Source organism: Protomyctophum parallelum (genome assembly GCF_964188405.1).
Source record: "Protomyctophum parallelum genome assembly, chromosome: 7".
In the NCBI taxonomy this organism is placed as follows: domain Eukaryota; kingdom Metazoa; phylum Chordata; class Actinopteri; order Myctophiformes; family Myctophidae; genus Protomyctophum; species Protomyctophum parallelum.
In genome coordinates, this window is record NC_139705.1 from 36,726,761 (window position 1) to 36,848,656 (window position 121,896).

The following is a 121,896-nucleotide window of genomic DNA, read 5'->3' on the forward strand; positions in this document are numbered from 1 at the left end:
CCTTGGAGATTTAGAGACATTTAACAGCTAAATGTACTACCTACAGTATAGTCACGTCTCTGTTTCGCTCTCCACTCCAAGCGTAGAAACCTTTTTGTTTTTTGGCTGGCTTCCTCTCGTCCCTGGGGGCAAGGAGAACTATAGCTTCACGGGGCCCATCATCTTGAGAGGGCTTCATCGCACTACACTGATCTCTTCTGAAAAGCCCTCTGGCCTGGCACAGTGTCGGTGCACTCGCAGGTCACACAGGGTGAGTGTTTTTAACAGCTAGAGGCATTACAAGTCACCATGCAAGCGTTGCTTTATCTGCCCCCATGGCAGGAACTATGTGTCAGTGAATGGACATGTATTTAGACACGCACTGTTTATGCCTACCTACGGCTTTTTATCTTGACATTTGTGGAGATGTGTGTGTGTGTGTGTGTGTGTGTGTGTGTGTGTGTGTGTGTGTGTGTGTGTGTGTGCGTGTGTGCGTGCTCGTGTGTGTGTGTGTGTGTGCACTTTTTAAAGTAAAGTACTGCAATACAATTATATTCTGTTACAAGTCCTGCATTCAAAAGAATTTGCATCAAAGTATAGGCTACATACAGTGCCAATGTGATAGTATAGGCTACTTTATGTGTGTGTGTGCGTATGTATGTGTGTGATATACTGTGTAGACATTATGCTATAAGGTGAGGGGGAAAAAGATCTTACCTTCAACATGGTACACCGAGGCGTCTGTGCATCTGTAGTTTAGCAGTAAGAACACAGTCAAACAAATTGCGAATAACAGCGACTGTGGCCGCCACAACTTCCTGGTTGGACACAACATTGCTTTGCAATCCACCTTGCTCTGAAATGAACTAAAGCGTAAAAGAAAATTACAAAAATAAAAGAAAATCCTGCTCATTTATTGCTGAACTTTGAACACTTTGGTACACATCTTCAAATAATATGGAAAAAGAGTTGTATCTTCAAAGTTGCTTTATTAGGTTGCAAGCTATCTCCAGCAGTGCTAGTGCTATCATGAATGCCTAGTTAAAAGTAATTTGTGATGTCCAAGGAGACTATTTATACTCACACATCTACTGGACAGAGGACGACTCACCAGATAGAAAAAAGAAGGGGGATTTGATCATAGCAGTAGTTTACGTTTGTCATTTAGGCCAAACCGAACCATCCTCCTTTTGTTTGGGTGTGTTTAGAGTTTCGCTGTGTATCCAGTCCACATGCGTCCGTTTAAATATTACACTTGGCCTCAGGCTGCTACATGTGGGCGAGATGTTGAAAGTGCCGTCAGTTGGTTTTCCTGTGGGTTCTGTCATTCTGTATTGGAGGGGGGGGGGGGGGGGGGGGGTGTATTTGCCATTTACTTCATACCCATAATAATAAATGTTTCACATAAAACACCTGCTCTATAGCCACGTTTCACACAGATTCCATGTCTTTGCTAAATAGTTACTGTATCGATTCGAAATCGTTGAATTATATCGTATCGCCTGAATGAACCGATATCGGCCATGTCATCAACCATGTATCGTGATACGTATCGTATCGCTGTTAAAATGTATCGTGCTAAAGACACGATACTAACCATGTGATATTGTCAAGATACTGACATGATACTGACATGTTAATGACATGCATATACGGACAATGATGTGCTGGGGAATGAATCCTGGGAAGAACATGAAAGCAGTTTGTTACCGACATGTTAATGACCATGATACTGGCCATGATACTGCCTCTCTACTGTGTAGAGTTACCTGCACGCATGCATGTGCATACAGTACACACACATGTGCATACACATGTCCGCCCACGCACAGTCGCACACGTACAGTCAAACTCACATACTGTGGACGGAGCATTAAAAACTAAACAGAGTTTTACATGATCTATAACATAACTGATTGCTGACTTGTGGAGAAGCAATGCCTGGAATGTTGTGGTTTGAGGAGATGCTGGAGACAAATTCAAATTGTTGATGTTGAGGGTTAGGTGCTTTATAGTCTTATAGAAGTACATTGTACCTACTGTTTTTTTGTCATATGCTACAGTTCATAAAAAAATCACAAAACAGCTACAGTATAATACCTCCTTATAACAACACCATTATAGTGTGGTGAAGATGTAGTACATATCTTATTGCTACGTTGTCCATATGTTTAGCCTGTCAGCCTGTAGAAATTCAGACATTTAGGGCAAAACGCTGACATGTGTGGCCAAAAGCCTGACTTTAAAGTGTGACAAAACCTCAATAAACAAGCAAAGACACTGGCAATAGGACATAACTGTGGTTGTACTGGACAGTGCCTGCATGGGCATTACCCAATCTCCTGTTTCCCAAACATTTATATGTATATAAATCACGAGTAAATGAAAAATGAAAAAAAGGTCACAGACTTTTATGTATTTCGTTGTAGAGTCTAGGACTAGATCTTGTATGTACTGTATAGTGTTACCTGTTCTAGATTTCATTGTTCTGTGTTTTCTTTCCCAGCTGTATCTAATGTGTAATCAGTCCAATTTCTGCATTTGTAAAAAATGTGTGTGTGTGTTTGTGTGTGTGTTAGGTTGCGCACAGGTGGTGAAAAACAACCATGCTGTTTTCGTGCTCAGACACACACACACACACACACACACACACACACACACACACACACACACACACACACACACACACACACACACACACACACACACACACACACACACACACACACACACACACACACACACACAAGCATAGCATAAGGGAGTGGTTGCACCACTCAAAGTAGTCTTGTTCCCCAGTCATTCCTTGTCGAGTCATTGCTTGTGTCACACCATGTTTAGTGTTAGTTTGTGATTGTGACATTTTCGCAGTAAATTTGTAAATCACCCAATGTTTGGTTTTGTACTCTGCCTGCCTTGCTGTCCTGCATTTGGATTCTCACCACACCACCAGATTGGATAGGAAGGTGGATTCCCAGATCTTAATGAGCATGGTTGCTTTTGCCGTTGTTTTGTTATTTCCAAGTCGATATGAATTATGCTCATATTAAATTCAATCGTTATAGTTATGTCAAAAGACCCAAGATGCCAGAGGTTTATGCCGGCTTATATTGCCTCTGAGATGGAATGTCAAGAAATGTAAATGCTCAAGTAAAGTAAAAGTACCTTGGAATTATACTTTAAAGTACAGCACTTACTAGTAAATGTATTTAGTTACTTCACCACTGCTACTGTATGGTAATGTATCTAACTCTTCTTTGGTTCAGCTGCTAAACAAAGCTGACTAAGCGTGTGCTGCTAGTTTGACTGTGGTAGGTGTGGTTGTAAATAAATAAATGAATGTATGCACGTGCCAAGTGTCGTGTGGTGGGAGGTCTTCGGTTCAGTGAGGACCACACACACATGCACGTGCACGCACACACACACACACACACACACGCACGCACGCACGCACGCACGCACGCGCGCACACACACACACACACACACACACACACACACACACACACACAGGCCTCTGATAATCACACTGTTTTGACAGGCTGAGGATGTGAAGGGCAGAGGCTCTTCTCGCTGCTGCTGAATAAATGATGGCCTACAGAAGTGTAATATTAAAGCTGCAATCCGGTACTTTTTTCGATGAATAAAACATTTGAACCAATCTGTAGAGTATGTTAATACAATGTATGCAGCTTACAGTAGATGTACAGTATCTCCTTTCCCCTTCCTGTATCTGTCCTGTGCTTCATGTTGCAGTGCTGAATTTCCCCCGGGAGATCAGGGTAACAGTCACAGTCATGTTTTTCACCGGCACAGGTAGAAATTTCATTCATTTCTCCATAGACATTTCAGAAAATCTGGAATATGACTAGAGTGGAATCAAATCCAACCAGGCTCCTGGTTAATCATGACAATAAAACATATGGGGGAGGTACAATTTTAAGAATGAAGGAACTACTACAGACTACTGTCTGTCTGTCTGTCTTCACATCTGGTTGGAGGGGCCCGGTCTCTTTCCTCTACCAATGATATGTAGACCTTTGTGTCAGTTTAGACACCGTAGAAGTAGTAGTGCTACTGTAGTAGTAGTAGTAGTAGTAGTAGTGCTGTCAATCACCTAAAATAAAATGATGAATTGCAACTTTAACATACTGCTCTATAGCTTCTTGGGAGGCCCTGCAAGTTCTGTGTTGTTTGCCTCTCTCCAGCACTAACACTAAGGTGAAATATATAGGCTAAATAAATATATTCCTATAATATTGTAGTCGCTGATTAAAGTGATCTGAACTGAGCCACAGGAGTATGATTAGGCTTAGACAGTTCACATGTCGTCACCTGAGAGTATATCCAGTATCCACCATCGTAAACTTGCTTTGCGGTTCGCTGCCAGGGGCATAAAACACGCAGCTGACGGAATAACGTCATTTGAACAAATTTGCCAAGCCAAATCACTGCATGTGTCTTTCTAAACACTCACCTGGACTTGACACCCGCCTGTCACTGGGACTTACCCCCAATCCAACCCTTGATGCCGAGTGCCAAGCATTGGGTAACATTTTCATTGACTTTGGTATGACTCGGCCGGGGAATTGAACCCCGACCTCCCAGTCTCAGAGCAGACACTCGAACCACAAAGCCATTCTATTGTAAGGAGACCACACAGAGAAGTGGTCTCCCGAGACCACACAGAGAAGTGGTGCAGTCCCACGCTGAAAATAGCAGATCCACAAGCTCACAATGTGTCCCAATGCAGGCATTATAACTTGTAGATCTTGTAGATTTTTGGCGCTAGACACAGGATATAAATTAGGCATTACTTTGCTGTTATGACAAGCTCTCGATTCGGAAGTCACAGCCTGCCTTCAGAAATGCCACCATGCTGCTGGGCATATTGCCATTTCTGGCACGGGACACCACATTGGCAGAAGAAGGCTCCACAGTTGCCTGACTTGACTCATCTTCACTGGAAAACTGCAGCAGGACTTTGGCATTGCTAACAGCACAGATACACATAGGCCAGGCCAGGCGATTTCTCAAACACTTCCCATTCAATTTACACGACAGCAGGCGGCAGGCTCGTGCAGGGTATTGTGGGATTGACGACGGAATGGAGCATGCGACGGCATCGTCAAAATAACTAGATTGTCTCAACTTTGCAAATGTAGCTGACTAATCAGAGCGTTGAATTGGGTAGCAACCTTGTATTCCCATGTCTAACCGCTCATTGTCTCCACCAGGCCGAAGGCATGGGGGGAGAGTATGTTTTGCACTCCGTCCGTCCGTCCGTGTGTCCGTGAGCAGCTAATCTCCGGCACCGTTAACCCGGTCGATGCCAAATATTGCACACACACTCCCTGGATGCCAACGATGAACCTCTGCCCCAAAATTTCCAGAACGGCCTGTTATAGCGCCACCAGGAGGCCGCTTTGTGCAAAACAAGTTTTTGCACAGTACACCTACAGATTTTGTCCAAACATCGCACAAATTGGTACACAGTCTCTCTAGTTCACATCTGGCTTTTAGAGCGCCACCAGGAGGCCGACTTTTGTAAAACACATTTTTGGATATTACTCCTCCGGATTTTGTCCAAAAATCCCGCAAATCGTTACACAGTATCTCCATAGTCATGTGCTCAAGACGGATGTGTCTGATATTTCATATTCCATCCTAATTGGCTAACATTGGCTTTCAAATTTTGCAGGATTGGCCTGTTTTGAACAAAAAGCCTCAAATCATGAACGCAGCGTGCAATTTGACGTGAAATCTTTCACGCACTTTCCTACTAGGCTGAGGAATATAGCCCACCCATTTCACATTGGCCTGTTATAGCGCCACCAACAGGTGGATTGTGCATGCGTGCGATCAACACGGATCTGCACCATTTCCCATATTCCATCCTGATTGGCAAAGATTGGAACAAACAAACAAAAAACATGTTTATATTACTCCTAAACTATCCTCCTGGTGGAGACCTGTGCCCAGAAGGGCACTATTTCTAGTTCCCAGTCTAAATCCATCTCACAAGGAGATGAAGCCTGGAAAGGAACTACCTAACATGTCTTAATAGAAAGGAAGTAGAGAGTACAATGTCCGGCCTACCGGAACATCCCCTGGGGGACCACGTACATTCGGTGCTTTGAAGACCTGTGGTTAGACCCTTTTTGCAGTAGCAACTGCATGTTTCTCCAATGACGCGGCACCAACTTTTCACTGATGGATATTTATCCATCTTACATTTTGTATGACATCTGTAATCGGTTAACAATCTAAATAAATTAGAAAAGGCTTCCTACAAAAGCTCATGGTGAATGGTGGTGTCATTACATCATGTGTTAATGGAATTTGGGGATCCTTGACATGAGAATGTTTGAGAAACACTGGTCTATTGATAAATAAAGGATTTGAAGTTGCCTCAACTAAATGCCTGCATGCAAGACAAATCATTTGAATGTAAAATAACTTTATTTCACCTTCTCAAAATGTCTTTCAACAACAGAAATGTTCATCATGGTGAGTTGGAATAATATTCACAAATTGCAATTAATTACACATAATTCCCCCAAATCCAAATGAGCATATCATCATAATTAATCAAATGCAACAAGCTACGAAATCAGTCTATGTCCATTTTGTCCGCCATCAAGCATCTTTATAAACACACTTAATACATTTTTCTTGGGCATTGAGTTTTCAACATGCAGCATTGAAACTTGTATCTGCGATGTTAAGTTTGACAGTCAACAATCATCATAATTCTCAACATAAATACATTAAAAGTAGCTTAACACATAAACAGAGGAAAGAGTTTTCTTTATTTTTTGCAACATATGAAACAAACAGAAAATCTCATCAGAAATACTTGACAAATATCAGTATATCGCTCTTTCATTGTACAAAGAAAAAGAAGAAAGATTCAGTATTTTATTTTCATGTCTACATGGTATTGGATGACATTTGGGCAACACGTTAATTTTAGATGAATTAATGAATAAAATGTAATTTTGTCCAATCTGAGGACGTTAATACAATACAATTGGGGTGGTTGAATTTTGTCTCCATGCTCTTCTATTGACACATTTAGATCGTGTCAAAGGTCATGTCTCACCTAGACGCATGATCTGACACAAATTTTGACCGGATGGTCAAGATTAAATTTATCCCCTGATCAAGCAAGCAGGCAGGCTCTATTAGCTCAGCGGGAAACCGGCTTCAAATCCAAGGTAGAAGAGGAAAGTTGCAGCTTTAACGTATTAAGTACTGGAACGCATCTCTGTCACCTTTAGCTCTTAACCACTTTAACCGTTATTTTTAAACTTTTGCTCATAGCTATGAGCTTACACATGCAGCTATTTCTGAAAACTTGTGAAAATGTGGCGCAAATCTTTGAATATATATTCTTTCAGAGCGAATGTTTTAACTCAAATCTTTGCTTCTGGGGGGTCCCTGGAACAACATATTATCAGATGGGGGACAGTCAATTACATTGAGGGGCTCCTTGACATGATATAGTTTGAAAACCACTGATAGAAAACTGTCAGGATTTAGAAGACATTTTGTAGAATCTGGTCTAAATGGGTTAAGCCTGATTTATTTTACTCATCATACAACAGTGTCACACTCAGACAATGCTTCTGCGAGTTTCATCAAACGACACAGGTACATGACAGAGTATAAATTAAGCCTTACTGATCATAGCCCCCCTCTGCTGCACCCCAACACATTTTGTTTATTTTTATTTAAAATGGACTTGCATGATATCGCATGGTTAAAACTACAGTGAAATCTTGAACAAATGAATATGACATATACATAATCAACAAACACTTGTCTGTTTCTAGATATTTTATATGACCTCTAATTAACAGAAGATTTGTCCTCCCAGCTCCACATATAATTCTGTAATTGAAGGCTGGGGTTCAGTAGGCCATTATTTGAGTGCAGTCAGTCAGTTAGATCATGAATCCAAAGAAAAATCGTAAAAAAAAAAGAAAAATCAAGAACAGCTGCTCCATTCCTGAATCTTACTCATACTGGAACTGGAGTACAGTATATACAGTAGTCTTCAGTAAAAACACTACAGGATCACTACTTGTTTTGCTGGTTCTGCACCACATTGGGAATTGAAATCAAGAGTTCTTAGAGGCACCTGCAGTGTTACAAATATGTGCTCATCAGTACTGTCAATTAAGGTATTCCTCAGTTCATCATATTCATCAAGTCCACAGGAACCACTGGCCAATGAACATCAAGGTTCAGAACCTCAAAGTGACCAATCAGACCTCTTTTATTTTCCCCCTCTTCCTTTAAAACCTTGTGTAGAATTGTCTTAAAAATATGTCCTGGGCCCATGAAAGTGTTCACAAATGTATTTATGTCAGATTGAAGTTATGCAGATGTGCTGCCTAGATGTGCTGGACATGCTAGCGCAACTGTGCGTATCGTACCCAAACCTCACATGACCATGTTCTTTCCACAGTCGTGCACTGTTGATTCTCTCTCTCTCTTTCCTTTTCAAAGGTCTCAATGATTTAAGTGTAATTTCTGCTTCTATAATATTATGCTTTGAGCTACTATGGAATTGGAGACAAATGATAGTGTCATAAATGAAGGCCCAGGACTCTAAGGCGTGATTCATACTTTGTCGTATGATGGTGTCTCGTTTAGCTGATCTACAAGATCACAACACATCATGGATGTGACGTGATGTGAGCTCGTAGATCGCTTGTACATCGACCCAGTATAAATTAAGCATAAGGTGGTTCACACAGGCCCAGGCCACATGTTCAACCAAGGGGCATGCAGAGCCTGTGTGAAGGGACAGCATTATAAGATTCAGCATTAGGGCTGTATTTCTTTTGTTTATTTTGTTTCAAAGGCCCAGTCTGGAAGCACAGAATAATAGTGCCCTTTTGGGCACTGTGCCTTGAACTGCCGTGCACAAACCTCACTAACAAAGGAGTGACAAGATCACTTTGAAAGTGATCTTGTCATTTGAGCAACTACCAGTTGCAAAATGTCAACCCCTTTTTCAGATTTCATTACATGTGCATTTATAATGCGTGCCTCATCCTTCAGTTCCAGACTGAACCTTTAGTACAGTACTGTGCACATAGCTTCCTGAGAGTTAGCTAGCTACTGTTCTAATTAACACTATACACATAGCTATCAGCTCATTTTACATACAGTGTAGCAATACAGAGTCTATAATGAACAATGACAAGCTAAAATTGGGAATGCTAATTGAGACCACGTTTACACGGCAAAGGTTTCTAGAGAAAACGTCAAAATAAAATATCAGATGCGCCTTCAGTTTAGACGGCAACAGCGTTATCAGGGTGAAACCCCCTTCCAGAGTGGAAATGTTTGAAAACGCTCTGCCTGGTGTCTCCATGTAAACAGGCAATACAGTGAATCCGCAAAACGTGTGACATCATGGCTCACTTCGCGTATGTTTATTACATTGGTGCAGAGCCGTAGGTGATATTTGAGATCCTAGGATGAGCAACCCCTCAGCGATCCTAGGAATACAAATTTAGCGAGCCGCAAAACCACGCTGCAAAGGTGAAGGTAAACAAACAGCCATGTGATAGGAAGTAGAACGGAAGTGGTTCTCCGTGCATGCCTAGTCTATCTGGCAGTGTGTCACCGCCACCTAGCATGCACACTACAGAATTTTCAATCAATTGTGCCTCCGTCTAAACACAGAATAAAAAGTGAGGACGACTTTGCCGTTTTCTCTACAGACTGTTGTCGTCTAAACATGGAGTTCAATATTTAAAACATTGATTAAACTAATTGTCTGCCTAATTGTTCCGAAAACGTTACAGTATCAGCCGATCCTTCAAGTTTAGGAGTTTAGAAACTCAAGAGGTATGGACAATGAAATAAATCTCTAATACTGTGTGACAAATTATGTTCAAATAGGCTACAATAAGATTACGCTTAATCAATCCGTGTAAATTAGTAGAATATTTACTTTCGGTGGAGCTTGTTATGTAAACTACTCTCTGCAGGTGACAGATCATTTGAGACGTCTCTCAGAACAGCGATCATCTCGTGCTTTGGACCCTGGCGTCAATAGCTTCTCCAGGATAGAACGATTTCAACTGCTACACTGGAGCATTCACAAAATGTGCAAACATCGCCAATCTTTTATAATAAACTTGCACAACGTAAATTATATTGCGCAGGTATTTGTATTCTTTGTGTTGTTGTTATTTACAAAGCTAACGCTATGGTTATGTTATAATTCCAGCAATTAACAGATGGCTAGGTTCAGGTGAGATAATTTCTGTTTGCTGGAAGCACTGCTCTGAGGGGAAGGAGTTGTGGAGAACTTCTGCCACCACAGCCTGTCACTTCTGTTACTACAGCCTGTCATCCCTATTACCACAGCATGTCACCTCTGTTACCACAGCCTGCCACCTCTGTTACCACAGCCTGCCACCTCTGTTACCACAGCCTGTCATCCCTATTACCACAGCATGTCACCTCTGTTACCACAGCCTGTCACCTCTGTTACCACAGCCTGCCACCTCTGTTACCACAGCCTGTCACCTCTGTTACCACAGCCTGTCATCCCTATTACCACAGCATGTCACCTCTGTTACCACAGCCTGCCACCTCTGTTACCACAGCCTGCCACCTCTGTTACCACAGCCTGTCATCCCTATTACCACAGCATGTCACCTCTGTTACCACAGCCTGTCACCTCTGTTACCACAGCCTGCCACCTCTGTTACTACAGCCTGTCATCCCTATTACCACAGCATGTCACCTCTGTTACCACAGCCTGCCACCTCTGTTACAACAGCCTGCCACCTCTGTTACCACAGCCTGCCACCTGTTACCACAGCCTGTCACCTCTGTTACCACAGCCTGTCACCTCTGTTACCACAGCCTGTCACCTCTGTTACCACAGCCTGTCACCTCTGTTACCACAGCCTGTCACCTCTGTTACCACAGCCTGTCACCTCTGTTACCACAGCCTGCCACCTGTTACCACAGCCTGTCACCTCTGTTACCACAGCCTGTCACCTCTGTTACCACAGCCTGTCACCTCTGTTACCACAGCCTGTCACCTCTGTTACCACAGCCTGTCACCTCTGTTACGACAGCATGTCACTTCTGTTACCACAGCCTGTCACCTCTGTTACCACAGCATGTCACCTCTGTTACCACAGCATGTCACCTCTGTTACCACAGCCTGCCACCTGTTACCACAGCCTGCCACCTCTGTTACCACAGCCTGTCACCTCTGTTACAACAGCCTGTCACCTCTGTTACCACATCATGTCACCTCTGTTACCACAGCCTGTCACTTCTGTTACCACAGCCTGCCACCTGTTACAACAGCCTGTCACCTCTGTTACCACAGCCTGCCACCTCTGTTACCTCAGCCTGTCACCTCTGTTACCACAGCATGTCACCTCTGTTACCACAGCCTGTCACCTCTGTTACCACAGCCTGCCACCTCTGTTACCTCAGCCTGTCACCTCTGTTACCACAGCATGTCACCTCTGTTACCACAGCCTGTCTCCTCTGTTACCTCAGCCTGTCTCCTCTGTTACCACAGCCTGTCACCTCTGTTACCACAGCCTGTCACCTCTGTTACTATAGCATGTCACCTCTGTTACCACAGCCTGTCACCTCTGTTACCACAGCCTGTCACCTCTGTTACCAGCCTGTCTCCTCTGTTACCACAGCCTGTCTCCTCTGTTACCTCAGCCTGTCTCCTCTGTTACCACAGCCTGTCTCCTCTGTTACCTCAGCCTTTCACCTCTGTTACCACAGCCTGTCTCCTCTGTTACCTCAGCCTTTCACCTGTTACTATAGCATGTCACCTCTGTTACCACAGCCTGTCTCCTCTGTTACCAGCCTGTCTCCTCTGTTACCACAGCCTGTCTCCTCTGTTACCACAGCCTGTCACCTCTGTTACCACAGCCTGTCTCCTCTGTTACCAGCCTGTCTCCTCTGTTACCACAGCCTGTCTCCTCTGTTACCACAGCCTGTCACCTCTGTTACCACAGCCTGTCACCTCTGTTACCACAGCCTGTCTCCTCTGTTACCACAGCCTGACACCTCTGTTACTACAGCCTGGCATTATGGTCACCAGTGCTATGCAGTTACTTTTAAGTGGGGTTAAAGTTACAATAGTCAGTGTTGCTGCTGTTACAGATATGTCCACAGCACTGCTACCATTGTACAGCTGGTCTGGTATTATTATGACTCATTGTTACTGATGCTACATTAAGAATCCTTGTCATTGCCAATGTCACTTACCATAACAGCGTAAATGTTCAATCTAAACATGATCAAACTTGCAGCAAACCAGGTCACAGTACTCGGGCAACAAATAGCATTAGATGCCATTCTGCCCATAATGATCACCAACAGTGTTCTTACATATATATAATATTCACATCCTATATACCTGCTGTCTGCATTGCGCATAGTCACAACTATAGTTGTCTAAATGGTATCATTTTAGACCAATACAGAATTTATGGGCTTCCCTTTAAGAGAGATCAACCAAAACAACATCTGTGGAGTACACCATTCACTATGCTGGGCTGAATCGAGACACTAGTTAGATACTAGTTACTGTGGGTTTATAAGACCCTCCAGAAAAATGCTAAATTATGCAGGTAAAAAAAATCAAAAAGTGTCCCGCAATTTCACCTCATAAAATGATCAAAAAATCAATCAATTTTAGCCTGCATAATCAAGGATTTTTGCCTGCGTTTTTCTGGAGGGTCTAGTCTATATGCACAGTGGCTTAAAACTTGATTTCTTAATTCTGTTTTAGATTGTACTGGAAGAAATATCACCCATTGCTGTTAATTTAACTCCAAAGAGTGTACAAAAGTAACCATGTGTACACTCTCATGAGTTACTGGTCCATTTGGTACCAGTACCAGTAGTACTCTCTTTGGAGTTAAATTAACACTAAATATTTTGCATGCATAAAACAAATAGAATGGTGCAAGTATTGCAGGGGTGAAATTGTAATAGGTGGCTTGTCTAAAGGAAAATGGGTACAAAGTCCTTAACAAAATTCAACAACAATTCAACCCTTTAATTCCAATTACTTGTATACCTTGTACCTTCTGAATTGGATCAAACCCCTTTACATTATATATATATTTTTTTAACTGCTCATACAGTACTACGATGCTCATCCGGTTAACAGGGAACACAGAATTCAAGGGCAGAAGCGCCATTCTTCAGTGCGTCCGAGTCCAATGAGGTTTTCCCAGTAGTCTGTTCATCTGCAGTAATGCTATTTACATTGTCCGTTATGTGCAGCAGAGATTTCCCAGAGATGTTATGTTTTTGTAAAGCTGCAAATGGAGTACTCCCTCTTTCATTCCCCGCGCAGGCTTTCGATAAAGATCCACATACGGCCATGTCCGTTTTCAATGTCCTTAACGGATTCTGATTCTGTAGAGAGGGTCTCTCTCGCATCACCTCATAATAACACACCTCTATCATCGCTAACAGTGAATATACACAGCACTGAAACTTCCTTCTGGATTCAAAAAGGTTTGAAAATGCAACATCATTGTAAAAAGTTGAAACTGCACGGTTCTTTGTCTGAAAGATTAGTTTAAATTCTCACAATATTTAATTACAGTAATGTTTTTAATCTTTTTGTATCAGAAACTTGTTTGTTGAGAAAGTCAAGTGTTAAATGCAATGTACAACCTTGTATTTTCAAAATTGTTTTTTTCAAAAAGTTATTTTTTTTACATACGGTATTACAGAATGCCGTTCACTTCTGCATTGAAAGTGGGTGTCATTGTGATCGTTGTAGAGATAGAATAGAAGAGTGAGGAGCATAATACAGTGCACAGAGTCGAGTCACGCCAAATTCACACCAGCAGCAATAGCGATTTTCTTCAGAGCGTATACCTTTGTGCGTGTATAGGCCTGATCAATGTCAGACCAGAGTGCACTTCTGGTTGGCTGCTGCAGTGCTGTTTTGTCTTGCCTCACAGCAGCAGCAGCAAACTTGAACTTTTATCAACTTTACTGCACTGCTTTTCGCTGGCCCTGCCGCAGCAAGGAGAGCGGCAGCTGTACTTCACCATATAGACAATGTATGGAACCGTGCCGCTTTCAGCACTGCCGATGTGAATTCAGTGTACTTTGTACTAATTTGTAAAAATAGCCCACCTACAAGCTCGCAATGCATTGCTTGGGACGGGTTGTGAGCTTGCAGATCGGTTGTGAGCTTGTAGATCTGCTGTATGACGAAGAGAAGAGAAGAGAAGAGAAGAGAAGAGAAGAGAAGAGAAGAGAAGAGAAGAGAAGAGAAGAGAAGAGAAGAGAAGAGAAGAGAAGAGAAGAGAAGAGAAGAGAAGAGAAGAGAAGAGAAGAGAAGAGAAGTCCAAGGCAGACACGTGCTCAGTGTAGTCGCTGTACTCCAACTCCATATCTCGGTTCTCTTCTGTCCCGGACTTCAATCTGAAGTACGACAAGAGTGAAAATTCAACCGAACCTTTCCTAGCCTCAATAGAGATACAATTGATTGAAGTCTCTCTATACTATCAATCTCAGTCTCTGTCGCAGATCTGAGATTTATTTTCCTTATCTGAGATTGTCATACTAACATCGGAGCACAGTTACTTCAAGGGGAACATGTGCATTCCTTCGAAGAAGTTTCTAATCAAGAATCACTTTTTGGGTGACAGAATGTCAAACTCATAGGCTACTAAACCAAACACAGGACAATAACTACCATCGGAAAAACTTTTTCACTCAACACCATATAACAAGAGAACAAAGGGAGGCAGAATTCAAAAGTCATAAGTTATACAAGCTGCTGTAGATGCACGCACGCACGCACGCACGCACACACATATTCACATATTCACAAAGTGAACTTACCCGTGATACAGCAAAATCTGCAAAGACAAAAAAGAGCATATGTGTTGGTACAGTATAGGCACAAAAATGCAACATCAGGGAAAGTATAGAAATAAATAGAAATGTTCGTGCAAGATGTAACATTAGGTCATCATCAGTTACCGGTGGATGGGGGGAAAATACTATATAATTATGTTCTGCCCCCACAGTGTAGTGGTCATGTTTAATTATTCTGTCAAACAGCACCACCCTGTGGTACCCCAGGGTTTCTTATTTTCATGTTTGCCTTGTGCTTGCAATTAGATACAACATATATTTCAGCTGTGCTCAGTCAGTCAGTCAAATGTCTTCAGCTCCAGTGTACTGCTGTTTGTGTCTTCTCTTGGGCTAAAAGCAATGTCTGTGAGTAACTTGATTGTTCATTCTATGATGGCAGGTTATTTTATGTTGTTTCATGTTGTTTGCATTTGTACAGATGTATTTTAAATCAGCTTAAGTGATAAGTGATTTGTACTCTGTAGATTAGCTCTGTTTGTTTGACACATGTAGCTTTCTGTATTGTAACCGTAATTTGGAATGTTTGTATTTTGTTGTTACAGTACAGTATATATATATATATATATATATATATATATATATACACACACACACACACACACATACATACATACAGTAGTTCAGACCTTATTTCAGTTACCTCTCTCCATAAGGAGAGGGAAACAACATGCATGAAACTTAAAGATTGTAGTTTTAACTTTGAGTGCATCATTTTTGCACTATCAAAGATAGCAGAAGCTATTTTTGTGAGCTTACAGATACCCCCGCCCCCATGTCACTGGAACCTCTCCAGTTACCATGGAAACCATTATGAAGATAGACCGCTGGAGCGCTGACACATCTTATGTCATTACTATCCGTCCTCCCCCCAAACACACACGCACCTCTGTGACGTTTGTGGTGACTTGGGACAGCCACATATGTCAGACCAACCAGCAGCAATGGGTTTTTTTGAGAATTTAGTTGTTTACAATATTTGTCTTTAAAGAACAACTTTAGTTTTTTTCCAAGGTTCATGTTTTAGGTTGTTATTAGAGAAACTAAAAGATGAGTTTTTTTTTTTCCTTTTGCTGCTTTCTTTCGTTTTAAGGATTTTAGCTGTTTTTGACCAGGTGGCGGGGGCATTCGAGCATGGGGCTAAATATGTATATTTTATAGCGATTTTATTTTTTTATTATTTACTATAGTCCTAATAAACCCCAGGAAATTTCATCTGGCCACAAAACATCACGAGATCTACTGAATGTGTCAAACTGACATTGAGCCTATGACACACTGTGGCTTCCCCCTAGTAGGCTACCTTCACATTCAGTAGATCCTGTGATTTATTTGTGTCCAGATGTAATTTCCTGGGGTTTATTAGGACTATAGTAAATAATAAAAAAATAAATCTCCATGATAGTTTGTAAAAAAATACAAATTTAGCACCATGCTCGAATGAACAGCTAAAATCCCTAAAACGAAAGAAAGCAGCGAATGAAAAAACATAACTCATCTTTTACTTTCTCTAATAACATCCTAAAACATGAACCTTGGTTGAAAAGAACTAAAGTTGTCCTTTAAAATTTAGAGAATCCAAGTAAAGTAATACATATATATATTTTGCACTTATTGTGACATAACGATATACAGTTTTGTACTGTATTTGTACAGTTTGGGTATGCCGTCAGGTTTAGGCCCGGCTCAGGGAAGAGGACGCCCCTGCCATGCAAGAATGGTCAGCATACCGTGACTGATCCTTTAAGGTGTACAGTGGGTATTTGAGGGGTAATAGAGTGGGAACATTGACTCTGCTTATGTAATATGTGTGCGCGCAACTTCACTGTACAGAAGGTTCTTTTGTGTTAAATATCTTTAGCCCTTTGTCCCCCGTCCCCGTCCCCCCTCCGCCCCATCCCCTCCAAATTCCCTTTCAACCTTCTGTTAATTCTCTCTAGTTCTCATCTCTCTCTGTCTCACTCTTTTCATACAGCTGTGTGATTTAAGTGTTGTGATGCAACATATTGCAAACTGAAACAGAGTGCTCCTTGACTACACCCCCCCCCCCACACACACACACACACACACACACACACACACTCCCATCATAAGCAGTGACATGCTGCTATTTTATTTGAGTAGCTTTCTGAACACGGGAAATATAATTCTTAAAGATGGAGTGCCGTGATTTTTTTCCACACTTAAACATGATCATCAGGTGTATTTAGGTGTATATGAGGTATAATTTTTTCAAAAAAGTGTACAGTATTTGTTAAAATGATGGTTTTATGTGGACACACCCACCAGTTAATTAGGTATGCGTGAGTTTAACCATAGCACCACCCACCTAATCCAGTCCCTCCGCCTCCTCCTTTAAGACCACCCACTTGTCCTAGTCCCTCCCCCTCCTTATAAAAGGACAGCCCATGGCTCTGCCCTTTTGTTTACAAAATGGCAAATTGGTGTCTGTAATGTAACAAAAACTCATGTTTTTGTGAATGTTAGAAGTGAACACACAATATTTCTGAGATATCGTATAGGCACCATTATGCACTTATACTGCCACCATCCATGTATAGGCATATAATCCATGCATCCATACCATATCAGATCTGTTTTTTCTGATTTTTTTATAATCATTTATTTATTTCCTCCAATTATATTGACCCTATTGTCGCAATCAGCTCAGCTCATCATCCAATTCGATCATAGTTTAACAGCAGAAACAATTAGTTTGATAGATCATTTAGCCTACAATATATTGTAGGCTATTGATTTCCTCCAGCTAAGCACCCTGGCATTAAAACTGTCCTTTATCTGACTGCGTTGAGTTTCAGCAAAAGTCGCCAGATTTAAAGAAACAAGCGGCCAGGTCCACAAAAATAAGTCACAGAAATTGCCGTGAATATTTATGAAAACGTTTCAACAACACCAATCCTTTTAACAACATATTAATCTGAGGGTCCTTCACATGAATCATTGGTCAAGTCAACCACATCTCCCCTGAAAGTTACTTATATGAAAACAAGCCCAAGTCGCTTGTAATAGCCAGACATGGCAACATGACATCCAGCGCGACACAACATACTTCTAATTCTTGACTTTACAGCCTCGTATATAAGTATTAGGACCTACATACATATTGACTACAACAGCCAACAAGAATGCACACTGTGACACTACACTCTGTATCAAAGCCCGACCACTGTGATTATAAAAGAAACAACCTACTCCTTGAGAACAACAAGAGCAACTATACAGCAGAGCAGGTAGGCTATAAGACTGGTTTGTTGTGGTTTCCTTCCTGAGGACCCGACGTGAACATTTACTTGCTTCCAATCTAACGAAAAACAGTCTGCTCTGCTGTGAACTGGTAATGTGTGAAATGACTGTTTGAAAATCTGCCACACAGTTAGACACACACAGAGCAGCAAAAGCAAACTGTCTGCGCTGTTCAGTTCACACGTGTGTATGTGGCAGGCAGCTCCGCCCACAGAGGTTGTCGTATTTAAAAAATATGTATAGAGGGGGAGTTGCGTGTGTGCGTGCAATATTTTTACGTCACACTATCCGTGTTTACTTCATTGGCCCGTTTGACCGTCAAGGGTTCAGCCTCCAGGAAGAAACCCTAAATACAAAGTTATTACACCATTGGACATAAAAACGACTCCAGGGTGTCTAATGAAGTACTGTCACCCCATAGACACATGAAAAGCTGGAAAAATACAAAAATTGTGGCACTCCATCTTTAATTCAGATCTAACAAATGAGAGGTAGTTTGGGTAAATTCCACCATGTTTCTTGGTTGATTTGTCATCTATGAAGGTTAAATAACAAATTGAGCCCCTGTGCCATTCACCTCTAAGCATGCTTAAGAACATACAACAAATCTAGTAAAGTCTAACTTCTGGAAAGGTCTAATTTTCAAGATGATATCCAATGGCTGTATCTCAATTGCTATTCAACCTACTGTATAAAGGTGGTTTGGTGTCTAACCCTATAGGTTTTAGGGCTCAAGGAATGTGACAGAATCACTAAAATAACAATCCGTTCATTATTTTGCCAAAGCCAAGATTGCATCCGTCATCAACTGCATTAAAAGCTTGTGAAGACATCAGAATAATGCTGCATTCACATGGGATCAGGCAAGCGCTAGTAGGCGGCAAACCGGACTTCATTTTAGTGGACGGGAGCAGGACGGTAAACGGAACAGGACGGCACGGCAGCCAGTACCGGCGACAGTAACGGCAGACGGCATCAATGTCTAAGAGCGGTAGACGGCAAACGGCACCACCTGCTGGACGGCACGGAACGGTTAAAAGATGAAATATTTTAACATTGATGCCGTCTGCCGTTACCGTCGCCGGCTAAAATGAAGTCCGGTTTGCCGTCTGCCTGATCCCATGTGAATGCAGCATAACTATCATACAGAATCTGGTCAGCTGCACACTGCTCACGCAGTGCCGTATCTCACCCTCCTCACCTTTGTTGTCGACCTGCAGGTCATCCAGGTAGAAGTCAGTCTGCCGGTTGCCCAGGACGAAGGCCAGGAAGGACAGGATGAGTGCGTCCAGGATGCCCATAATGGCCAGCATGTAGGCCCAACGCACAGAGCAGTCCCCCAGGGAGTACTTCCCCGTACGCTCCCCGCACATGTCCCGGATCACCTCCGCATCCCAGCCGTCCGGGAAGATCATGCACCCCAGCACCAAGCACACCCCTGTGGATGGATGGGAAGTAAAACACACTCTTGAAATTGACACTTGTGCTTTGTGGGGTATGACTTAGGGCCTTAAAGATTAAAACAAAATGAATATCAAACGTTTAATACATTCCAATAATTAGATAGGGGGCGTGGAATTAAAATAAAGTCATAAAGTCACTTCCAGGTAGAGGAATCGGCAATAGGTCAACCACTAGAGGTGACCACTAGAGTGCCCAGCTGTCACGCCGCTTTCGGTAAAAACATCCTCTCAGTTCAGGGCTGTCCAGATTGTACTTCATTTCCAGCCTCAATCTAAAAAAAGGGTTACTCGACAAATAAACCTGCTGTGAAAATATATAGTCTAATAATCGAGTGCAGAATCGGGTGGCGACTGTGGTTCAAGAGGTAGAGCAGGTCGTCCAATGATCCATGGGTCGGCGGTTCGAATCCCGGCTCCTCCTGTCTACATGTCGAAGTGTCCTTGGGCAAGACACTGAACCCCAAATTGCTCCCGATGTGCTGGTGGGTACCTTGCATGGCTTCCGCCGCAATCGGTGTATGAATGTGTGTGTGAATGGGTGAATGTAATGCACAATCTATGTAAAGCGCTTTGGATAAAGGTGCTATATAAATGCACCATTTACCATTTACCATGACAGCGTATTGCAATTACTTGAAAGCAATACTGCACTTTATCCATAAGTTACTTCAGTTACAAATCTGTATTGCCCTATAAAACACTGCTAAACCATACTGTAGATGCAGTTTACACCTTTGTACATTGTTCTTGTATGTACAGTATGTTTTTATGCTTTTGTTTCCTAGTGTAATGTATACTTCTGCTTGTTTTGTTTTAATGTTTTGTGTGAGGACTGCAGATGTAAACTAGTATCTGTGCTAATCCAGTGTAGGCCTATTAACGTTGCATTCATGTATAATGTACCAAATAAAAAGGTAAAAACACGCAGGATTAACCTTAAAGATGAACACACAATGAATATCAACCGTTTAATACTTCCAATATGGGGAGGGGGGGGGGGGGGGGGGGGAGTGAAATTGTGACAGTTGCTTCTGTCATAAAGTTACTTCCAGGTGAAACACTGTGAAATAGACACGTGTGCTTTCACTGTGCTTACTACCCCCTAAAGCTGAAAACACAATGAACTTACCTTTTAATACTTTCCAATAATTAGATAGGGGGGTGGGGGTGGATGTAAATCCATACATAAATCACATGTTTTGGGTTCCACACGTTCAAAACAAGTGACTGGCACCATGCCATCTAGGGACCTTAGGTAGTATCCTCATGGCATCATTGTAGGCCACTTTAAGCCTCTGCATGCTACCTTTCTTATATGCGCCACAAGAAAGCTGTATACATGGGAGTGCAAAATGCTTTTAGAAAGTGCACAAGTAACAGGATCTGAACGCATACTGAACTTTAGAAGTAGCATTATTTGGGCAGAGTTTACGACACTGTTTACTCTGTATACAGTATATCCAAAATCCGTAGACGTAGACATTAGACTTGAAGATTTTAGACTACAGTGTACAGTATGTTATCTGCAGCACCACTGATGGCAGTAGAGCTTAGCTATGTTAATGTGTGCATACATTATTCACGCATACGTGAGTCTCGGGGGAGAACACTACAAACAAAAATGGAAATCTATACTTTGCACCTCTCCATCAAAGCCAGCTCCACTGGGATGCTCATTGTGTAAGGTTATGTATGAATGAAGAGTAGGACCCAAATACAATACAAGTCAAAATATTTATTAAACTAATGTTTCCCCAACCAACTGGACAGGCCAAAACCTAAACAAGAACTATAATACCTTTTGACAGAAGAATCAAAGCATAAACTACTAAAACAAATACTGCTTTGTTTGCTAAACGGAGAGAAATATTAACCAACTAGAAAAAGTGCTCCCCAATTAAGTCTCCACCAGTGAAAAGGGTGGGATTTACCGTATTCCTCAGCCTAGTAGGAAAGTGCATTTTCTTGAAACATTTCAAATTGCACGCTGCATTCATGATTTGAGTTTTTTTGTTCAAAACGGGCCAATCCTGCAAACTTTGGAAGCAAATGTGAAATATGCAGGTCAAAGGTTTTTCCTTGGCCTGTAGGGAGTGTTCATGCAAAGTTTCACGTAGATCGGTGCAGTTATAGGTCAAAATGTAAAAATCTGCCTCATATGGTGGCTCTATCATAGGCAGGGAGTGTGTGTGCACAGTTTGACATCGACCGGGCCAACAGTGCCAGCGATTAGCTGTACACAGACGGACACACGTACTGTAGTGTGCAAAACATACTCTGCCCCATGTAGATCGGCTATTTTTGGTGTAGGGGGAGGGATGGGGGGACTGTCCAAGTACAGAGTCAATTAACTCAGGTCCGTTTAACAAAGTCTAGACTACGGTCAGATATCAGTGATTGCGATGGTGCCATACTTCAAACAGTAGTTTTTCCCAGAACGCAGTTGTAAATAAGAATTTCGTACTGCCTGGTTAAGTAAAGGTTGAATAAAAAAGAACTAAACTGTAGTCAGCCTGTGATGGTGCCATATAATGACTGGCACCATCTGGCACCAGATGTTCTTGAGGGGGTTGCAGGGTACGTGTCCCCAGCCAGCAATATGCGGACCTTCTCTTTCTCTTGAGTCTTTACTGATCCCCAGCAATATAGCATCTACTTTTACCCATACCCATAGTACAAGCTCACAATGCTGTGAGCTTGTAGATCGATTATAAAAAATGTGTAAAAAACACAAATCTGGTATGGGGGTCCCTGGCACAAAATGTTTTCAGATGGGGTTCCGTGGTGCTACAGATTACCTTGGAGGTCCTTGAGTCTGAGAACCACTGGTTTCAACTGTAGTCATTGTGTGACGGTGCCATGCTGGCTGCTTGCAGTCAGTGTGTGACGGTGCCATGCTGGCTGCTTGCAGTCAGTGTGTGACGGTGCCATGCTGGCTGCTTGCAGTCAGTGTGCCTGAGGGGACTACAGTGTGACATCACTGTGGCTCTTCACTGGAGACGAGGCATGTCTTGTCCACAGGCATAAGACATGAACGCCCCATAAAACATTCAGACTTTAAGCTGAGTCACGGATACTATAGATAAAGACAGGGTTTCTGCACAACTAGCACTCTACACCATATCGTCGATTCGTCGATGTCGGGTGGAAACCTCATATGTCCAAAGCTGTGACTTTTCAGGAAATGGAAAGAAAAACCTACAGTATATGTTCCTATGGATCCAATGTCGTTTTTGTTTAGTCACAAGCTCAGTGTTTATAAAACCCACAGACAGACTTATAACCACTTCCACTTTCTTCCTGCATGCGTACAGTAGATGCATATGAGTGCGTGCGTGCGTGCGTGCGTGCGTGCGAGCGAGCGTGAAAAGGTGTAGTGAGAGATTCAAGCCCAAAATTACCACCCAAGGTTTTCACCATAACATGACCACCAAAGGTGATGTTTCAATTCCTCTCATGTCTGAAGATCGGCTTATGCTCCAAGAGTCACCTTTGGTGTTAAGTTAACACATATACTAACTAGAGTATGATCCATTGCTGAATCCATGTTACATCCTGTGTAGTGGTCTAGTGTCTTATAAGAATCTTATATCTTATCTTATAAGATCTTATAAGAAGATCCTTGTCTGACCGAAACACTGAAGCAGAGAAGAGTGTGCATGGGAGTATGCAGATATTTTTACCCAAGGAGAATTACTCCCAGCACCACAGACATTTTTGTGAGGGTGAATATCGATCTTCTCCTTTCCCAAAGCATACCATTGAATTCAGTTCAGAGCAATTTCAGAACGGTATGGCAATCATAGCAGAGGCTAGGAAACAAACAGACCCATGGCGTTCCATTTGGTTACACAGTTCCATCTGGGTAGCCATTGGCAAACAAAGGAAAAATAGTGCCCTCTTTTCCTGTCACTCTATGTAGTCTCGAGAGACTACATAGAGTTAAATTAAAACTGAGTTCCCACAGACCTAATGCAAATCAATCCTTCAAGTCGGTCCTTAAAATGTAAAAGGTTGAGAATCACTGCCCCTATAATCGACCCTTCAATAATGGAAGTTGAACCCAAATGAAGTGATCACACTGAGATGCATTGTTAGAAACAGTTCCTGTGGTACGGCGCGCCTGCTATTTTCTCCTTTCTTTCGCCGGCAAGGATGAATGGACAAACGGCTACTAATTTTAGTGACCCCATAGCCTTTCATCTAGCATCACCCTTAGGCCAAACATTCCATTTGCAAGTTATCCCAGCATCAAATGGCTGGATTGCCATGAAACCTGCAGAGCGTATGCATGCCTCTGGGATGAACTTTACATTTTTGACCATTCCAGTAGTGCCATCTTCATGGCAAAATGGCAAAAAACCAAACCAAAAACTTTGCGACCTAAGATATCTCATAACCTAATCACATTCTGAGATGAACCTTACTGATTTTGTTCAGTCAATGGCCTTTCCTCGGCATGTACGAGAATGCAGTTACGCCTTACAGTGGTGCCGGCCTTTCCTCTAGCGCCACCATTAGACCAACATCAGGATGTACTTTAAGGAGCTTCAAAGTAGGGTGGGGGGTGGGGCGGGGGGCCTTCCAAACTCATTGTCTTAAAAATCACACCTGTGTGAACTGAGTGGTGCAACTCCCCCCCCCCCCCCCCCCTCCCTCTCTCTCTCTCTCTCTCATTAGCAGGCAACAGTGCAGCTCTCTCTTTCTGTTTCTGGACAACAGCGCCCCTACTGGTACTAATAGTTATACTCGTGCTCATTAACGTCACATACATAGGCGGACGACACATAGACACGGACATTGCTGTTCCTTGGAGTGGTTGCACCACTCAAAAAAACAGAAAAGAACTAGAAAAAGTGCCCTTCTGGGCACAGGTCTCCACCAGGATTTCTTCCTCAGCCTAGTGGGAATATGCGTGCACAGTTTCATCGCAATCGGACGCTGCGTTGAGGAGTTGTGGCAATTTGTACAAAGCGAGCTACTCCTGAAAACTGTAGGAGCCAATCGTGGCCAATCAGGATGGAATATGAGAAATCAAACAAACCTGTCTTGATCACATGACTATGGAGATCATGTGTACCGATTTGCGTGAAATTTGGATAAAATCTGAAGGAGTAATAATAGAAAATGTGTTTTACATATGTCGGCCTCCTGGTGGCGCTATAAAGAGCAGATGTGAAAAATTCCAGGCAAAGGTTTTTCCTTGGCCTCTAGGGAGTTGGCATACAAAGTTATCCACAGATCCGTGCAGTTAGAGGTAAAAACACTTTTCGGCCAGTTATAGCGCCACCTTGAGGCTGAGTTGAAATTGTTCATGTGGCATTTCGTCCTCGGCCTAGTGGGAATGTGGGTGCACAATTTCACGGACATCACGCGATGTGTTCATGATTTGCAGCATTTTGTTTGAAACTGAGCACTCCTGTGAACTTTGGAAGCCAATCTTAACCAATCAGGATGGAGTCTGAGAAATCTGAAAGAGCGGTTTCGTTGAATGGCTCTAGAGAGACTGTGTACCAATTTGCGTGATGTTTGGACAAAATCTGTGGGTGTACTGTGCAAAAACTTGTTTTGCACAAAGCGGCCTCCTGGTGGCGCTATAACAGGCCGTTCTGGAAAGTTTGGGGCAGAGGTTCATCGTTGACATCCAGTGAGTGTGTGTGCAAAATTTGGCATCGACCGGGTTAACGGTGGCCGAGATTAGCTGCTCACGGACACACACACACACACACACACACACGGACGGACGGAGTGCAAAACATACTCTCCCCCCATGCCTTCGGCCTGGTGGAGACAACAACAACACAGGAGATTAATTTCAAACTATAGCGTGACACACCACTCCTGATGAAGGGACCACCACGACGAATGTAATGAAGGAATGCAAGAGCAATCAAAGCAATGAGTGCTACCATGGGAAATCATCTCCTTATTAGCTTTGCTACGTTGATTTAGATTTTATACACAAATGTAAAATGAAGCAATGTGAAACTTTACGGTGCAATACTAATGTCACTTTGACTGTGAATCTGAAAACAACAAAACAAACTAGGGCTGTAACACGTACTGCCAGACATCAAATGAAAGGCATTGACAGTATACGGTGTGTAGTATATCCACTAACAATTTATACAGGCTTTCACAAACAGAGTTTGGTGACACTTAATAGGCACTGTAGTATGACGACACCTCACTGAATGAAGGGTTTCACGTTTCTCAAAGCCCTACTGTGGTGATATTTCATCTTGTAGCGTGGAATAAGGGAGGGTTGCACTGGGTTCAAATAAGTGAGCTAGAAATAACTCACACATCCTCCCACAACCTGAGAAAACCCTTTGAAGTTACTACCCACAGCCCACCATGCATGCGCACGGACGCACACAAGCGCACGGACACACACACGTGCACCCTTCCTTCCACACAAACACTCTCCATCCTTAAGCTTCATTTATCTCTGTCATACAACAAAGTATAAATCAGACTTTACATGACATTCTGGAGTCATAGAAGAAAAACTTCAAAGACAGCAGGTGGAGAGAACAGAGAGAGAGAGAGAGGAGAGAGAGGGAGAGAGATGTAACAGTATGATTGGACAAGATGCACTCGTTTTCACCGATGGAGGCGCGACTTGAGTGAGAGTCGCCATGAGAGTCGCCGTGTCGGTCGTTGCGAAGTCAACTTCAGGCGACTCAGCGCCGTCCGAGTTATGTCCCAATAGTTACAGAATCGTAAATAAATTTTATTTTGGGGATTCTTAATTCACATGAAACTGTTTTTTTTTCTTTATTTGCCCAGGGTAGTAGCTGAGCACAAGTGCTCGTTTTCAGCAACGCCCTGCACATAGACACACACACAGACACACATTAAAACCTGGGAGCTGACCAGTACAACCTCAGTCTTATACAAAGCAGCTCCACTGGAGCAGTTGGGTTCAGTGCCTTGCTCAAGGGCGGTGTTGGGTGAATGATGACCAATCACTTCCCGACCCAGATTTTTTCCTGCCCGTCCGGGGAAACAAACCGGCAACCTTTGGGCAACAAGGGCACTCCTCCAACCCTTAGGCCACTGCTGGCTTCAATTGGAATATACTAGAAATGGAAATGCATGCCCCACCCAGATATTATGCACTGCATAAAGTCGGACTGGGCTGAAGTAATATTTATTTAATAAATGTTTATTTTTTATTATTATAAAGGACTGTGTGCAGTTTACAATTATATTGAGCTGAATTAAACTATATAATGCACTGGATTTTACTCAATGTTCTTTGCATAAAATCAGGTAGGAATCACTGAGTAGATTTTTATTGTATTTTAGAGTCATTCCAATTATGCAGGAATTATGTACGTTTTATTCATATGGGATAAGCTGTTTTCATACAATTTTAATTATGTATGAATAGCATTTACACAATTTTGTTTGGATATAATCAGCTCTCAATAACTGAGTAGAATTTAATTATGTGTCACTAAAATGATAGATGGACAAAAAATGGGTAGATTTGACTCATTTTACTGTTATAGATGTTAATCACTGCCCCAATCAGTTGAACAGCAGCATATCAGTTCTTTCTGATCTCTGGATAAAACTACATTAGGACCATTTTTTCCAAAGCAAGGTTGCTGTATGCCCATATATGGAGTTCTTTGTTAGGCATGCCCAAATATGGAGTTTATGCAGACGTCAGAATGATGTCAGAACAGGCCAGCTCAATATATGGACACTGGGCAGGGGCCCTGTCCAGATCCCGGGCAGAGGCCTTTTGGGGCGGTGCTGGATAACTAACTGTGGGTCCGACCGACACCGGGCACTGCACGGTGTGGAACACGTGTGTCGAATTTGAAGTCGGTGGGGCGAACGGTTCTCGAGTTACGTGGATTACAACAGTGCACAAACACACAGACAGACAGAGAGACTTGGTGCATTTATACAGTATACCGTATATATCGATTTCAAAATTCCTCCCACCCACATTTATAGCACAGCGTGGCTATTTATAGACCTGTTGCATAATGATTTTGTCCATATCAGTGCGATATATCCCCCCTCCCCCCCCCCCCCCCCCCCCCCAATTCTAGACAGTCACATGACACTGCGAGAAAATGATTATGTAAGAGGCCTATAAATATATTATGCATACATTGAAGGTGGTTTCACACTGGACGCGTTTTTCGGAAAACCGACAGTGTTTCTCCATCGGTTTTCCGAAATACGCTGCATGTGTGATGCTTTGAAGGGAATCCATCTGCGTGCACAGCACCTGCATGTTTGCGGTCAGTGGTGGACAGTAACTATTGTACATTTAATTGACTACTGTACTAAAGTACTACTTAAGTATCTGTACTTGAGTATTTATTATATTTTTGGATACTTGTGACTTCCATTCCACTACATTTCATTGACCAATATTATACTTTTGACTTTAAAAAGCCATATGGGATGGGAGTGGGAAAATATGCTGGCTTTATGCAAAAGTATGCACATTTTTTATTGGTAATCAATAAAAAACGCAAAATAATCCATAATGGTACTGTATTAAACAGCCTGCAGAACATGGGTATAATTGTTACTGTGCACTTGTGCACAAATGTGCAGATATGCCTATACACTAATACTGTATGTTGGTTTGTTTACTGTTGAGTGAAAAAACAATGTTGCACATTAAATAATGATCTGGGGACCTCCCAACATAATTTGGGGACCCACATTGCCAACCACTGTCCAAATCGCTAAAATAAATAAATATTGCCATTAAAATAATGAATCGCGATTAACATAACGGTGAGTTAATTGCAATTAAATGCAGTTAACCCAGACACCCCGAAAATATAATATTTTTTACAGATTCTTTTTAAATGTTAATTGATTATGCATTTATATAAAAATATCACTAATAGTTTAGGAATTTGTAGGCTACTTTTGAATTATTATTATTATTTTTTAAAGCAAATAGGCCTACTCTAGGGCTTTAACTCGAAAGTTTGACAGAGCAACTTTGACGTAACATTTGACTTGACAAGTAGGCTTACTGGGGTTGAGTACTTGTGGTCACACTTAAGATTATGCATGCCTGTCTGTTTTGTGTGCCCAAAATAGCAGATCTACAAGCCCATCACATTTTTCGGCAAGCGACACGGTGTGCAACCAATTAACATCATACAGTGTGCCAGGCTCCACCGCACTCGTTTTACACCCACGATGACATTAATTATGTGCGCATAAGGATCTTCAGAGCTCGAACGCACGCACGCGCACACACGCACACGCGCACACACACACACACACACACACACACACACACACACACACACACACACACACACACACACACACACACAGTATTCACACATTGGCTGTACAAACAGCATTCATTAGCTCCTTTGTACAAACTACAGCGCAGTGTTTTCTGCGTCATTATCTGATACCTTTCAGTGGCTCTGCTAAATCTTCCACTTCTATTATCCTAGTACTCTTACCATAGCAAACTACACTGCAAAAAGGTATTATTAGCTTTGAAAAGGAATTAATTCAACATACAGTATAGCTTCTGTTTCCTACAGTACAAAATAATAGAGAAACATAGCCTAAGAGGGAATCCCTCTGTTTTTAAGCGTAAATTGACAACATTTATTTAGTGTGAATATTGAATGAAAATGAATGAAAACCGAAAACCCTTCAGTTTGTTTAACTTGAAGCCTCTCATATAGCTAATAGCTACAAGTAGGACGCGCAAACGCGGGAAGTGAACGCGGCAGTGTGTGTGTGTGTGCGTGTGCGTGTGTGTGTGTGTGTGTGTGTGTGTGTGTGCGCGCGCGTGTGCGTGCGACAGCTGCGCCCTCTGGTGGCGGGCGGGTGGTGTCACAGCGGGACAGACACACACACAGACAGACACGATCTGCAGGGTCTCATAGTTAGTGCTCATTGCATTCGCAATAAGCACTGCCTGCTGAGTTGCAGTGTGGAGCAGCGCAGTGGGGAAGGTGTGAATGTTATTGCATTAAGAAATCACGATGTCGGCCAATCTATAACGCAATAAACTGTGTGAGGTCTGCCCAAAGTGCCCATGTCCCTGCCACAAGCTGTCCTGTTCAGACCTTGGACGCATGTCCTCCATCTATCTAATGTGTGTGTGTCGTGCGTGCGTGCGTGCGTGCGGCTGCACGCGCACGTGGGTGTTTGCTGACAGGGCGTTTAGCAGAATGTTGCTGCCACCAAGGTCCACTTGGCCACGAGTTTTTATCTCTCCTCTTCATTCTATTCTTCTCTCATCAGCTTTCTGTCTCTCTTTTCAACGTATTGTTTCCCCTGTATTGTATTTCCGTTCATTATTCAGCGTTATCATAATTTACAGTAACTACTGCTAATGGGGTATTTGCTGGGATTCATTACTCTGTCCCATAATAACTCGGCGTTGAGTCGACTGAAGGTGACTTCTCAAGGTTCTGCATGGCAACTCGCTTCAGGCGGGGTGCCTCCGATGGTGAATGTGCACCTTTTTCAATCTGACTGGTTTTCCAATCATACTGTGACATATACACAGTATGTTACACACAACAGTGACAACACACAGCAAAATATATGCAGACTCGGAGTGTACAAATGTACACTTGTACACTCTCTTATGTTTATCCTTGTCTTTGAGTGCCATATGGTAGAGAGAGAATCATTTAATTATATCAACCTACTTATACATATGTGGCTTATTTACGAGAGTAAGTACAAAACATTCTCAACCCCCTATAGCCTCTAAAACAATATGAAGATTACTTCAATACTTCATGGTCATGTGCACATTCTGCACAAGCCAAGAAGCCAAAAAATTGGAATGTGTCTTTCTTTGCATATCCCTCCTAGTTACACATACACACAGAACCCCCACATACGGTACAGTAAAAGTAAACACTCAATGTTAATTGCTACCAGGTAGAACTGTCTAATAGCTCATAAACTCACTATATCCCCTCTAAACTAGGATTTCTGTCTTGGGTGAGTGATAGAAACTTCACATGGGAGATGGGTGTCTGAATCCCAGGTAAGACCCAGTTTACGGACTGCTTTAACCATAAGAACTATAGCGTCCCGATTCTGGGGACGAACATTCGGCGGAAATAGACGATCTATAAGCTCACAACATTGGCTTGTATAGATTGGCTATTTTTATCCAAGTTATTTTGTGCAGAGCAAAAACGGGTGGAGGGGTCTAATATAGAGCCCTAGGGGACTCCTACATAATATAGGGTTAAGTGGAAGACACAAATCATATCGTACGTTGGTCTTCCATGTTTCTCTCATGAATGCGTCTTATCAACACAATATAGCTCTGGGCTTTCCCTCATCTGTCATCTCTCTCTCTCTCTCTCTCTCTCTCTCCCCCTCTCTCTCTCCCTCTCTCTAAAAGTGACAATGCAGAGACGGGTCAAAGGAATCCATTATTCAGCCGTCAAGGCTATTTTTGGCAACACCCCGGCGACTTTGAAATTATTTATTAAGCGCCTGATAATTAAAACATGGTACGTTTGCTCGGGAAAAGCCCAACACAAATCTCAGAGCTTATAGAATGGAGAGAGAGGCAGGGATATCCCCCGGGGAGACTCTTTCTCCCTCTCTTTCGCTCTCTCTTTCTCTCATTCTATATTTAACTCAACCACTGCAGCACCTATTGAGCTCCCGCAGGCTACTGGAAACACATCCACGTGGACACGTTTATCTACGCGCACACACACTGGTACAGCCGTTCATGCTACCAACACACGTGCATGTGCACACACACATGCACGTGCATGCACACACACACAGATTCAATGTACATGCACGTGCATGCACACACACAGATTCAATGTGCATGCACGGGGTCTTTACATATTTACAGGCGCAGCGAAAAAGGCGTCCACTAGACCGCTACAGAGGAGAACACACACACACACACACACACACACACACACATACAAGCACGCACACACTCACGAACGCATATACACAAAAAACATGCATGAACACATGAAAACATCTCATTCATTTACATGTAGCCTCTATGACCATCTCTCTCTCTGTCTCTGTCTCTCCCCCCCTCTCTCTCTCTCACTCTCACTCTCTGTCTTCTAGGCTCGCTGTTACTGCATTAAGCAACATTTTTCACACTGCTTGTAAGAACAAAGAAAATCTATAGTGCAGGACACGTTAACACAATATACAACTCCCTACAGTGTGTGTGTGCGTGCGTGCGTGCGTGTGTGCGTGCATGTGCAGAGATGATGGAGTTTCCCGAATGCTCACCTAATGTAGAGGACAACACCCACCCACGTGCATAGAATCACACACGCACATGCACAGAATGCAATACACACACTCGCACATGCATGCGCACAAATACGTATAGAGGCATTCACATGAATGCGCACAAATATGTATAAGGCATTCACATGAATACAAATGCAGTGCAGCAGCCCAAGTCCAGCAAACAATACCAATTGAGGGAGAGAAAGCGAGCCACATACAAACACAGACACGTTTCATACAATGAGAGTAAATAGAATAATTTACTTTTGACAATCCTCGATTAGTCGATTCAGTCGATTAAAAAGAAATCGGTAGAATTGCTTGGAAGATAATCGATAATTGCAGCCCTATTGAGCGTCGCAGATAATAGTTTTTCTTCTTTCTAATTATTTGTTGTAATGTGTTTATTGTCATGAGTTGTCACCTGCCGAGTTTACTTTGTCCGTGGCTTTTTAAGGTCTTTAAATAAATACTTTTTGAAACGTCTATGGGGACAATGAATGGGGAATTATTTCCTGGTGCCCTCGTCGTTTTGAAAGGGGACAGGACTGTGACGCTCTATACTCGCATGCACTGTATGTACAGATACTGTATAATCCATGTCCACACTGCAGACATAGTCTCTCACTTCAAGGCAGATAACGTCCAAAGCATGCACTGCATTATTCACAGGGAAGCATTGGCTTCTGGCATGAGCCCAGAACGGAACAATGTTTTGACTGAAGTGATTCATTCCATTAGGTCACGCCAGTCTTGACAAAGAGTCAAAGCAAGACTGTACTGTTCCAGAAGTTATGCAAGGATAAGGGTTTTGACAACCAGCTCTGCTGCTACATACAGTATAGACAGTGGCGTGCACAGATACACACTAGGGGCTCCATTTTCTCCACTTTCTAAATACACTGTTTTGGGATTTAGCAGTGGGGAAGGGGTGTTCCCCCACTAAAGTTGGTATTTTGGTTACCTGTCTGAATCCCTAAAACACCTCCGTTACCCGTTATATTATGCATAGGTGTGGTTTGGGTGTTACAATAATTAAACCGATCACCAGTGGAGCCATGGATGAATTCGGACATACTGATTGCAATGAAAGCCAGAGACAAAAAATGCTCTGAACTTCTTAAATGCAAGTCCAAGCTAGCCAAGCGCAAGCGCTTCGACAGTGATCTCCAAACCAAACTGGGCATCCAACCCAATGTAACAAGCTAAGAAACAGTGTAACTGCCATGACCAAATCAGCCAAAAGTAACTTTATCAATGATAAAGCCGAGGAAAACAAAAACAATCCTCGGGAGCTCTGGAAGCTACTAAAAAACCCACTAGGCTGTGGTCAGAAACTAAAAACCAGATTTACAAACATAAACATCAAATCGAATGACACCCTCATCACTGACAAGCTTGATGTAGCCAACCACTTAAACATCTTCTTTACATCTAGGTGTTTGTAAAGATGATTTTAAAATGGCAATGGTAACAACTGAGGAGGTACTTAAAAAACTGAGTGCCCTCCAACCCCACAAGGCCACTGGCCATGACAATATTCCCTCCAAATTTCTCAGAGACTCAGCCATTTCCATAGCTCCAGTCATCACCCACATAAACCTCTCCATCAAACAGGGACAGGTCCCCCAAGATTTTAAACTGGCCAAAGTAACCCCCCTGTACAAAAAAGGGAGTAAATTAGAACCCGGCAACTACCGCCCTATTTCTATTCTAAGCTCCATCTCGAAAGTGATGGAAAAAATAGTCTATAAACAGGTTGAAAAGTATCTTGCCAGAGTTCCAATCTGGTTTCAGAACATCCCACTCCACTGACACATGCCTCCTCTATTAATTTGAGCGACCACATCAAACACGAGGTGGATGCTGGAAAATACTGCGGCATGGTCATGCTCGACCTCCAAAAGGCTTTTGACACTGTGAACCACTCCATACTGGTTAACAAGCTAAAAGCTATTGTTTTTGATAGCACATCAGTGAGCTGGATGCAATCCTACCTGGAGGGGAGAGAACAGATGGTGGAGGTGAACGGAACACTGTCCCCCCCCCCCTCCCAGTGAGCTGTGGCGTTCCACAAGGAAGCATACTAGGGCCTTTACTGTTCCTAATATATGTAAACGAAATGACATCAGCTTGTGACTGCAACTTGTTCCTGTTCGCAGATGACTCAGCACTGCTGGTCTCGGACAGGAACAAACTGCAGGTTGAAAAGACCCTCAGCTCTGAACTCGGTAGAATCTGCACCTGGCTCGCTGATAACAAACTATCCTTACACCTGGTAAAAACTGAATCCATTCTCTTCGGATCAAATAGTAATCTCAGCAAGGCAGATGGCTTCTTGGTTAGAGTGGGTGACAATATTATCACACAAAAAGATGAAATTACCTACCTAGGTTCCATCCTGGAGGCCAATCTTTCCGGTGATAAAATGGCCACCAACGTAATCAAAAAAGTCAATCAAAGAACAAGATTCCTTTACTGGATCTCCTCACTGGTCAACAAAAACACCTTGAAGACCTTAACAGGAGCCCTCGTACAAGGTTTCTTTGACTATGCATGCACCTCTTGGTACCTTAGCACCTCAAAGGCCCTTAAAACAAGGCTCCAGACCTCCCAAAACAAACTGGTCAGGCTCCTACTTGGCCTCACCCCCCGAACCCACCTCACCCCTGCCCACTTTGACAGGCTGGGATGGCTTAGGGTCGACGACAGAGTACAGCATCTTGCAATGGGTCTGGTCCACAAGATTCGATACACCACCAAGATACCCATGTACCTGTCTAAATACTTCCTTAATGTAAATGAAGTCCACACCCACAACACCAGAGGCAGTGCAACAAACCATGTACAACCCAGATTCGGCACAAACAATATACTGTATTTATATGTGTATGTATTGTATGTTTTGGTTTTGTTTTTTGTTTGTTTTTTGTTTTAAGTAATTGTATTGTCTGTATTATGTATTGTTTTGTTGTATTGTCCGTTTGTAAAAAAAAAGTGAATCCCTTGACTCCTTCAAAACCGCTCTCAAAGGGCACCTATGGACGGCTGCAATTCGAAACTGGCCCCCGTAAAATCTGAAGTTCTACATTGCTTCAAGCCTTACGGTCTATAGCCCATGGAAGAGCGATGTGTTGCTGCCTTGAAGTCTTGATGCACCCTGCTCCCATTTAGCTGACAACAACATGAAGCAGAACACAAAGAACACAGAAAACAGAACACAGAGAACTGTTGACAAACTGGACATGCAGGCCTCTCATGGCTAACAACACGGCCCACATGTGAGAGTCTCATTGACGTATGCTATTTTTGGCATGCAACACCGTCATGCAACAAACAGTATGAATAGGCTTACGTGTCTCATAGATGACACTCAAAATGGTGCATTTGCATAGTGCCTTTTTGTTCCAAAGTGAACTAGTGAACCACTAGTCTATTTTAGTCTAGTCTAGTCTTGTATACACTATTCTGGTCGAATCCTGTCTATTGTCAAATCACAATTGAAATGTATTGTTACCATCATTTGCAGTTTCAAGAAAGGAGTAAAGAATAGGGGAAAGTAGAAACGGGTCAGATATGGCAGGTCCAAACAGCAGCAGGTGTAATATAGATTATGTACTGGATAAGGTGCATTGTTTAAAAGAAAATAATTGTCTACTGCAGTGCATCCGGTATGCTAATTAAGCGCAAATACAAACACAATTGTTTGGGGTAGGGTAGCCGGGCGGCGAAGGCAATCTTTTGTCCCTGTGTGAGTAGCGTAACAGGTGTGTCTGTAGGAATATTACCCGTGTGCAAAGAAATGAGAGGAGGCCCAGGCATTGTCCTTAGTAGTTATTAGAATTTATTAAGGCCAAAGGCTTACCAAAATTAATGTGACTGCATGGTAGAATCAATCCCAACAACTGTATACCATGTGTCTGTGGGGCACGGTGTTCTCTGAAACTGTGTGTGTGTGTGTGTGTGTGTGTGTGTTTTAAAATTCACCATCAAAGCAAGACTGCAAGTATTACCAACCAAGTACAATCTGTCAATCTGGTATCCCGACACCCACACTCCACTCTGTATAAACCATCATGATTCTGAACAACACCTAGAATCCATCGCACACATAACAAATGGATGTAGTGCATACAAAAACTTATATATTGCTCGCCACGACCGGATTGTTGACCTAGTGTCTGATGCAGTTCGAAAGTATGTGCCATCTAGTGCAGCAATGTATACACATTCAAGAGTGTTACCAGATTGGTTTAGCTGTGCATGCGATGTCTTTGCTAACATCCCCAATACACCTGATGTTGTCTTTGTTGACACCAGACACAAGGAGGTCCTGATTCTGGAGGTGGGCTGTGTCTTTGATTTGTACATGGACCAGGCATTCCAAGATAAATATTCTAAGTATCAACCATTACTTGGAAGTATAACAAACTTGGGGTATCGCTGTAGATTTGCCATACTGATATTCGGAAGCCTGGGCCATGTGCATAAACTGACCATGAGTGGCCTAAGAATAGCTGGCATGACAAAAAGCAAAGCCAAACAACTTGCCAAATACTGTTCTGTCTCGTCTGTTATAGGCAGTTTGTCTGTGTGGAGAAGGAGGTGCCATGTGTATCCCTAAGTGAACATGAACTGTCAACCCCGTTATATTTGTTTCCTTGTAAAATTAATTGTAATTTGTGGATTCAAATAAAGAAATCGAAATGTGCGCGTGTGTGTATCAATAGCACCTTCTTGTTTCCAATTCAAAGGTTTCCCTATACAATGGTGTTCCATACAGGGTCTTCCTAAAGAATGTGCCAATAGACCAACTAATATCAGCCTCTCTCTGTGTGTAGGCTACCAAGTTAACTTTGTGCATACATATTATGTAATATGTATTACAGGGGCATGTAAGATACTACACGTGCACTCGTGTACACCGTTGTCTAAAATGGCTTGGACACGTACTCCGAATGCCCCCAGAGCGGATCCCCAAAGTGGCCCTCAGGGAAAATGAAACGAGGCCGACCTAAGATCACCTGGCGCAGAACGGCAGAGGCTGAAAAATCATTAGAAAGAAGAAAATAAAGGCAGGAGACAACACTATTTGTTTTTCTTCTTATAAATGATTTGATCGGCCCAAAACATAGTGTTCATTGTCATGATTTGTCACGATCCGAGTTGGCTTTGTCCGCGGCATAACCATCTTTAAATAAATACTTTAAGAAAAGCCTATGGGCAAAATGCATGGGGATTCATTTCCTGGGCCACTCGTCGTTCTGAAAGGGGATGGGACTGCGACGCTCTATATATACTTCATCATACGATGAAAAGCTCACAACATGTCACAATGCACCAAGTCAAGAGCCAGTAGATCTGCTATAATGGAAAGTTGGAAACCTCAACTAAAAACCATAAGAACTTCACAGGTTCTGGAAAGTTTCAGTTACCATCGTAGTTTTAAAGAGCCTTTTGGCTGCTCATAATCCACTGCTCACACTCTTTGATAGGTGCTGCTGCTGCTGGTGCCGCCACCACACGCATCGCCTTGGGACCAATCTACAATTTGTTCTTAGCCTGTGCAACTTCCAATGGCCTCTACCGTGGCAATAACTGCAGTCACGATCTAAACCTTTCACAGTACTGATCAAACTTATGACCCATAAGAGAAAATTATTCAAGACCATGACGTGACCATGAGGTCAGTACTGCTCATAAAAACATTTACCTCCATTTTGCAGAATCATCTCAATCTGCAAAACGTGTTAAAAGCACGAGTACACACTCATCTAGAGGGGGACGGGGCTAATTGGTTGATTGCTGCACGGTCAAATACAGTATGAGAACCAATGGCCACTTTCAAGATTTGTCCGGCGTAACCGTCTTTAAATAAATACTTTAAGAAAAGCCTATGGGCAAAATGCATTGAGATTCATTTCCTGGGCCACTCGTTGTTCTGAAAGGGGGAGGGACTGCGACGCTCTATAATGCACACAGTGAGTGAGCTCTACCACGCAGCTGCAAAAAATGAAACAAATGTCAAAGGAAGAACAAATTAGATGAACAAACCATAATGTACAAGCCGTGAGACATGGCCAAAGCATTTTCGGGGGTCCCCAGCTAAAAACCCCTGGCTTAAAGGGACACTTCACCCCTTTTGCAACCAGATCTTATTTTAATTATGTTTGGGAGACAAGAAACACTTTTCTGGGGTTTTTATGTGTGTAGATATTTTAGTATTTCAGGGGGGGCTTGAGGGATGTCCCATTTGAAATCGGTAAGTCAGTGAGGGCTCAGCCCCGCCCCTTTATGTGCCCTTTGCCAAAGTCAGCATCGATGCTGACTTTGGCAAAGAAATTACCCATAGTTCATAGCGTTACCAGGGGAATGAGGGGGATCCTCCGAACGTCAATAATTTAAGTATGCAAATTAGTTATGTATCGTGGTTAGAAAACACAATAGTGCTCTCGCTTTCTCACTGTTCTCAAAGGGAGACGGAATGGAAGGATAGGCTATATATTTAATAATAATAATAATAATAATAATAATAATAATAATAATAAGGGAAACATGATGAGAAATGACTAATGAGCAACGTAAAAGAATATGGAAATGAAATAAAATGTATAATGAATATTATTATATATTAATATTACAACCCCTATCACACAGGAAAGTGTATTTATGAAACTAATAATAAAACGATCAGCTTAAATACTAAAATAGACATGATAGACATAGGCATGTAGGCACTAGCTGTGAATATGGTGAACTCATATTCAAAGTGCTGTCCCATTCCTTTCACAACAATTTGGAGCCCTTGCAGCCTCTCACCCTCAAGCACTTACAGGTGATGTCACTAAAGTCAATGAGGGTTCAGGGCTCAGGGCTTGAGGGAGGCAATTGGGATTGGACCAAAGTGTCCATGATGTCATGGCCACTGGGCTCACTTCCTTCCTGGACTTCAATTCCCATAATGCTTTGGTGCACTGATGGTCACCCATTCACAGATGGGTGACTTCTTAATCTGATGGCCCAAACCCTATAAGCCCTAACCCTTGGTATGAAAGTGCACATTATAACTATCCCTAACCTCACACTAACCTCACATTCTTCAGACTATATTGGGATGTCAGAATAATGGACTGTTCCATTGCCCCCCACAGAAGTGCACCTAAAATGCTTTACAGAATGTACTCTTAATGGCAAGGGAACCGTATGGGTCAGTAACCCAGACAATGTGCAAATGGAACCAAATGGGTCTGTAAGTAACTCTGAGTTTACAAATTGAATGAAATGGGCCCTTATGGGTCTGTAACTCTGAGATGTAGAAAATAGAAATGGAACCAAATGTAACTCAGAGGGAGGGGGGGGGGGGGTAGACTGGATACGGGTCAAAATACGTTTGTTTTGTACCTTTAAGTAACACTTCTATATTGTGGTAGAGCTACTTTTACTTTACTAAAACCTTCTGCACACACACACACACACACACACACACACACACACACACACACACACACACACACACACACACACACACACACACACACACACACACACACACACACACACACAGCGAGAGAGAGATCGAGAGAGCAGGTCATTCCTCTCAGGACATCTTGTCTCTTGCGTGGTAGCATGGTGTCCTGCTTAGTTCTGTTTAATATTGCAACAGACCAGGGAACGGATGAATGACTTGATGGAGAGGAGAGAGGAGAACACTTACACTGCAAAATTCTCAGTGAAAATGTATCTCTGAGACGGACAAATGGATCCAAATGGGGTCCATTTGGTTCCATGTGTCCACTCTCTGAGTTACAGTCTTCACACATGAATAAACAACACGGGAATGGGCTGAAAGTATTTTGCATCAAAACTATTCATATACGGTAGTTGCTGTCTTGTTCAGGTTGATTTGCGGTGGAAAGAAATATTAGTTCCATCGATCCCACGCAGAACACAATCGATTGATTCGTTAGAATAACCATGAAAATACACGCAGCCTATCTTTTTTGATATGTTCAAGTGGGCCCTGATCCAGAAATAGTCTAGGGAAGCAGGGGATTACCATTCAACCCCCCTGGAAATATACTTCTAATCAGTATTTCCTGACTGGAAAGAAATAGCTGAAAATGATGATCTATGTTAAAAAGAGGTGTGGATAAGTGCATGGTTTGGTGCAACAATGCCCACAAGTGTCAAATGAGTGGAGGTGTCTCTTTCTATATATATGTGTAAACTAATTCTGTCCACGAGCCCTGTTTTTAGGATTCGAGCTTTGGAAGGGATTTTCAAGCGGATGTCCGAACTATCGTTTTAATGAAATAAAACAAATAACAAGCGCCAAACCAAGCTGCAATTCATTATATATCCTTTGGGGGGCATAGTCTATCGGTGAATAAAGGGTGAAGTTTAGTTTCACATTAAGCACCAATAAATAACATAGATTAGTATAGAGGCATAGCTTTCCCATTATCTGTAAGGTGTTTGACACACGTCGACACAATTAGAGTTTTTCCAAGTCAGTTCAATATAATTACAGTGTTTTAGATACAAAATATTGCCTTTTCTTATTTTATCAGTATATTTTACCGGTATAGTGCTGAAAGGACTCTGGGTCCATTTTGACATGTTGCACTTACAGAGTTATATTTACAATGCTGATTTGACCATGTACAGTAGCCGGCAGGATATAGGTCTTTGAAATTAGAACCTGCATCAAGTTGGCATTATGCCGTGTCACTGTGCTGCAATGCCAAGAGCCAGACATACGCACATATGGCATATGTCTTTGTCTCCATCTGATTTGTCTATACTTATACTACTTACCTACATTAGGACTCCCGGTCACCTACATGATAATCTACAGTAGCCTATATCTAGGTGTTCAGTATACTTTTCTTTCTTTCTTTCTTTCTTTCTTTCTTTCTTTCTTTCTTTCTTTCGGGAGAGATTTTAGGCTTTTGGTCAGGCAAAGGCTCTGAGCCACTCTGTGAGTAGATGAAAATTGTGCCATCTTATAATGAGCATTAGACTAATGAATTAAAGTTGAACACGGGTGAAGTGCTCCTCTAAAGTAAACATAACGTTGTGTGTGGTGGGCAAGAGAACATTGTCATGACAGTTATCACCTCGGTCACATATAGTTGTAGACAATGTTTCCCTGCCCACATCCCTGTTTTTTCTACAGGCAGGTGTTTAGTGATAGTGTGGACTTTTAATTTTTTTAAATATTTTTCTTCACTGGACCATTCTCACATGTCTTAGGAATGGGTGGACCAAAGGAGAAGTTCCCAACTTCATCTATCTCTTTTTATGAATATTTAAAAAATAACATGCACGTTTTTCACAGATTTTGCTCCCCCATGATATAGTGCCCCCCCATGAAATCTATTTTTCAAGTCATGATGAGTACCTCAAGTTGCCATGTATTGCTGCACTGCAATATATTTTGATGAGAAATATGTTTTATGGAACATTTTATATTGGGTAAAATATACCCGTGTTTAGTGATGGTGTAACAAAAAATAGTGTTCTAGAGCTAAATATGTCTGTTTTAACCTGATTACAAACACTACCAATGTACTGTAAACAAAACAAAAAATACAGCAAACACTGTACCATTTAAGTTCTTTCACACTGTATTTAGTATTAGCTTGAGGCATTTTAACAACACAAATCTTGTAACCTCGCCTCACCAGGCTTTCCACCACCTCGGAGGAAAGCCTGGTCTCTGTTTCAAAAGTCTGTCGGGAGCGGATGATATCGTTACGTCATGTTGTAGTATTGTTTTGTAGTCGACAGGCAGGAACAACAGGCAACTTCCTTTTCCCTCTCAATAAAAGCTCTCGTAGCCTGTAGCTTTTATTGACAAAAATCGGTTTGAGGGAAAAGGAAGTTGCTGCCTGTTGTTCCTGCCTGTCGACTACAAAACAATACTACAACATGACGTAACGATATCATCCGCTCCCGACAGGATCATATATCCTAAATGAAATAGTGCCCAGGCTACAAATCTTGTACAATGGTCCCTGGCACAACATATTTTCTGGTCTGCAGCCAAATACAATATTAATTTGCCTATAATTTGGGGGTCCTTGACATGGAAAAGTTTGAGATCACCTGTTATTTATTTATTTATTTCATTTTTGGGGTGGGTAACCCGGTGTTCACTCTCCATTCCTACATCCCGCCACTCCTACATTGACTTCTAATTGTCGGAATGGTGGTATGCTCCATATTTGTAAACATCCCACCATTCCGACAGCAAAAAGTCCCACCATTCCGACAGGGACCCGCGGCAGAAAAAGTCCCACCATTCCGACAGATCACAACTATTTATTTATTTATTATTATTTATTTATTTATGTATTATTATTTATATTAATATAAATATTATTATTATTTTTTTATTTTTTTATTATTATTATTATTATTTTTTATGGTTTATTGATTATAGTACAAACTATTTATTTATTATTTATTTATTATTATTTATATTAATATAAATATATTTTTTTTATATTTTTTATTTTATTTATTTATTTATTTATTTATTTATTTATTTATTTATTTATTTATTTATTTATTTATTTATTTATTTATTTATTTATTTATTTATTTATTTATTATTTATGGTTTATTGATTATAGTACAAATGGTTTACAACTATTTATTTATTATTTATTTATTATTATTTATATTAATATAAATATTATTTTTTATATTTTTTATTTTATTTATTTATTTATTTATTTATTTATTTATTTATTTATTTATTTATTTATTTATTTATTTATTTATTTATTTATTTATTTATTTATTTATTTATTATTTATTTATTATTTATGGTTTATTGATTATAGTACAAATGGTTTATCCTGCTTGAATATTATCGAATGTAATAGCATGAATTACTCAATTGAATTAATAATTTAACTCTGAATTATATTTGATTATTTCTGAAGATGATAGGCCTATACAGTATGTCCCAGAAAGAAAGTCACATGCCAGCAGAAAGAAAGTCACATGCCAGCAGAAATATGCCTTCAACTGAGTTTTATTATAACAAAACGGGACCTAGTTACTAGTTCCATCCATGCCACGTTTGGCAGAACATGTGCTTGATGTACAACATACATAAATAACGTATATTAACATAACATAAATGAGTGCAATCAGTGCACAACAATAACACAATTACATTCCAACTTGTTAAAGAGCAGCCACAAATAAATAAAATAAGAAAGATTACAGATGGGTATTGTTCACGTGCAATATAAAATGAATTATGTGGTATCGAATAAGTAATATGGGCTGTTTTAAGGGTATATGCACATCTTAGTTCAGAAAAAATTAGGCCCTGCTGACCTTGACCTATAGAGCATGTAAGTCTTTTTGGAACTAGCCCTGAGGGCTGGCCTCCATGAAAAAATTAGGCCCTACTGACCTTGACCTATAGAGCATGTAAGTCTTGTTGGAACTAGCCCTGAGGGCTGGTCGGTGTCATGTCAGTGTCATGGTCGGTGTCATGTCAGTATCATGGCCGTATCATGTCAGTGTCATGGTCAGTATCATGTCAGTGTCATGGTCAGTATCATGTCAGTGTCATGGTCTGTGTCATGTCAGTATCATGGTCAGTATCATGTCAGTATCATGTCAGTGTCATGGTCTGTGTCATGTCAGTATCATGGTCAGTATCATGTCAGTATCATGTCAGTGTCATGGTCAGTGTCATGGTCGGTGTCATGTCAGTGTCATGGTCGGTGTCATGTCAGTATCATGGTCAGTATCATGTCAGTGTCATGTCAGTACCATGTCAGTGTCATGTCAGTGTCATGGTCTGTGTCATGTCAGTGTCATGTCAGTATCATGGTCAGTATCATGTCAGTGTCATGTCAGTGTCATGGTCAGTATCATGTCAGTATCATGTCAGTATCATGTCAGTATCATGTCAGTATCATGTCAGTGTCATGTCAGTGTCATGTCAGTATCATGTCAGTGTCATGTCAGTGTCATGTCAGTATCATGTCAGTGTCATGTCAGTGTCATGTCAGTATCATGTCAGTATCATGTCAGTGTCATGGTCAGTGTCATGTCAGTATCATGTCTGTGTCATGGTCAGTATCATGGTCAGTGTCATGGTCAGTGTCATGGTCAGTATCATGTCAGTGTCATGTCAGTATCATGTCTGTGTCATGGTCAGTGTCATGGTCAGTATCATGTCAGTATCATGTCAGTATCATGTCTGTGTCATGGTCAGTGTCATGGTCAGTGTCATGGTCAGTATCATGTCAGTGTCATGTCAGTATCATGTCAGTGTCATGGTCAGTGTCATGGTCTGTGTCATGTCAGTGTCATGTCAGTATCATGGTCAGTATCATGTCAGTGTCATGGTCAGTATCATGTCAGTGTCATGTCAGTATCATGTCAGTGTCATGGTCAGTGTCATGGTCTGTGTCATGTCAGTGTCATGTTAGTATCATGGTCAGTATCATGTCAGTGTCATGGTCAGTATCATGTCAGTGTCATGTCAGTATCATGTCAGTGTCATGGTCAGTGTCATGTCAGTATCATGTCAGTGTCATGGTCAGTGTCAAGGTCAGTGTCATGTCAGTATCATGGCTAAAATGTAATAAAAACTCATAATCAGCTCATATATTATAAAGACATTATTGCATTATGAAGTTTTATTACAGTATGAGTCGCCTATGTGGAGGTTCTTAATGTAACACATTATTACATTATAGAAAAATCTATTAAGTTATGTGCTCGTCTTTTAATTAAATTATGAGCTGATTATTACATTATAAGTTGCTACACACCCCTTAAAAAATTGCCTTGAAAATACATTTAAGATTTGTGGACTGTCGGAATGGTGGGACTAAAATGTGTCGGAATGGGGGGATGTCGGAATGGCAACATGTCGGAATGGGGGCATGTCGGAATGGGGGGATGTCGGAATGGCGGGATGTAGGAATGGAGGAATGCACCCGGGTAACCCATCTGCCTATGTTCCGATCACTGACTGGGACTTTAAAGGCTATGGGTATTAACTGCTGACGACTTTATCTTACCTGCTCAGCAAATACATTAATGTTGTGTTCAGCACTTTGAAAGGGAAGGCAGACACGGGGGTGTTAAGGAATCTTTAACCGCTACCGCTTGGTTCAATCTGGGTTTTGGCAGGTTAAATGAGGTACAGAAAACAGTATGACTACCAGGCTGATCTCACTGGGGGAAAAACTGTGAGTTTATTTGTTTAAGAAGTAACAAGTAACAGTAAAAATAAATTCTGCATGTGAACCTTGCAAGCCGAAATAGCTCAGTTGGGAGAGCGTTAGACTGAAGATCTAAAGGTCCCTGGTTCAATTCCGGGTTTCGGCAGGTGAAATGAGGTAAAGAAAACAGTATGACTACCAGGCTGATCTCACTGGGGGAAAAACTGTGTTTATTTGTTTAAGAAGTAACAAGTAACAGTAAAAAATAAATTCTGCATGTGACCCTTGCAAGCCGAAATTTGGGAGAGCGTTAGACTCAAGATCTAAAGGTCCCTGGTTCAATTCAGGTTTTCGGCAGGTGAAATGAGGTAAAGAAAACAGTATGACTACCAGGTTGATCTCACTGGGAGAAAAACTGTATGATTTTATTTGTTTATGAACTAACAATCAATTGAAAAATACATTCTGGATATGACACTTACAAGCTGAAATAGCTCAGTTGGTAGAGCCTTATACTGAAGATCTAAAGGTCCCTGGTTCAATCCTTGGTTTCCGTAGTTGAAATGAGGTACAGAAAACCCTATTACTCTCAGGCTGATCTCATTGAGGAAAACACTGTACAAGAGTATTTGTTTAAGAACTTCAATCAATTAAAAAATTAGAGCGTTAGACCTAAGATCTAAAGGTCCCTGGTTCAATCCTGGTTTTCTGCAGTTGAAATGAAGTACAGAAAACTCTATGACTCTCAGGCTGATCTCACTGGGGGTAGTACTGTATGACTTTATGTGTTTAACAAGTAACAATCAATGTAAAATAAATTCTGGATGTGACTCTTGCAAGCCGAAACACCTCAGTTGGGAGAGCGTTAGACTGATCTAAAGGTCCCTGGTTCAATCCTGGGTTTTGGCAGTTGAAACCCTATCAAATCAAATCAAATCAAATTTTATTTATAGAGCACATTTTCAAAGACCAGGAGGCCAACCAAAGTGCTGTATATGACTCTCAGGCTGATCTCACTGGGGGAAATACTGTACGAGTTTATGTTTAAACGCCCAATGCATTCTCAATGGCAATAGCACAAACTTTGGCATGCTACTAGTCCTACATACTTACACCTAGAAAACCCATTCCAACCTATTTAGGTTCATCTTATGGTGGACATGTTTGCCCGAAAAGGAATCTTTGAAATGTTTCATAGTTTTAGAAATATAGTGCTTTCAAATTAGAGAAATTTACAATGGAGCTCAATGGCAGCTCTATTGGCACGTCAAAAGTCACTTTCACCTAGAAACTCCATTCACACTTTTTATTATTCAGCTTACTGTGGAGACACATGCTGGAACTTTTTTATTTTGAAATGTTTTGTAGTTTATGAGTTATTGTGGGCTCGCCACAGCGAGCACACACTAGTTACTCTCAGTTTATATTTGTGGGCTCGCCACAGCGAGCACACAATAGTTATTGCCAGTCTATATTTATTCCGCCGCTTCTTCTTCTTCTTCTTCTTTATTCCGCCGCATACTTTATACTAGAAATTTAGTTCAAACTTCAAACTGTTCAGCTCTTTGCAGTTATTTATGCTAACATTTGAATTTTTACAAAGTTTTATACTTTTTATACTTTTTATACTTTTTATACTTTTTATACTTTTTAACTTTTTTTTACATTCTTTATAATGAGAGTCGATGGAAGAAAGGTCCCATTTTTCACAGTTAACTTTTTTGAGCTCTTATTACTCCGTCATACTTTCACTTTGAAACTTCATTCAAACTTTATAATGTTCATCTATCTTTGAACTTTCATTGGTGAAAAAGTTGTTTTGAAAAAGTTTATACTTTTTAAAATATTTAACTTTATTTATAGTTTTTTCCTCCCATCGACAATGTATGGGATTTATCTCTAAATCAACCTCACTTTTGCAGCCTCATTACTCTGGCATACTTTGTCGTAGAAACGTGATTTACAAATCTCCCAGTCTTTTACACTTCCACAGCTGAGACATATAAGGGCTTAATTACAGGGCTGAAATTAAAGTTACAAGATCTCAATGAGTTGCTCTGCGATACCTTGTGGGCTTGTAGGTCTGCTATTTGTGCAATTGGATGGCCTTTACACAGCTCTCGCAAGAGCACGCACGCACGCACGCACGCACGCACGCACGCACGCACGCACGCACGCACGCACGCACGCACGCACGCACACACACACCCTGTCTTCCTATTGGCTGGCCTTTACACAGCTCTCGCAAGCGCACGCACGCACGCACGCACGCACGCAATCACGCACACACACGCACACACGTTTATAAAAGAAATACATTCATAAAAATAAAAATAAATTATTTTTTTCTTTAAAAAAAAAATATATATATATATAAAAAAATTACAAAAATTACAAAAATTACAAAAATTACAAAAATTACAAAAATTACAAAAATTACAAAAATTAAAAAATTAAAAACTTTAACTTATTTTTTAAACTTAAAGAAAAAACTTTTAATAAAGAACTTAATATTATTATTATTTTTTACATTTAAAGAAAAATCTTAGACCATTATCAATAATCATTGTGTTTATGCTTTTAAAGATAGGCCTATATGCTATTTGAACCTTCTTTTTACATGTAAAAGTATGCTATTTCTGTTAAGCTCATGAATGCTTTTATATGTATACTCCATTGGATTTACTATTTTTTTTCTTTTTCTTTTTTACCTTTTCTTAATTCATCAAGAATACATTGTAAAGCATTATTCATACATTACAAATCATTTTTGAAAAAAAATGTTATCCTCGTTTTTCATCATTTTTGAACATGGGCTATAGCCCATACCGTACGGCATACTATAGCACGCCGTTTTTCATATTTTTTGAGGATTTGAAAAAAATGAAAAAATGAAAAAAACATGGGTTATAGCCCATCGTTTTTTAAATTTTTGAAAAACAAATTAACCTCGTTTTTCATCATTTTTGAACATGGGCTATAGCCCCTACCGTACGGCATACTATAGCACGCCGTTTTTCATAATTTTTGAGGATTTGAAAAATATATATATATCAAAAAACATGGGTTATAGCCCATCGTTTTTTGAATTTTTCTTTTTTCTTTTTATCCTCGTTTTTCATCATTTTTTACCATGGGCTATACCGTACGGCATACTATAGCACGCCGTTTTTCATCATTTTTGAGGATTTGAAAAAAAAAAAAAAAAAACATGGGTTATAGCCCATCGTTTTTTGAATTTTTGAATATTCTTTTAACCTCGTTTTTCATCATTTTTGAACATGGGCTATAGCCCCTACCGTACGGCTTACTATAGCACGCCGTTTTTCATCATTTTTGAGGATTTGAAAAAAAATCAAAAATTAAAAAAGCATGGGGTATAGCCCATCGTTTTTTGAATAAAAAAAAAAAAAGAAGTAACCTCGTTTTTCATCATTTTTGAACATGGGCTATAGCCCCTACCGTACGGCATACTATAGCACGCCGTTTTTCATCATTTTTGAGGATTTGAAAAAAAATCTAAAATTCAAAAAACATGGGTTATAGCCCATCGTTTTTTTAATTTTAGATTTTTTTTTTAACCTCGTTTTTCTACATTTTTGAACATGGGCTATAGCCCCTACCGTACGGCATACTATAGCACGGCGTTTTTCATCATTTTTGAGGATTTGAAAATAATTCAAAAATTCAAAAAACATGGGTTATAGCCCATCGTTTTTTGAATTTTGATTATTTTTATATCCTCGTTTTTCATCATTTTGTATGTAGGACTAGTAGCATGCCAAAGTTTGTGCTATTGCCACAGACTAGAATGCATTGGGCGTTTAAGTTAAATAACTCAGAAACTATAAAACATTTCAAAGTAAAAAGTTCCAACATGTGTCTCCACAGTAAGCTGAATAATAAAAAGTGTGAATGGAGTTTCTAGGTGAAAGTGATTTTTGACGTGCCAATGTCTGCCATTGAGCCCCATTGTGAATTTGAAAGCACTATATTTCTAAAACTATGAAACATTTCAAAGATTCCTTTTCAGGCAAACATGTCCACCGTAAGATGAACCTAAGTAGGCTAGAATGGGGTTGCTAGGTGTAAGTATGTAGGACTAGTAGCATGCCAAAGTTTGTGCTATTGCCATAGAGAATGCATTGGGCGTTTAAGTTAAATAACTCATAAACTACAAAACATTTCAAAATAAAAAAGTTACAGCATGTGTCTCCACAGTAAGCTGAATAATGAAAAGTGTGAATGGAGTTTCTAGGTGAAAGTGACTTTTGACGTGCCTATAGAGCTGCCATTGAGCCCCATGTTAAATGTCTCAAATTTGAAAGCACTATATTTCTAAAACTATGAAACATTTCAAAGATTCCTTTTCAGGCAAACATGTCCACCATAAGATGAACCTAAGTAGGCTAGAATGGGGTTGCTAGGTGTAAGTATGTAGGACTAGTAGCATGCCAAAGTTTGTGCTATTGCCATAGAGAATGCATTGGGCGTTTAAGTTAAATAACTCATAAACTACAAAACATTTCAAAATAAAAAAAGTTACAGCATGTGTCTCCACAGTAAGCTGAATAATGAAAAGTGTGAATGGAGTTTCTAGGTGAAAGTGACTTTTGACGTGCCTATAGAGCTGCCATTGAGCCCCATGTTAAATGTCTCAAATTTGAAAGCACTATATTTCTAAAACTATGAAACAAATCAAAGATTCCTTTTCAGGCAAACATGTCCACCATAAGATGAACCTAAGTAGGCTAGAATGGGGTTGCTAGGTGTAAGTATGTAGGACTAGTAGCATGCCAAAGTTTGTGCTATTGCCATAGAGAATGCATTGGGGATGGGTGTATGAGAATGGGTGTTGCGGAGGATGAGAGGAATGCCTCTCATCCTCCGCAACACCCATTCTCATACACCGCTATACACCACGAGGATATGGGCTATAGGCCATATCGTACGGAATACTATAGCACCCTGTTTTTCATCATTTTTGAGGATTAAAAAAAAAATACAAAAAAAAAAACATGGGTTATAGCCCATCGTTTTTTTAATTTTTGATTTTCTTTTATCCTCGTTTTTCATCATATTTGACCATGGGCTATAGCCCATACCGTACGGCATACTATAGCACGCCATTTTTCATCATTTTTGAGGATTTGAAAAAAATGAAAAAAACATGGGGTATAACCCATCGTTTTTTGAATTTTTGAAAAAAAAATTAACCTTGTTTTTCATCATTTTTGAACATGTGCTATAGCCCCTACCGTACGGCATACTATAGCACGCCGTTTTTCATAATTTTTGAGGATTTGAAAAAAAAAAATCTAAAATTAAAAAAACATGGGTTATAGTCCATCGTTTTTTGAATTTTTGACATTTTTTTAATCTTCGTTTTTCATCATTTTTGACCATGGGCTATAGCCCATACCGTACGGCATACTATAGCACGCCGTTTTTCATCATTTTTGAGGATTTGAAAAAAATGAAAAAATGAAAAAAACATGGGTTATAGCCCATCGTTTTTTGAAATTTAGATTTTTTTTAACCTCTTTTTTCATCATTTTTGAACATGGGCTATAGCCCCTACCGTACGGCATACTATAGCACGCCGTTTTTCATCATTTTTGAGGATTTGAAAAAAATGAAAAAAACATCGTTTTTTGAATTTTTGAAAAAAGAATTAACCTTGTTTTTCATCATTTTTTAACATGTGTTATAGCCCCTACCGTACGGCATATAGCATGCCGTTTTTCATCATTTTTGAGGATTTGAAAAAAAATTCAAAATTCAAAAACATGGGTTACAGCCCATCGTTTTTTGAATTTTTAAAAAAAAAAAAACCTTGTTTTTCATCATTTTTGAACACGTGCTATAGCCCCTACAGTACGGCATACTATAGCACGCCGTTTTTCATCATTTTTGAGGATTTGAAAAAAATGAAAAAAAGAAATAAACATGGGATATAGCCCATCGTTTTTAGAATTTTTGAAAAAAAAAATTATACTCGTTTTTCATCTTTTTTGAACATGGGCTATAGCCCCTACCGTACGGCATACTATAGCACGCCGTTTTTCAACATTTTTGAGGATTTGAAAAAAATTAAAAAAAACATGGGTTGTAGCCCATCGTTTTTTGAATTTTTGAAAATAAAATTAACCTTGTTTTTCATCATTTTTGAACATGTGCTATAGCCCCTACCGTACGGCATACTATAGCACGCCGTTTTTCATCATTTTTGAGGATTTGAAAAAAATGAAAAAAACATGGGTTATAGCCCATAGTTTTGACGTGCCTATAGAGCTGCCATTGAGCCCCATGTTAAATGTCTCAAATTTGAAAGCACTATATTTCTAAAACTATGAAACAAATCAAAGATTCCTTTTCAGGCAAACATGTCCACCATAAGATGAACCTAAGTAGGCTAGAATGGGGTTGCTAGGTGTAAGTATGTAGGACTAGTAGCATGCCAAAGTTTGTGCTATTGCCATAGAGAATGCATTGGGGATGGGTGTATGAGAATGGGTGTTGCGGAGGATGAGAGGAATGCCTCTCATCCTCCGCAACACCCATTCTCATACACCGCTATACACCACGAGGATATGGGCTATAGGCCATATCGTACGGAATACTATAGCACCCTGTTTTTCATCATTTTTGAGGATTAAAAAAAAAATACAAAAAAAAAAACATGGGTTATAGCCCATCGTTTTTTTAATTTTTGATTTTCTTTTATCCTCGTTTTTCATCATATTTGACCATGGGCTATAGCCCATACCGTACGGCATACTATAGCACGCCATTTTTCATCATTTTTGAGGATTTGAAAAAAATGAAAAAAACATGGGGTATAACCCATCGTTTTTTGAATTTTTGAAAAAAAAATTAACCTTGTTTTTCATCATTTTTGAACATGTGCTATAGCCCCTACCGTACGGCATACTATAGCACGCCGTTTTTCATAATTTTTGAGGATTTGAAAAAAAAAAATCTAAAATTAAAAAAACATGGGTTATAGTCCATCGTTTTTTGAATTTTTGACATTTTTTTTATCTTCGTTTTTCATCATTTTTGACCATGGGCTATAGCCCATACCGTACGGCATACTATAGCACGCCGTTTTTCATCATTTTTGAGGATTTGAAAAAAATGAAAAAATGAAAAAAACATGGGTTATAGCCCATCGTTTTTTGAAATTTAGATTTTTTTTAACCTCTTTTTTCATCATTTTTGAACATGGGCTATAGCCCCTACCGTACGGCATACTATAGCACGCCGTTTTTCATCATTTTTGAGGATTTGAAAAAAATGAAAAAAACATCGTTTTTTGAATTTTTGAAAAAAGAATTAACCTTGTTTTTCATCATTTTTTAACATGTGTTATAGCCCCTACCGTACGGCATATAGCATGCCGTTTTTCATCATTTTTGAGGATTTGAAAAAAAATTCAAAATTCAAAAACATGGGTTACAGCCCATCGTTTTTTGAATTTTTGAAAAAAAAAAAACCTTGTTTTTCATCATTTTTGAACACGTGCTATAGCCCCTACAGTACGGCATACTATAGCACGCCGTTTTTCATCATTTTTGAGGATTTGAAAAAAATGAAAAAAAGAAATAAACATGGGATATAGCCCATCGTTTTTAGAATTTTTGAAAAAAAAAATTATACTCGTTTTTCATCTTTTTTGAACATGGGCTATAGCCCCTACCGTACGGCATACTATAGCACGCCGTTTTTCAACATTTTTGAGGATTTGAAAAAAATTAAAAAAAACATGGGTTGTAGCCCATCGTTTTTTGAATTTTTGAAAATAAAATTAACCTTGTTTTTCATCATTTTTGAACATGTGCTATAGCCCCTACCGTACGGCATACTATAGCACGCCGTTTTTCATCATTTTTGAGGATTTGAAAAAAATGAAAAAAACATGGGTTATAGCCCATAGTTTTTTGAATTTTTGAAAAAAAAATTTACCTTGTTTTTCATCATTTTTGAACATGTGCTAAAAAGTGTGAATGGAGTTTCTAGGTGAAAGTGATTTTTGACGTGCCAATGTCTGCCATTGAGCCCCATTGTGAATTTGAAAGCACTATATTTCTAAAACTATGAAACATTTCAAAGATTCCTTTTCAGGCAAACATGTCCACCGTAAGATGAACCTAAGTAGGCTAGAATGGGGTTGCTAGGTGTAAGTATGTAGGACTAGTAGCATGCCAAAGTTTGTGCTATTGCCATAGAGAATGCATTGGGCGTTTAAGTTAAATAACTCATAAACTACAAAACATTTCAAAATAAAAAAGTTACAGCATGTGTCTCCACAGTAAGCTGAATAATGAAAAGTGTGAATGGAGTTTCTAGGTGAAAGTGACTTTTGACGTGCCTATAGAGCTGCCATTGAGCCCCATGTTAAATGTATCAAATTTGAAAGCACTATATTTCTAAAACTATGAAACAAATCAAAGATTCCTTTTCAGGCAAACATGTCCACCATAAGATGAACCTAAGTAGGCTAGAATGGGGTTGCTAGGTGTAAGTATGTAGGACTAGTAGCATGCCAAAGTTTGTGCTATTGCCATAGATAATGCATTGGGGATGGGTGTATGAGAATGGGTGTTGCGGAGGATGAGAGGAATGCCTCTCATCCTCCGCAACACCCATTCTCATACACCGCTATACACCACGAGGATATGGGCTATAGGCCATATCGTACGGAATACTATAGCACCCTGTTTTTCATCATTTTTGAGGATTAAAAAAAAAAAAAAAAAAAAAAAACATGGGTTATAGCCCATCGTTTTTTAATTTTTTGATTTCTTTTTATCCTCGTTTTTCATCATATTTGACCATGGGCTATAGCCCATACCGTACGGCATACTATAGCACGCCATTTTTCATCATTTTTGAGGATTTGAAAAAAATGAAAAAATGAAAAAAAAACATGGGTTATAGCCCATCGTTTTTTTAATTTTAGATTTTTTTTAACCTCTTTTTTCATCATTTTTGAACATGGGCCATAGCCCCTACCGTACGGCATACTATAGCACGCCGTTTTTCATCATTTTTGAGGATTTGAAAAAAATGAAAAAAACATGGCTTATAGCCCATCGTTTTTTGAATTTTTGAAAAAAAATACCTTGTTTTTCATCATTTTTGAACATGTGCTATAGCCCCTACCGTACGGCATACTATAGCACGCCGTTTTTCATCATTTTTGAGGATTTGAAAAAAATGAAAAAAACATGGGTTATAGCCCATCAGTTTTAGAATTTTAGATTTTTTTTTTATACTCGTTTTTCATCATTTTTGAACATGGGCTATAGCCCCTACCGTACGGCATACTATAGCACGCCGTTTTTCATCATTTTTGAGGATTTGAAAAAAATGAAAAAAACATGGCTTATAGCCCATCGTTTTTTGAATTTTTGAAAAAAAATACCTTGTTTTTCATCATTTTTGAACATGTGCTATAGCCCCTACCGTACGGCATACTATAGCACGCCGTTTTTCATCATTTTTGAGGATTTGAAAAAAATGAAAAAAAGAAAAAAACATGGGTTATAGCCCATCGTTTTTAGAATTTTAGATTTTTTTTTTTATACTCGTTTTTCATCTTTTTTGAACATGGGCTATAGCCCCTACCGTACGGCATACTATAGCACGCCGTTTTTCATCATTTTTGAGGATTTGAAAAAAAAAAATCAAAAATTAAAAAAACATGGGTTATAGTCCATCGTTTTTTGAATTTTTGAAAAAAAATTATCTTCGTTTTTCATAATTTTTGACCATGGGCTATAGCCCATACCGTACGGCATACTATAGCACGCCGTTTTTCATAATTTTTGAGGATTTGAAAAAAATGAAAAAAACATGGCTTATAGCCCATCGTTTTTTGAATTTTTGAACAAAAAAATTACCTTGTTTTTCATCATTTTTGAACATGTGCTATAGCCCCTACCGTACGGCATACTATAGCACGCAGTTTTTCATCATTTTTGAGAATTTGAAAAAAATAATCAAAAAGTCAAAAAACATGGGTTATAGCCCATCGTTTTTTGAATTTTTGACATTTTTTTAATCTTCGTTTTTCATCATTTTTGAGGATTTGAAAAAAATGAAAAAAACATGGCTTATAGCCCATCGTTTTTTGAATTTTTGAAAAAAGAATTAACCTTGTTTTTCATCATTTTTGAACATGTGCTATAGCCCCTACCGTAGGGCATACTATAGCATGCCCTTTTTCATCATTTTTGAGGATTTGAAAAAAAAAAAAAAAATCAAAAACATGGGTTATAGCCCATCGTTTTTTGAATTTTTGAAAAAAAAATTACCTTGTTTTTCATCATTTTTGAACATGTGCTATAGCCCCTACCGTACGGCATACTATAGCACGCCGTTTTTCATCATTTTTGAGGATTTGAAAAAAAAGAAAAAAAGAAAAAAACATGGGTTATAGCCCATAGTTTTTAGAATTTTAGGAAAAAAAAATTATACTCGTTTTTCATCTTTTTTGAACATGGGCTATAGCCCCTACCGTACGGCATACTATAGCACGCCGTTTTTCAACATTTTTGAGGATTTGAATTTTTTTTTTTAAACATGGGTTATAGCCCATCGTTTTTTTAATTTTTGAAAATAAAATTAACCTTGTTTTTCATCATTTTTGAACATGTGCTATAGCCCCTACCGTACGGCATACTATAGCACGCCGTTTTTCATCATTTTTGAGGATTTGAAAAAATTTCAGAAATTCAAAAAACATGGGTTATAGCCCATCGTTTTTTGAATTTTTGAAAAACAAATTAACCTAGTTTTTCATCATTTTTGAACATGGGCTATAGCCCCTACCGTACGGCATACTATAGCATGCCGTGTTTCATCATTTTTGAGGATTTGAAAAAAATTCAAAAATTAAAAAAACATGGGTTATAGCCCATAGTTTTTTGAATTTTTGAAAAAAAAGAATTAACCTTGTTTTTCATCATTTTTGAACATGTGCTATAGCCAATATCGTACGGCATACTATAGCACGCCGTTTTTCATCATTTTTGAGGATTTGAAAAAAAAAAAAAAAAAAAAAAAAACATGGGTTATAGCCCATCGTTTTTTGAATTTTTGATTTTTTTTTAACCTCGTTTTTCATCATTTTTGAACATGGGCTATAGCCCCTACCGTACGGCATACTATAGCACGCCGTTTTTCATCATTTTTGAGGATTTGAAAAAAATTCAAAAAACATGGGTTATAGCCCATCGTTTTTTGAATTTTTGAAAAAAGAAATTACCTTGTTTTTCATCATTTTTGAACATGTGCTATAGCCCCTACCGTACGGCATACTATAGCACGCAGTTTTTCATCATTTTTGAGGATTTGAAAAAAAAAAATCAAAAAGTCAAAAAACATGGGTTATAGCCCATCGTTTTTTGAATTTTTGAATTTTTTTTAATCTTCGTTTTTCATCATTTTTGACCATGGGCTATAGCCCATACCATACGGCATACTATAGCACGCCGTTTTTCATCATTTTTGAGGATTTGAAAAAAATTCAAAAATTCAAAAAACATGGGTTATAGCCCATCGTTTTTTGAATTTTTGAAAAAAACATTAACCTCGTTTTTCATCATTTTTGAACATGGGCTATAGCCCCTACCGTACGACATACTATAGCACGACGTTTTTCATCATTTTTGAGGATTTGAAAAAGAAAAAAAAAACAAAAAAAAACATGGGTTATAGCCCATCGTTTTTTGAATTTTTGAATTTTTTTTAACCTCGTTTTTCATCATTTTTGAACATGGGCTATAGCCCCTACCGTACGGCATACTATAGCACGCCGTTTTTCATCATTTTTGAGGATTTGAAAAAAATTCAAAAAACATGGGTTATAGCCCATCGTTTTTTGAATTTTTGAAAAAAGAAATTACCTTGTTTTTCATCATTTTTGAACATGTGCTATAGCCCCTACCGTACGGCATACTATAGCACGCAGTTTTTCATCATTTTTGAGGATTTGAAAAAAAAAATCAAAAAGTCAAAAAACATGGGTTATAGCCCATCGTTTTTTGAATTTTTGACATTTTTTTAATATTCGTTTTTCATCATTTTTGACCATGGTCTATAGCCCATACCATACGGCATACTATAGCACGCCGTTTTTCATCATTTTTGAGGATTTGAAAACATTTCAAAAATTCAAAAAACATGGGTTATAGCCCATCGTTTTTTGAATTTTTGAATTTTTTTTTAACCTCGTTTTTCATCATTTTTGAACATGGGCTATAGCCCCTACCGTACGGCATACTATAGCACGCCGTTTTTCATCATTTTTGAGGATTTGAAAAAAATTCAAAAAACATGGGTTATAGCCCATCGTTTTTTGAATTTTTGAAAAAAGAAATTACCTTGTTTTTCATCATTTTTGAACATGTGCTATAGCCCCTACCGTACGGCATACTATAGCACGCAGTTTTTCATCATTTTTGAGGATTTGAAAAAAAAAATCAAAAAGTCAAAAAACATGGGTTATAGCCCATCGTTTTTTGAATTTTTGACATTTTTTTAATCTTCGTTTTTCATCATTTTTGACCATGGGCTATAGCCCCTACCGTACGGCATACTATAGCACGACGTTTTTCATCATTTTTGAGGATTTGAAAAAAAATCTAAAATTAAAAAAACATGGGTTATAGCCCATCGCTTTTTTTATTTTTGAAAAAAAAAATTAACCTTGTTTTTCATCATTTTTGAACATGGGCTATAGCCCATACCATACGGCATACTATAGCACGCAGTTTTTCATCATTTTTGAGGATTTGAAAAAAAGAAAAGAAAAAAAAAACATGGGTTATAGCCCATCGTTTTTTTGAATTTTTGATTTTTTTTTATCCTCATTTTTCATCATATTTGACCATGGGCTATAGCCCATACCGTACGGCATACTATAGCACACCGTTTTTCATAATTTTTGAGGATTTGAAAAAAAATCTAAAATTAAAAAAACATGGGTTATAGCCCATAGTTTTTTGAATTTTTGAAAAAAAAAATTACCTTGTTTTTCATCATTTTTGAACATGTGCTATAGCCCCTACTGTACGGCATACTATAGCACGCCGTTTTTCATCATTTTTGAGGATTTAAAAAAAAAAAGTCAAAAAGTCAAAAAACATGGGTTATAGCCCATCGTTTTTTGAATTTTTGAAAAAAACATTAACCTCGTTTTTCATCATTTTTTAACATGGGCTATAGCCCCTACCGTACGGCATACTATAGCACGACGTTTTTCATCATTTTTGAGGATTTGAAAAAAAATCTAAAATTCAAAAAACATGGGTTATAGCCCATCGCTTTTTTTAATTTTTGAAAAAAAAAATTAACCTTGTTTTTCATCATTTTTGAACATGGGCTATAGCCCATACCATACGGCATACTATAGCACGCAGTTTTTCATCATTTTTGAGGATTTGAAAAAAAAAAAAAAAAAAAAAAACATGGGTTATAGCCCATCGTTTTTTTTTATTTTTTATTTTCTTTTATCCTCATTTTTCATCATATTTGACCATGGGCTATAGCCCATACCGTACGGCATACTATAGCACACCGTTTTTCATCATTTTTTAAGGAATAAAAAAACCACCAAAAAAAACATGGGTTATAGCCCATCGTTTTTCATCATTTTTGAACATGGGCTATAGTCCCTACCGTACGGCATACTATAGCACGCCGTTTTTCATCATTTTTGAAGATTTGAAAAAAATGAAAAAAACATGGGTTATAGCCCATAGTTCTTTGAATTTTTGAAAAAAAAATTACCTTGTTTTTCATCATTTTTGAACATGTGCTATAGCCCCTACCGTACGGCATACTATAGCACGCCGTTTTTCATCATTTTTGAGGATTTGAAAAAAAAAATCAAAAATTTAAAAAACATGGGTTATAGCCCATCGTTTTTTGAATTTTTGAAAAAAAAATTAACCTTGTTTTTCATCATTTTTGAACATGTGCTATAGCCCCTACCGTACGGCATACTATAGCACGCCGTTTTTCATCATTTTTGAGGATTTAAAAAAAAAGGAAAAAATTCAAAAAACATGGGTTATAGCCCATCGTTTTTTGAATTTTTGAAAAAAACATTAACCTTGTTTTTCAACATTTTTGAACATGGGCTATAGCCCCTACCGTACGGCATACTATAGCACGCAGTTTTTCATCATTTTTGAGAATTTGAAAAAAAAAATCAAAAAGTCAAAAAACATGGGTTATAGCCCATCGTTTTTTGAATTTTTGACATTTTTTTAATCTTCGTTTTTCATCATTTTTGACCATGGGCTATAGCCCCTACCGTACGGCATACTATAGCACGCCGTTTTTCATCATTTTTGAGGATTTGAAAAAATTTCAGAAATTCAAAAAACATGGGTTATAGCCCATCGTTTTTTGAATTTTTGAAAAACAAATTAACCTAGTTTTTCATCATTTTTGAACATGGGCTATAGCCCCTACCGTACGGCATACTATAGCATGCCGTGTTTCATCATTTTTGAGGATTTGAAAAAAATTCAAAAATTAAAAAAACATGGGTTATAGCCCATAGTTTTTTGAATTTTTGAAAAAAAAGAATTAACCTTGTTTTTCATCATTTTTGAACATGTGCTATAGCCAATATCGTACGGCATACTATAGCACGCCGTTTTTCATCATTTTTGAGGATTTGAAAAAAAAAAAAAAAAAAAAAAAACATGGGTTATAGCCCATCGTTTTTTTAATTTTTGATTTTTTTTTAACCTCGTTTTTCATCATTTTTGAACATGGGCTATAGCCCCTACCGTACGGCATACTATAGCACGCCGTTTTTCATCATTTTTGAGGATTTGAAAAAAATTCAAAAAACATGGGTTATAGCCCATCGTTTTTTGAATTTTTGAAAAAAGAAATTACCTTGTTTTTCATCATTTTTGAACATGTGCTATAGCCCCTACCGTACGGCATACTATAGCACGCAGTTTTTCATCATTTTTGAGGATTTGAAAAAAAAAATCAAAAAGTCAAAAAACATGGGTTATAGCCCATCGTTTTTTGAATTTTTGAAAAAAACATTAACCTCGTTTTTCATCATTTTTGAACATGGGCTATAGCCCCTACCGTACGGCATACTATAGCACGCCGTTTTTCATCATTTTTGAGGATTTGAAAAAAATTCAAAAAACATGGGTTATAGCCCATCGTTTTTTGAATTTTTGAAAAAAGAAATTACCTTGTTTTTCATCATTTTTGAACATGTGCTATAGCCCCTACCGTACGGCATACTATAGCACGCAGTTTTTCATCATTTTTGAGGATTTGAAAAAAAAAATCAAAAAGTCAAAAAACATGGGTTATAGCCCATCGTTTTTTGAATTTTTGAATTTTTTTTAATCTTCGTTTTTCATCATTTTTGACCATGGGCTATAGCCCATACCATACGGCATACTATAGCACGCCGTTTTTCATCATTTTTGAGGATTTGAAAAAAATTCAAAAATTCAAAAAACATGGGTTATAGCCCATCGCTTTTTTAATTTTTGAAAAAAAAAATTAACCTTGTTTTTCATCATTTTTGAACATGGGCTATAGCCCATACCATACGGCATACTATAGCACGCAGTTTTTCATCATTTTTGAGGATTTGAAAAAAAGAAAAGAAAAAAAAAACATGGGTTATAGCCCATCGTTTTTTTGAATTTTTGATTTTTTTTTATCCTCATTTTTCATCATATTTGACCATGGGCTATAGCCCATACCGTACGGCATACTATAGCACACCGTTTTTCATCATTTTTGAGGATTTGAAAAAAAATCTAAAATTAAAAAAACATGGGTTATAGCCCATAGTTTTTTGAATTTTTGAAAAAAAAAATTACCTTGTTTTACATCATTTTTGAACATGTGCTATAGCCCCTACCGTACGGCATACTATAGCACGCCGTTTTTCATCATTTTTGAGGATTTAAAAAAAAAAAGTCAAAAAGTCAAAAAACATGGGTTATAGCCCATTGTTTTTTGAATTTTTGAAAAAAACATTAACCTCGTTTTTCATCATTTTTGAACATGGGCTATAGCCCCTACCGTACGGCATACTATAGCACGACGTTTTTCATCATTTTTGAGGATTTGAAAAAAAATCTAAAATTCAAAAACATGGGTTATAGCCCATCGCTTTTTTTAATTTTTGAAAAAAAAAATTAACCTTGTTTTTCATCATTTTTGAACATGGGCTATAGCCCATACCATACGGCATACTATAGCACGCAGTTTTTCATCATTTTTGAGGATTTGAAAAAAAAAAAAAAAAAAAAAAACATGGGTTATAGCCCATCGTTTTTTTTAATTTTTGATTTTTTTTTATCCTCATTTTTCATCATATTTGACCATGGGCTATAGCCCATACCGTACGGCATACTATAGCACACCGTTTTTCATCATTTTTTAAGGAATAAAAAAACCCCCAAAAAAAACATGGGTTATAGCCCATCGTTTTTCATCATTTTTGAACATGGGCTATAGTCCCTACCGTACGGCATACTATAGCACGCCGTTTTTCATCATTTTTGAAGATTTGAAAAAATTGAAAAAAACATGGGTTATAGCCCATAGTTCTTTGAATTTTTGAAAAAAAAATTACCTTGTTTTTCATCATTTTTGAACATGTGCTATAGCCCCTACCGTACGGCATACTATAGCACGCCGTTTTTCATCATTTTTGAGGATTTGAAAAAAAAAATCAAAAATTTAAAAAACATGGGTTATAGCCCATCGTTTTTTGAATTTTTGAAAAAAAAATTAACCTTGTTTTTCATCATTTTTGAACATGTGCTATAGCCCCTATACTATAGCACGCCGTTTTTCATCATTTTTGAGGATTTAAAAAAAAAGGAAAAAATTAAAAAAACATGGGTTATAGCCCATCGTTTTTTGAATTTTTGAAAAAAACATTAACCTTGTTTTTCATCATTTTTGAACATGGGCTATAGCCCCTACCGTACGGCATACTATAGCACGCAGTTTTTCATCATTTTTGAGAATTTGAAAAAAAAAATCAAAAAGTCAAAAAACATGGGTTATAGCCCATCGTTTTTTGAATTTTTGACATTTTTTTAATCTTCGATTTTCATCATTTTTGACCATGGGCTATAGCCCCTACCGTACGGCATACTATAGCACGACGTTTTTCATCATTTTTGAGGATTTGAAAAAAAATCTAAAATTAAAAAAACATGGGTTATAGCCCATCGCTTTTTTAATTTTTGAAAAAAAAATTAACCTTGTTTTTCATCATTTTTGAACATGGGCTATAGCCCATACCATACGGCATACTATAGCACGCAGTTTTTCATCATTTTTGAGGATTTGAAAAAAAGAAAAGAAAAAAAAAACATGGGTTATAGCCCATCGTTTTTTTGAATTTTTGATTTTTTTTTATCCTCATTTTTCATCATATTTGACTATGGGCTATAGCCCATACCGTACGGCATACTATAGCACACCGTTTTTCATCATTTTTGAGGATTTGAAAAAAAATCTAAAATTAAAAAAACATGGGTTATAGCCCATAGTTTTTTGAATTTTTGAAAAAAAAAATTACCTTGTTTTTCATCATTTTTGAACATGTGCTATAGCCCCTACCGTACGGCATACTATAGCACGCCGTTTTTCATCATTTTTGAGGATTTAAAAAAAAAAATCAAAAAGTCAAAAAACATGGGTTATAGCCCATCGTTTTTTGAATTTTTGAAAAAAACATTAACCTCGTTTTTCATCATTTTTGAACATGTGCTATAGCCCCTACCGTACGGCATACTATAGCACGCCGTTTTTCATCATTTTTGAGGATTTAAAAAAAAAGGAAAAAATTCAAAAAACATGGGTTATAGCCCATCGTTTTTTGAATTTTTGAAAAAAACATTAACCTTGTTTTTCATCATTTTTGAACATGGGCTATAGCCCCTACCGTACGGCATACTATAGCACGCAGTTTTTCATCATTTTTGAGAATTTGAAAAAAAAAATCAAAAAGTCAAAAAACATGGGTTATAGCCCATCGTTTTTTGAATTTTTGACATTTTTTTAATCTTCGTTTTTCATCATTTTTGACCATGGGCTATAGCCCATACCATACGGCATACTATAGCACGCCGTTTTTCATCATTTTTGAGGATTTGAAAAAATTTCAAAAATTCAAAAAACATGGGTTATAGCCCATCGTTTTTTGAATTTTTGAAAAAAGAAATTACCTTGTTTTTCATCATTTTTGAACATGTGCTATAGCCCCTACCGTACGGCATACTGCACTATAGCACGCAGTTTTTCATCATTTTTGAGGATTTGAAAAAAAAAATCAAAAAGTCAAAAAACATGGGTTATAGCCCATCGTTTTTTGAATTTTTGACATTTTTTTATTCTTCGTTTTTCATCATTTTTGACCATGGGCTATAGCCCATACCATACGGCATACTATAGCACGCCGTTTTTCATCATTTTTGAGGATTTGAATTTTTTTTTTAATTCCAAAAACATGGGTTATAGCCCATCGTTTTTTGAATTTTTGAAAAAAACATTAACCTCGTTTTTCATCATTTTTGAACATGGGCTATAGCCCCTACCGTACGGCATACTATAGCACGACGTTTTTCATCATTTTTGAGGATTTGAAAAAAAAACTAAAATTCAAAAAACATGGGTTATAGCCCATCGCTTTTTTAATTTTTGAAAAAAAAATTAACCTTGTTTTTCATCATTTTTGAACATGGGCTATAGCCCATACCATACGGCATACTATAGCACGCAGTTTTTCATCATTTTTGAGGATTTGAAAAAAAATCTAAAATTAAAAAAACATGGGTTATAGCCCATAGTTTTTTGAATTTTTGAAAAAAAAAATTACCTTGTTTTTCATCATTTTTGAACATGTGCTATAGCCCCTACCGTACGGCATACTATAGCACGCCGTTTTTCATCATTTTTGAGGATTTAAAAAAAATATCAAAAAGTCAAAAAACATGGGTTATAGCCCATCGTTTTTTGAATTTTTGAAAAAAACATTAACCTCGTTTTTCATCATTTTTGAACATGTGCTATAGCCCCTACCGTACGGCATACTATAGCACGCCGTTTTTCATCATTTTTGAGGATTTAAAAAAAAAGGAAAAAATTCAAAAAACATGGGTTATAGCCCATCGTTTTTTGAATTTTTGAAAAAAACATTAACCTTGTTTTTCATCATTTTTGAACATGGGCTATAGCCCCTACCGTACGGCATACTATAGCACGCAGTTTTTCATCATTTTTGAGAATTTGAAAAAAAAAATCAAAAAGTCAAAAAACATGGGTTATAGCCCATCGTTTTTTGAATTTTTGACATTTTTTTTATCTTCGTTTTTCATCATTTTTGACCATGGGCTATAGCCCATACCATACGGCATACTATAGCACGCCGTTTTTCATCATTTTTGAGGATTTGAAAAAATTTCAAAAATTCAAAAAACATGGGTTATAGCCCATCGTTTTTTGAATTTTTGAAAAAAGAAATTACCTTGTTTTTCATCATTTTTGAACATGTGCTATAGCCCCTACCGTACGGCATACTGCACTATAGCACGCAGTTTTTCATCATTTTTGAGGATTTGAAAAAAAAAATCAAAAAGTCAAAAAACATGGGTTATAGCCCATCGTTTTTTGAATTTTTGACATTTTTTTATTCTTCGTTTTTCATCATTTTTGACCATGGGCTATAGCCCATACCATACGGCATACTATAGCACGCCGTTTTTCATCATTTTTGAGGATTTGAATTTTTTTTTTAAATTCCAAAAACATGGGTTATAGCCCATCGTTTTTTGAATTTTTGAAAAAAACATTAACCTCGTTTTTCATCATTTTTGAACATGGGCTATAGCCCCTACCGTACGGCATACTATAGCACGACGTTTTTCATCATTTTTGAGGATTTGAAAAAAAAACTAAAATTCAAAAAACATGGGTTATAGCCCATCGCTTTTTTAATTTTTGAAAAAAAAATTAACCTTGTTTTTCATCATTTTTGAACATGGGCTATAGCCCATACCATACGGCATACTATAGCACGCAGTTTTTCATCATTTTTGAGGATTTGAAAAAAAGAAAATAAAAAAAAAACATGGGTTATAGCCCATAGTTTTTTGAATTTTTTGAAAAAAAAAATTACCTTGTTTTTCATCATTTTTGAACATGTGCTATAGCCCCTACCGTACGGCATACTATAGCACGCCGTTTTTCATCATTTTTGAGGATTTGAAAAAAAAAATCAAAAATTTAAAAAACATGGGTTATAGCCCATCGTTTTTTGAATTTTTGAAAAAAAAATTAACCTTGTTTTTCATCATTTTTGAACATGTGCTATAGCCCCTACCGTACGGCATACTATAGCACGCCATTTTTCATCATTTTTGAGGATTTAAAAAAAAAGGAAAAAATTAAAAAAACATGGGTTATAGCCCATCGTTTTTTGAATTTTTGAAAAAAACATTAACCTTGTTTTTCATCATTTTTGAACATGGGCTATAGCCCCTACCGTACGGCATACTATAGCACGCAGTTTTTCATCATTTTTGAGAATTTGAAAAAAAAAATCAAAAAGTCAAAAAACATGGGTTATAGCCCATCGTTTTTTGAATTTTTGACATTTTTTTAATCTTCGTTTTTCATCATTTTTGAGGATTTGAAAAAAATGAAAAAAGCATGGCTTATAGCCCATCGTTTTTTGAATTTTTGAAAAAAGATGTGCTATAGCCCCTACCGTACGGCATACTATAGCATGCCGTTTTTCATCATTTTTGAGGATTTGAAAAAAAAAAAAAAAAAATCAAAAACATGGGTTATAGCCCATCGTTTTTTGAATTTTTGAAAAAAATATTTACCTTGTTTTTCATCATTTTTGAACATGTGCTATAGCCCCTACCGTACGGCATACTATAGCACGCCGTTTTTCATCATTTTTGAGGACTTGAAAAAAATGAAAAAAAGAAAAAAACATGGGTTATAGCCCATCGTTTTTTGAATTTTTGAAAAACAAATTAACCTAGTTTTTCATCATTTTTGAACATGGGCTATAGCCCCTACCGTACGGCATACTATAGCATGCCGTGTTTCATCATTTTTGAGGATTTGAAAAAAATTTAAAAATTAAAAAAACATGGGTTATAGCCCATAGTTTTTTGAATTTTTGAAAAAAAAGAATTAACCTTGTTTTTCATCATTTTTGAACATGGGCTATAGCCCCTACCGTACGGCATACTATAGCACGCAGTTTTTCATCATTTTTGAGGATTTGAGAAAAAAAAATCTAAAAGTAAAAAAACATGGGTTATAGCCCATCGTTTTTTGAATTTTTGAATTTTTTTTAATCTTCGTTTTTCATCATTTTTGACCATGGGCTATAGCCCATACCATACGGCATACTATAGCACGCCGTTTTTCATCATTTTTGAGGATTTGAAAAAAAAAAAAAAAAAAAAAAAACGTGGGTTATAGCCCATCGTTTTTTGAATTTTTGAAAAAAACATTAACCTCGTTTTTCATCATTTTTGAACATGGGCTATAGCCCCTACCGTACGGCATACTATAGCACGACGTTTTTCATCATTTTTGAGGATTTGAAAAAATTTAAAAAAAAAAAGAAACATGGGTTATCGTTTTTTGAATTTTTGAATTTTTTTTAACCTCGTTTTTCATCATTTTTGAACATGGGCTATAGCCCCTACCGTACGGCATACTATAGCACGCCGTTTTTCATCATTTTTGAGGATTTGAAAAAAATTCAAAAAACATGGGTTATAGCCCATCGTTTTTTGAATTTTTGAAAAAAGAAATTACCTTGTTTTTCATCATTTTTGAACATGTGCTATAGCCCCTACCGTACGGCATACTATAGCTAGCAGTTTTTCATCATTTTTGAGGATTTGAAAAAAAAATCAAAAAGTCAAAAAACATGGGTTATAGCCCATCGTTTTTTGAATTTTTGACATTTTTTTAATCTTCGTTTTTCATCATTTTTGACCATGGGCTATAGCCCATACCATACGGCATACTATAGCACGCCGTTTTTCATCATTTTTGAGGATTTGAAAAAAATTCAAAAATTCAAAAAACATGGGTTATAGCCCATCGTTTTTTGAATTTTTGAAAAAAACATTAACCTCGTTTTTCATCATTTTTGAACATGGGCTATAGCCCCTACCGTACGGCATACTATAGCACGCAGTTTTTCATCATTTTTGAGGATTTGAGAAAAAAAAATCTAAAAGTCAAAAAACATGGGTTATAGCCCATCGTTTTTTGAATTTTTGAATTTTTTTTAATCTTCGTTTTTCATCATTTTTGACCATGGGCTATAGCCCATACCATACGGCATACTATAGCACGCCGTTTTTCATCATTTTTGAGGATTTGAAAAAAAAAAAAAAAAAAAAAAAACGTGGGTTATAGCCCATCGTTTTTTGAATTTTTGAAAAAAACATTAACCTCGTTTTTCATCATTTTTGAACATGGGCTATAGCCCCTACCGTACGGCATACTATAGCACGACGTTTTTCATCATTTTTGAGGATTTGAAAAAAATTTAAAAAAAAAAAGAAACATGGGTTATCGTTTTTTGAATTTTTGAACCTTTTTTTATCCTCGTTTTTCATCATTTTTGAACATGGGCTATAGTCCCTACCGTACGGCATACTATAGCACGCCGTTTTTCATCATTTTTGAGGATTTGAAAAAAAATTAAAAAAAAAAAAACATGGGTTATAGCCCATCGTTTTTTGAATTTTTGAATTTTTTTTAACCTTGTTTTTCATCATTTTTGAACATGTGCTATAGGCCCTACCGTACGGCATACTATAGCACGCAGTTTTTCATCATTTTTGAGGATTTGAAAAAAAAAATCTAAAAGTCAAAAAACATGGGTTATAGCCCATCGTTTTTTGAATTTTTGACATTTTTTTAATCTTCGTTTTTCATCATTTTTGACCATGGGCTATAGCCCATACCATACGGCATACTATAGCACGCCGTTTTTCATCATTTTTGAGGATTTGAAAAAAAATCAAAAATTCAAAAAACGATGGGCTATAACTTATAGCCCATCGTTTTTTGAATTTTTGAAAAAAACATTAACCTCGTTTTTCATCATTTTTGAACATGGGCTATAGCCCCTACCGTACGGCATACTATAGCACGACGTTTTTCATCATTTTTGAGGATTTGAAAAAAAATCTAAAATTCAAAAAACATGGGTTATAGCCCATCGCTTTTTTAATTTTTGAAAAAAAAAATTAACCTTGTTTTTCATCATTTTTGAACATGGGCTATAGCCCATACCATACGGCATACTATAGCACGCAGTTTTTCATCATTTTTGAGGATTTGAAAAAAAGAAAAGAAAAAAAAAACATGGGTTATAGCCCATCGTTTTTTTGAATTTTTGATTTTTTTTTATCCTCATTTTTCATCATTTGACCATGGGCTATAGCCTATACCGTACGGCATACTATAGCACGCCGTTTTTCATCATTTTTTAAGGAATAAAAAACCCCCCAAAAAAAACATGGGTTATAGCCCATCGTTTTTTGAATTTTTGAAAAAAAAAATTATCCTCGTTTTTCATCATTTTTGAACATGGGCTATAGTCCCTACCGTACGGCATACTATAGCACGCCGTTTTTCATCATTTTTGAAGATTTGAAAAAAATGAAAAAAACATGGGTTATAGCCCATAGTTTTTTGAACTTTTGAAAAAAAAATTACCTTGTTTTTCATCATTTTTGAACATGTGCTATAGCCCCTACCGTACGGCATACTATAGCACGCCGTTTTTCATCATTTTTGAGGATTTAAAAAAAAAGGAAAAAATTCAAAAAACATGGGTTATAGCCCATCGTTTTTTGAATTTTTGAAAAAAACATTAACCTTGTTTTTCATCATTTTTGAACATGGGCTATAGCCCATACCATACGGCATACTATAGCACGCCATTTTTCATCATTTTTTAAGGAATTTAAAAAAAACCCAAAAAAACATGGGTTATAGCCCATCGTTTTTTGAATTTTTGATTATTTTTTTTATCCTCGTTTTTCATCATTTTTGAACATGTGCTATAGCCCCTACCGTACGGCATACTATAGCACGCCGTTTTTCATCATTTTTGAGGATTTAAAAAAAAGGAAAAAAAAAAAACATGGGTTATAGCCCATCGTTTTTTGAATTTTTGAACCTTTTTTTATCCTCGTTTTTCATCATTTTTGAACATGGGCTATAGTCCCTACCGTACGGCATACTATAGCACGCCGTTTTTCATCATTTTTGAGGATTTGAAAATAAAAAAAATAAAAAAAAAACATGGGTTATAGCCCATCGTTTTTTGAATTTTTGAATTTTTTTTAACCTCGTTTTTCATCATTTTTGAACATGGGCTATAGCCCCTACCGTACGGCATACTATAGCACGCCGTTTTTCATCATTTTTGAGGATTTGAAAAAAAAAACAAAAAAAAACATGGGTTATAGCCCATCGTTTTTTGAATTTTTGAAATTTTTTTAATCTTCGTTTTTCATCCTTTTTGACCATGGGCTATAGCCCATACCATACGGCATACTATAGCACGCCGTTTTTCATCATTTTTGAGGATTTGAAAAAAATTCAAAAATTCAAAAAACATGGGTTATAGCCCATCGTTTTTTGAATTTTTGAAAAAAACATTAACCTCGTTTTTCATCATTTTTGAACATGGGCTATAGCCCCTACCGTACGGCATACTATAGCACGACGTTTTTCATCATTTTTGAGGATTTGAAAAAAAAAAAAAAAAAAAAAAAAACATGGGTTATAGCCCATCGTTTTTTGAATTTTTGAATTTTTTTTAACCTCGTTTTTCATCATTTTTGAACATGGGCTATAGCCCCTACCGTACGGCATACTATAGCACGCCGTTTTTCATCATTTTTGAGGATTTGAAAAAAAATAAAAAAAACATGGGTTATAGCCCATCGTTTTTTGAATTTTTGAAAAAAGAAATTACCTTGTTTTTCATCATTTTTGAACATGTGCTATAGCCCCTACCGTACGGCATACTATAGCACGCAGTTTTTCATCATTTTTGAGGATTTGAAAAAAAAAATCAAAAAGTCAAAAACATGGGTTATAGCCCATCGTTTTTTGAATTTTTGACATTTTTTTAATCTTCGTTTTTCATCATTTTTGACCATGGGCTATAGCCCATACCATACGGCATACTATAGCACGCCGTTTTTCATCATTTTTGAGGATTTGAAAAAAATTCAAAAATTCAAAAAACATGGGTTATAGCCCATCGTTTTTTGAATTTTTGAAAAAAACATTAACCTCGTTTTTCATCATTTTTGAACATGGGCTATAGCCCCTACCGTACGGCATACTATAGCACAACGTTTTTCATCATTTTTGAGGATTTGAAAAAAAATCTAAAATTCAAAAAACATGGGTTATAGCCCATCGCTTTTTTAATTTTTGAAAAAAAAAATTAACCTTGTTTTTCATCATTTTTGAACATGGGCTATAGCCCATACCATACGGCATACTATAGCACGCAGTTTTTCATCATTTTTGAGGATTTGAAAAAAAGAAAAGAAAAAAAAAACATGGGTTATAGCCCATCGCTTTTTTAATTTTTGAAAAAAACATTAACCTTGTTTTTCATCATTTTTGAACATGGGCTATAGCCCATACCATACGGCATACTATAGCACGCCATTTTTCATCATTTTTTAAGGAATTTAAAAAAAACCCAAAAAAACATGGGTTATAGCCCATCGTTTTTTGAATTTTTGATTATTTTTTTTATCCTCGTTTTTCATCATTTTTGAACATGTGCTATAGCCCCTACCGTACGGCATACTATAGCACGCCGTTTTTCATCATTTTTGAGGATTTAAAAAAAAGGAAAAAAAAAAAACATGGGTTATAGCCCATCGTTTTTTGAATTTTTGAACCTTTTTTTATCCTCGTTTTTCATCATTTTTGAACATGGGCTATAGTCCCTACCGTACGGCATACTATAGCACGCCGTTTTTCATCATTTTTGAGGATTTGAAAATAAAAAAAATAAAAAAAAAACATGGGTTATAGCCCATCGTTTTTTGAATTTTTGAATTTTTTTTAACCTCGTTTTTCATCATTTTTGAACATGGGCTATAGCCCCTACCGTACGGCATACTATAGCACGCCGTTTTTCATCATTTTTGAGGATTTGAAAAAAAAAAAAAAAAAAAACATGGGTTATAGCCCATCGTTTTTTGAATTTTTGAAATTTTTTTAATCTTCGTTTTTCATCCTTTTTGACCATGGGCTATAGCCCATACCATACGGCATACTATAGCACGCCGTTTTTCATCATTTTTGAGGATTTGAAAAAAATTCAAAAATTCAAAAAACATGGGTTATAGCCCATCGTTTTTTGAATTTTTGAAAAAAACATTAACCTCGTTTTTCATCATTTTTGAACATGGGCTATAGCCCCTACCGTACGGCATACTATAGCACGACGTTTTTCTACATTTTTGAGGATTTGAAAAAAAAAAAAAAAAAAAAAAAACATGGGTTATAGCCCATCGTTTTTTGAATTTTTGAATTTTTTTTAACCTCGTTTTTCATCATTTTTGAACATGGGCTATAGCCCCTACCGTACGGCATACTATAGCACGCCGTTTTTCATCATTTTTGAGGATTTGAAAAAAAATAAAAAAAACATGGGTTATAGCCCATCGTTTTTTGAATTTTTGAAAAAAGAAATTACCTTGTTTTTCATCATTTTTGAACATGTGCTATAGCCCCTACCGTACGGCATACTATAGCACGCAGTTTTTCATCATTTTTGAGGATTTGAAAAAAAAAATCAAAAAGTCAAAAACATGGGTTATAGCCCATCGTTTTTTGAATTTTTGACATTTTTTTAATCTTCGTTTTTCATCATTTTTGACCATGGGCTATAGCCCATACCATACGGCATACTATAGCACGCCGTTTTTCATCATTTTTGAGGATTTGAAAAAAATTAAAAAATTCAAAAAACATGGGTTATAGCCCATCGTTTTTTGAATTTTTGAAAAAAACATTAACCTCGTTTTTCATCATTTTTGAACATGGGCTATAGCCCCTACCGTACGGCATACTATAGCACAACGTTTTTCATCATTTTTGAGGATTTGAAAAAAAATCAAAAATTCAAAAAACATGGGTTATAGCCCATCGCTTTTTTAATTTTTGAAAAAAAAAATTAACCTTGTTTTTCATCATTTTTGAACATGGGCTATAGCCCATACCATACGGCATACTATAGCACGCAGTTTTTCATCATTTTTGAGGATTTGAAAAAAAGAAAAGAAAAAAAAAACATGGGTTATAGCCCATCGTTTTTTTGAATTTTTGATTTTTTTTTATCCTCATTTTTCATCATATTTGACCATGGGCTATAGCAAATACCGTACGGCATACTATAGCACGCCGTTTTTCATAATTTTTTAAGGAATAAAACCCCCCCCAAAAAAAACATGGGTTATAGCCCATCGTTTTTTGAATTTTTGAAAAAAAAAATTATCCTCGTTTTTCAACATTTTTGAACATGGGCTATAGTCCCTACCGTACGGCATACTATAGCACGCCGTTTTTCATCATTTTTGAAGATTTGAAAAAAATGAAAAAAACATGGGTTATAGCCCATAGTTTTTTGAATTTTTGAAAAAAGAATTTACCTTGTTTTTCATCATTTTTGAACATGTGCTATAGCCCCTACCGTACGGCATACTATAGCACGCCGTTTTTCATCATTTTTGAGGATTTGAAAAAAAAAATCAAAAATTAAAAAAACATGGGTTATAGCCCATCGTTTTTTGAATTTTTGAAAAAAGAATTTACCTTGTTTTTCATCATTTTTGAACATGTGCTATAGCCCCTACCGTACGGCATACTATAGCACGCCGTTTTTCATCATTTTTGAGGATTTAAAAAAAAAGGAAAAAATTCAAAAAACATGGGTTATAGCCCATCGTTTTTTGAATTTTTGAAAAAAACATTAACCTTGTTTTTCATCATTTTTGAACATGGGCTATAGCCCATACCATACGGCATACTATAGCACGCCATTTTTCATCATTTTTTAAGGAATTTAAAAAAAACCCAAAAAAACATGGGTTATAGCCCATCGTTTTTTGAATTTTTGAATTTTTTTTATCCTCGTTTTTCATCATATTTGACCATGGGCTATAGCCCATACCGTACGGCATACTATAGCACGCCATTTTTCATCATTTTTTAAGGAATAAAAAAAACCCCCAAAAAAACATGGGTTATAGCCCATCGTTTTTTGAATTTTTGATTTTTCTTTTTATCCTCGTTTTTCATCATTTTTGAACATGTGCTATAGCCCCTACCGTACGGCATACTATAGCACGCCGTTTTTCATCATTTTTGAGGATTTGAAAAAAAAATCAAAAATTAAAAAAACATGGGTTATAGCCCATTGTTTTTTGAATGCTTGAAAAACAAATTAACCTTGTTTTTCATCATTTTTGAACATGTGCTATAGCCCCTACCGTACGGCATACTATAGCACGCCGTTTTTCATCATTTTTGAGGATTTAAGAAAAAAGGAAAAAAAAAAAACATGGGTTATAGCCCATCGTTTTTTGAATTTTTGAACCTTTTTTTATCCTCGTTTTTCATCATTTTTGAACATGGGCTATAGTCCCTACCGTACGGCATACTATAGCACGCCGTTTTTCATCATTTTTGAGGATTTGAAAAAAAAAAAAAAAAAAAAAAAAAACATGGGTTATAGCCCATCGTTTTTTGAATTTTTGAAATTTTTTTAACCTCGTTTTTCATAATTTTTGAACATGGGCTATAGCCCCTACCGTACGGCATACTATAGCACGCCGTTTTTCATCATTTTTGAGGATTTGAAAAAAATTCAAAAAACATGGGTTATAGCCCATCGTTTTTTGAATTTTTGAAAAAAGAAATTACCTTGTTTTTCATCATTTTTGAACATGTGCTATAGCCCCTACAGTACGGCATACTATAGCACGCAGTTTTTCATCATTTTTGAGGATTTGAAAAAAAAAATCAAAAAGTCAAAAAACATGGGTTATAGCCCATCGTTTTTTGAATTTTTGAAATTTTTTTAATCTTCGTTTTTCATCATTTTTGAACATGTGCTATAGCCCATACCATACGGCATACTATAGCACGCCGTTTTTCATCATTTTTGAGGATTTGAAAAAAATTAAAAAATTAAAAAAACATGGGTTATAGCCCATCGTTTTTTGAAATTTTGAAAAAAACATTAACCTCGTTTTTCATCATTTTTGAACATGGGCTATAGCCCCTACCGTACGGCATACTATAGCACGACGTTTCTCATCATTTTTGAGGATTTGAAAAAAAAACAAAAAAAACATGGGTTATAGCCCATCGTTTTTTGAATTTTTGAAAAAAGAAATTACCTTGTTTTTCATCATTTTTGAACATGTGCTGTAGCCCCTACCGTACGGCATACTATAGCACGCAGTTTTTCATCATTTTTGAGTATTTGAAAAAAAAAATCAAAAAGTCAAAAAACATGGGTTATAGCCCATCGTTTTTTGAATTTTTGACATTTTTTTAATCTTCGTTTTTCATCATTTTTGACCATGGGCTATAGCCCATACCATACGGCATACTATAGCACGCCGTTTTTCATCATTTTTGAGGATTTGAAAAAATTTCAAAAATTCAAAAAACATGGGTTATAGCCCATCGTTTTTTGAATTTTTGAAAAAAACATTAACCTCGTTTTTCATCATTTTTGAACATGGGCTATAGCCCCTACCGTACGGCATACTATAGCACGACGTTTTTCATCATTTTTGAGGATTTGAAAAAAAATCTAAAATTCAAAAAACATGGGTTATAGCCCATCGTTTTTTGAATTTTTGACATTTTTTTTATCTTCGTTTTTCATCATTTTTGACCATGGGCTATAGCCCATACCATACGGCATACTATAGCACGCCGTTTTTCATCATTTTTGAGGATTTGAAAAAAAATCTAAAATTCAAAAAACATGGGTTATAGCCCATCGCTTTTTTAATTTTTGAAAAAAAAAATTAACCTTGTTTTTCATCATTTTTGAACATGGGCTATAGCCCATACCATACGGCATACTATAGCACGCAGTTTTTCATCATTTTTGAGGATTTGAAAAAAAGAAAAGAAAAAATAAACATGGGTTATAGCCCATCGTTTTTTTGAAATTTAGATTTTTTTTTATCCTCATTTTTCATCATATTTGACCATGGGCTATAGCCCATACCGTACGGCATACTATAGCACGCCGTTTTTCATCATTTTTTAAGGAATAAAAAAAACCCCAAAAAAAACATGGGTTATTGCCCATCGTTTTTTGAATTTTTGAAAAAAAAAATTATCCTCGTTTTTCATCATTTTTGAACATGGGCTATAGTCCCTACCGTACGGCATACTATAGCACGCCGTTTTTCATAATTTTTGAAGATTTGAAAAAAATGAAAAAACATGGGTTATAGCCCATAGTTTTTTGAATTTTTGAAAAAAAAAATTACCTTGTTTTTCATCATTTTTGAACATGTGCTATAGCCCCTACCGTACGGCATACTATAGCACGCCGTTTTTCATCATTTTTGAGGATTTGAAAAAAAAAATCAAAAATTTAAAAAACATGGGTTATAGCCCATCGTTTTTTGAATTTTTGAAAAAAAATTAACCTTGTTTTTCATCATTTTTGAACATGTGCTATAGCCCCTACCGTACGGCATACTATAGCACGCCGTTTTTCATCATTTTTGCGGATTTAAAAAAAAAGGAAAAAATTCAAAAAACATGGGTTATAGCCCATCGTTTTTTGAATTTTTGAAAAAAACATTAACCTTGTTTTTCATCATTTTTGAACATGGGCTATAGCCCATACCATACGGCATACTATAGCACGCCATTTTTCATCATTTTTTAAGGAATTTAAAAAAAACCCAAAAAAACATGGGTTATAGCCCATCGTTTTTTGAATTTTTGAATTTTTTTTATCCTTGTTTTTCATCATATTTGACCATGGGCTATAGCCCATACCGTACGGCATACTATAGCACGCCATTTTTCATCATTTTTTAAGGAATTTAAAAAAAACCCAAAAAAACATGGGTTATAGCCCATCGTTTTTTGAATTTTTGAAAAAAAAATTAACCTTGTTTTTCATCATTTTTGAACATGTGCTATAGCCCCTACCGTACGGCATACTATAGCACGCCGTTTTTCATCATTTTTGAGGATTTGAAAAAAAAAATCAAAATTTAAAAAAACATGGGTTATAGCCCATCGTTTTTTGAATTTTTGAAAAAAAAATTAACCTTGTTTTTCATCATTTTTGAACATGTGCTATAGCCCCTACCGTACGGCATACTATAGCACGCCGTTTTTCATCATTTTTGAGGATTTAAAAAAAAAGGAAAAAATTCAAAAAACATGGGTTATAGCCCATCGTTTTTTGAATTTTTGAAAAAAACATTAACCTTGTTTTTCATCATTTTTGAACATGGGCTATAGCCCATACCATACGGCATACTATAGCACGCCATTTTTCATCATTTTTTAAGGAATTAAAAAAAACCCCAAAAAAACATGGGTTATAGCCCATCGTTTTTTGAATTTTTGAAAAAAAAATTAACCTTGTTTTTCATCATTTTTGAACATGTGCTATAGCCCCTACCGTACGGCATACTATAGCACGCCGTTTTTCATCATTTTTGAGGATTTGAAAAAAAAAATCAAAATTTTAAAAAACATGGGTTATAGCCCATCGTTTTTTGAATTTTTGAAAAAAAAATTAACCTTGTTTTTCATCATTTTTGAACATGTGCTATAGCCCCTACCGTACGGCATACTATAGCACGCCGTTTTTCATCATTTTTGAGGATTAAAAAAAAAAAGGAAAAAATTCAAAAAACATGGGTTATAGCCCATCGTTTTTTGAATTTTTGACATTTTTTTAATCTTCGTTTTTCATCATTTTTGACCATGGGCTATAGCCCATACCATACGGCATACTATAGCACGCCGTTTTTCATCATTTTTGAGGATTTGAAAAAATTTCAAAAATTCAAAAAACATGGGTTATAGCCTATCGTTTTTTGAATTTTTGAAAAAAACATTAACCTCGTTTTTCATCATTTTTGAACATGGGCTATAGCCCCTACCGTACGGCATACTATAGCACGACGTTTTTCATCATTTTTGAGGATTTGAAAAAAAATCTAAAATTAAAAAAACATGGGTTATAGCCCATCGTTTTTTGAATTTTTGACATTTTTTTTATCTTCGTTTTTCATCATTTTTGACCATGGGCTATAGCCCATACCATACGGCATACTATAGCACGCCGTTTTTCATCATTTTTTAAGGAATAAAAAACCCCCCAAAAAAAACATGGGTTATTGCCCATCGTTTTTTGAATTTTTGAAAAAAAAAAATTATCCTCGTTTTTCATCATTTTTGAACATGGGCTATAGTCCCTACCGTACGGCATACTATAGCACGCCGTTTTTCATCATTTTTGAAGATTTGAAAAAAATGAAAAAACATGGGTTATAGCCCATAGTTTTTTGAATTTTTGAAAAAAAAAATTACCTTGTTTTTCATCATTTTTGAACATGTGCTATAGCCCCTACCGTACGGCATACTATAGCACGCCGTTTTTCATCATTTTTGAGGATTTGAAAAAAAAAATCAAAAATTTAAAAAACATGGGTTATAGCCCATCGTTTTTTGAATTTTTGAAAAAAAATTAACCTTGTTTTTCATCATTTTTGAACATGTGCTATAGCCCCTACCGTACGGCATACTATAGCACGCCGTTTTTCATCATTTTTGAGGATTTGAAAAAAAAAATCAAAATTTAAAAAAACATGGGTTATAGCCCATCGTTTTTTGAATTTTTGAAAAAAAAATTTACCTTGTTTTTCATCATTTTTGAACATGTGCTATAGCCCCTACCGTACGGCATACTATAGCACGCCGTTTTTCATCATTTTTGAGGATTTAAAAAAAAAAGGAAAAAATTCAAAAAACATGGGTTATAGCCCATCGTTTTTTGAATTTTTGACATTTTTTTAATCTTCGTTTTTCATCATTTTTGACCATGGGCTATAGCCCATACCATACGGCATACTATAGCACGCCGTTTTTCATCATTTTTGAGGATTTGAAAAAATTTCAAAAATTCAAAAAACATGGGTTATAGCCTATCGTTTTTTGAATTTTTGAAAAAAACATTAACCTCGTTTTTCATCATTTTTGAACATGGGCTATAGCCCCTACCGTACGGCATACTATAGCACGACGTTTTTCATCATTTTTGAGGATTTGAAAAAAAATCTAAAATTCAAAAAACATGGGTTATAGCCCATCGTTTTTTGAATTTTTGACATTTTTTTTATCTTCGTTTTTCATCATTTTTGACCATGGGCTATAGCCCATACCATACGGCATACTATAGCACGCCGTTTTTCATCATTTTTGAGGATTTGAAAAAAAATCTAAAATTCAAAAAACATAGGTTATAGCCCATCGCTTTTTTAATTTTTGAAAAAAAAATTTAACCTTGTTTTTCATCATTTTTGAACATGGGCTATAGCCCATACCATACGGCATACTATAGCACGCAGTTTTTCATCATTTTTGAGGATTTGAAAAAAAGAAAAGAAAAAATAAACATGGGTTATAGCCCATCGTTTTTTTGAATTTTAGATTTTTTTTTATCCTCATTTTTCATCATATTTGACCATGGGCTATAGCCCATACCGTACGGCATACTATAGCACGCCGTTTTTCATCATTTTTTAAGGAATAAAAAAACCCCCAAAAAAAACATGGGTTATTGCCCATCGTTTTTTGAATTTTTGAAAAAAAAAAATTATCCTCGTTTTTCATCATTTTTGAACATGGGCTATAGTCCCTACCGTACGGCATACTATAGCACGCCGTTTTTCATCATTTTTGAAGATTTGAAAAAAATGAAAAAACATGGGTTATAGCCCATAGTTTTTTGAATTTTTGAAAAAAAAAATTACCTTGTTTTTCATCATTTTTGAACATGTGCTATAGCCCCTACCGTACGGCATACTATAGCACGCCGTTTTTCATCATTTTTGAGGATTTGAAAAAAAAAATCAAAAATTTAAAAAACATGGGTTATAGCCCATCGTTTTTTGAATTTTTGAAAAAAAATTAACCTTGTTTTTCATCATTTTTGAACATGTGCTATAGCCCCTACCGTACGGCATAATATAGCACGCCGTTTTTCATCATTTTTGAGGATTTAAAAAAAAGGAAAAAATTCAAAAAACATGGGTTATAGCCCATCGTTTTTTGAATTTTTGAAAAAAACATTAACCTTGTTTTTCATCATTTTTGAACATGTGCTATAGCCCATACCATACGGCATAATATAGCACGCCGTTTTTCATCATTTTTGAGGATTTAAAAAAAAGGAAAAAATTCAAAAAACATGGGTTATAGCCCATCGTTTTTTGAATTTTTGAAAAAAACATTAACCTTGTTTTTCATCATTTTTGAACATGGGCTATAGCCCATACCATACGGCATACTATAGCACGCCATTTTTCATCATTTTTTAAGGAATTTAAAAAAAATCTAAAATTCAAAAACATGGGTTATAGCCCATCGCTTTTTTAATTTTTGAAAAAAAAAATTAACCTTGTTTTTCATCATTTTTGAACATGGGCTATAGCCCATACCATACGGCATACTATAGCACGCAGTTTTTCATCATTTTTGAGGATTTGAAAAAAAGAAAAGAAAAAATAAACATGGGTTATAGCCCATCGTTTTTTTGAATTTTTGATTTTTTTTTATCCTCATTTTTCATCATATTTGACCATGGGCTATAGCCCATACCGTACGGCATACTATAGCACGCCGTTTTTCATCATTTTTTAAGGAATAAAAAAAACCCCAAAAAAAACATGGGTTATTGCCCATCGTTTTTTGAATTTTTGAAAAAAAAAATTATCCTCGTTTTTCATCATTTTTGAACATGGGCTATAGTCCCTACCGTACGGCATACTATAGCACGCCGTTTTTCATCATTTTTGAAGATTTGAAAAAAATGAAAAAAACATGGGTTATAGCCCATAGTTTTTTGAATTTTTGAAAAAATAAATTACCTTGTTTTTCATCATTTTTGAACATGTGCTATAGCCCCTACCGTACGGCATACTATAGCACGCCGTTTTTCATCATTTTTGAGGATTTGAAAAAAAAAATCAAAAATTTAAAAAACATGGGTTATAGCCCATCGTTTTTTGAATTTTTGAAAAAAAATTAACCTTGTTTTTCATCATTTTTGAACATGTGCTATAGCCCCTACCGTACGGCATACTATAGCACGCCGTTTTTCATCATTTTTGCGGATTTAAAAAAAAAAGGAAAAAATTCAAAAAACATGGGTTATAGCCCATCGTTTTTTGAATTTTTGAAAAAAACATTAACCTTGTTTTTCATCATTTTTGAACATGGGCTATAGCCCATACCATACGGCATACTATAGCACGCCATTTTTCATCATTTTTTAAGGAATTAAAAAAAAACCAAAAAAACATGGGTTATAGCCCATCGTTTTTTGAATTTTTGAATTTTTTTTATCCTCGTTTTTCATCATATTTGACCATGGGCTATAGCCCATACCGTACGGCATACTATAGCACGCCATTTTTCATCATTTTTTAAGGAATTTAAAAAAAAACCAAAAAAAACATGGGTTATAGCCCATCGTTTTTTGAATTTTTGAAAAAAAAATTAACCTTGTTTTTCATCATTTTTGAACATGTGCTATAGCCCCTACCGTACGGCATACTATAGCACGCCGTTTTTCATCATTTTTGAGGATTTGAAAAAAAAAATCAAAATTTAAAAAAACATGGGTTATAGCCCATCGTTTTTTGAATTTTTGAAAAAAAAATTAACCTTGTTTTTCATCATTTTTGAACATGTGCTATAGCCCCTACCGTACGGCATACTATAGCACGCCGTTTTTCATCATTTTTGAGGATTTAAAAAAAAAGGAAAAAAATCAAAAAACATGGGTTATAGCCCATCGTTTTTTGAATTTTTTAAAAAAACATTAACCTTGTTTTTCATCATTTTTGAACATGGGCTATAGCCCATACCATACGGCATACTATAGCACGCCATTTTTCATCATTTTTTAAGGAATTAAAAAAAAACCAAAAAAACATGGGTTATAGCCCATCGTTTTTTGAATTTTTGAATTTTTTTTATCCTCGTTTTTCATCATATTTGACCATGGGCTATAGCCCATACCGTACGGCATACTATAGCACGCCATTTTTCATCATTTTTTAAGGAATTTAAAAAAAAACCCAAAAAAACATGGGTTATAGCCCATCGTTTTTTGAATTTTTGAAAAAAAAATTAACCTTGTTTTTCATCATTTTTGAACATGTGCTATAGCCCCTACCGTACGGCATACTATAGCACGCCGTTTTTCATCATTTTTGAGGATTTGAAAAAAAAATCAAAAATTTTAAAAACATGGGTTATAGCCCATTGTTTTTTGAATTTTTGGAAAAAAAATTAACCTTGTTTTTCATCATTTTTGAACATGGGCTATAGCCCATACCGTACGGCATACTATAGCACGCCATTTTTCATCATTTTTTAAGGAATTTAAAAAAAAACCCAAAAAAACATGGGTTATAGCCCATCGTTTTTTGAATTTTTGAAAAAAAAATTAACCTTGTTTTTCATCATTTTTGAACATGTGCTATAGCCCCTACCGTACGGCATACTATAGCACGCCATTTTTCATCATTTTTTAAGGAATTTAAAAAAAAAACAAAAAAACATGGGTTATAGCCCATCGTTTTTTGAATTTTAGATTTTTTTTTTTTATCCTCGTTTTTCATCTTTTTTGAACATGTGCTATAGCCCCTACCGTACGGCATACTATAGCACGCCGTTTTTCATCATTTTTGAGGATTTGAAAAAAAAATCAAAAATTTAAAAAACATGGGTTATAGCCCATCGTTTTTTGAATTTTTGAAAAAAAATTAACCTTGTTTTTCATCATTTTTGAACATGTGCTATAGCCCCTACCGTACGGCATACTATAGCACGCCGTTTTTCATCATTTTTGAGGATTTGAAAAAAAAATCTAAAATTTAAAAAACATGGGTTATAGCCCATTTTTTTTTGAATTTTTGAAAAAAAAATTAACCTTGTTTTTCATCATTTTTGAACATGTGCTATAGCCCCTACCGTACGGCATACTATAGCACGCCGTTTTTCATCATTTTTGAGGATTTAAAAAAAAAGGAAAAAAAAAAAAACATGGGTTATAGCCCATCGTTTTTTGAATTTTTGAATTTTTTTTATCCTCGTTTTTCATCATATTTGACCATGGGCTATAGCCCATACCGTACGGCATACTATAGCACGCCATTTTTCATCATTTTGTAAGGAATTAAAAAAAAAACCAAAAAAACATGGGTTATAGCCCATCGTTTTTTGAATTTTTGAAAAAAAAATTAACCTTGTTTTTCATCATTTTTGAACATGTGCTATAGCCCCTACCGTACGGCATACTATAGCACGCCGTTTTTCATCATTTTTGAGGATTTGAAAAAAAAAATCAAAATTTTAAAAAACATGGGTTATAGCCCATCGTTTTTTGAATTTTTGAAAAAAAAATTAACCTTGTTTTTCATCATTTTTGAACATGTGCTATAGCCCCTACCGTACGGCATACTATAGCACGCCGTTTTTCATCATTTTTGAGGATTTAAAAAAAAAGGAAAAAATTCAAAAAACATGGGTTATAGCCCATCGTTTTTTGAATTTTTGAAAAAAACATTAACCTTGTTTTTCATCATTTTTGAACATGGGCTATAGCCCATACCATACGGCATACTATAGCACGCCATTTTTCATCATTTTTTAAGGAATTAAAAAAAAAACCAAAAAAACATGGGTTATAGTCCATCGTTTTTTGAATTTTTGAATTTTTTTTATCCTCGTTTTTCATCATATTTGACCATGGGCTATAGCCCATACCGTACGGCATACTATAGCACGCCATTTTTCATCATTTTTTAAGGAATTTAAAAAAAAAACAAAAAAACATGGGTTATAGCCCATCGTTTTTTGAATTTTAGATTTTTTTTTTTATCCTCGTTTTTCATCATTTTTGAACATGTGCTATAGCCCCTACCGTACGGCATACTATAGCACGCCGTTTTTGATCATTTTTGAGGATTTGAAAAAAAAATCAAAAATTTAAAAAACATGGGTTATAGCCCATCGTTTTTTGAATTTTTGAAAAAAAATTAACCTTGTTTTTCATCATTTTTGAACATGTGCTATAGCCCCTACCGTACGGCATACTATAGCACGCCGTTTTTCATCATTTTTGAGGATTTGAAAAAAAATCTAAAATTTAAAAAACATGGGTTATAGCCCATTGTTTTTTGAATTTTTGAAAAAAAAATTAACCTTGTTTTTCATCATTTTTGAACATGTGCTATAGCCCCTACCGTACGGCATACTATAGCACGCCGTTTTTCATCATTTTTGAGGATTTAAAAAAAAAGGAAAAAAAAAAAAACATGGGTTATAGCCCATCGTTTTTTGAATTTTTGAACCTTTTTTTATCCTCGTTTTTCATCATTTTTGAACATGGGCTATAGTCCCTACCGTACGGCATACTATAGCACGCCGTTTTTCATCATTTTTGAAGATTTGAGAAAAATAAAAAAAACATAATTTTTTGAATTTTTGAAGAAAAAAAAATACCTCGTTTTTCATAATTTTTGAACATGGGCTATAGTCCCTACCGTACGGCATACTATAGCACGCCGTTTTTCATCATTTTTGAAGATTTGAGAAAAATGAAAAAAACATCGTTTTTTGAATTTTTGAAAAAAAAATTAACCTTGTTTTTCATCATTTTTGAACATGTGCTATAGCCCCTACCGTACGGCATACTATAGCACGCCGTTTTTCATCATTTTTGAGGATTAAAAAAATAAAAAAATAAAAAAAACATGGGTTATAGCCCATCGTTTTTTGAATTTTTGAACCTTTTTTGAACCTCGTTTTTCATAATTTTGAACATGGGCTATAGCCCCTACCGTACGGCATACTATAGCACGCCGTTTTTCATCATTTTTGAGGATTTGAAAAAAAATCAAAAATTCAAAAAGCATGGGTTATAGCCCACCGTTTTTTGAATTTTTGAATTTTCTTTTAACCACGTTTTTCATCATTTTTGAACATGTGCTATAGCCAATATCGTACGGCATACTATAGCACGCCGTTTTTCATCATTTTTGAGGATTTAAAAAAAATCTAAAATTCAAAAAACATGGGTTATAGCCCATCATTTTTTTAATTTTTGAAAAAAAAATTAACCTTGTTTTTCATCATTTTTGAACATGTGCTATAGCCCCTACCGTACGGCATACTATAGCACGCCGTTTTTCATCATTTTTGAGGATTTGAAAAAAATAAAAAAATTCAAAAAACATGGGTTATAGCCCATCGTTTTTTGAATTTTTTTGTAACCTCGTTTTTTGAATTTTTGAACATGGGCTATAGCCCATACCGTACGGCATACTATAGCACGCAGTTTTTCATCATTTTTGAGGATTTGAAAAAAAAATCAAAAATTAAAAAAACATGGGTTATAGCCAATCGTTTTTTTGAATTTTTGAAAAAAAAATTAACCTTGTTTTTCATCATTTTTGAACATGTGCTATAGCCCCTACTGTACGGCATACTATAGCACGCCGTTTTTCATCATTTTTGAGGATTTGAAAAAAAAATCAAAAATTTTAAAAACATGGGTTATAGCCCATTGTTTTTTGAATTTTTGGAAAAAAAATTAACCTTGTTTTTCATCATTTTTGAACATGTGCTATAGCCCCTACCGTACGGCATACTATAGCACGCCGTTTTTCATCATTTTTGAGGATTAAAAAAAAAAGGAAAAAAAAAAACATGGGTTATAGCCCATCGTTTTTTGAATTTTTGAACCTTTTTTGAACCTCGTTTTTCATCATTTTTGAACATGTGCTATAGCCAATATCATACGGCATACTATAGCACGCCGTTTTTCATCATTTTTGAGGATTTGAAAAAAATCTAAAATTCAAAAAACATGGGTTATAGCCCATCGTTTTTTGAATTTTTGAAAAAATAATTAACCTTGTTTTTCATCATTTTTGAACATGTGCTATAGCCCCTACCGTACGGCATACTATAGCACGCCGTTTTTCATCATTTTTGAGGATTTGAAAAAAATGAAAGAAAAAAAAAACATGGGTTATAGCCCATCGTTTTTTGAATTTTTGATTATTTTTTTTATCCTCGTTTTTCATCATTTTTGAACATGGACTATAGCCCCTACCGTACGGCATACTATAGCACGCCGTTTTTCATCATTTTTGAGGATTTGACAAAAAACTCAAAAATTAAAAAAACATGGGTTATAGCCCATCGTTTTTTGAATTTTTGAATTTTTTTTAATCCTCGTTTTTCATCATTTTTGACCATGGGCTATAGCCCATACCGTACGGCATACTATAGCACGCCATTTTTCATCATTTTTGAGGATTTGAAAAAAATGAAAAAAACATGGGTTATAGCCCATCGTTTTTTGAATTTTTGAAAAAAAAATTATCCTCGATTTTCATCATTTTTGACCATGGGCTATAGCCCATACCGTACGGCATACTATAGCACGCCGTTTTTCATCATTTTTGAGGATTTGAAAAAAATAAAAAAATTCAAAAAACATGGGTTATAGCCCATCGTTTTTTGAATTTTTTTGTAACCTCGTTTTTTGAATTTTTGAACATGGGCTATAGCCCATACCGTACGGCATACTATAGCACGCAGTTTTTCATCATTTTTGAGGATTTGAAAAAAAAATCAAAAATTAAAAAAACATGGGTTATAGCCAATCGTTTTTTTGAATTTTTGAAAAAAAAATTAACCTTGTTTTTCATCATTTTTGAACATGTGCTATAGCCCCTACTGTACGGCATACTATAGCACGCCGTTTTTCATCATTTTTGAGGATTTGAAAAAAAAATCAAAAATTTTAAAAACATGGGTTATAGCCCATTGTTTTTTGAATTTTTGGAAAAAAAATTAACCTTGTTTTTCATCATTTTTGAACATGTGCTATAGCCCCTACCGTACGGCATACTATAGCACGCCGTTTTTCATCATTTTTGAGGATTAAAAAAAAAAGGAAAAAAAAAAACATGGGTTATAGCCCATCGTTTTTTGAATTTTTGAACCTTTTTTGAACCTCGTTTTTCATCATTTTTGAACATGTGCTATAGCCAATATCATACGGCATACTATAGCACGCCGTTTTTCATCATTTTTGAGGATTTGAAAAAAATCTAAAATTCTAAAAACATGGGTTATAGCCCATCGTTTTTTGAATTTTTGAAAAAATAATTAACCTTGTTTTTCATCATTTTTGAACATGTGCTATAGCCCCTACCGTACGGCATACTATAGCACGCCGTTTTTCATCATTTTTGAGGATTTGAAAAAAATGAAAGAAAAAAAAAACATGGGTTATAGCCCATCGTTTTTTGAATTTTTGATTATTTTTTTTATCCTCGTTTTTCATCATTTTTGAACATGGACTATAGCCCCTACCGTACGGCATACTATAGCACGCCGTTTTTCATCATTTTTGAGGATTTGACAAAAAACTCAAAAATTCAAAAAACATGGGTTATAGCCCATCGTTTTTTGAATTTTTGAATTTTTTTTAATCCTCGTTTTTCATCATTTTTGACCATGGGCTATAGCCCATACCGTACGGCATACTATAGCACGCCATTTTTCATCATTTTTGAGGATTTGAAAAAAATGAAAAAAACATGGGTTATAGCCCATCGTTTTTTGAATTTTTGAAAAAAAAATTATCCTCGATTTTCATCATTTTTGACCATGGGCTATAGCCCATACCGTACGGCATACTATAGCACGCCGTTTTTCAACATTTTTCAGGATTTGAAAAAAATTCAAAAAAACATGGGTTATAGCCCATCGTTTTTAGAATTTTAGATTGGTTTTTTTATCCTCGTTTTTCATCATTTTTGAACATGGGCTATAGCCCCTACCGTACGGCATACTATAGCACGCAGTTTTTCATAATTTTTGAGGATTTGAAAAAAATGAAAGAAAAAAAAAACATGGGTTATAGCCCATCGTTTTTTGAATTTTTGATTTTTTTTTTAATCCTCATTTTTCATCATTTTTTACCATGGGCTATAGCCCATACCGTACGGCATACTATAGCACGCCGTTTTTCATCATTTTTGAGGATTTGAAAAAACATGAAAAAATGAAAAAAACATGGGTTATAGCCCATCGTTTTTTAAATTGTGAATTTTTTTAACCTCGTTTTTCATCATTTTTGAACATGGGCTATAGCCCCTACCCTACGGCATACTATAGCACGCCGTTTTTCAACATTTTTCAGGAATTGAAAAAAATTCAAAAAACATGGGTCATAGCCCATCGTTTTTAGAATTTTAGATTGGTTTTTTTATCCTCGTTTTTCATCATTTTTGAACATGGGCTATAGCCCCTACCGTACGGCATACTATAGCACGCAGTTTTTCATCATTTTTCAGGATTTTAAGAAAAATCAAAAAACATGGGTTATAGCCCATCGTTTTTTTAATTTTAGATTGGTTTTTTTATCCTCGTTTTTCATCATATTTGACCATGGGCTATAGCCCATACCGTACGGCATACTATAGCACGCCGTTTTTCATCATTTTTGAGGATTTGAAAAAACATGAAAAAATGAAAAAAACATGGGTTATAGCCCATCGTTTTTTGAATTGTGGATTTTTTTTTTTACCTCGTTTTTCATCATTTTTGAACATGGGCTATAGCCCCTACCCTACGGCATACTATAGCACGCCGTTTTTCATCATTTTTGAGGATTTGAAAAAAAAAAAAAAAACATGGGTTATAGCCCATCGTTTTTAGAATTTTTGAAAAAAAATGTTATCCTCGTTTTTCATCATTTTTGAACATGGGCTATAGCCCATACCGTACGGCATACTATAGCACGCCGTTTTTTATAATTTTTGAGGATTTGAAAAAAATTAAAAAATTAAAAAAACATGGGTTATAGCCCATCGTTTTTTGATTTTTTGAATTTTTTTTGAATCCTCGTTTTTCATCATTTTTGACCGTCCCACTGAGCAATAGCCGGCTATTAGACGTGCATCTAAAAATGGGATAAAAAACGTCTAAAAATAGATGTCTAAAAAACGTCTAAAAATAGACGTCTAAAACACGTCTATTTTTAGACGTGTTTTAGACGTCTATTTTTAGACGTTTTTTATCCCATTTTTTGACGCTCGTCTAATAGCCCATATCGTACGGCATACTGTAGCACGACGTTTTTCATCATTTTTGAGGATTTGAAAAAAATGAAAACATGGATTATAGCCCATCGTTTTTTGAATTTTAGATTTTTTTTTTTTATCCTCGTTTTTCATCATTTTTTAACATGGGCTATAGCCCCTACCGTACGGCATACTATAGCACGCCGTTTTTCATAATTTTTGAGGATTTGAAAAAAAATCAAAAATTCCAAAAACATGGGTTATAGCCCATCGTTTTTTGAATTTTTGATTTTCTTTTTTATCCTCGTTTTTCATCATTTTTGACCATGGGCTATACCGTACGGCATACTATAGCACGCCGTTTTTCATCATTTTTGAGGATTTGAATTTTTTTTTTAAACATAGGTTATAGCCCATCGTTTTTTTAAAAAAAACAATTATCCTCGTTTTTCATCATTTTTTACCATGGGCTATAGCCAATACCGTACGGCATACTATAGCACGCCGTTTTTCATCATTTTTGAGGATTTGAAAAAAAATCAAAAATTCAAAAAACATGGGTTATAGCTCTTTTTATCCTCGCTTTTCATCATTTTTGACCATGGGCTATAGCCCATACCGTACGGCATACTATAGCACGCCGTTTTTCATCATTTTTGAGGATTTGAAAAAAATGAAAAAGAAAAAAAAACATGGGTTATAGCCAATCGTTTTTTGAATTTTTGAATCTTTTTTTAACCTAGTTTTTCATCATTTTTGAACATGGGCTATAGCCCCTACTGTACGGCATACTATAGCACGCCGTTTTTCATCATTTTTGAGGATTTAAAAAAAAATCTAAAATTCAAAAAACATGGGTTATAGCCCATCGTTTTTTTTATTTTTGAAAAAAGAATTACCTCGTTTTTCATCATTTTTGAACATGGGCTAAAGCCCCTACCGTACGGCTTGGACAACGGGGACAACGGGGGACAACGGGAACAACGCTCCACACGTCCCAAACTCTTCTCCCTTCTGGCTCCAAAACTGTGGAATGCACTTCCCATTGCAGTCTGAAGACCCACCTTTTTAGACTCCATCATGGCCCATAGCACTTACCCTACCCCCTTAGATAGCATTTCTGTAGACTTAGATAGAATCTGATACAGACTTATAGCATGTTATGTAGACGGCACTATAATTGCATTGTATATAGTCATAGCACGCCATAGTACATATGTATAGCATAGTAGTATATATATATAGTTTATATGTATAGTCTCATAATATAGATATTCCACTGTTACTTTCTTAGCTTACGCATGTTTTATGATAAATGCTTACTTTCTTAGCTTACGCATGTTTTATGATAAATGCTTTTGTGATGTATTCCCATGCTTTTGTTCTTGATTATTGTAAGTCGCTCTGGATTAAGAGCGTCTGCTAAATGCCTAAATTGTAACTTGTAAATTGCATACTATAGCACGCCATTTTTCATCATTTTTGAGGATTTGAAAAAACATATATATATCAAAAAACATTCAAAAATATGGACAAAGCGTTCCCCGGGTCTAACATGGATGTAAAATGAAGCCAATAATTCCTTGCACTGTAAGTCACCATCTTTCTAGATCCGTTTGGGCCCAGCTGGCCCATTGGCTGGCCCAGACAACGAGGCGGGACTTCCCCCCTTCTTCTCCGTTGGTTTTTATTTTGACTCGAGTGGGTGGGGGATCCCGATCATAGACTGTAACGGTAGCCACGCCCCTCAGAACATGCGCGACTTTATGGTAATTTCTTTTATAAATGGGACCATAATTTTCCAAAAAGAATATTATGACATTAGAAATGAGACTTTAAACTAGTGACTGGAAGCAGAAAGTATTCATGACCATGTTTATTAAGGTAATACAGTCTAGGTGAAGTTTGGCCCAAATACATGGGGCTATGGGGTATTTTGGGTCCAGTGACAGCGCCACAACAGGCCATTATATGAACTTTAATTTCCTTAGTGGCTTCACGAAATATCTGTCTGGCTGCCTCCCTGGTTATAGCCCATCGTTTTTTTAATTTTAGATTTTTTCTTTTTATCCTAGTTTTTCATCATTTTTGACCATGGGCTATAGCCCATACCGTATGGCAAACTATAGCACGCCGTTTTTCATCATTTTTGAGGATTTGAAAATAATTCAAAATTTCAAAAAACATGGGTTATAGCCCATCGTTTTTTGAATTTTGATTTTTTTTTTATCCTCGTTTTTCATCATTTTGTATGTAGGACTAGTAGCATGCCAAAGTTTGTGCTATTGCCACAGACTAGAATGCATTGGGCGTTTAAGTTAAATAACTCAGAAACTATAAAACATTTCAAAGTAAAAAGTTCCAGCATGTGTCTCCACAGCAGTGTTGGGCGCGTTACTTTAAAAAAGTAATTAGTTATAGTTACTTCTCCAAAAAAGTAACTGAGTTAGTAACTGAATTACTCTATTGTAAAAGTAACTAGTTACTAGGAAAAGTAACTATTTGCGTAAAAAAAAGTTGTAATATGTCTAAGAATTTGGATTGTTTTTGGGAGCAGGTTTCACAAGATGCATAGAGTAGAACAGCATAGACAGGTACTTACAAGTTACAACTTACACATAAGACATAATAACCTTTTGCCATGAGGGAGAAATACATTTCAACTTCAATATATGTATATTTATATGTAAATATTTATTGAACCTCAACAGTAAACCAGGTGTAATTGCCTACACCAGTGGCTCTCAAACTTTTTGGACCTCAAAAGTCCAACAACTTCAGACAAGACAACTGGTAGACAATACTGTCTAATTAAAGACACAAATTGGCTCAGAACTGGTCAGTGGTCAGTCACACACACACACACACACACACACACACACACACACACACACACACACACACACACGAGAGGCCCTCCCCTGCATCTCTCTCTATCTCTCTCTCTCTCTCTCTCTCTCTCTCTCTCTCTCAAGCACGCATGCAGTCAGGCTGTCAACATTAGCTTTAGCATTAGCATGGTCTGTGTAGCATCAAGCTTTCACAACTGACTGCTATGTTTGTTTTATTCTAACCGTGTGTGAATCCCAACACACACCGGCTCCGTCCGACGCGGCGCGGCGCCTTGCCGCGCGGCGCCGACTGGAAAATAGAACTGATTCTATCGGCGCACCAGGCGACGCGGCGCGATGCGGCGCGGCGCGGCGGACGGAGCCGGTGTGTGTTGGGCTTCATGTGTGCAGCAGCAGGAGGAGAAACAGCAGCAGCAGTCCCATTGCACACACGCACACACACACACACACACACACTGTCAGCCGGCCCGTGGTAACAGAAAGCTTGGGGACGCTACAACATAATAACGGAGCACATTTCATTGTCAGTAACGGTAACTGCGTTGTAACAATGACAATTGTAATTAATTAGATTACCCGTTACTGAAAAAAATAACGACGTTAGGTAGCGCCGTTTGTTTAAACGCCGTTATACCCAACACTGCTCCACAGTAAGCTGAATAATAAAAAGTGTGAATGGAGTTTCTAGGTGAAAGTGATTTTTGACGTGCCAATGTCTGCCATTGAGCCCCATTGTGAATTTGAAAGCACTATATTTCTAAAACTATGAAACATTTCAAAGATTCCTTTTCAGGCAAACATGTCCACCGTAAGCCTATAGGTAAGTAGGCTAGAATGGGGTTGCTAGGTGCTAAGTACAGTATGTAGGACTAGTAGCATGCCAAAGTTTGTGCTATTGCCATAGAGAATGCATTGGGCGTTTAAGTTAAATAACTCATAAACTACAAAACATTTCAAAATAAAAAAGTTACAGCATGTGTCTCCACAGTAAGCTGAATAATAAAAAGTGTGAATGGAGTTTCTAGGTGAAAGTGACTTTTGACGTGCCTATAGAGCTGCCATTGAGCCCCATGTTAAATGTCTCAAATTTGAAAGCACTATATTTCTAAAACTATGAAACATTTCAAAGATTCCTTTTCAGGCAAACATGTCCACCGTATATGAACCTAAGTAGGCTAGAATGGGGTTGCTAGGTGTAAGTATGTAGAACTAGTAGCATGCCAAAGTTTGTGCTATTGCCATAGAGAATGCATTGGGGATGGGTGTATGAGAATGGGTGTTGCGGAGGATGAGAGGCATTCCTCTCATCCTCCGCAACACCCATTCTCATACATCGCTATACACCACGAGGATATGGGCTATAGCCCATATCGTACGCGTACGGCATACTATAGCACGCCGTTTTTCATCATTTTTGAGGATTTGAAAAAAATTCAAAAATTCAAAAAACATGGGTTAGGCCTATAGCCCATCGTTTTTTGAATTTTTGAAAAAATAAATTAACCTTGTTTTTCATCATTTTTGAACATGGGCTATAGCCCATACCGTACGGCATACTATAGCATGCCGTTTTTCATCATTTTTGAGGATTTGAAAAAAATGGAAAAAAAAAAACATGGGTTATAGCCCATCATTTTTTGAATTTTTGATTTTTTTTTTATCCTCGTTTTTCATCATATTTGACCATGGGCTATAGCCCATACCGTACGGCATACTATAGCACGCCGTTTTTTTATCATTTTTGAGGATTTGAAAAAAAATCAAAAATTAAAAAAACTTCGGTTATAGCCCATCGTTTTTTGAATTTTTGAATTTGTTTTTTATCCTCGTTTTTCATCATTTTTGACCATGGGCTATAGCCCATACCGTACGGCATACTATTCACACTTTTTATTATTCAGCTTACTGTGGAGACACATGCTGGAACTTTTTTATTTTGAAATGTTTTGTAGTTTATGAGTTATTTAACTTAAACGCCCAATGCATTCTCTATAGCAATAGCACAAACTTTGGCATGCTACTAGTCCTACATACTTACACCTAGCAACCCCATTCTAGCCTACTTAGCTTCATCTTACGGTGGACATATTTGCCTGAAAAGGAATCTTTGAAATGTTTCATAGTTTTAGAAATATAGTGCTTTCAAATTTACAATGGGGCTCAATGGCAGACATTGGCACGTCAAAAATCACTTTCACCTAGAAACTCCATTCACACTTTTTATTATTCAGCTTACTGTGGAGACACATGCTGGAACTTTTTTATTTTGAAATGTTTTGTAGTTTATGAGTTATTTAACTTAAACGCCCAATGCATTCTCTATGGCAATAGCACAAACTTTGGCATGCTACTAGTCCTACATACTTACACCTAGCAACCCCATTTTAGCCTACTTAGGTTCATCTTACGGTGGACATGTTTGCCTGAAAAGGAATCTTTGAAAGGTGTCATAGTTTTAGAAATATAGTGCTTTCAAATTTGAGACTTTTAACATGGGGCTCAATGGCAGATTTTGGCACGTCAAAAAATCACTTTCACCTAGAAACTCCATTCACACTTTTTATTATTCAGCTTACTGTGGAGACACATGCTGGAACATTTTACTTTGAAATGTTTTGTAGTTTCTGAGTTATTTAACTTAAACGCCCAATGCATTCTCTATGGCAATAGCACAAACTTTGGCATGCTACTAGTCCTACATACTTAAACCTACCAACCCCATTCTAGCCTACTTAGGTTCATCTTACGGTGGACATGTTTGCCTGAAAGGGAATCTTTTAAAGGTGTCATAGTTTTAGAAATATAGTGCTTTCAAATTTGAGACTTTTAACATGGGGCTCAATGGCAGATTTTGGCATGTCAAAAAATTCACTTTCACCTAGAAACGCCATTCACAATTTTTATTATTCAGCTTACTGTGGAGACACATGCTGGAACGTTTTACTTTTGAAATGTTTTGTAGTTTCTGAGTTATTTAACCTAAACGCCCAATGCATTCTCTATGGCAATAGCACAAACTTTGGCATGCTACTAGTCCTACATACTTAAACCTACCAACCCCATTCTAGCCTACTTAGTTTCATCTTACGGTGGACATGTTTGCCTGAAAAGGAATCTTTGAAAGGTGTCATAGTTTTAGAAATATAGTGGTTTCAAATTTGAGTCTTTTAACATGGGGCTCAATGGCAGATTTTGGCACGTCAAAAAATCACTTTCACCTAGAAACTCCATTCACACTTTTTATTATTCAGCTTACTGTGGAGACACATGCTGGAACGTTTTACTTTGAAATGTTTTGTAGTTTCTGAGTTATTTAACTAAACGGCCAAAGCATTGTCTATGGCAATAGCACAAACTTTGGCTTTGTTTTCTTCTCGTGAAATTTGTCTTGAAAGTAAAGGCTTGAGTGGGGTTTGAACTCACCATCTCCCAATCAAGTGGCAGCGTTCTAACACACTGAGCCACTGGTTCCAGATAATTCACACTGCTTTTTTGTTTCTTTTGTTCTTCTGTAAATCGGTCTTGAAAATAAAGACTTGAGTGGGGTTTGAACTCACCATCTCCCGATCATGTGGCAGTGTTCTAACACACTGAGCCTCTGGTTCCAGAAAGTTCACACTGCTTTTTTGTTTATTTTCTTCTCGTGAAATTTGTCTTGAAAGTAATGCTGCTGAGCCTTCTTATTGTCAGTCGACATGGTCATCTGACAGGCCTTCTTTGGACGGCTAATGGGTCTCGTCCCTTCGAAGTTCTTCAAATGTATTTTTTCCCTGTCCTTTGCTTCCTTCCGTACAGCGTCTCCATACCATCTGTGTATGCCTCTCCTAAGAGAAACGGAGTCGCTTTCTAGACTCAGAGGTCTCCAACATAATAAACTTATGCAATAGCCAATTGAATCCTCATTCTTTTATAATGTTATCTGAGGGGGTTATCATTTTGTGCCAGCCAAACAACACCGGTTTGAGTCCACATGGTATAAATTTGTACAATACCTTATGAAAAGTTTTCCACTTTTCTTCACTATACGTCTCTGAAGATCATGACGGTTTCTTCACTAATTGCTAACATTGGCGATGCGGTGAAAACGGCTGCGTTGTGGATTACTTTATTTGTCTTACTTGATTAATGGCTTTCTGTGTGAGAGATTCAATTCCTGTTAAGTCATGAAGAATTGCACGGAGAAACAGCACAACATAATGTCTACTGCCAGTCTCTGTTTTGTGTTTTTCTGCTGATTGCAGAGCACTGAACGCCCTCCAACCCATTCTGCACAACACAGAACACAAAAAACAACAATATGGAAGGAGAAAAAAGTGCTGATCACTCTCTCTCTGTCTCTCTCTCCATCTCTCTCTCTCTCTCATTCAGTATGCTGACTTGTTTCATTAGAGATCTTACACCCACGCTTGTTCTGCCTGGCCTATTTATCACACACCGATCGGCTCCTAAAGAACAGAGATAGGATACAGCCGCTAGAATCTTTGAGAACAAATTCACGCACATTCTGTAATCTTCCAGTATGTACAGAGGCGACTTCTGGGCCACACGGGTCAGCATAGTCCTTTCTATAGGATACATCTGTTCACCGTGGACTTAAACTGTTGTTGTACACCGTATGTGTGAGGTGAATGGAGCTTCAGTATAAACTGTTTTAAAACGCGATGGTTGCTCAAGCGTTTTAATTTCAAGGACCTCCAGTTTCAGTGCATGTGTGTACGCTCTCAGAGTAAGGGTTCATTTGGTACCTAACTATGAATAATTATAGCTCGGGAACCCCTGGAACCCTCTCAAGGACCCCTGGGGGTCCCCGTACCCCAGTTTGAGAAACACTTACATAATGGTTTGGGGTTTCTGCATTGGCATGGGGAAATTAACCACTTAAATGTACATCAATTAGCAAAGAATAGCTGATCTACAAGCTCACAAGTCACAATGTGTTGCATTGTGACAGATTGTGAGCTTGCAGATCTGTTATTTTTGCCAAATGTATGCCTATTTTTGCCAAATGTCCACGTATTATATCTCTGCTGTCGGGAGGACACCTCATAACTCAAAAATGTTCATTTTTCAGGAAATGAAAAATATACATTTTTCAGGAAATAAAGAAAACCTTATATTTTTTGGGGGGGAGAGGTGGTGGAGTTAGTTGCTTTAGCAGACCTTTTGAGGGTCCAATGGAGTTAAGAGGTTTTGTCCAAAGCACTTTTTACTACTTTCCATTGGTTCAATATTTTTTAAACAACACACAGACGTAAAGGGAGTTCAATTGCACTGATTTATGCCAAAAAAAATCTAAAAACTAAATAATTGAGTTATGAGGTTTCCTCCCGACAGCAACGTATACCCAGAATACGGCTTATCTTAGCTTTTCTCAAATGGATCTCTCAATATCCCTGTGATAAGACAGCTCCCCTGGGAATAAAGTTCCCCAAGCTAGCAAACGGAGAACTGAGGTTCAAGTCTGTGATTAATCAGCGAGAAATAAAACCACGGCTCGCAAATGGGGAGCCTATAAATTATGGATACATAATGATTGAGAGAGTTTCAACATGTAAAAGGCCCTATTTATTAATTTGTATTAAACATTTAAGAACCAAACACTCTTAACCACTTAGACCCTCTATACTTAATAAAATAGGTCTGAGGCTGAGTTGCAGTGGTTGCACTGTACACCAAATCTCTTCGCTGATCTACAAGCTCACAACGTGCCACAACAAGACACGCTGTGAGCATGTATAGATCTGCTATTATTGATGTTGTTCCCGCCAGAATAGGGATGCTGGGGCTCAAATGGTTAACAACACCATGGTTAATGTGTGTGTTAGCAAAGTTAGCGCCTCATTCACAGTCACAGCAGCATCTTGTGTTTGCACTCTTGTCAGAAGGAAACCACATCCGCACACTCAGTTCTTTGCAAGAGTCAGGGAACTTCTTTAAGGCATTTTTATCACAATAATGAAGTTATTATGTTAATAATAACCTTCAACAACACATGTGAAATACATGACACTACACTACTGTATATATCTACCCTCTATAGTTCTCTTGTGCTTAATTGATGCTGGCTTTTCTCCAGCATCACCTATTCTCTAACTGTATATTGTTGCTGTCGGGCAAAACCTTGTTATCTCCATCTTTCAACTTTTTGTTTAGTTTAGTTTTTTCATAATGCATTCTTTGTCATACCACAGTGTCACACTGCACAAAAGGTAGCTGGAACAATCGATCGCAGTGCGTCATGTTGTGAGTTTGAAGATTGGGTATATCCGTTAAGTAAAAGTGTAAGTGGTGTGTGTTGGTTTTACATATTGAACCAATGAAAAGTATTATTGTGACTAATGGTAATCACATCATTTGGATCCATTGAAACACAGGTTATTATTATTTTTTCCATTTCCTGAAGAGCTTGTGACATACAAGGTTTCCGCACGTGACGGTGACGAATGTGACAATATGAAAAGAAGCTGATCCGTGTCATCGCTGCAAACGTTAATCTATTCAAACATCTATCATACAAAGCTCACCTGCCTGGATACAGTAATCCAATCAACCCGGATTCCACCCTCAAAATAGCCAGATTGCATTGACAACCCCCACTACACCGTGGCCTATATGATGGGCTGAAATGAGTGAATGAATAAAATTTGCATTTGATCAGCATAAACACAAGCGACCCGCGCCACTCTCTTTAGAAAAGCGAACCGCCTGTCCCTAGAATGCTGTGTCGTGACAGCCCAACAAAACCTATTAGTAGCTATTGCTTCACTGTCTACACTATATTGTGAGTTTGGTTGAATAATGAAATGGAAACATACAACAGAAAATAGACAATAGACTTTTGTGTACAGACAATAGACTGTTGAATAACAAATTTAGGTGGATTAATTGGATTAATCGACGGACGATATTGCTTCAAGAAGACAAATTAAAGAGCATTGTTGCCAGGGCCTTATAGCAGCAATCTGAGTCTTGTTCTGTCACAGCATTTTCTGCTGTCGTAATTAACCATGGCAAGACATGTTACACCACAAATCGATTTTGGGGAGGTTTACAGCCACTCTAAGTTGCTTGTAAAATAACGTTCAAGGATGCTGTGGTATAGGACAAAGATTACCTATAGCCCAGTGGTTCTCAAAGAGGGGTCTGGTAGCCCCAGGGGTCCTCGAGGGAGTTGCAGGAGGTCCACAGCTAAATAAGTAGTTTAGCCTACTAAAAAAGCACTCTCATCATCATACATCATCATATACTCATTCTGGCCAATCACAGTTTGCGTCCTCACTTTTGTCTTCAATGTTTGTGTTTACACACTTTTGTCTGTGTAAGGGTTTGTGCCCCTCAAAAAAAGAATCAGAAGAAAAAAGATTTCACCAGTTAGCCCAATGAGAGTTGTAGTGTTGTAAGAATAAAGTTCAGATCATGGATCAGATCAATAAATCCACTATATATTCCCATAGAGTACAACTCTTGACCTAGCACAAAATCTTTTCAAATGGGGGTGTGACTGCAGACTAATAGGCTATAGGCTATGTATTAATTTGGACATGAAAATGTTTGAGAACCACCAGTCACTATTTTTCACCAGAGGCATCATTGCATGAACCTTGTTTTTTAACATGTTTGCCTATGATATGACCTATGGATATGACACATGTCACATAGATGGAGGAATGGATTGAGAAATCAGCTGAATCTGCCAAAACAACCCATTCAGAATCAGAGGTGGAGAAAGTTTGCACAAAATGAACTACATTTGAGGTTAAACACAACTAACAGGGGTCGCCTTCTCACACACACACACACACACACACACACACACACACGCACACGCGCGCGCGCGCGCGCACACACACACACACACACACACACACACACACACACACACACACACACACACACACGCACACGCACACGTTCCACCCCCACCGGGCCACCTACCGCACAGCAACTGCATCCAGGCGCAGGTCTTGTAGACGGTGGAGGTGTTGCAGAAGAAGAAGAGGGCCATGCAGGCGATGCAGCTCAGGGTGAGCACCATGGACAGCAGGATGAACACCGACGCCACCTTGAAGGCCCCGGAGGGGATGGAGGCGAAGTCGGCGAAGCTGCCGGAGCACGTCAGCTCCCGGTGCACGCCCCCGGGCGAGCCGACGGCGCCCACGCAGTAGTGGAAGAGGCCGAAGTAGCCCACCTGCGGCGTGTCCACGCTGTCGCCGATCCAGTAGGGCTGGATGAACACCACAACGTTGACTATGGCGAAGCAGATGGTGAAGATGGCCCACAGCACGCCGATGGCCCGCGAGTTACGCATGTAGTTCTCATGGTAGATCTTGGAGGCTTCTTGTGAAGGCAACATGTTTTTGTTTTTCCTTTTCTCTCTCGGTCTTCTTTCTCGACTCGCACTTAAAGGGATTTCTTGAACTCTCCAGCAGCTAGACCCTCACTCAGCCCTACCCCCCTCAAGTCTTTGTATATTCACACACATTTCACAAAAATGTTGCTGTGTTATGGCTATTGAAAGGGCCTGATCTTCCCTTTCACACTATAACACACCATCTAACCTGCAACAAATCAATATTATATCTAGGCTACTATGATGGTGATGATGGTGAAATGCTAAAGAAACAAAATAACAATATTGTAAATGCTACATTGACACAATAAAAAAACATCCTATCTGTCACTGATTAATGTATCAGCTAGGGACCATGATTCATTGGGGCTGTCTCTAATTAAGGTTCCAATTCCATGGGGCTATTACAAATAATAAAATAAACCCATCAAAATGTATATCCCCATCCCCCCCCCCCTTATTCCTTCTATATTTCACAGGCGGTGGGTTAAAGCTGTTTTTCATCGTCATCCATGATCAGTCCAGTTAGTGCTGTACCTTCACACACACCACGTCCTTCATTTCCATCCGACGGGGAGCCGTTTGGAACGACCATTCGAATCCTCCGCGGGGGGCTCTCCTCATCCCCTCTGCTGCTCCAGCTACTGGAGGCGTCGACGCCGCATTTGGACACGGGGGTTACAAAATAAATAAATAAAATAATCACCGCGAACAGGATCCCGTTAAATCTGTACAGTCCTCTGTTCTGACAGATCCGACATTCTCCCTTGCCTCGACTCCATTATCAACATGTATACACGCCTACCCATGCTACCCTCTCTCTCTCTCTCCCCTCTCCCCCCCCCCCCCTCTCTCTCTCTCTCTCTCTCACACACACACACACACACACACACACACACACGCACACACACACACACACACGTCACACACACACACACCCTTATCTCTCCCTGTGTTGTCTGTGCAGAAGATGCTGATGTATAGGCTACTGATGACAGGCTAGCGATGGAGCGCGTTTCATGCGCGCACCAACAGCAACACGTATGGAACGTGCGTGCGTGCAAGTGGGTGTGTGTGTGTGTGTGTGTGTGTGTGTGTGTGTGTGTGTGTGTGTGTGTGTGTGTGTGTGTGTGTGCGCGCGCGCGTGCATGTGTGCGCGCGTCAGTCCGTGCGTGCATGCGTGCGCATGTGTGTGTCTGTGGCTAATCACAATTCCACTAGTGCACTATAATTAAAGTGCGGTGCATTGTACTGTGATACTCTGACTCATGTGTTTGTAACCAACTACGCCACCCTTTGATTAAACAGAGTAGGCCTAAAGGGAACTCTGACACTTGTCATTCCAGGTCAACACAGGTTCGAGATTAAAACCAGGTAAAAGAGCATAAAATATCTAAAACACAGGGAAGGACTGAAACAGAAACAGGATGTTGGGGGGTTACAAAAAAGGGATAAGGAATTTTATTGAGCTAATACAGGGGGCACTCTAAAATGGCTATATTAAAAATCACCCTAAGCCTAAAATCCCTATCAAATCCTAAATAACTAAACTAAACAACTTTAAAATACTAGTTCTCACAATGTGCAACAAAGCATGGAGGAGGTGCGGGCTGCGGGGACAGTCAAAAGGTTCAATCAGTTTGTCCGTTTCTTCTATACTTCTGGTCACTGAAACACATAAAAAGCCTGGGCACAGTTCATCCGTCTCTCAATGTCCTATTCTAATAATGATGGAGTATACAGGTCGGTCTACACGTTGGCAATACTATAGGCCTACTTATCAGGATACTTACAGGCCACCCAGGTATAATGGTGCATTTAATGGTGCATTTTTTATATAGCGCCTTTATCCAAGGCGCTTTACATAGATTGTGTATTACATTCACCCATTCATACACCGATTGCGGCGGAAGCCATGCAAGGTACCAACCAGCACATCGGGAGCAATTGGGGGTTCAGTGTCTTGCCCAAGGACACTTCGACATGTAGACAGGAGGAGCCGGGATTCGAACCGCCGACCCATGGATCATTGGACGACCTGCTCTACCTCTTGAGCCACAGTCGCCTGGGCGGCGCCCGTCTGTCATCGGCATGTAGTATTGCAACCGCTGCTGTCGTCTCATCTCTGGGAAGGCCCCCACGGCAAGGGCACACACTCTGGGGGTCGTGGTCATGGCGCTTACAGCGTCAAGGACATGGCTACCACTGGCCCCCCCATGGGGGTCGTGGTCGTGGCGCTTACAGCCCTTTTAGCGTCGACAACATGGCTACCACTGGCCCCCGGCTGCATCCTGGCCCCCAGCCGTGGAGGTAGCTGCCCCTTGTTCTCCACAGAACCTTCTCTCTCTTCTCCGCTTCTGAAACAACTGTCCTCCAAACACACTGTCTCTGCTATATAGGGCTACTGATTGGTGGGCCACACCCAACCCAGGTGCAGGTCATTAGCTCAGTCTAGGTTGTGTCAGTAAGTGGAAAAAATAAGGTTTACAAAATCATGCAACACTCAAACACAAATAAGCAAAACAAAAGTAAAATCACTTGACAATAATCTCACTCTACAACATGCAAAATTATAAAACACAGCAAATCATGAAAATCACATGAACCAAAACACATCTAGATTTCCACCGGCTCACATATAGGTATAGCTCTGATTCCATAGCCCTAATGCCCTTTGTTGCCATTGCATTAAGGCTATGGGACCGTTCCTCTTCCTGGCTTGCATGAAATGCAGACCAGCCTTAACCTGACTCCGCCAGATGGCGCCAGCAGTGAGTTCCTCCTCCTGCTCTCATCTGGTCCCTCTCGGCAGAGACCGATGTACTCTAGTAGCCTATGTTTTATGTATACAGCCCCCTCCCCTGCTCCCTTCTCTCTGTGACCCTATAGTTTTGAAGTTGTTCTTCTGGAAATCGGTCTTGAAAGTAAAGACTTGAGTGGGGTTTGAATCCACAACCTCCAGGTCATGTAACCAATGTGCTAACTCACTGAGCTACTTGAAATGTACTGTAATTCTACAAACTGTTAATAAATATTTCGATCAATCAATCAATACTTGCTACCTGCCACAAGACAGTCTTCCTTTGCCTTTGAGTAAGAACATTGATCACAAAAGAATAAAAAATAAATAAAATAACAGGAAATTTGTCTATTGTTTGTTGTGCTGTTGTTTATAGACGTTCGAATGTTTATGAACCACAATGGAAACAAGCCTCTGGCTGGCTCTTCTTCTATCAATATCTATTTGGCTTTATGTACACAGCAAGCACAGTGGCTCACAGCTCAATGGGTAAAGAACCTGCCTGGGAATCTGGAAGCCAGAGAGAGAGAGAGAGTGATTCATTTTCCGAGGGCCCCTTGGAATATGACCCCTGTGTGAGCGTGCGTGTGCGTGCTGGGTGGGGTATTCATTGTACCACACTTTAAATACTAGGCTACTGTGCGATTAGGCTGCTCGTGGGACACTACTAGGTCAAATTTAATTTTATTACTTCTTATTTAAGAGAGCCCTGCAAAGATGCTACTCTGTCTCTGACCATTGAGGTACTATCTGAGCACAGTCCATTAAAATCCCTATTACTCACTCTTGGGAGGAGCGCTTCTGCCCTCAAGCCTCGAGTATTGTAGTACATGTAGAACTAGGCCATGATGGTGGTCCAAGACACTGTTGTTTGTGTGCGTAGTGCGTGAATGCATGTGTGTGTGTGTGTGTGTGTGTGTGTGTGTGTGTGTGCGTGCGTGCGTGCGTGCGTGCGTGCGTGCGTGCGTGCGTGCGTGCGTGCGTGCGTGCGTGCGTGCGTGCGTGCGTGCGTGCGTGCGTGTCAGAGGGCCCGGGGAAGTGTCAAACTGCATTCTCTCTCATTTGTTGTTTTGATGATGGTGTTAAATTTGTTTGGTTGAGATCTGGTGACTGTGAAGACCATATAGCATAATATGAATCACATATGTATTTTCATCAAACCATTCAGGGAACACTCATGCCATGTTGAAGGCAACACTGTCATCCTGGAAGAGAACACTCTCCTCAGGATAGAAGTGTTTCGGAATCATCATAGGATAAAAACATAAAAGTGACTACTACAGTAGGTACTGAGTACTTTTAGGCTGGCTGTTTTGAGCCCCTCCAACGTCAGCAATCAGCATTCGCCTGTGACGTCATGCGGCAGCCACATGGGCGCCCCTCACTTCACACAAGTGTGATTTCTTTCCTTCCAGCGGCAGCCAGGACGACATTTTCAATCCTTAACAATATAAGGCAAAAAATGTAAAAAATAAAATTATTATGCCTTACTGTAAGCAGTATGTGACAAACTAAGGGGTTTTCATGATTCTTTCATGATTTTGCACAAAAAACCACTCCTTGGACTAAACACGGCCATAGACGTCATCACAAATGTGATGAGGTCATCACAAATGTGATGAGGTCATCACAAATGTGATGAGGTCATCACAAATGTGATGAGGTCATCAAATTTGGACAAACACTGGTCCATCTGTCAGAAGGATGTGAGGGAGGTTTGAAGGCATGTCCTCCATGTCTCCTCCAGAATCCCTGCCCTCCACATCCATCTGTCAGAAGGATGTGAGGGAGGTTTGAATGCATGTCCTCCAGGTCTCCTCCAGAATCCCTGCCCTCCACATCCATCTGTCAGAAGGATGTGAGGGAGGTTTGAATGCATGTCCTCCAGGTCTCCTCCAGAATCCCTGCCCTCCACATCCAGGGGATTGATACCATTTTCAGGTTTCTGATCCGGTCGGGAGCAGAAATAACTGGTGGGTCAAACTGAACAACCAATATGTCAATTTGAAGCTATGATGATTCCCTGCTTTCATATGACACGAAAAAATAAAAAAAAATCCAATGGCAGTATATGTAGCTACTTACAGAGATATATGAGGCTAAGTTTGCACAAATCAGTAAAAAATATAATTACACTGGGCAACCCGAGTGAGTGTGTGTGTGTGTGTGTGTGTGTGTGTGTGTGTGTGTGTGTGTGTGTGTGTGTGTGTGTGTGTGTGTGTGTGTGTGTGTGTGTGTGTGTGTGTGTGTGTGTGCGCACGCGCGCGCTTGGCGTATGTGTGTGAATGGAAAGCCTTCACAACATGGATTTGCCGACACAAACACACATCGTACAATATATTGTCTCGTGCTGCCATCTTGTGGAACAAGGGAGCATTGCAAACACCATTTGCTATATCTAAAAAGCCCAATTTGAATTATTGTCTCCACCAGGCCGAAGGCATGTGGGGAGAGTATGTTTGTCTCCACCAGCCGAAGGCATGGGGGAGAGTATGTTTTGCACTCCGTCCGTCCGTGTGTCCGTCCGTCCGTGTGTCCGTGTGTCCGTCCGTCCGTCCGTGAGCAGCTAATCTCCGCCACCGTTAACCCGGTCGATGCCAAATTTTGCACACACACTCCCTGGATGCCAACCATGAACCTCTGCCCCAAACTTTCCAGAACGGCCTGTTATAGCGCCACCAGGAGGCCGCTTTGTGCAAAACAAGTTTTTGCACAGTACACCTACAGATTGTGTCCAAACATCACGCAAATTGGTACACAGTCTCTCTAGAGCCATTCAACCAAACCGGTCTTTCAGATTTCTCAGACTCCATCCTGATTGGTTAAGATTGGCTTCCAAAATTCACAGGAGTGCTCAGTTTCAAACAAAATGCTGCAAATCATGAACACATCGCGTGATTTCCGTGAAATTGTGCACCCACATTCCCACTAGGCCGAGGACGAAATGCCACATGAACAATTTCAACTCAGCCTCAAGGTGGCGCTATAACTGGCCCAAAAGTGTTTTTACCTCTAACTGCACGGATCTGTGGATAACTTTGTATGCCAACTCCCTAGAGGCCAAGGAAAAACCTTTGCCTGGAATTTTTCACATCTGCTCTTTATAGCGCCACCAGGAGGCCGACATATGTAAAACACATTTTCTATTATTACTCCTTCACATTTTATCCAAATTTCACGCAAATCGGTACACATGATCTCCATAGTCATGTGATCAAGACAGGTTTGTTTGATTTCTCATATTCCATCCTGATTGGCCACGATTGCCTCCTACAGTTTTCAGGAGTAGCCCGCTTTGTACAAATCGCCACAACTCCTCAACGCAGCGTCCGATTGCGATGAAACTGTGCACGCATATTCCCACTAGGCTGAGGAAGAATCCTGGTGGAGACCTGTGCCGATTGGCACTTTATCTAGTTTGCACTCCGTCCGTCCGTGTGTCCGTCCGTGTGTGTGTGTGTGTGTGTGTGTGTGTGTGTGTCCGTCCGTCCGTTAGTAGCTAATCTCGGCCACCGTTAACCCGGTCGATGCCAACTTTTGCACACACACTCCCTGGATGCCAACGATGAACCTCTGCCCCAAACTTTCCAGAACGGCCTGTTATAGCGCCACCAGGAGGCCGCTTTGTGCAAAACAACTTTTTGCACAGTACACCTACAGACTTTGTCCAAACATCACGCAAATTGGTACACAGTCTCTCTACAGCCATTCAACGAAACCGGTCTTTCAGATTTCTCAGACTCCATCCTGATTGGTTAAGATTGGCTTCCAAAGTTCACAGGAGTGCTCAGTTTCAAACAAAATGCTGCAAATCATGAACACATCGCGTGATTTCCTTGAAATTGTGCACCCACATTCCCACTAGGCCGAGGACGAAATGCCACATGAACAATTTCAACTCAGCCTCAAGGTGGCGCTATAACTGGCCCAAAAGTGTTTTTACCTCTAACTGCACGAATCTGTGGATCACTTTGTATGCCAACTCCCTAGAGGCCAAGGAAAAACCTTTGTCTGGAATTTTTCACATCTGCTCTTTATAGCGCCACCAGGAGGCCCACATATGTAAAACACATTTTCTATTATTACTCCTTCACATTTTATCCAAATTTCACGCAAATCGGTACACATGATCTCCATAGTCATGTGATCAACACAGGTTTGTTTGATTTCTCATATTCCATCCTGATTGGCCACGATTGGCTCCTACAGTTTTCAGGAGTAGCAAATGGCCACAACTCGGCAGCGTCCGATTGCGATGAAACTGTGCACGCATATTCCCACTAGGCTGAGGAAGAATCCTGGTGGAGACCTGTGCCGATTGGCACTTTATCTAGTTTTGTAATGTGGTGAAAGCGATCTATCAGTTTTTCCATGCAATCTGAGTATAATCCGATGTTCGGCTACCGGTAAATAAATGTAGGAATAATTAAATTAAATTTAAATTAAATGATCAATTATGATCACTAAATTACATCTTGGGAAAGAATACACATAGAATACACACACACACACACACACACACACACACACACACACACACACACACACATAGAATAGTAGGCCTACAACAATAGTACAACAACAACAACAACAACAACAACAACTAATTTCAGTAACAATGGAGGAATCGAACACCTTTCCAGAATGGAACTTCCAGAACAATAGAGGGGGGTGAGCCATTCATTATCCATGCATCATTTTCATTTGACCGACAACATCAAACTGGTTCTAAATGTTCTCCTTTGACAAACAACATTGATTCTAAATGTTCTAATATGAGAAATAAGGTAAAATAAACATGGGGCGAGTTATCCGTGCTTTGGGGCGAGATATCCACGCTTTGGGGCGAGCTATCCACGGCTTGGGGCGAGCCGTCTTCACTTTTCGTGGGGGCGAGTTGGCAAAGGGTGAGATGACCTGTTACCTTGGGGAATTAGTCAATTTTCACTTAGTAAGAGACCACACCTTCGCTCAAGATTAACAGTTTATTGAAACAGAATGAGATGAATGCATGGAGTGGAGTGAGGAACCCAAGGTAGGGCGAGACTCAGGGTGGGGGCGTAGTCTCTGGAGCTGACGGTCATCTTTGCTCTATACTCGGAATGAGCGGCTGGTCGTCTCTGCTCCGTCACTGCCCCCCCTGGATTCCTAGAGAATCGAGGCGGAAGGAGGAGGTTGGGGTGGAGGAGGATGGCGATTTTGAAGAGTAGTGAAAATAGCCGATCTACAAGTGCAGTACTCACAACCCATGTTTGGTCTGTCATGGAGCAGGACAAACAACTTGGTTGAGAGATCGCAGGTGTATTTATGCTGTGGTGATTGCACCAGGGATTGGCTGGGTGATAATGAAAGGCAGGTGAGTTGATGAGGAGGGAGGAGTTGTTGATAATGAGGGAGGAGTGGTTAAGGTCAAGCGGAAGGAGGTCTCTTCTCCCGAAACTACGTTGTATAAATACAACTTCCCTAAATGAACTTCCCCAAAGATTAATGAAATAATGTGACATTTACAGATGCAACTGTATGTGACCAGTCAGTCTGTCCAAACACAGAGTCACAGCTTAAGTATCACACATTCTTAGTATTATTTTTGCAGGGGGTGGCAGTGGCTCAGGAGGAGTAGGGAATTGCATTGGCTCCCAGTTAAATCCTGCCTTCTCCTGCATGCAGGCATTATGTCCTTGAGTGCCCCTGAACCCCTGCCTGCTCTCCAGATGCTTGTATGTTGCTTACTGCTTCTAATAATTAGGAAGCACCATTCCATTATGTAAATGTAATAATGTAATACATTCAATATGCAATATATATATATATATATATATATATATATATACTACAGTACTTGGCCAATTCTACCATTTCTCTTTTCAACGGATGGTGGAGATTAATACAGTATTGCTTAATAGCCTACCACTGTACTTTCATATCAGTGACAATTTGCATTTGTATGAGCATTTATAACTTATGAAAATCTAATTATTCTTACTGAATGGACTGTCTGTCTTATAATGGAAATGTTTTTGTATTAGTAAAAATAGAATTTCATTTGTCCAGTCTAATTTAGACTGTGAAGCAACATTGTGTTTCAGCAGACAATTGAAAAGACTAATACAATTGAATGGTCGACAAAGGCCAATGTTTAATTAAAGGACCTATAACATAAAATTTAACTTTTTTCCATTTATTTTGTGTTTTTGGGGCTCCCATATGTGTTTTTAATCCCCACAAATAACCAATTTTGAACAATCAGATTGTGCCCCCCTGATTAAAACCTCTAAAACTAAACTAAACTAAACTAAAACTGCAAGAATGAATTAACATTCACAGACAACTTCAGAACAAAGATTTTATTTTGAACAATGTTTCACGAGATAGCTGTTGTTCGTCCTACTGTACTATAAGGCATTATAAGCATTGCTCATAAGGCATGGTAAGGCAGTGCATTTTGCTGTGCTAGACAAAAGAGAGGATATACAGTAAGGTTGTAGAATGGAGTAAATGGTGTGCATTGTGCACTGAAGCATGGCTTAGGTGTGTAGTGTGATTGATACTGTATGTGTACACAGTCAAAAATTGATCATGTTTCTCTTGTCTGTACTGGATAAAATACAACCTCTGGGTTTTTTTTACATTCATTTGTGTGAAGTTAATAGTCAGAAGCAAATTATTCCTTCAAACCATAGGTAGTGTGAACCACACAATCTCTAGCCTCGGAAACCACAGGCATTTTTACACAATCTCTGAATGCCAACATACACCTTAAACTTAAAGTGAATCAAATATAATTTGGATCCCATCAGCTAAATGGTAAAAAAGCATAGAATAATTTAACAGAAAATATTGTAGACTACATTCTGAATATGAATATGTATAATATACAAAACATGATTATACAACCTAGCAAAATCAGATTTTTACAGATTTCTATATTATTTTGTAATCCAGTAAATAGCCATTTAAAAAACTTATAATATGACATCCTAACTATTAAGGACTGCAATGCCAACTGATGTTTGTTGATTGATTCAACACCTATGTACAGTAAGTAAATCATCTTATCCAAAACATTTCTAGACATGTAAGACTGTATAAGTGAGAAAGAAAATCTGAGAGTTTTAATTACATAAAATCAGAAGAAATAAAATGAAAACATGCTTATGATAGATGTTATTATGTTCAAGTGCTTTAGCAAAGTCATAGCAAATACATAATTTGATAATGAATAGTCAACATTGTGAACAACTAGTCATTCTAATATCACAAGTTATTGTACTCAATAGATTTTGCAATCAATAATTGATCTCACAGCCGTTATGAAACCTCAATGACGGAATTGAACTGTGAGGAAACATGTTTTCACTGCTGGCCTTTTGCCCTCATAAAACATTTATATACCCACAGGAATCAATACAAGATATCCCCGTGGAATCTATTCATAACCAAGACCACAACTGAGATGTGAACTGCTTTTTTATACAATATGAAAAATTAAAGACGCCTGAGGGCGAGAAATCAGGGCGAGGACGAGTGCACACTGCACGCATCCGCCTCGTTGACGGCAGACTGCTGGGCGAGCGCTGGTGCTTTGGCATGGGGGGTCAGATCAACATGCATGAATTCTGTATGTGCAGGGTTTGATGAGGTCAGATCAACATATGGAATGTCAGAACAGGTCATATATGGAGATCTAAGGGTGGTAGTGGGGACATTCTCTTGAGTGTATAGGGTTTGATGAGGGCCCAGGTAGGGCCGGGCCTTAATTTTCGGGCCTGTTGGGAACTCTAGTTTGCTGCCAGAACTGGGCACCATATATGGTTCCCGACACACTAACTGACAGGAAATGCTCGATTCCATAGTTAACTGGGACCTTTGGTCGCAATAATAATCTAACACAAATTGAGTAAACAAGACAGATGAGCCCAGGCCGTAGCGTAACGGTCTGGGCACCGGACTGGTGATCCAGTCGCGGTGTGCCGCGGGTTCGACTCCCGGACCCGACACGGCCTTTACCGCATGTCATCCCCCCATCTCTCTCCCGTTTCCTGTCAGCCTACTTTCTATCCCTTAAAAAATCAATAAAGGCGTAAGCCGCAAAAAAATATCTTAAAAAAAAAAAAAAAACAAGACAGATGATCTTGAAGTCATTTTGATGTCGAAGTTCTAGATCAGTGGTTCTCAACCTTTTCTGGATCAGGGCCTACTTGAAAATCGTGAAAATGTTCCGGGCATGTGCATTTTCAGAGTTAATTAATGATCAGTCAATTGTGTTCCACTTTGGATCAATGGAACTATAGTGTAGTATATTTCACGTCCTTGTTTATTGTTGTGACTTTTTAATATATCAATGTTGACTTGTTAAAATATGAGTGTCTTGCCAACTAGATGAGGACCACTGATCCTAGATCATTCCAGCTAGCCAAGGAGGAAGGAACAGTCCTACAGATCCCAGTACAGATCACTGTCCTAGATCATTCCAGCTAGCCAAGGAGGAAGGAACAGTCCTACAGATCCCAGTACAGATCACTGTCCTAGATCATTCCAGCTAGCCAAGGAGGAAGGAACAGTCCTACAGATCCCAGTATACATACCAGTACAAACATCCAGAGGAATATCCTGTCAATGACCATCGCCACATATTTCCAGTCCTCCTTCACCTTCAGAGAAGAATAAAAGAAAAAGAAAAAGAAAGAAAATACATTTTTCATGTCAACTTCCTTTTTGACCAGCTGTCAATTTCCAAATTAATTATTATTCATTTAGACATTTCATTTAGAAAGAAGGTTTCACAACTCACTTTTATTATGCTACAAACTTTATTATGTTGATGTTTCGACCTTCACTGTGTTCTTCAGCTTTAAAAGTAGTCGAAACGTCACCATAATAATGTTTGGAGCATTAAAAAAGTGAGTTATGGGCTCTTCTTTCTAATCAAGTAGTATTTATACCATGTCTAAATCAATGTACCCAGTAAGCTATTAGTCATCTGTTCCATGCCATGGCAGTACTATTATTTTTGTTTATGAAAGAAAGTAATGAACTGTTAGATAGATAAGACCAAAGACCATAAGACCAAAATGAAGGAATACTGTATGTCTGAATGCTGAAGTCAGTTGTGTGTAAGTTGCTAAGGTGTAAAAAGGTAGGGGTAATCAAACTAATCACTTTAACGTATTTTAACAAAATAATAATACATTTAAATAAAATAATCAATTTCCAAAAGCAGCTTTAATTGAGGAATTGTGCGCTTTTAGACTGGCTAATTTAGCACATTTTCATACGTTTGCTCGGCACCATTGTACGAAGAAATATAAAACAGAGGCTGCTCCACATGACTGACGGAAATCTTGATTCTGAGTTGTTTCATAGATCCATTTCCCCCACCCCTCCCTCAGAAAATGCAGCTAGAATGGTAAAAAGCTAGTTGTCTTCATTTTAATCTGGGTATTTTAGTAGCTCCAAACGTATGGAGATCGTTTGTTCTTTTTTTCCATGAATTGTCTATTAATAGTGTCCTGACTCCTGATACACACACACACACACACATGCACTGTTTGTCACCCTTCAAGCTGTCGTTCATACAGAACCCAGCAGTAGAGCTCTCAACGGGCCTGAAAATTAAGGCCCGGCCCAGCCCATGGTTCTGTATGAACGACAGCTTGAGGATGACAAATGGTGCATGTGTGAGTACCAGGACACTATTAATTCGATTCGATTCGTAAAAATAAATAAAAATACAACAACAAATGTTAGCCGTGCTACTAAAATACTCACACCAGAATAAAGACAACTAGCTTTCTACCATTCTATCTGCATTTTACTGTGGGAGGGGTGGGGGAAATGGAGAACAGGGGGCATCTAGGAAACAATTCCAGCCCATGCCAACATGTACTGTATGTTGGTACAGGATTATAGGCTGATTCATGGGTACATGTGTTTTGGTCTGGATTTCTCCTTTAAGAATTGAGAGAATACTGAACCATCATCAAAGTTTGTTTCAATTGATATGACAGAAATGATAACATCAGCAAACTTACTGAAAAGTCGGCATCCAATGTCCTGAGATGATCAGCAATGTACTGCACTCCTTCAATGGCCTGTCGCATAGCTGGAGAGATAGTGGTCATGGTGTTCAGATGGATAGATTGTTCTTTACTGGGCTCTGTAGTGGCACTTCCTGAAGGCTGTTTCTGTATCCTTGCTGCCATTCCGAGGCCCCGGCCCTCGCATTGGACTGCAGCTCCGTCCTCCAGCAAACAGCAGTACTGGAAGCTGGAGCGACATTGGTGTCCAGTCCTCTGGTTGTCACACATTTGCTCAACGCTCAAAGAGCGCCCTCCTGAGGCCAGGGTTTGTGGCTCTTCCCTCGGCAGGGTACAAAGGGAGGCAAGATGCAGGATAGGCTGCGAGGTGGACAGTGGGGAAGATGATGAGGCTGAAGAGTTGCGTCTGTGCTGCAGAGGATCCTCTGGGAGAAGAGAATACTGACTGGAGGGAGAACTGCAGATGAGCCGGGTTTTCAGAGGAAGTTCTTCCAGGTTGAGGCCTACAAGAGACGAGGAAGGTGGAGAAGGGGAGCACACACGGACGTTGGGGCTCTCATATGGAGTGGTTGGAGCTGTGGCTCCTAGCTGGCTCATATGTTCCAAGCTAGTCTCCAGTCTTGACCAAAATGGCTGTGAGTTGTCCATCGCGGGTATCGTGGTTGGAGCTGAGCCTCCTAGCTGGGTCATCTGTTGCAAACTTGTCTCCAACCTTGCCCACAATGGCTGCAAGTTGTCTAACACGGGGATCGTGGGTGGACGGTGCATCATTTCTATGAGTTTCCTGCAGTTCTGCTTGGCTGTGGCTGGCGGACGCTTCATGAAGAGGACACGGGGCACCATGTCCAAAAATACTCTACGCACCCACTGAGGCATGCCATGGGTCCGAGGTGACCGGTGATGCACGTTGAGCACAAAGACGGTAATTATGATGGAAAGTGTAACAAAGATCATGGTGAAGAGTAAGTACTCTCCAATGAGGGGAATCACCAGTGACGTTGAGGGTATAATCTCTGTGATGAGGAGGAGGAACACCGTCAGAGAGAGTAACACTGAGATACACAGTGTGATCTTCTCCCCACACTGCGATGGCAAGTAGAACACCAGCACGGTCAAGCAGGAGATAAGCAGGCAGGGGATTATAAGGTTGATGGTGTAAAATAGAGGAAGCCTCCGGATGATGAAGTAGTAGGTGATGTCCGGATAGATCTCTGTGCAGCACTCATACTTTTTGGAGTTGTACTTGCCCACAGCATTGATGATGACCCACTCACCGCTCTCCCAATAGTCCATCTGGTCCACTTGGTTGGACATGCTGACGAGATCGATCTTGGCCTGGTCGTAAGTCCATGAGCCAAACTTCATTTTGCAATTCTGCTGGTCGAAGGGGAAAAAGGTCACATCGATGCTGCATGAGGACTTGTAGATTGCGGGGGGCGTCCACTTTATCCGCCCATCATGGAACAGTTGTGCCTTGGTCAGGTGAGTCACAGCAAAGTCACCATCAGCACTGCAGGGGAGGTATAAAGAATATAAAGGGTGGAGGCATTTCAGTGAAGAGATTTGGTGAAGAGGGGAAAAAGTACCTATAGACCTGAGATCAGATTCTAAAAATGTCTTCTAAAATCCTGACAGTTTTCTGAAAAAGCTATCTTTCTATGTCAGTCGTTCTTCGATTTTTCAAAAATAGCAGACCTACAAGCTCGTAGCGGCGCGCTATGAGCTTGTAGATCTGCTATCTTTCAATAGCTAAAGCATATCATAATGCTAACACCAAAAGGGGTTCCCGCACAAAATGGGTTAAGTGGTTGAATAATGAAATCACTTGACAGGATCATTCTTGATTTTCTTTTGTCTGTTACCTGCTTAGCTTTACTACCACTTTGGTCATCTTAATTCATTATTCCTGGAATAACTTCCAGAAGTGACGCTGAGAGCTTTCACAACGTAAACACAGCAATGTTGTGCATGTGTGGGTTCACAATGATGAATTATGTTGACCAAAGCAAGTACAGCTCTGGGACTTATTTTAAGAGCTTTATTTGTTTTGCCAACACTGGTCAGTGGTCATACTTGTAATTGGGATAATTGAGAAGATTGTGGAAAATACTAGTGCTGTACAGGGTGTTGGATGACGTTTCATATGATCTGGCAATGACGATGATAAGCTTAATTTATTACTGTACACAATGGTTGCCATTTTACAGCCAGAGGCTAGGGCTATGGGGGTCCTTGCCAGCCTGGATTAATGCACAGGCTCAGGGCTACAGCTAGCCCAAGGGCCAAAACTCTGGAGGGCCAGGGCACACAACACCTGGCAGCGCCAATCAACTACATTTTCTTTCTCCATCCCGTGCCTGTCTTGTGCCTCGGTACCTGACTCACCCGCTGGTCTGTTAGAGTGTCTGCAGCTAAAGCTGTAAGCATTTATTATTTCAACATACTGACACTCCACAGAGGATGATACACAAGTTAATGAGGCTTCAGTGCTCCGTGACATAATGATGCGTATGGAGACCACAATTGTGCATATTTTGGAGCTGTGTGCTACAGCTCCAAACGCGTGCAAGCTGTACAAGTTGCTCTTTGTGGACGTCTCGTTCCAAAAAGATAGACAGAAGTGCTTCTGAATGACAGCTTAGGAACCCCTGAGCTAAATTACAAATGACATTCACATGGAAGTTGAGCAAAGTAATTTCCCTCCTCTCACCCCATCTGTTGTGACATTGAGTCTCTCTGTGAAACAAATTCCTCGCTGATGAACTCTTGGGAGTGTATTTCATGCAAATTATAACACCTTCTCTACATTACGGCAATGATACTAACTTGTTATACAGTACTATGTCAGGCCTCCAGATGATCTCAGAAGGAATGCGGATGGAGGTGACATTCTCATATTCCGCAGGGTTCCAACGTAGTTTATAGTCATTCCATTCCTATAGAGAGCATAAATACTGTCATACAGTAGCTTAAGCCGTAGTCCACACAAAAAGGCTTAGACGGTTTGATGTCATTAATACGTACTTGTTTCACCCAGACGTTTGTGGTCATCATTTGGTTCTTCTCATCCTTTTTTCAATAAAAACAGCAAGGGCATCAATTAAAATTTAATCTCAATGTTAAAACAACTTATAACGAAATTCTTCATCAATATTCTCACATAGCCAGGTGACCAGATACCTCACTATTCAAGCCCCAGCATTGAATTTAGATTTTCCCATAATATTGGTAGGAGATCTCTAATTGTCTGGCTACGTGAGACTACTTTATCATACCGATATACGTAAATAGTAAATACAAATACAATTAAATAATAAGACAGGGTCTAATAATGGCACGTCTTCCCTGTGAATATTTGATGTCAAATTGATGACGTCAGTCTCAGCCCAAATAGGGATAGTGTATCTGAGATTATGAATTCACAAAACATTCACAAGCACATGCGCGCGCGCGCACACACACACACACACACACACACACACACACACACACACACACACACACACACACACACACACACACACACACACACACACACACACACACACACACACACACACACACACACACACACACACACACACACACACACACACACACACACACACAATTCAGGGATTTACTTGTATTATATGGACTACTGGCAGCATGCTCAAGAAAAGTTGCCATCCGGGGGTCAGTGGTCAATGGGGTCAGTGGTTTGGGAGATTATGTGTGGACAGATAGAGACACACCCTCTTCTAGACAGCCATTTAATGTACCCTTGTCTATAACATTTCAAGGACTGCATGATTCATCATCTGTATTCATGAATGATTTATAGCTAGAGGCAAATCAACATGCATAGCATTGTTTAGGCTGGACTGCATACGTCTCTTGTCTAGCTACAGTATACTGCCTCTACTCAAGCTGCCAAACAATGCCCCTGGAGCACCATGCTGTCTGAGACGGTACAGTTTGAAAAGCCCTCGGGAGCAACAGGAGAAACAGACTACTACATCTGTGTACAGTTGAGTCTCATTACCGGATACATGAAATGCAGAAATTCAACAGATTTGATGTGAACACCCTAAGGACCATCTCTACACAAATTACAGCATGGTGTTTAGGCTAATTTATACTCTTTTCAACAGATGAAAAGTAAACATGGTCTATCGACAATGTAAATAATGTTATGTGAGTAAATTGAAACACTTCATATGTCTTATATGTTGTTGCCACAATAAAACATTTAAGAAGAAAATCAAATGAAATAATTATCAGGAAAAAACATTGCACTGTTGTTTCTGGTCAAATGAACAAACTACACTTTTACTAACCACATCAATAAGCTGGGCAATTGAGAGGCCAAAGTGGACCAGCACCACATCCGTGGTGTTTTCCACGGGCCGGGAAAGCTTGTTGTAGCGGACAAAAAGGTTCCTGATCAGCCTTTCCTCAGCATGGGCGCGAGGTCCCTGGCGCTGGGTACAGACTGAGGAGAATAAACAATAGATAGACATGAATCCTCTGAAACAAATCATTTTTAATGTGGACCCATCACCCATGCATGCAGCTCAAGTTACCTTTTCACTATTTTCTTAACAATGTGATAGATAATTGTAAATGACATCTCTGCTGTTTCATCTCTTATTGTAAAGTAAAAACTAAAATCACACCCGTGTGAAGTAAGTGGTGCGACTCCGTGTGGGGGTCCCGGGGGGGTCCCCGGAACTTCCAGACCGTATGGGGGTCCCTAGGGGTCCCTAGGGTTCCCCGAAACATCCAGACCCCCATGAACGTGCCAAGAGGGCTCTGGTGAGCCGCCCCGCGTCCGAAACGGTTGAGAAATGACAGAGTTACCATGTGGGGGTCCCCAGGGGGTCCTTCTACTGTACTGTACTGTACTGTACTGTACTGTACTGTACTGTACTGTACTGTACTGTACTGTACTGTACTGTACTGTACTGTACTGTACTGTACTGTACTGATACACCTGAAATCATCATATACAGTTAATATGTATGTGTGTGTGTGTGTTAGGCTGCACAACAGTGACACAGGCAGGCAAACACAAAGCTACTTAAGGGAGTGGTTGCACCACTTAAAAATAAAGTTTCTTTTTTGTAACAGTATATCTATTAAGATTGCTATCTATTTCCACTACTGTTTTATAAGTTGCCCCGCTGTATTTGTGTAGCCCTATACACTGGTAGTGCGATGATTTATATTACTAATAGGTTCATCTCATGCAACCGAAATAATATTGTAACAGGGTCTCCACCAATTAACCTCAATTCTTCACCTTATGAGACTGTATAAACAAGACATATTTTAGACTATATTTTCCTAATGTGGACTGTGTATCTATGTACTGCAGTGCAGTCTATAGAATGTACTGGCACATGATTAGCGATGATTTATTCCCCCATATTATTCACCCATAAATGAAGTCATAATAATGCCACACAAAACAAAACATCCTCATTGTTTACAGATCTATTTTTGTACTGGCAGCAGAGTTAAAAGAACAAGGAAGACCTTGCTGTGTAATGCTGTTGAAGTCATAAGTCACACAACAGGAACACAGGTGTTGTTTCCCCTCTGGTTCTGCTACAGCAGTGGTTCTCAAAAAGAATCATGTCAAGGACACCCAAATTAATATGAATTTGCCAGGGATCCCCATGACCCCCGCCTGAACATATTTTAATGCCCCATACTAAGATGTTTCAAAAAAATATTTTTTTTTTTGAGTGGTGCAACCACTCCTACATCCAGCAACGTCCGTGTACCTGTGTGTGTGTGTGTACCTGTATGTATGTATGTATGTATGTATAAGTGAGCACGAGTATGTTACATATTTATACCAGTAGGGGGCACCAGAGATACAGAGAAGAAATTGGAACGATACAGAGAAGAAATTGGAACGATACAGAGAAGAAATTGGACGATACAAATTGGAATGATACAGAGAACCAATAGACGGGAGTTGCACCACTCGGTTCACACTGGTGTGATTTTAGATCATATAGCCAAACAGATTTTGATGCTTTATTAATTAATTTAGCTGGGGTCCTCCTGGAACCCCCTCAAGGGCCTCTGGGGGTCCCTGGACCACACTTTAATAACCTCTGTGCTACACACTCAGTCAGAGCTGTCCTTTACTTGCCTGGAAACTGGCATCCTCCTTCATTTTTGTATATAAGGCTTACGGATCAATATCCTATTAAATGTATACATTTATTTTCCCAGACACCCTGACTTCCTGTTTACAGCTGAATCTGTATGAATCAGATGTCTGTACAGACATTGAACGACTTTGACGCATCCAAGTTTTCACTTTATTGTTTTAAGTTCACTATTAAAAATTCAGAATATGACTGATATCACATTTCTGGTCACGCAAGCAGATTCCAAAACAACCTTGTAAGTGACACCGTTCAGGTAGGACATATATTTAGACCGATGCTCGACTGTGATACAATAGTTTGGTAAGGCGGAACAGTAAATAGTATACAGCCCTTGTATTAAACTAGGTGACTCATGTTGGTTATGGACTGGCAGAGCTAATGGTTACACTGTCTGTTGTCCTTTGCGGAGGTACTACAACCCCAATGCCATGGTTACCTGCTCTAAAAGGCAATAATTCACCTGAAAAACATAATTTCCACTCTGCCTATCCCCTGGGCTAATAAGAAGTGATGGAAATTCCACATCAAGTCTTGTTTACTCTACAAGGAAATAATTCACCTTTTAAAACATAATTTCCACCGGAGATGACTCGTGGGCAATGAGAAGTGATGGAAATTCCACATCAAGTCTTGCTTAAATCCGTATAGTCGCTTCAAAATGCCAACTTACTCAAATGGCATTCTGTTCAGTGCAATTTGATAGGTCTTGGTTAATATAGCTTCTCTCTCTCTCTCTCTCTCTCTCTCTCTTCTCCCTCTCTTTTTACGTTTTTGTATAGTGAGCAAATTTTGAACAGTCTAGAACAAGTAGCATGAAGAACACATTTAATGTTTATTGATTAGTTAACATAATATTCAGTGTTACAAACCAAACACTGTATGTATGTCATTCTGGTACCAGTGCCACTGGACCTAGTTCTGTCTATTCTGATTAATGCTCTTCTCTTAGCAAATAATTTCTGAGCACAGTGACCGTGGAGCAAAAAGGAAGGCAACATTGTTTACCTTGAGATGGATTGGTGAAGAACAGGATGCCCATCAGACCAAAACATTTGGTCAAATCCATAGTTCATACCAGACTGGGTCAGGCTCTGGCCAGCTCATCAAACTTCAAACCTACAAATTCTGGAAGTGGATCAAAGTGGAAATACAGATTAGTTGTGGTGCTGAGGGTCAGGCTAGTCCGTGTTGCTCCTTGACCTGGATGCTTAAGGTCTTAAGTCTTAATTAATTAGTATGAAGAACCTCACATATCTATCTTAGCTCCCTGAGTCCTTCCTCCCTACATGGATTCTTTTAGCAAATGTATACGTACGTAGCTCACTCCTCTCTCTCTCTCTCTCTCTCTCTCTCTCTCTCTCTCTCTCTCTCTCTCTCTCTCTCTCTCTCTCTTCCTCCCTCCCTCTTCCCCCTCTCTCTCTCTTCACTCAAACCCACATTGCTCCCTCCCTCTCCTGTCTTCTCTCTGTCTCTTCATCCCCGTATCTCTCTCTCTCTCTCTTTCTCTCTGGCTCTGTATTCTCTCATTCCCTCCCACCTGTTTTTCTCCATTTTCTCTCTCCTTACTTCTCCCTCTGAATGACATTGAGCCCTGAACTGAACTGGGGCAGATTTTCTTCTCTGAGAGACGGGAGGTGTACAGAGAGAGACAATAGAGAGAATACAGGAAAGAATGTACTGTACTGTATGTGAATGTCTTGAGAATATGAGGGGTATTTTTTATCAAGGTGGTGTACCTGTGGGTGTCTTTGCCGACCATTCATTTGTATGCGGATTCTGTCATTCCATACATGACTATAGAGTGTGTGTGTGTGTGTGTGTGTGTGTGTGTGTGTGTGTGTGTGTGTGTGTGTGTGTGTGTGTGTGTGTGTGTGTGTGTGTGTGTGCGTGTACCTATCCTTTAGATCATATTTCTTGCCTCCTCATCAACTGTCATTTTCACTGTCTGTCCTGAGCATGGACACATGCTCTGCGTTTTATACAGTCTGCACAGTTTACAGTACAGAACAGTAGGCACAATATTAGTACAATACCACTTTCAACCTGGCATGCCCATTTTGAGCATGTCATAGGGGCAAAGTCTTTGTCAACAGTCAATGTCAAAAGATTTTCCAAAATTTCAAAAACAAAATTGTTAAAATAGCTTAGTCACAAGCTCAAAGTGTGTTACTCTCAAAGTAGACCTGTGCTGTACATGTCTTTTGTTAGGGTGTATGCTTTCCACAAGCCGATTGATTTCTTTTCTCTCCGCTCAATGACATTTTCCTGATGTGGTGACAACAATCAGGGCCCAGACACAGACGTGTTGTGGATTCTGACCATGTATTGCACAGGAAACAGTGATGGACAACACATCCACAGACAAGAATCCAATAAGACATTTGTCAGCAGGGCAACAGGAATTTCAGTCTAAGGATATTATTTGCTCAGTGAATCCCGGGTTGCTCTCTCTCGCTCACACACACACACACGCAAGCACATATGCGCGCACGCATGCACGCACGCTCGCACGCGCACGCACACACACACACACACACACACACACACACACACACACACACACACACACACACACACACACACACACACACACACACACACACACACCTGGCAGGTGAAATCATGATTTTTTAAATTATATGTTTTTTGCTATTTTGCTTCCTAAACATGTTTTCTTTCAAACTAAATCAAAATACACATTCAAAATACAGATTTAGATGTTTATTTTAGTAGTTTATTTTAGCCAATGACAGCTCGTTTTGCTGGGTGAAAATCCACCCTCTCTATTTTCATGATTGGTTGCTGGTACAAAGGAAGGGACCAAAATTGGACAAGACCTTCCTCCCTTTCCAATGATATATAGCATTATATGTTGTTGCCAAGGTTTGGATGAGATTTTTTGTCTCAAAATAGCTGCTTCAAATAAAACGTTTTGGAATTTTACAATACAAATCTTTAAAGGCCGTTTTCTCAAAATGAGTTTTCCTCATACCTGGGACAAAGAATCTCCACTTCAGTTGCACTCACATACACCAAACTTTTCAGTCTTATTCATA

The 121,896-nt window shown here is 38.3% G+C and overlaps 2 protein-coding genes across 2 annotated transcripts; both read right to left on the minus strand.

The window, feature by feature from the left end:
• Positions 1–14,387: 14,387 nt before the first annotated feature.
• Positions 14,388–99,836, minus strand: LOC310861658 (LHFPL tetraspan subfamily member 4 protein-like; the record flags this gene model as incomplete). The annotated part of the gene is made up of 4 exons (XM_083769205.1): positions 14,388–14,447; positions 14,871–14,887; positions 19,369–19,605; positions 99,419–99,836. 4 exons carry the CDS (start codon positions 99,834–99,836, stop codon positions 14,388–14,390), a joined length of 732 nt encoding a protein of 243 aa, XP_083625331.1.
• An 11,322-nt stretch (positions 99,837–111,158) lies between these two features.
• On the minus strand, positions 111,159–117,121 carry LOC310862066 (neuronal acetylcholine receptor subunit alpha-4-like; the record flags this gene model as incomplete). The annotated part of the gene is made up of 5 exons (XM_083769803.1): positions 116,990–117,121; positions 115,695–115,739; positions 115,497–115,606; positions 112,665–114,180; positions 111,159–111,284 (listed from the first exon to the last, which is right to left on the minus strand). Exons 2-5 carry the CDS (start codon positions 115,722–115,724, stop codon positions 111,159–111,161), a joined length of 1,782 nt encoding a protein of 593 aa, XP_083625929.1. The 5' UTR covers positions 115,725–115,739; positions 116,990–117,121.
• Between the last annotated feature and the right edge of the window lie 4,775 nt (positions 117,122–121,896).